The sequence below is a fragment of the Podarcis muralis genome, chromosome 3, assembly GCF_964188315.1.
Source record: "Podarcis muralis chromosome 3, rPodMur119.hap1.1, whole genome shotgun sequence".
Taxonomy (NCBI): Eukaryota; Metazoa; Chordata; class Lepidosauria; order Squamata; family Lacertidae; genus Podarcis; species Podarcis muralis.
The window spans coordinates 48,693,748-48,837,926 of record NC_135657.1 but is presented as its reverse complement, the minus strand read 5'-3'; the positions used below and the strand labels follow the sequence as shown (position 1 = coordinate 48,837,926).

Sequence of the window (144,179 nt, the reverse complement as noted above, 5' to 3'; positions counted from 1 at the left end):
TGTGTCTTAGGCTGTGTATATACTATGCCTTTAAAGACCATTTCAAGCACATTCTTTCCCTCAAATAATTCTGGATACTGTAGTTTGTTGCTGAGAATTGTAGGTCTGAAGGGCAAACTATAGTGTCCAGAATTATTTGAGGGAAAGAATGTGTTTTGAATGAACTCCAAAGGTATAGTGTATACATAGCCTTACAAATATAACCCTCTTTGCTTCCATTTGGGGGGGCCTAATACTGAAAAGGACCATTCAAATATCACAAATGGTTTTCAGCAACAAACTTTTTTAAACTTGCCAGATTTTCTGCAGAAAAGGTAAAGGTAAAGGGACCCCTGAGCATTGGGTCCAGTCGCAGACAACTCTGGGGTTGTGGTGCTCATCTCGCTTTACTGGCCGTACAGTACCTGGCGTACAGCTTCCGGGTCATGTGGCCAGCATGACTAAGCCACTTCTGGTGAACCAGAGCAGCGCACGGAAACGCCGCTTACCTTCCCGCCGGAGCAGTACCTATTTATCTACTTGCACTTTGATGTGCTTTCGAACTGCTAGGTTGGCAGGAGCTGGGACCAAGCAACAGGAGTTCACCCCATCACAGGGCTTTGAATCACCAACCTTCTGATTGGCAAGCCCTAGGCTCTGTGGTTTAGACCACAGCACCACCAGTGTCCCTGCAGAAAAGGTAGATTTTGATTAAATAGGGGCGGTTGAATATAGGCTGGCATTCTGATGGGAATGGCATTCTGGTGATGCTACAGGAACAAGCAGCACTGATCCCACAACAAATACATATCTGGAAGCTCCTGGAGTATCAAACTGCCATATTCCCCTACTAAGCAACTCTGGAATTTGTAGTTTTGCGAAGGCATTAGGAATGACTAAGGATATTCCTAACAATAATTCTCAACGCCTTCACTACACTAACTTTCCCAGCATTCTTTGTGGGGGGACGTCATGGCAAACTGTTTTGAAAATTAGCTTAAAAGTGGTTTATATTTGATGTTACCAAACTGGATACAGAGTTAATGGGATTCATTATATGCACATGTCTTCAATAGCCAAGGAAATTCCTCCTAGGCTTCACACAGTATGAGACTTAGTGATGGTTCCCTTGCAAATGTGGTGCCTTTCCATTTCCCTCTCTTTGCATTTAATATAATACATGGGTGTTAGAAATGAGTGAAAAGCCCTATTATGTCCTGATTTGTATATTCCCAATCTCTTTGGGAGGGTAACCAATAAATGAAATATTTACTTAGCCGAACAGTCTGAAGTTGGGAATAATTATGAACATAGCTGTCAACCTTTCCCTTTTCTTGCAATGAATTCTATTCTGAATAAGGGAATTTCCCTTAAAAAAGGGAAAACATTGACAGCTATGATTATGAATAATATGAAGGTTATTTCAAAACATCAAGCATACTATCTCTTCATGTTTTCAGAGAAGACAATGTTACTGTTCACCACCACTGAGAGACAGGCAAAAAGTGCACATACATTGCTTTTATTAATTTATTAATTAACAACTTTCCCAAAGGCTTTGTGCAAAAGTTGGCCTCAGTAGAATTAATCTGAGACTTGAAGAGCACATACCTGTAGGAACTGAAAGAGGAAGTTGAAAATTATGTCACTCTTCCAACTTCCTCCTTCAGCTCTATGTCTTTTTTTTTAAAGGTAGCCACCCTCAAATCTTCATAACCAAGGGGGCAGTGAAGGGGGGGGCTCAGTCACTTTGTAGGCACCAAGGGAAGACCAAGGCTGCCACATCGTCAACCCCAGAGTGCTTTGGTTGGGGAGGGAAAATTCATATACAAGAAACATTGGGTTTTAAAAGTCACTACAAAGCCAAAAATAAGGATTGGGCCATAGTAGAAAACCAAAGATCCCGCTATTAAAACAAGAAGAATTTATTGCCTTCTGTATAAATACTGGAAGAATTGTTGCATCAGAGGAAGACAAATACAAATAAGAAACGTTTATAGAAGCGTAAAATATTATGATAAAAGATGAATCAAAATCTAATTACATAGTAACAGGTCTTTTTTTCAGCTGGAACTCACTGGATCTCAGTTCCTGCACCTCTCAGGTGAGTGCCATTGCCATTATAAGAGAACAAGGGAGGTGTTCATGTGAAGTTCTGACATCTCTTTTTCTAGAAAAATAGTAATGAATAATAGTAAAGCACTAGGGACATCACTAACAGTTAACGCTATCCTAAAATATGTTGTCTATGATTCCGGACCCTCCAAGTGTCCCTGTTTCCCAGGGACAGTTCCAGATTTACAGAAGCCATCTCAGTTTCTGATTTGATCCTGGAATGTCCCGCTCTTCCTTAGAAAGTCCTTATTTTCAGCAGAGAAATGTTGGTTGAGTATGGAGTTATGCGACCCCTGAGCCAAGGAGAAAAGTAACTACATAGCCTTTAGGAGGCATCTGAAGGCAGTCCTGTATAGGGATGCGTTTTTAAGTTGAGGTGGACCCTGGACTTCTGCAAAGTCCTGCCCTGAGCGAACCAATACCCAGTAGGTCTTTTAATAGGTAAAGGTAAAGGTACCCCTGCCCATACGGGCCAGTCTTGACAGACTCTAGGGTTGTGTGCCCATCTCACTTAAGAGGCCGGGGGCCAGCGCTGTCCGGAGACACTTCCGGGTCACGTAGCCAGCATGACGAAGCTGCTCTGGCGAGCCAGAGCCAGCGCAGCACACGGAAACGCCGTTTACCTTCCTGCCAGTAAGCGGTTCCTATTTATCTACTTGCACCCGGGGGTGCTTTCGAACTGCTAGGTTGGCAGGCGCTGGGACCGAGCAACAGGAGCGCACCCCGCCGCGGGGATTCGAACCGCTGACCTTTAGATTGGCAAGCCCTAGGCGCTGAGGCTTTTACCCACAGCGCTACCCGCGTCCCTAGATCTTTTAATAACATGGCATTAAATGATGTCATGGAGATCAAAGTGCCTCCCATGAGTGAGGGAACGTAAGAAGAGCCTGTTGGATCAGTCTGGTGGCCCATCTTGTCTCACATCCTGTTCTCACCATGGCCAACCAGATGCCTGTGGGAAGCCCAAAATGGTAGTGGAGTCCCCCCACCCCTCCCGCTCGCCTTGTTGAAGAAATAGGTTTCCAACTACAGGGAAGTCAGTGCTGGAGCCCCAGCCAGTTTAACAACAATCCTTGTCATAGCTGGAATGTCAGGGAGTTTGGTGGTTTATATCCATTTGGAATATAACACCCTTGTTTATGCCAGGATGAAAGAAAACGATTGAAATGTCCTCTCGCTGAACATCTCGCAAACTGTGGTTTTATGATGGGCCACATAAATCACAGAATAAAATGTTTTTGTTTCCTTTAGCATACTCTGTGAACATTTATTCATTTTAGGAGTCTCGGTAAACTGCTCCATACCTGACGCTAACATGTGTTTTCAGCGCCTCATTTGTGGCCAGATTTTGAGTCCCAAACATTAAGAAAAATGTTCACCAACAATATAAGGAGCATAGCCACAAATTGCAGTTGAAAAGCAGCAGCCTTTTAGATCATGAGGAGAAATGGAGCTTTATGTTTGGGGAACCGACATGGCATTTGGCTAGATCTGCCCTTTATCATCACAGTGTAATATAGTGGCTGAGGAGGAGTGTTGATGATATGGAGTACAGTAGTACAGGGCTGGACTAGGACCTGGGTGGCTAGATTTCAAATTTCTGCTCAGCCATGAAGCTTGCTGGCTGACCTTGGGCCAGCCACAATCTCTCAGCCTACCTCACAAGGTTCTTGTGAGGATAAAATTTGGGGGAAGATAACTATGCATGCCACCTGGAGCTCCACGAAAGAAAGGTGGAATATAAATGTGATAAGGAGAAACCCCTGGCTGAAATCCGAGAGAGCTGTTGCCACTCAGTGTAAGCAGTATTGTGTTCTTAAACTTTCTGAGTGCAAGGACTAAAGTACTCAAAAGGAGATACCCTAGCAAACTCCTGAATCTGTATGCTATGCTCGGCCCAGCATTACCTCAGCCTTGAACATGCAGACCCTCCAAGTGTCCCTATTTTCCAAGGACAGTCCTGGATTTACAGAAGCCATCTTGATTTCTGATTTGATCCTGAAATGTCCCATCTTTCCTTAGGACATCACATCCCTATTTTCATCAGAGAAATGTTGGAAGGTATGTAATTATGTGACCCCCGAGCCAAGGAGATAAGTAAATTACAACCTTTAGAAGACATATGAAGGCAGCCCTGTATAGGGGTTTTTTAATGTTTATTTTTTATTATGTTTCTATATATGTTAGAAGCCACCCAGAATGGCTGGGGCAACCCAGTCAGATGGGCAGGGTATAAATAAAATTATCATCATCATCATCATGGAATAGGACGTCCGTATTTTCATCAGAGAAATGTCAGAGGGTATGCAACATGCTGCCAGCTATGTTGCCTAATGAGGTGATTCTGGTATGCCAGCATGGGGACTGCTTTCTGTTAATGAGAAAGATCAAGAAAAAATATGCCCCAAACAACCTCTGACAGAAAGGAATGGGTGTGTTTTTTCCCTGCCAAAGACCCCACCTCCCTTACACTGTTATTACTGGACACCAGCTAGTGGGTCTGGTTGTCAATTGGTGGGATGCAGGCCCCAAAATACAGTTCCAAAGCATCGTTTTTGTACTGCATTATTATCTATCTTATTAAAGAATGATAGCTAACTTGAAGCTGTCATTCAACGGGGGGGGGGGGGGGAGGCGTCGAAGCCCTCCTCCCCTCCCCCTCCTGCCAAGCATCTGATTTCATTGCAGATTGTTAGTGGGAGAAAAGATAAACATGTTCTCCTCCAGTTATGACATACAGCTGGGTCTTGGCTTGGAATTCAGCAGTTGGAAGCCTGTACTCATTCAATGTTTCTGGAGCATGACTGTTTTAGCCAGTGTAGATGGTTACAGAAACAAAACAAAATGGAAGTGGGGGTGCTAAAGGTAACAAAGGGAATGAAAATAATTCAGTTAGCCGCCTTACAAGTTTAAAAAGAAGAGTAAGCATTAAGAAGTCATGTATGATGTCTGTCAATTATAAACTATGTGAGCTGCTGAGTGTGTAAAGCATTACTGATGCTTGTAAATATACTTCTATTTAACATTTTCTTTTTAGAATAATTTACCTTCCTTAAGCCTTCTCTCAAGATTTAATAATTTACAAAAAAAATTTAAAGAAGTAATTAAGCACCATCTTAAAAGACATATTCCTTTCCCTCCTCATAAACCTAAGAGGAACTTCTAAGATGGTGCTTGCTACAACATACACACAGAGGATTACGGGAAGCTGTTTTATACCAAGGGCTCAATCACACTTCTGTTTGTCTGGCCGCTTTCCCCTGGGGAAACCCACTGTTTAGCGCTGAATCAGAACAAACATCAGTCAGGTTTTCTGTGGATCAATGTTTGTTCTGATTCAGTGGTAAACAGCGGGTTTTCCTGGGCAAATGCAAAACCTCTCAGACAAGCGGAAGTGTGGACAGGCCCTAAGTCAGACCATTAGTCTATCTAGTTCAGAACTGAACAAAACTGAAAGACTGGCAGGTTTTCAGAAAGGGGTCTTTCCCAGCCCCACATGGAGAGTTAAACTGGAACCTTCTACATGCAAAGGATGTGTGTGGTACCACTGATCTACACATACACACACACACAGAGAGAGAGAGAGAGAGAGAGAGAGAGATGTTGTGAATATCACCAGTTTGACCACCTTTAAAATACAATTTGATAAATTCATGGAGGAGAAGGCTGTCAATGGCTACTTGTCATGATGGCTATGTATTACCTCCATCTGAATACCAGTAGATGGAGCTCATGTGTGAGGGACTGCTGTTTTGCTCATGCCCTGTAGGATCCAGTTGGCCATTGCAGGAGGGAAATGTTGAACTAGGCAGGTCTCTGGTCTGATCCTATATGTCTTACGTTCTTATACATACAGAGACACCTAAAAGTGAAGGAGGTATGCTTTTCAGTTCAGAATAATTATTTTACTCACGCAGAAATTACATTTATTATTTAATTAATCAACTAGAGTTTCTTTAATCAAGGGTTAGTCCAACAAGCTTCGCGAGACAAAGTGTTCTCCTTCTCTGCTATCCTTAGGAAATCAAGAAGATTAAGAATTAAACCAATGAAGCCAAACAGCAATTTATAGGCTTCTACATGGCTCACTAAATCTCTGTAGTATTTTTCCATAGAGGCTTTATGGAGAACAAATCTCCAGCAACTAGCCTCAGATGTTTATGCTACGAGGAGAAACCAAATGTTGGCACCTTTCTCCATCCACCTAGTGTCACCTTATTGTTGTTATCAAGAGAAGTCTTACTTGAGGCCTTGGAGCCAAGAGAATTTGGAAAGCGCTCTCTGCCTTTCCTTCCAATGGGATCCAGATAGACGTGGAAGAGCTCCTCAACACCCTGGGATCTTGGAAATGAGGCCCCTCTTGTTCTGAATTAATGCCTGGAAAATCTTTCCCCCTTTGCTTCTTCTTCTTTTTTTAAAGAGAGATTTGCTGGAATTCATTGCATCTTCATTGCTGAGAAGGCTAGGACATTCCCCTTGACAGTTTTAAAAATGTTCATAACCTGGAAAGTATTTTGCTGGCTTGGATGATGCTTTCCTAGACTGTGCAAAAGATGCTGCTCTTCTTTGTGATCGACCTGCAGCCTAGTTCTAAAAATATTTTGCTATTATAGTGCCATTTTGCTATTATAGTGCCATTCTATACAAGTGCTATTATAGTGCCGTTTAGTTTTAACACTTTTTCATGTGGACCCCCATTTGTCCAGGCTCTCAGGTGGTGAAACAGGATGAGCTGCCCCTAATCCATAATCTTATTTACTCAGAAGTAAGTCCAGTGGGACTTACTCTTAAAGTACATGTGCTTAGAAATGCAGCCATTGCTTAGTAATGCCAGGTGGTTTCTTTCACCTATTATCTACCCTAATACTGAATATGAAGCGAGAATAAGGAAGATAAGAAGTAACAAATCATATTACTTGAATGTGCCATAAGCAAGAGGGATGGGAAGAGTGTAGACACAGAAATACATGACCCTGCCTTAAACTGAATTAGACCATTGAGCCATCTTGCTCCATATCGTCCACACTGATTGGCAATGGATCTCCAGAGTTGCAGAACAGAGACATTCCCAGGTCGATCTGGGAATGTTTGGGATTGAACCTGCGGCCTTCACAGTCAAAGCACATGCTCTACCACCTAGCTACAACCAAACTAGATGATTGGATTTTATTTTTAAAAACGGGGCAAAAATGAAGATATTCTATGTGGCAGGGTATGTGAATGACAGAGGTTAGCTATGTTGCTTTATGTGTACTTAGCAAATTATTTTGCTTGCAGAGATTGCATAGGTTCACCTTATTGTAATCTGAGGGTGGTTCATTATCTCCCTTCATAATCTGAATGTTTTAGCATGCTAGGGCAGAGATGTGAATATGTCTCTCTTAGATTTAATCAGATTGTTCTTCTCATAATATATACATTTGACAGCTGACAATTTGATGTTGTCCTTGGTCCCAAGTAATTAACTGTTGATCGGTACAGTGGTACCTCAGGTTAAGTACTTAATTCGTTCCGGAGGTCTGTTCTTAACCTGAAACTGTTCTTAACCTGAAGCACCACTTTAGCTAATGGGGCCTCCTGCTGCTGCCGTGCCACCGGAGCACAATTTCTGTTCTCATCCTGAAGCAAAGTGCTTAACCTGAAGCACTATTTCTGGGTTAGCGGACTCTGTAACCTGAAGCGTATGTAACCTGAAGCGTATGTAACCCGAGGTACCACTGTACTAGTTTTGAATCAAATGGACTAATATAGAAAAAACAAATTGGCATCTCATCCTTGGAGCCAAGCATTTCCGCCCAAAAGACACTCATTCCTCTTTGTTGATTTATTGTGCTGCACTGTGTTCCATATGCTACATGCCGTCACATGATATCTAATCAGCAGCAGCCGCCGCCTGGGAATGACACATTGATAGAGAACTTTTGAAAAAGGTCATTCAGTTCCAACTATGTCTGACATTTGCAAAAATCTTGAATCCTAATTTGATTACTCAGACCTTTGTACTCAATGAAAGAAAGAAAGAAAGAAAGAAAGAAAGAAAGAAAGAAAGAAAGAAAGAAAGAATCGTGTGAAAATACTAGGAAATATATTTCTGGAGCTGTTTGAAAACATCCAGCCACGTACAGAAATATCTTTGGGGAAGATCACTTCAATGTGTGATTCATGGGCAACACGTACATAGAATAAGCAAGTGGGGATACAGCTTTTTGGCAAAAGGGTAAAGAGAGATAGGACTCTGTGAGTAAAGTGCTCCATGCCTAAACATCAATAGGTATGTAATACCCAATCGAAGCATAATTCAGACGCTGAGAGACAAAGCCATGCCCTGTTGGGATCCAAGGTGTCAGGAATGAGCCAGCTCCAAGTGAAGGTTTGCAGTCAATGGCAGAAAGCAGCCAGGAACAGAGAGGCTTTGAAGTTAGCCAGACAAAGGAGAGCCAGCAGCTGCAGACTGACCTTGATGGACCGGCTGATAAGACAGTAGCTGAGAGCAGGCTGGAACACAGCCAAAGCTCTCAGGGAGCTCAAACAGGAACGACTGGACACAGATAGTCTCTTGGTAAAGAAAGAGGCTGGAGATGATCCAATGAGTCCTCAGAGTTGACGAATGGGTGAGCTGTTGGACAGGAAGCAAAACAAGAGACGTGAGGTGTGAAAGTTCAATATCTTCTGTAGACACCGGAAGCAGTCTTCAGAAGGGCCATCTTGAGTAATGATGCTGGAGGCTTTGTTAGAGCCGTCCGGAGTTATCTGTTTGTTTTTGGAATAAGTCCTCCTTATTAATTGACGGAAGTCCAGCCGTCATTAAATGGTGAGGCATAGCATAGAAAAACACACAAAGAGCCAGCTATATTTTCAGGAAGGTAAGAGCAGCTCCTCCGTCCGCTCTCCCCTGATTTTATTATCCTTTGTTCTCCTCTCTCGCATGGCCGTTTGCCAAGGTCTCGCGTTACCTCATCCGGTCATGGCTTTTTCCCACCCATCGCCATATAAGGTAATTACTGCCCAGAGGGGGAGTATAACTCCATATAAGGCTATACACTTAATACACTGCAAGGCACGGACATGCAGGTCACTGAGGTCAGCGAGGCACCAGGTGGCGCTACAAGCCTTTGCCATGACTTCATGGCTCCCACAATTAATTATCCACGCTTACTGTGTTACCCAGCTGGGAACCTGGACTCTTGACACAAGACTATGGCTATGGGAGAAGCAAGACCTTTTGGGGGTGTTAGTGCTGTGAGCCCCTCCATCATAGGCTTGGGTTGTATATACAGTATGTATAAATCAACCATATTTCCTAAAGACACCACAGTTTCTGCTGTCCCTCATTCCAAGGAAACCAAATCCTAGACAAGCGTCAGGATCCCCTGGAATCTCACACTGCTCAGAGACTGGGGTGACGTGCAACAATATACTTACAGATAACTCATTATCTGAGTGCCAGTCCTTATGTAGCCAAGACAGCATTGTTACACCCACACCAATTTCCAAGTGGTGAGAGATTTCAGGGGTACCAGCACACAACTCAGTTTAGGTTTCCATGGAACGAAGTTCATGGAAGACACTAGTGTCTTTGTGGTACTTGGTTTTATTTACTGGATTTATATACTGCCTTTTTGCCTACACACCCATGGAAATGTACTGTTTTAAAACAAATGCGTTATATAAAATGTAGAGTGACAGAGTTCTCTAAGGCCAAATGGGAGCCGATGGTAAATATGCTCCCTGGCCTGGACTTCTTGGCTTCTTTATCTCCTCAGGACACACAGTGAAGCTACAGGAGCAGCTGCCCCAAAGTCTCTCCATTTCTGCAGTTTAGAAAGTGATGGGAAATTGTACTGAAAAGTGTGAGGTGGCTGAATAATGGGGAAACAAATATATAACCCACAAACAAATCAGAACGAATGCAAAATAAAAAAACCGAACATAGTCTGCATAAAATATGTGCAAGCAATCAGGATAAATGCTGTATAAAAATGTCATCTGTAGCAGAGTTTACATATTACCCCAATAAAAAAAAATACAAACTGCTGAAAAGATTGCTATTCTGGCCATTCTGTTGGCCATGCCATGCAAGTTAAAAACATACAAATACAGATGTAAGGCTATGTAGAGAAATAGCTACTTCTCTCTTGTTTTCCTGGGAGATTATATTAAACAGAGTTTAATTCAGTTAGAATTTACTGTTTTCCTGGGAGATTATATTAAAAAGAGTTTAATTCAGTTAGACTGAACTTCTATGGTTCAGGCAACGTCACACAAAGCTGCAGATGCCATCCATAGCCCAGAAAATCAGCATGCGGCTTAAATCATGATAGCAGAACAATAAAAAATATGTTTCCTTTAAGGCAAACATGGATGCGCCACCAAGCAGCAATGTGTCAAGAAAGAAGATTTCAGTGAAAGGCAATGCAGAATGAAAAGGGGAATTCCAGAGTTACGTAAGGCAGGGTTTTATGTGTGCATGATTGAGAAACCCACTAAGTGCTCCCAACTGTATGCTGCTATCAGAATCACTAACTGAATCAAGGATGGGGAGGGATATGATCAGATGGAAGCTTGTGTCGAATCAATGACATGACCGGGAACCACTTTCCAAGTAACCAACGAAACTAAAACAAACTTATATTTTATCTGTATATTATACATAAGGGAGAGACAGATTCCTCAGTGTAATGTTCTCCTGCCACAATCTATAACAAATGAAACTATGCACAGCAAGGGAAAGCATTCTTTTTTTAAAAAAAAAGAGAGAGCAATCGCTAAGATTTGCTCCAATTTTCCAGTTGGGTCATACTTAACAGATGGAGAAGATGCAGGGCTGAATTATGCAGGCATACCCATCACCTGATTATTCTCCATCTGAAGATATCTATTGGAAAGTTTTGTGCCTACAGAGAGTAGAGCAAGGGAGACTACATGAAAAACACAGGATTTGAATAGTGCCATTTCACAGAGGCAAGACATGCTGCCCTGACAAGGATTTTGTTTCTGACAACCCAGCTGCTTTCATACATGCTTGGCTCCGAGCCACATTTAGAACATTTTAGTCTAGCAAAACAGTAAATGAGGGGGAACGTGATAGAAGGCACAAGAAGATAATAGCTTGTCTCCCAAGGAGCTGTTCTACTCAGACCAGTTGTTCTTTCGGATCCAGAGGCAATTAGCATGCTTTGGGGTGAGGTTTACAGGTTTTATTTGCTAAACGAGTAGTATTTAAACATTCACATATATAGTCAGTAAGGCGCACTACTTAATATTCAAGCACTAACATAGCATAAACCTTCCCAGACCACTTCATTCATTCAGAGATTACACCGCAAATGATCGCTACTGGGGTTGGGGCCTCTCTAACTCTCTCCAACTCAAATCTGGGACCTCCATCCATGTTGGGATCTCTGTCTGCCTATAACAGCGCACCAGGCTCTCATATTTATACTTTGGCGCCTGGGAACATGGCAGACAGCCATGTACCAATGGTCAAAGGGTTGGCAAGCTGCCTTCCTCACTATCAGTACTAGCCACTGTCATTCCCGTGGCTTTGAAGCTGCTGATCCACGAGTTCACCATCTAGCTTGGCAATCAGTCAGGACTGATATTGCTCACATACAATGCAAGTCTTATCTTTGACATGTCAGCTCACACAGTCCATTATAAGACATAATAAATACTGTACTGTAATCATTTAATACAATAAAGCATGGCCCTCCAGCTGTTTTGGGACTGCAATTCCCATCATCCCTGACCACTGGTCCTGTTAGCTAGGGATGATGGGAGTTGTAGTCTCAAAACAGCTGGAAGGTCAAGTTTGGCCATCACTGCCTTAAAGGATGCAGCCTAAAAGGTATAATGTAAGCAGATTCAAGTCCCTACACAGGCCCCAAATAAGGCATCAAGGAGATCATTATTGGATGTTACCTATCTCGTGATCACAATACACTTCTGCATTTTTCCAGCAGATGAACCCTCTGCTCTCATGTTGCACTGAAAATAAAGAAGTAAAATTAAATTGATATGACAGGGAGCCGAAGCCAATGCAATGAGAAATGAAGGGGAGAAACATGGCCTTATTGTTTTTTATTTGATTAATGGGCAAAGAAGAGGAGATGCGCTATGGACACTAGCAGTTCAAAGGGCTGTAGTACTTACCTGACCTCTGCAAGTTACTGGGATGGAGACAGGGAGGGGCATTCCCTTCTTCCTCTCAGTAAGCTGTAGTGATGCTGGCGATGGGAGGTTAGGCACGTGCCCCTGCACTGCCATGTTTGGATGCAGATATTATAAACCAAAAGACGCCAGCGGTTTTAGAAGTAAAGGAAGACTAGAAAAAGAACAGTACAATAAGCAAGTGTAGAGCAATATTTTTGAGAGAAAGAAAGAATGTATTTTCAAAGAAGAACTTGCTAACAATCAGATTTTGAAAAGAAATGAGTTCATGAGAAGGAAGGGTTGATCGTCTGAGGGCTGGAACATTATGCAGAATGCAGAGGGGAGCAAACCTTCTGGTGGAGGTTAAAGTAGTCATTATGATTTATTCCCCTGTGGAAACCAGACTAAATTCAGAAAGCAAGCTACAAATATTTCAGATAAATAAATGTAATCCAATAATGAAAACCTCTGCTAAGCACACAATTATAGCGTAAGGTTAAGAATGTAAAACGCACACACCCAAAACGGGACAATTGCTGTCCTTGGTGCCAAGCAGTTAGCAGAGGAGGCTCCAACGTGCTGCCTTTCAGAGTGAGGTATGACAAATGTGTGGTGGTAAAAGGTCAGAATCATGAGCACTGGTCCCAGTCCTGACATCCATGTGTACCTCCAGGTTCCTGAACAGACTTTCTAGTGCACAAGCTGTACCCTGCAAAACAAAACAAAAAACCCACAAGGTACAGATGGGTCTCAAGGAGCAACCAAATGGATGAATCACCCATGAAACTACCATTAAAGCAAAGGCTGCAGCGAGGAACCTCATTTGTTTCAGCTTAGTCTACTTATAAGGCCTAAGGAGTTCCTCTTCTCTCTCTTCTTAATACTGTAAAGATTCCAACAGACAAAAGCTGTTGATGTCAAAAAGCTGCTCACCTTCAGGGAGGGGTGTGAACAAATCACAGTTAACTCTTAAAGCAGAACTGGGGGACAGGGTTGAGGGTCTCTCCAGATGTTGCTCCTCCGCCCCTCCCTTAGCTATTATGGGTGGGCCTGATGGGAGTCAGAGTCCCACAACATCTGGAGGGCCACCAGTTCCTCATCTCGGTCTTAATGTGCCTCTTGCTGCAGATGCAGTTGTGGAGACATTGCCAGAGGGACATGAGGAGGGACTCATGACTAGCTGATGCATTTGGGGGGGGGGGGATAAAGCAGGATGTGCAGGAAGGCAAACCAGATGCTTGAGGAAAGTTTCCTGCATGTTATGAGATGTAGGATATTCACCCCTCATTCCTGAGATGTGTGTTTACAGTTTCATTTTGATGAATAAAGTGGGTGTTGTTTGCATATGGTACATTTCTGAATTTATATTTTCAATTTCCATTCCAGGGTGAGTGTGGCTAACAAGCACTTCCATCTACGTGAAAGTCACTATTGTGCTTAATATAATTTTAAAATGGGTGGGAATCATTTCTTTGCATGTTTTATGGCCAAGAAGTTTTGTTGAGCCCAGCTCTTTAAAAACCCATCTGTCTAAATAAGGGTTCCTATGAGAGGTGCTTGTCAGCAAATGGTTTTCTTATGGTGAATACGTTGCCTTTTTCATGAGCGCATCCTTGACAAATTCACTTTCAGATTCCTGTTTATATTGGCGGAAGTATTAACTCTGCTTCCTAGATTTACAGCAAGTATTTCTCACATAAATGTTACAGCAATCTTAATAATACTTAGCTGTTTCAAAGCAGTTTAGGGTAAAACCCTATGTTCACTTACCTTGGAGTAAGACCCATTTCTAAGTGAAGTACATAAAAATTACAGAAAGCATACACTGGATAAGATCAATTTAAATTGATCATAAAAAAAGAAAACTTCCTTAAAATGCCTGCTGGGTTAGAAAGGGCTGGTGCTGTGCACAGAGGTCCAATCTAATCTTATTTGGAGGAATTCCACAGAATCAGGCCCACAATGCTGAATTCACAGACTATTTCAGACACCATTCCTCTCCTGCCTCTCCCAGATCCACAAAGAGGAGAACATTTCACTTTATCAGGCCACAATTAGTATAGGAGCTCAGCAATGAGTCAAAGCAATGAATCGTCAACATCAACATCGTTAAACTGGTCACTGCGCCAGAAGCGGTTTAGTCATGCTGGCCACGTGACCTGGAAAGCTGTCTGTGGACAAACACCGGCTCTCTCAGCCTAAAGGGAAATGAGCGCTGCACCCCATAGTTGCCTATGACTGGACTCAACTGTCCAGGAGTCATTTACCTTCATTGTCTTCCAAAGCAACAACTCTATTCCCAACTTAAGAATGGAAAGTGAAATGCCGGTGGACAACAAAAGAGGTTTAAAGATGCTCTCAAGGCAAATCTTTAAAAATGCAGTAGAAGCACGGATAATTGGGAAATACTGGCCTGCGAGCATTCAAGTTGGAGAATTGTCTCTACCAAAGGCATCATGGACTTTGAAGTACAAACTCAAGATGAGAGGGAGAAACAAGCTAAGAGGAAGATACATTTGCAAATTCTGAGCATCAAGCCAAGTGAGGATTACCAGGTAAGATCCTCCCTCTATTGTGTGGGCAGGTAATCCCTCCCCCTACCTGGTCTGGTTTCCCTGGCAACGCTTCCCCCAGGTGGGATTGGACAACTCACTGAGGTAGGCGGTGACCTCCAGGTATCCCACCTGAGGGAAGGCAAAGCCTATGCTGATGGGGCCACTCTAGATCCAGGGCTGCACGCGTCCACGCAAAGGGCGCCCCCCGTTTTAAGCGGGGAGCGGTCATTGCAAATTCTGAGCATCAAGTCCCACCTGCAAACCTATGTCCCCACTGTGAAAGGACATGTGGATCCAGAATTGGCCTCCACAGTCACTTATGGACACACCATTAAGACCATATTCATGGAAGAATCTTACTTGGCTATGAGTGATTGCCAAAGAGAGAAGAAGAGGAGCTCAGCACTCCCTCTCACGATAGATTTTATTAAATCTCTTCAGTTTGATTTTCTTCAGTTGCCCATGCAAGAAACATAACATGGAAGAGTGGAGTGGAAGGAAACAAATGACAAATTGGATCCATTTCACAGTGTGGCCAAGGATATGCTACTTTTATGTCTGATTGCTCTAATGACTAATACATTTGGCTTTGTGTCCCAGAAGCAAAAGGAAAAAAGAAGAAAAGTTTGACTCCAAAGCAAAACATTGATAATCAAACCCATCTTAATTCTCTTTTTCTGGGATTCCAGGCTATTGTTTTCAGCCACCCACGAAGCTGTGTCCACTGGAAAAACTGCTCTGGTTCCTTCATTAAGGCATGAAAGAATTATGGGGTGCTGTTATGCTTTGATAAACCTCCAGTTTATGGTGGACGCACCTTTACTTAATTACTTCTGCATATTTTGTTTATTTATCAAGGAAAGAAAACACCAAGCCTAGTAAAGATGAATTAATATGATCACAAGTTTATTTTTAGTTCCATAAAATCTTTAACGCCAGGTACATCTGGGATTATTTGTAGCTTCTGGGCTGTTTCTGTCTGTTCATGGAACTGCCTCCAGGGCTGTCCTTTGGCTTGCTTTCTACTTCGTTTGTTTTCCAATAGCTGGAGGGAGCCAGTAATGAACCTGGGAAACACAGCAAAGGCTCCGTTTCACTGCTTTTTCAATTCCAGAGATAAAGCTGAGCCGAAAATGAAAAGGCAAGTCTTAATTTTGCAGCTATGTTTGCCACCACAACAATGGAAGTCAAATACAGAAGCAGTATTACATGCCCCCTCCACTTTCTCGATAAGTGCTACGGGTTTTGCAGCACAATATTAACTACATCTCCTCAGAAGTAAATCCTACTGAATTCAATGGGGTTTACTCCCAGGTAAATGGGATTAGGATTGCAACCTTAGTCTGTTTTTGGATGATAGAGCCAACCCATCACATTGCAGCTTCTTTTTGGTTCTCTCTCTGCCCCCCTCCCATTGTTCTCAGCCTCTTCCTGGCTGGTAGGTGTGCTGTAGCACACAATACCGCTCAACCATTGTCATAGCTTTTTTTAGTACAAAGATTACTTGATCACCAAGTACCAAACATGGTCCTTGACAACTGTTGCACCATTCTTCATTTACTGAACAGTAACTAGACATTATGAAGAAATTTGCCACCCTGGGCTCCTTTGGAAGGTAGGGTGGGGTGTAAAATTAATAAATAATAGCATTTGAGTCCCTCCCCCTTTTTTGTTCTCATAAAAGGAATGGGAAGGATTGAGGCCAAATGGGCCTTGGGAACAATGCATTACTTCTTCCATACTAGGAAAAAAACTGGAAAGTATTTTTTAAAATAGTTTTTATTGAAAGATTTTCATGGGTAACAAAGGTACGTATGATGCATCTGTTTTCTGTTCATGAGTCCTATCTACAGGTCGGTTACATTTGGTCTGTGACGTTACCATCTAAGGCATTGTAAGGTTGGGGTGAGGACAGAAAAGATTTGACACAGTGCATCTCCCAGCTCCATTTCCATCCTGCAAATGCTTGTATACATTCAGTAAAATGAGATGGATGAAAATCTATATATATGCTACTCCTATGGCAGAAACATCACCTTGCCAACAAAGGTCCGTATAGTTAAAGCCATGGTTTTCCCAGTAGTGATGTATGGAAGTGAGAGCTGGACCATAAAGAAGGCTGATCGCCGAAGAATTAATGCTTTTGAATTATGGTGCTGGAGGAGACTCTTGAGAGTCCCATGGACTGCAAGAAGATCAAATGCATCCATTCTTAAGGAAATCAGCCCTGAGTGCTCACTGGAAGGACAGATTGTGAAGCTGAGGCTCCAATACTTTGGCCACCTCATGAGAAGACTCCCTGGAAAAGACCCTGATGTTGGGAAAGATGGAGGGCACAAGGAGAAGAGGACGACAGAGGACAAGATGGTTGGACAGTGTTCTTGAAGCTACAAACATGAGTCTGACCAAACTGTGGGAGGCAGTGGAAGACAGGAGTGCCTGGCGTGCTCTGGTCCATGGGGTCACGAAGAGTCGGACACGACTAAACGATTAAACAACAACAACATGGCAGAGAAGCCTCATTTGCTGCAGCGTTGTCCCATGCCACTCCACTAACCAATGGCAACTGGACCACACATATGAGGCAACCAATCAAATGGGTCTCTTTTACATGGCTGCCACCCACTTGGCCTGCAGGGTCCCACTCACTTGGTTGCAAAGTTAACACATCAGTGTGGGCCAATGCCACTGACAAGCAGTCTCCATTGTGGTGATGTTTTAAGATGCTCCAGCACCACTGAAGCGAGTAAGTGGGGACTTGAGTGTGTGACAATGGGTTTCAGTGCAGTGCCTGACTTTCTGGGAATTGTGTCTGATGTATTTATTAATCACACTCCCTTTAAAGTTTGAGTGCCAGTCCACTTGCCTTTCCTGTAATTTATTGCCTTTTAAATATTGTCCAGGTTGAAGCTAGGTGGGTGTAATGCATGGCAGTGGCCTGTGTGTAAATGTCCAAAAATGTATAGAGCTTGCAGGTTTTCATCTGGTTTATTCCCTTTTGGTTTCTTCTCATTACACAGATTTTTCACTCCACATAGCTGCCTCCACCCAAAATACATGTTCTCATGACACATCATTGGAATGCATATAATCTTCTGTCCTGTTCCTAATTACAGTGCTCAGAGCTCTGCAAAGGGCTGGAGACAGTCAATAATTTTTAAGAGAGTGGAAGGTGGTTAGAGGAGATTTTCTTCCCAAGTTGCACAGAAATGATTGGGAAATAATTCTGTTTGCTACAAAAGAAACGAGCGGCAAGTTTATCATGAATCAGGCCTGTTCAGCTGGTCATGAGGGCATTCTTAAGGGGTGGCCAAAGGAGCCCCAAACATTTTTGATACACACACACAGAGAGAGAGAGGAGAGAGAGAGAGAGAGAGAGAGAGAGAGAGAGAGAGAGAGGTACCTCAGGTTACATATGCTTCAGGTTACATACGCTTCAGGTTACAGAGTCCGCTAACCCAGAAATAGTGCTTCAGGTTAAGAACTTTGCTTCAGGGTGAGAACAGAAATTGGGCTCCGGCAGTGCGGCAGCAGCAGGAGGCCCCATTAGCTAAAGTGGTGTTCAGGTTAAGAACAGTTTCAGGTTAAGTACAGACCTCCGAAACGAATTAAGTACTTAACCTGAGGTACCACTGTAAATATATTTGCTTGCAGGGTGAATGGGCATGCTGCAAAGTGCAATTCTAGCCACCTACCATCTGAATTTGCCCAGAGGTGCTCCATAAATGTATCTAAAGCTGGCTCAAGGACCTGTTCCTAATGTATTTAGCAACACCCCTACTGGTCACCCAAGTCAATGTCATTCTGTTACAAGAGCTCTCCTGTTTTTCTTCCTGCTTTTCTTCTTCATGCAAGGCTATGTTCACATTCCCTTTTACTGTGCACTCACTGCATTTCCAGTGCTGGGTTTTTCCATCCCTGTTCGTACAATGTTATTCCAAATGCATATGTATTCTGTACTTTGTTGTAAAATGCTACTCCATTCTTCCTCCAACCAGGTTCACACCTGTTGGAGTCCCTTTAGGCAGGTCCTAATTGGTTTCTAGTCAAGATGTGAATACCTTTGCTAAAGGTTAAAAATATCCAGTGCTGGATTACCCTTAAGGCAGACCAAACACATGCTTAGGACACCAGCAAATCAGCTGACAGAAGAACTCACCAGTGGGTAGAAAATCCACCATAAAGAGCTTAATGCACATTTATTGCATCCTAGAGATGCTTCTCATTGTACGCTTGCAAAACATTGTGTCTGGTAAAGTTGGCTTCCTTCTGTCTTCTAGTTCCTCTTTCCAAGGATTCCTTTTTTATCTTTGAAAAGGAACAATGTGTTTAGTGTTAATTCTCCAACCTGCATTTCACCCCACTGGTGTCAAGGATGCTTTGCTAGGATGTATTTTTCTCCCTTGTATCTCTTTATAAGAGCCACCTCTATCTCCTTTGAGGAGCTGAAAATGGTCCAAGGCATTTTGCAACCCAAGGGAAAGGACAAGCTGGTGCCTTCACCATTCTAAATGCAGAAGCTGATTGCACCAGCAGCTGGTCCTTGGTCCTTATTTCAATACAGCGGTACCTCGGGTTACAAACACTTCAGGTTACAGACTGAACTAACCCAGAAATAGTACCTCGGATTAAGAACTTTGCTTCAGGATGAGAACAGAAATCACCTGGTGGCAGCGGGAGGCCCCATTAGCTAAAGTGGTACCTCAGGTTAAGAACAGTTTCAGGTTAAGAAAGGACCTCCAGTACAAATTAAGTTCTTAACCCGAGGTACCACTGTACTGGTAATAGGATAGTATCTAAAAGCAGAAATCTAGCTAGGCAGGCAGAGGAAACAGCATGTGGCCCACAAAGTTCTATACCCTCATAGAAGAAAGGTCCCTTCATCTGCTGTGTATGAGGCAGTTGTCTCACTCTACCAAATGGTAGGGCCCAGCCTGCTTGAAAGCAGGTCTCAAGACCACCACCATTTCAAGAGTGGCACTTTTTTTTCTTCTATAAAGGGGCCAGTTAACATGAACTATGAAATACTGTGAGAATTCAACCTACCACTTACTGTACTTCATCTGTCACGAGGTGAAACTATTCCATGGATAGGCCTTTTTCTGGGCCCTGAAGCATCCAGGGCTGACTTGGCTCTAGCATCACACTTGACCTCACACAAACTTTAAAGATCAACTCAGCAACTGGAACTGTGGGGACTCTGTGGTCTTCCCAGCTAGCTGTAAAATTGTTTTTGTTTTGTTTCCCGCTATACATTTATGAGATCAGGCTACCAGTGTTCGCTTGCCTTGTAAAAGGCTGACTGGCAAAGAAAAAGAATTAACCAGAACTGGAATTCAAGCAATGTTCAGAACATGGAGGTTCTGTGCCATTTCAAAATTGAAACAAGGCTAATTCTCCCACACTTCTCCACTATTTTTATTAAGTGTCTTAGAAACAACTTGAAACAATTTATCCTTCATTAGTAGAAGCACACAGGAATTAAGCATTCCTTTCTTTAAAAGGCTACAGTCTTTTCTTTGCTAATTTAATTGTTCTGAGAATCATTGTGCAAGAATAACTCGCCTGGTAATTAATTTGGTTTATCTTTGAAAATAATTGGGGGAAATTCAGGTCTTTCGGAGTTTTCTCTCAGACATCTTGGAGAAACCAAGTCACAGCAAATTACCTCCACCTTCTCTGCCAGCCCCAGCCTGCTATCTTACCAGGCAAGCTTTCTCATGCAAGGGGTAGGACTGGCAGAGGGGAGGGCTGCCTAGCGACAGATACGCCATTTAGGTTTCACTTTTGAGGCTAGGATGTATGCTCAAGAGCATCTTTTTCCTCTTGGGATGCAATGGGTCTTTCACTGTGCAGCAGCAGTGAAAAAAGTGAATCCCATGCTAGGAATAATCAGGAAAGGAATTGAAAAGAAAACTGCCAGTATCATAATATTATTATACAAATCTATGGTGTGGTTACATTTGGAATACTGTGCAGAGTTCTGGTTGCTTCACATCAAAAATAATACTGTTGACTCACAACTCATATGCATGTATCTTGTGCAAATACAGCTTTTAAGTGCTTAACCAATCTTTTATTTTAAGGGGGGTGGGAGAAGAGGGAAGTCAGAGGGGGTGGGAGAGCAGGGAAACACCCCCCCCCCTTTGCAAAGTTAAGTTTGCTTGGAAATAGAGTGGATAATTTATAGGAGGGCTGGATTACCCCTGTATTAATACAAGTCTGGGTTACACTTGTATTGGGGGTACATTTTCTGAAGTGAAGAAGTTTGATTTCTGAGCTATTCCAATTCAGTCTGAGTATTTGCCTTTATAGAATTCTATGTGGGAACAAAACCAGAATGAGTTAGCTCTGCCTGTCATTGGCTTAGGCTCTGCCAGTCATTTGTTCTGGCTCCGCCTACACTTGGTATCCTTGCTTTCCATGCTAATGGTCCCAATGAGCAGCAACTTCCACTGAATGATGAGAAAAATGCCAATCCATAGGTGAAAAGCTACTATTGTCCTTAAGCAACTTTCAACATGATGTATTTTATTTTATTTTTAAAAAGAACTTTGCATTGCTTTTTATCCTTAGACCTGGACCTCTACTACTTATTTGATGTCTGACTTGGGCAGGCTCTCTTTGAAAGAGACAGGTCTGCCACTGTCACATATATCTTGGCCATAATTTGAAATGATGATTTTCAATCAGGATCAGGCCTTAGCAAAGGAAAATTCCAGTGGTGGAAGTCAAATGTTTGAACAGTGCAGCTAGAGCCATACCACCAGTGGCCCTGAATAAGTATAGGAAAGGAAGGAGACATGAAACAAATTATTAGTGCAACATGCAAATCATCTCAAGCTTTCCTCGGAAAACATTTCATTACAGAACCACAGTGACAACTGCAAAGCTACCATATTTAAGAAACAAGCCTTCCCAGGAGCCAGAAAAATAAGTTGCTGTCAGTTAATTGCCAGTTATTCAATAAATTGTTGATTCATGATGGCTGAGTACTTTCCCTTGAGTTTTATTTGTCCTTATTATCAAATAGATACACAAGGTTAGGCAATGCACAATATCTGTGGGAAAGGCAATTGTGCATCATCCAGTATTTCTAGTAGTGTCCAGTATGGTGGAGGAGCAGAGCTGCCGTTGGTAGGAGTGCTGGAATGGGTTGTCTCCTTGCTGATGCTCTGCCTCATCTCAGTCCCATCCAGGCAAGTATAGCAACACTGGTGTCAGAAGTGCAGCTCGGCAGCTCTGCCCACCACACTGGATACTACTGAATATTTCACAGGCACTTGCTTCTAACACCGTTATATTCAAAGGAAGAAACAGGGTTTAAGCTGCACTCAGGATGGGTGAACCTATCAATTATTTTTTCTTCAGCTTTCACTTTTCCAATCTTAAATCCAGTTTACCAAATTTCTGCATCAGTTTGTGATTTTTTTGTATTAAAATGTCATCACAAAAAATTGTCAGCATTTTAGAGCATATGGCTCCTAATATATAATTTTATTAGACAAAATAATCTAATATACACATTTTACAAGCGATTGCCCCTAATGTATTTTGTATGTTGCTTTCATTTATATATTTGTTTCTGTACATGCTATCCCTAATATGCACTTTTTTCTACATTTTCTTTTTGCTGGAGGAGTGCGTCATAAAATTTGAAGAAATGAGTTCTGAAGGATAGTTGTGCCTTGATTTGTGTTTCAATTTGGAAAGTGTAAATTGGCTGAACCAAATTTCTTCCCCATTGGTAATCTCCCTCCCCTCCCTCACCAGTATCAACCATTGCTGAAAACTCCACTCCATCTACCTTTTGCTTTATTAATTTACTTTGAAACAGCATGACCTGAACTGTTCTAAAACCATGTAGTTTGTGCTTTTGGTTGTGGTTATAATGAAAAAAGGGATGCGGGTGGCGCTGTGGGTAAAACCTCAGCGCCTAGGGCTTGCCGATCGAAAGGTCGGCGGTTCGAACCCCCGTGGCGGGGTGAGCTCCCGTCTTTCGGTCCCAGCTCCTGCCCACCTAGCAGTTCGAAAGCACCCCTAAGTGCAAGTAGATAAATAGGTACCGCTTTATAGCGGGAAGGTAAATGGTGTTTCCGTGTGCTGCGCTGGTGCTGGCTCGCCAGAGCAGCTTCGTCATGCTGGCCACGTGACCCGGAAGTGTCTCCGGACAGTCTGGCCCTCGGCCTCTTAAGTGAGATGGGCGCACAACCCTAGAGTCGGACACAACTGGCCCGTACGGGCAGAGGTACCTTTACCTTTATAATGAAAAAAGTTAAATGTGTACTTAAAGTAAATTTCAATTTTCTGTGTTCTAGGGCATGCCAATGTTCAGCATTGGGAAACAGAAAGTCATTCATCTTCAACAATACTAACAGGAAAAGCTCCCTTTCTTTTTCCAGGACCTGATCTGTATAGATACAGCAGAAAATGGCTGGATGGTTGCTTGATTTTACTTGAGCTTAGCAGCATTTCCACACACTCTCAAAAAAGGAAAGCCACCAGTGGAGCAGGATTGTCTCTTTGCTTCCCCCATTTTAGCCAGAAACTGGGTATGGGAATTCCTTGCCATTTCCTGAAGCTAGGGAACACCTCCCCGCTTTAGACAATGCACCAATCTCTCTCCCATCTTACAGGGACCAGAGCAGCTATATTGCATGAAAAAGATTCACTGATGAATTTCAAGGTGGCATTAAAAGTAACTACAGCTGGTTCACTGTCAGCAGCAATCACATACAGTGGTACCTCGGGTTACATACGCTTCAGGTTACATACGCTTCAGGTTACAGACTCCGCTAACCCAGAAATAGTGCTTCAGGTTAAGAACTTTGCTTCAGGATGAGAACAGAAATCAGGCTTAGGCGGCGCAGCAGCAGCGGGAGACCCCATTAGCTAAAGTGGTGCTTCAGGTTAAGAACAGTTTCAGGTTAAGAACAGACCTCCGGAACGAATTGAGTACTTAACCCAAGGTACCACTGTATAGTGTAGTGGCACACAAACTAAATTCTCCTTCTTATTATATTTTATATGTTCATACATTTATATCCCAACATTCCTATTAATTATCCAAGAAAGCATTAAAAACGTAAATCAATAAGTCATCAAGTCATAAAACATTTCTTTATAAAAACAACCACCATACAGCAAAAAAGGAAAACAATCAATGGGTATAAAACTCAACTAAAGAAAAGGCAGCCAGGAAATTTATTATTTGGCATCTGGTGGAAAGTAGCATAGGCACAACACCTCTTTCCACAATTACAGTGCCACAACCAAAAAAGGTCCTGTCTTTGGTCACCACCTGCCTAAATCTCTGGTGGCAGGGGCATGTGGAGCAGGGTCTCTCATGAAGAGCACCAAAATGAGTGGGTTCACATTTTTATTTGTATCCCACACTGAAATCTTCAGGGTGGTCTGCAATTAAATATCAGAAAATTTAACAATTGAAAAGGAACAAAATCAACAGCAACAGATGAATTATGGGTAGACCAAAACCTGTCAACAACCCTCCCTATAAGAGATGATAATTTTTTTTCAGACACCCTGGCTCTACTCATAGATATTGTGAATCTGTAGAAAATGTGGAGAGAAGACTCTCTGGGATGAGTCAATGGTTCATGCAATCAAAATGGGTTGGCTCCAAGGTTTGGTTTCTCCAGAACAGCACAGGAAGTAGCAGTTGGCAGAGGAAAAAAGAAATTAGCAAAAATCACCTCTCCTATCCTTTCCACTGACAGAAGCATCCTGAGTGGAACTCTTCTCAGAGGATACTGTCATCTGCGAAAACAAACTCTAGATCCAACCTGTGTATTAAACCAGTGTAGTCTATATCCACAATTGCTATTCCACTTTAAAGGGGAAAGGGCCACAATAGTGCATTTGGTTGAATGTCAATTCACACCAGATTGCCCTTATGTGATCAGCAAGCATAAGAAAGGTTTATATTGTCCACAGAGGAAGTTCCAAAGCCAAAAATTCACCTTTAAGCGAACTAAAACTTCCCTTCTCAGCAGAATTCAAAGACATGTGGGCATTTTTAATATAACACTGAATAAGCCTAGTATAGCAGACCAATAATATGACTGGAAACTGCTCTTTCAACAAAGATAGGCTTATGAAATGCCACAAATTATCTGAAGCACAGAACCAGATGTTTGACTTTGATCGGTGTACATAAAGGATCAGAATCATTAGATTGTGTGATTCAGAATGAGTCACTATTACACAGCTCCTCAGAGCTTCAGCTACTTGTTTTACATTATCAGTAATATGCTTTTATAACTCTCTTGAGAAAAACCAGCTCTGTCTACCCTGTATCTGCATTGCTCTGCTGAGCTACTATAGACTATTGATTTGTCTCAAAACAGTGAAGCCTGCCACCTGACAAGTGTTCCCAGCTGTAAGAGCAACAGCTGACGGATACCAATCCTAGAGTGAACATCCAATGATAAGAGCTTCATTACAAATCATTCTGACAGTTTCCTGGGTGTAAAAAATGTAGCAACCAAATGTTCCTTTGGTTATTATGCAATGGTTCAAACACTGGCATGCAATAACTGTCTTGTTATTTTGTCAGAATGTGTTTATCTGCCCCATAGTCGCTGATATCAATAGAAACTTTAGGAACCAAGTTTAATACCCTTGCTTTCCAGAACAATCAGCATGATTTATGTGACGCGGCAGCTAAAAAAGCCAATGCAATTCTGGGCTGCATCAATAGGAGTATAGCATCTAGATCAAGGGAAGTAATAGTGCCACTGTATTCTGCTCTGGTCAGACCTCACCTGGAGTACTGTGTCCAGTTCTGGGCACCACAGTTCAAGAAGGACACTGACAAACTGGAACGTGTCCAGAGGAGGGCAACCAAAATGGTCAAAGGTCTGGAAACGATGCCTTATGAGGAACGGCTAAGGGAGCTGGGCATGTTTAGCCTGGAGAAGAGGAGGTTAAGGGGTGATATGATAGCCATGTTCAAATATATAAAAGGATGTCACATAGAGGAGGGAGAAAGGTTGTTTTCTGCTGCTCCAGAGAAGCGGACACGGAGCAATGGATCCAAACTACAAGAAAGAAGATTCCACCTAAACATTAGGAAGAACTTCCTGACAGTAAGAGCTGTTCGACAGTGGAATTTGCTGCCAAGGAGTGTGGTGGAGTCTCCTTCTTTGGAGGTCTTTAAGCAGAGGCTTGACAGCCATATGTCAGGAGTGCTCTGATGGTGTTTCCTGCTTGGCAGGGGGTTGGACTCGATGGCCCTTGTGGTCTCTTCCAACTATATGATTCTATGATTCTATGATTAGTACTGCCAAAATGCCAGCTACCCAGAGCGGCTGGGGCAACCCAGTCAGATGGGCGGGGTATAATCATGTCATCTAGTTACCCCACTGTTGTCACTGGGATCTTCAGTTTTGCTACACATTTGAGCTCTTGAACCTTCCCCAAACTAGCTGCACGACTTTCAGCATTTAACCACTATTTTCATTTTCTGACAATGAAGAATTCTTCTGAAGAATTTGTGCACACACCTACCCATTTGCCCCACAACTAAAAGACAAATAATATAGAATAATATAGAATTAAGCATAATTTTAAAATGGTTTGCACCAATGGAATTATAACATCTAGATAAAAATCAATCCTGTCGGATTACATATACCCATAGTAAACTGCTCTGGGTAAGTGGGGCCAGAAGTGGGGTCAAAGTAATTTGAAAGAATGCAGAAACCATGGATTCAATTCTAGCAAAAAGAAACACTTTTCAAAGTTACGTTTATTTCAGTGGGATAGTTAAGCACATTCCTAGTATTGTCCCAGTGAAATAAAGATGGATTGAACAAGATGACTTTTGGATGGGTTGGACTTCTTACTGGTATTGACTTTATTATTAGAATTGGGTTTTCTTTTGGGAAATAGTTCTAAGAATGACATTTATTTCATTGGATCTGCTCTGAGTATGACTTAGTCAGACCCAACTCAGTGTGCACAGCTTTTTAAAGATTATCCTCAAAATGCTCTTCAAAATTAGATTAAAGAATTCATGTAAAAGTTGAATATACCACAGTGACATATTTAGCAACCTGTTGCGAAATAGTGCAAACCACATTTTCCGTACTGGTTCTTGAGGAGCCAGAAATCCAGTGTGATTTGTCTTCCAGAGTCTTTATACATGACAAGGAGAAAAGGACCGCATAACATTTAGTCTTGAAAGATGTTTGGTATCATATCCACTGGTGTCTGAACTACAGTAAACCTTTGCTTGTATGTCTCAGTAATGCTCAGAACCTCATATTTCCCCTCACGTTGAACAGGCAAGGACACAAATGACTAGAATATCACTTTATTATTGGGCATAAGGGTTTAGCCAAGAATGGTACAAAGGTTTATTTCTTAAATGTCTGGTTGTGGAGATAACTATTGAAATCCCAACAAACTACAACAAAAAGTGTATATATGCTGCTAGACACCAGCTTTCTTAAATCTTACTTGATATTTCCAGACAAATTGCACTAGGATGGCTAGAGCTATGAATAATGGGAAACAACCCAACATAATATTATACATCTACCTATTCTGTAGCACTTCCAAAGTTGCAGTCCAAGGTAACCTGAATGTGATAATGCTCTGCAAGGAGAGTGGCAGAAAGGACTCGCTACCCTTATACAAAATGTTTTTCCAGCAGAGTAGACCTTGGAGCAAATCCCAGGGCAGACATAATCTGGAAGCCTATATTTAAAACAGAAAAGTGCTGTAACTTGCCCAGTAACCAAATATCTCCTTTCTGTCGGGGAGCCTTATTCTTAAAGTAGCAGAGCCAAGGAAGTCATGGCTGACAATCCGGTAGGAACAATTGCAGTTTGCCATCCAGGGTGGCTGTGGTGAGCTGTAATTCAAAACAGAAAACACATGATTGGCATAGAATGCTTTGTGTTGAATAATGGTTGACCAAAGGCCTAGCTACCTTATTAAATCTCATTATAAAAATTTAAAAGGCGTCTGGAATTTACTTTTCATGTATTATGTCCATGTTTGCTTGGGAAGTCTACTTTTATTTAGAATTCATTTTAGTTGGTTCCTGTGGTGTAAATGCCAATTATTACTACCAAGATAAAGAACTGTGATGAATTAGAAATCCAGTGCTGCCCTTCTGCTTGCAGAACAGCTTTTGATCCAACAGAGTGAACACTACTATAAGAGAACAGGAGGTTATTTTCTCCTATTTCTGCTTCCCCTGCAGCCCTCCACTCCATCTCCCCATGGTATTTAGGTGGTTTCTGACATATAAATAAACCAAATGTTATGCTATATGTGGAGATTGGTTGGGGGTTGTTGATGTTGCTGCTGTTTGCCATATAAGTACTTATAAGCTGAGAACCTTCAAAATGGAAATAACAGAAAATCAATGTTAAAAGCCTGAAGAATTTTTTTATTGCTAGCAATTATAAAAGAATAAGAAAAACAGTACAATGAAGCAAATTCCAAATATGTCTTTGGAACAATTAATTGGCTTGCACTTGCATGGATCATGAAAGTCACTAAAAAGCCAATTCTAATTCTTTGGTATTTTTCACTCCATACACTGGCAGCTGTTATACAAAGGGTTGAGAAAATGAGTCTGAGTACATTTTGAATTAATTCACATTTCAGTTCAAATATTCTGGTAAAAAAAAAGGAAGGAAAAGGATAACACTTACTTCTACATGTCTGTGACTGTTTTCTAGAATTAACGGCGGTAGCAACATCAAGTGGGGGAAAATTAAGTATTTTTCATTGTCCCATGAGGCTAATGAAAAGCAGAACACAAGGAGCAATGGGAGTATTGACCCCATGGGGTGATGGGTAAATAAAGAGTTGTGATGCAATCTGCTTGTGCTGATGTAGCCCTCCCCGCCCCCAACACACCTGCAGGTGATTTTAAGCAGCCACGCTTGGACAAGCCCCAGGGTTATCTGGGATTCCACATGGCACTGTATTACGCAATATTTGTAAAGGCTAATGGTGTTGAGCAGAGCAGTTGTGCAAGCTCCTAGCCCGGAAATGCAACTTATTCTGTCTCATTGTTGAACATAAGCCTGGCCAGAAGTTGGAATCCTGTGCTAGTGGCATCCTGTTCTTTTTCAAATCAGCACAGGCTCGGGAGCTGCTGAAGCTGCTCCAACCATCACATCAGTTGTTGCACAGATGTTGAGTTCTCAGTTGTTTCTGATTTTATCTGTTGACAGTCAATGGGTGCGTATTTTGCAATGAGTTTTTCTTATTAACGCTTTTCATCAAACAATAAAATAGCTGCAGCAAAAAGTCACCGGGTGCATATTAATGGCATGGGGCTTGGGGACCACAACTGAAAACGCCTGCTTCTATTGCAGCATCTGAGACCCGACAAAGAAAGCATGAGTCCGATTTGCGGCTGTTAGACAGTGGTGAACCTTTTACAAAGTCTCATGGTCTGAACTATGCATCTTAAATTACAGAATGTGCAGTATCACTTTTAATACTTTCATTTTAAACTCCATCTTTGCACAGGGCACATAATGACAAAGTTTTGAAATTTACTTCAGGAAAAGTACATTGTTTCTCATATTTCGGGGGGGGGGTTGTTTTTAAAAAAACAAAACTTATGAAGGCTTGTATCTCACCCATCACTTATAGTAATGGCCATTATAGCTTCATGATATTCATTATGGTATAGTGCCCTCTGCTGAAAATCCAAACGTAAAGGAAATGCATACAAACACAGTTGCAAAAAGGGAGTGGCAGAGTGGTGCATAAAGGTTTTTATTTAACTCACTTTCCTGTATCTCTCCTTTCTACCCTACAACTATTGAAGAATACTATTGTTTTGTTCAGCTACTCTCTGCCCAAACAAGTAGCCTGAGAATGGACTTTTAATATATATCTGTATTATTGCTTCTTGCATCACAATGTTCACCCCTGCTAGTGTTGATAACACTACAATGGTACCTTGGGTTAAGTACTTAATTCATTCCAGAGGTCCGTTCTTAACCTGAAACTGTTCTTAACCTGAAGCACCACTTTAGCTAATGGGGCCTCCCGCTGCTGCTGCGCCGCCGGAGCACGATTTCTGTTCTCATCCTGAAGCAAAGTTCTTAACCCGAGGTACTATTTCTGGGTTAGCAGAGTCTGTAACCTGAAGCATATGTAATCTGAAGCGTATGTAACCCGAGGTACCACTGTATTTCCAACTCACCAATCCAGAAAGCCTCATGCTAGCTTCCTGTCAACTTTGAGTTACCGCATTTTACTACTGCTGTTTACATCACATGAAGCAGCAGCACACTGCAGAATTGCTGTTTGGGTGGAAGTGACTTCCTCCTGCAGAACCACTTAGGCCCTTCTCTACCTTCCTCCCCTGCTCCATCTTAAGATGTTACAGTGGATCTGTGGGAAGGAAGGTTACGCTCAACTTTCTATCCACTAAATGGGAATATTAACAATGCTCTTATTTGTTTTGGAGCAGGGATGCTTCATTTCAATGTGCACCTGCACTGATCCAGATGTAAACAATATGTTATCTGCATTCCTTGAAGGGATGAGGGCTGAACAGCTTGCCCTACTGGAGATGGCAGAGGAAAGAGGGAACAAGGCATAAATAAGCAGATGGAGCAAGATGGTTCCTGGTAAGTGGGCTGATTGCAGCCTAAGCCATTTCCTATCACAATATTGTTCTCATCGCCATAACCAATCGCCATCTCCCAGCTAGCATAAATTAGGCTCCAGAGGACATTGTGGTTAATGCAGTCATCATAATTTGCTTGCTATGGTATCTTCTGTTACGATCAGTAAGCTTCTTGTGTGGTATATGCATTCATATAAGTGTAGCCTAACAGACATCTTGAGGTATGTAAATTACTTCAGGTATTTTGCCCACTCTAATTTTTTCCCACCACAGAAATTTGCCTTCCTCTGTACTACGCAATAATTGTGATTCTCCCGTTCTGACTTGTGGTGCAAAGAGTTTAAAAATATGTAATGGAAACAATGAAAATGTATAATGGTTTGCCACTCCCATTTGTAATAGCCATTTGTGAGTCTATAACATGTATTCAGAATTCACATGGCTGAAAGAGTATGGACTCAAATTAAGGTGTGTGTTTTTTTTAAAAAAGATGAGCTTAAAAGAACTCTAATATGTCTTCTCCTCTTTTGGTAAGAGAGCACTGTTTTCTCACGCTGTTAATATGACATCATTCTCAACCTGATATTATCTCCCAAGTAATGGGAAAAACTGGGGGGAAATATTTCTAAGAAGGGGAGGCTACAGAGATGATATATAATTTCAAACTTTCACAAATACTGTCCCTTGATAGCCTTTGCCTGGATACCAGATGAAACCTAGATAAATGCTGAACTCCGTGAGATCCAACTTTTGTGTCATTCTAAAATTGTTATGACTTAATTGCTTAAACAGTAAGGACTTTTGTGATTATATGTAATTCCAGAAGTATGGCTATATTACTTAGGGCTACTACACAAATCACATTTTGAGTCAGTTTTCATTTAGAAAGAATGTGGCAAATCAGGATCAGACCTTAGCAAAACTTTGAGACAGTTCCATCAGACAGAGGTATTCTTGCTGAATAGAAACATTTTTATGATCAGACATCAGACTACTTCTCTGGACACTTTTTGCAAATCCTAGTGATACTTAGCGGTTGCCTTTTAGCGGCATCTATTAAAGCTGAAACTTTCTTCAATGTATGATGACAGACATTTGGATTTTGAAACTGCCACTTGGTGAAAATATAGATTGAAAAGTGCATATTGAGATAGAGTAAGATTGGTACAGCAAACCACAATAATCTGCACTAATGTGAAGAAAATAAGTTTCTATGCTTTTGCTCAAGACTTACATAAGCTCGAGAAAATGCTGTCATTCTAGGAAAGCATAATTCTGCTGAAAAGCAGGGTGAAATGGTGGTTAGACCAAAATACCGGGCCTCTTGCTCCTGAAGCTTGATCTGACCTGGATTTTCAAATGAACTTGCTAATTTATGCCCTTATCTGCATATCTGTAAAATGGGAATAGAATCTTGAAAGGATTAGGCACCAAATGGATGTACTCTATGTGTGCACACTGTTGGAAATAAATGTGCTACACCAGCATAAAGACTGAAATTATTTACTTCTCAAAAAAGCCAGCTCAACTATTTTTGTTACGATAATATCAAAGAAAAATATTAAAGATGGCATTTCCATCTAAGAATGAGTGATAGCTATTGTTAGTATATGGTCAACTATATTTCTTTCAGCATGAAAAATACAGCAAATATTGTAATTTGAGTAAAACGCAAATATATTTTGAGTGATTACTCATTTCAAAGTAAGAATTATTAATCAACTAAAATCCTTTGAGCCATTTGACAACAAGCTAAGATTCACATATGACTAAAATCTTACAGAGCACTTGACAGCTTGAGGATGGACAATGTTAGAACAGCACCCCTAAATTGTCAAGCAAAATGTGCTCCTGTAAAACCACTAAGAATGACTTCATATATTAGCCAAGGAAGACACAGAGCCTGTTATAAGCAGCACTAGCATTTTTGCTGCCTTACAAAAATAAATGAACACTGTCAATGAAAGCAGTGTCATCTCTAGCAGTCAAGCAACAAAAATGGAATTTTGCTATGCTTCCAAAGTAATCAAAATGATTCAGTCCCATGTTAAGCAAACAACTAAAAAAAATGCATAATCTCCTTAATATAGCTTGCTGTATGCTTTCAGACTTTAAGGTCTCAAATAACTTATACCCAACAGCAGATGGGGACAAATATATATGGTTTAAATGGCTAAACTTTGTCACTTATATAAAAATAGGTGGGTATCCTAAATACATAGTTGTTTAACAGGCATTCAAGGAGCCATAGGATACAGTGGATCTTCCCCTCTGTCCATAGAGGGGGAGGTCCACTACTGGAGGCCTCCGTGTTGTGCCCACAGAAACCTCTACAGCCATCCCTCTTCTAATGTCAGGTGTATAGCGGAGGGAAAAGAGGCATGCCAGGGGATTGAGGGAGGCCTTAGATCTGCAAGATCCAAAGCCCCCTTGTGCCATTGGCACACCCGCAAAACAGCAAAAATCTATGTACCAGTCATGGATATGGAGTAGTGAATTTCCCTCTCATATGACCCAATGGCAGGAAAATTTGAAAATCAAAAGAGAGATTACTGTAAATATCCAGCAGGTAAGATCTGCCCCCACCCATGATTTTGCTTTGGCCCATGTAAGCCTGGCAGAGTTTGGATATGGTGATTCCTCTGCCTTGGACTCTCCTCTTCCCTTACAGTAGGGTTGATCTATCCAGAAATTTGCCTTCCCATAAAAATATTTGTGTGGTAATTACCTAGTATGGTAAAGTAAGGTAAAGGACTCCTAGATGGTTAAGCCCAGTCAAATTTGACTATGGGGTGTGGCGCTCCTCTTTGCTTTCAGGCCAAGGGAGCCGGTGTTTGTCCACAGACAGCTTTCTGGGTCATGTGGCTAGCAGGACTAAACTGCTTCTGGCTCAATGGGACAACCTGACGGAAGCCAGAGCACAAGGAAACACCATTCACCTTTCTGTCTCAGTGGTAACTATTTCTCTACTCGCGTTGGTATGCTTTTAGTGCTGAAGTGTGAAGGCAATGAAAATTCAAGGAAAGTGTTTTTGCCATAAAGTCCCCTGAAAACAACCGAACTAGTGGAGGTGGATAGAGAAGCATGTTAGTAACTGCTTTTCCCAGCCCAAACCAACCTAGATGGCTTTAAAAGAGGGTTAGAGAAATTCATGGAGGAGGAGAGGGCTATAGATGGCTACTAGCCAGGAGGGCTGTTTTCCCCTGTCAGAGACAGGAGGCAGGCTCTGAATGCCAGCTGCTAGGAATCACAGATCAGGAGAATGCTGTTGTACCCAAGCAGATTAATCTGGACAAAATGAGAAGCTGATGGTAGGTGGTACAATTTCTCTAGAGCATGGTGGTTCCACTCTTCTGGATGGAGTCACTAAGTTGTCTTAAAATAATGTATTTTTGTTTCACTGGATTTGCTACACTCACCTGGGGTTCTTACTGGAAAAAAATGGCTTAGAGATTAAGTGAATGAACAAATAACTATGCTACATATGTTTCTGCAGTTTGTATTTCTAATGTGTGAGTTCACATCGATGTTACTGCTGCTGGACATATATTCTTAGATGTTTCTGTCTGCCTCATTGTGCCCACATCATAAAAAAATCATGTTATTACTGAGCCATCCACCTTCCTTAAAGGAAAATATTTTGCAAATCATGGCAGAGTCAGCAGCCAAACTATCATCATATACAGCCCACAAAAATATTGAATTTATGAGGAAAGGGTACTGTTCCAGGAAGAAAAAACAAACTATGTTTAGCAGCGCTGAGCTATGATTATTCCAAACTGCCTTTTGTATAATAGATGCCTTGGAACTGTATATACGACTCTTAGCATCTATCAACTGCAGTTGTGTGAAAAAGTCTCAATTAGTACAGCTTGAGGTTGTGAAGAAGACTTAAAACATTTCAGCCAACCAATGAAATCCTGGCTCCTTCTCTTTCCTAAGTGACAAGCTTGCTGGGAGACACAGAATGAACCTATTAGAACAGTCAGCATCTCTGTGTGTGGCCCCAGTTCTGTTAATGAGGAGACCATTTGCTGTAGGGTTTCAGGATTAATTTGGCTACTGAAACTCCCTTGGTCCTACTAATGAACAATCTTAGCCAACAAGTAATTTGGAGAAAGTGTCATAACATAACAGTTTTGCAACCTCAAGAAGCTTATCTTTTAGGAAACTACACAGCTGATACCTAGATATACAGTAGTACCTCGGGTTAAGAACTTAATTTGTTCTGGAGGTCTGTTCTTAACCTGAAACTGTTCTTAACCTGAAGCACCACTTTAGCTAATGGGGCCTCCTGCTGCTGCCGCACCGCCGCCACACGATTTCTGTTCTTATCCTGAAGCAAAGTTCTTAACCCGAGGTACTATTTCTGGGTTAGCGGAGTCTGTAACCTGAAGCGTATGTGTCAGAGCTGCCCTAGGTCCCAGCTCACAAAGGACCAACGCCAGTTCGTTGTTATATAAAACAGTCTTTATTGAAGCTCAGTTCCGCTTTCACAGCCGCGGCGCGCAGCTCTACATCTCAAACTCTAGACCGCCGAAACTCCGTCTGAATCTCCTCCCCCCAGACACCAGTTTAAGACTCTAGCCTTGCTCCACCTCTTCCTTTGCTCTCTTCTCCTCTGGGCCCGCCTGTCCGCTGGGGTCTCGCCTCTCCTAGACTCTTCTGACGCTGAGTCTCCTGAGTCCTCCCCCTCCCTCCGGCGGGCTTTAGGACCTGGTTCCCAATCCAGGTTTCCTGCTGTGCCGCGCGCCTGTACATTCGAACTTGGCGCGCGCGCCCAGCCGGCCACCTTCCTCCTGACCGTTACACTGCTCCTGTCACTGCTTCCCCCTTCGGGGAGGCTGGCTGCACCTGACTCTCCCTCCGTTCCCTCACTCTGTGATGGAGGCGTGACCACCCTTGACTCATCCTCTCTCCCTGCTGGAGGGGAAGCTGGCCCTGATACGTGTGACTCTTCCCCCTCACTACGCTCTGGTGGAGGAGCTGGTCCTGCTCTCCCGCTGCTGCTTTGGGAGTCCCCGCTGGCCCCTTGCTTCTGGTGTGTCCCCCCTGGGACCCCCCTTGCCCTGGCCATCGGCACCCCCCTCTGGGAATCTTCTGATTCGCTGGAGAGACTCATGGAATCTCTCGGGCCACTTTCATACTCCCCTACGCTGCCCTCAGATTCTTCCCCTTCGCTCTCCATTTCCTCTCTCCCCTGTGCCTCTGCTCCTGAGCCCCTGACAGTATGTAACCTGAAGTGTATGTAACCCGAGGTACCACTGTAGGTGCAAAGGGCACTCTTGGCTGTGACTGTCAAGGACTGGTATCCAAAACCCAGGATCCAGATATTCAGGGTCTGTCACCTGCAAGGGACACTGCCACCACTCTTTCTGCCCAACCATCTTGGGTTAGGAGACTCCCAGACCTTTACTGGACACCCTCTGATTCTAAAGGAGCAGGATAGAGAAAACACAGCCCTCTGCTCCCTGAGCATCCAAGTCACCAAATTACTCAACAGCAAGTGACTAATACTGGATTTAGTATCAAGGTTTCAGTCAGACATTAATTTTAAATGAGGTGGACTTATTAGAAAAGAAGGCAGCATAAAATGAAACCCAAATACCCAACAGAAGTACAGCTAGAATGTCTGATTAACTAAGTAGCTGGGAATTATAAACTGGAACAGGGCTTTCCAAACTTGGATCTCCAGCCGTTTTTGGACAGCAATTCCCATCATCCCTGACCACTGGTTCTGCTAGCTAGGGTTGATGGGGGTTGTAGTCCAAAAACAGCGTAAGACCCAAGTTTGGGAAACCCTGAACTAGACTAAAAGAAGAAAGCTAACATTCTAATTCTAGACATATGATATTTGTATAAGTCTACCAATTATAATCCATTGCACTTTAATTACAAAAGGATGCATGCTAAACAAGCCTACTGAAGTTTATGTAAGTCCTGGTAAGTCAATGAGGAAAAGCCAAGCATGTCTGCCAGACCAGCAGTTTTATTCACTGAAGAGAGTATCATATTCTGCAGTATAAACAAAAAGTTTTGATGTTGAGTCATTATTCACAAACGTTAGGCCAAATATTCATATATAAAACGAGCCTAGATCTAAGAGTTTCTGAGAGTCCACAATAGGAAAAAAACCAAGAAAGGCTGTAATCCTATATACACTTACTCAGAAGTATGTCCCATTTAACACAGTAGGGTTTACTTCTAAGTAGAAGTAATTGCATACAATTGTGCTGCAAATTGCCTGAATTGCTGCTGTACACTGGCATGAGTGAATAACCCGTTAGCAACACAATGTGACCAACATAATCATTCATTGACAGATAAATACAAATAAAATGACTCCAAGGCAAGAATCTGTGCATAGACATAACTAGACATTCATAAATTGCAAGTCAGCACCAGGTCTTTGTAGGAAGTTGTAATATCTACTTGAATTCATACTTGCCTGTGGCAACACCAAAATGATTTGTTTTCTTTTCAACACAACATTTATCATTTTCCCTTCAACTTCCTTGTCTCAAATGCAACAATAACAAAGTTGCCAACTGAAGCCAGTACTTAAGCGACTGTTTCTGATTCTGTGCTTTCTTTCAGGATATTCACATTTCCCATTGGGGCATAATCTACTGCAGGCATAGGCAAACTTGGCCCTCCAGATGTTTTGGAACTGTAACTCCTACCATCCCTAGCTAACAGGACCAGTGGTCAGGGATGATGGGAGTTGTAGTCCCAAAACATCTGGAGGGCCGAGTTTGCCTAGGCCTGATCTACTGTGTTTTGATAAAGGCATACTCTAAATCACTCCATGTTGACAACATATTCTGCTGATTGTGTGTCTTTCATTGGATTTACATTTCAAACATCTCACTGAGGTCTTTTTATATTCCTCTGTTTTCCTCAATGAGGAGCAAACATGCTTGAAGTTTTTCCAAGTTTAAGGGGGAGAATCAAATCTGCCTCTCCTCTCCCGGTATACAGGTCTCTGCCTCTCTTCTCAAAACTCTGTCCCATACAATTCTTTCCATCATGTGGTCCTCTGCCATGGTAAGATTTACTTAAGTTCCAGGATTTGTAAATGATGAAGTCACTGTGGAATACCTGTTCTTAAAGTGGGCAGTAGCACCATCAGTCCATAGGATAATGGGTCCAATTTCAATGCCATGTTTTGCATTGAAATCTGGAAGAATTTCAATGAAAGAGAAATGCTCAGTTGCATCAAAGACAACATACACCTGCACTTCTTCGCCAGTGACTTGCCTATAATAAATCACAGCAGTGTAAATTATTACAGAAGTTCCTTGTTCTGTATTCCAATGAGTCTGCATTGCTTCATTCTGATACTCTATGTAATAATTCTCTGCAAAGTCAGTTTGCAGAATCAGTTCACTTTGCCACAAATTTTTTCTTTTGGCTCTGAAGCTCTTTAGCTTGTCTACATATATTGTATGCATGCTTCAATATTTTTCTCGTTTGACTAAACAGCATTTGTTCTATTTCACTCCAGGTAACAGACTGCAGCTCCAGTTTATCTTCATTCCACTGATTTACCAGAATCTTCTATTCAATATTGCATAGTTTATTCAAGTTGCAACTTTGGAATCTCTGCATCCTACAGTCTGTTGAGTTTTCATCACACACAATCAATTCAATCGGTTCTTTAATTTTCTTTGTTCTGTCTTCGGATTTGCATGCTGCCAAAAGAATACTTAAGTTCTCACAATAAACACAGTAGAAAACTTGATGATCCTTACTAGAGATTAACTCAACCGCCTCTGGATGTAGTTCACAAACTTTTGAAATCCCAAAGGGGTTTTGGGATGCTCATTACTATATATGTCATGTTCTTCTTTCAACCTGTATACTGGGAGTTGTTTATGTACTTTCTCCTTTACCCCTTTTTCTGTTTTTCATAGTTTTGGTTTCTTTCTTTTTCCTGACAGCTGGCAAGATACATTATCCCTTCTACAGAAACACTGTACAGTGTCAGTAGTTTCCACAGCCCCCAGCTTTCTGCTAGGAGCTCCAATTTCACTCTTCTTTTCAGAAGCATTTTCTCTTCTAATTAGTTCTCTTACTACAAGTTGTTTTTTGTGGCCTGGGGGGATGAGCTAAACACGTTTTATGACTTTACAAAAGGTTTGGTGTGAACCAAATGACACTTCACTAAGGTTTGTTTGTTTGTAAAAAAAAATAAGTTGCACATTTTGGTGCTATGTTTTTCAAAAGAACTGTTACATGTAAAAAAAAATCTTAGCCAACATCTCAACAATTTTTTTTAATGATAACAAATCTGAAAAAGAAAAAGTTAAAACGTTCAGATTTTTTTTCCCGTTTGTTGAAGGGGCAGGGAGCATGTGTTTTTTGTGACCTACGTAACACGCTGAACCAAAGTAGGTTTTGTTGTCCTAAGCATGTCGGATTTTGTTCCTAACATTAAAAAAACAAAATCTCTATGTGCCAAAGGAAAAAGCAAAACTATCAACTCAATAAAAGATCATTAATCTATTGTCTATTTTCTTGAAGAGGTCTTAAACTAAACACGGTGGGGGGGGGGGGACCTAAATAAATTTTGAAACACCTTGTATGTCTGGTGTTTCTGGTTATTTTATTCACATGTAAAATGCCATTTTGAACAACGGTTGCCGTATCATGAAATTCTGGGGAATTATATATGAATATGAAAAATGAGTCTGTAGGTTGCCATTTTCATGGAATTATGCAGCATTGAAAATGATCCCAACAGAAAATGAAGGTTTTCAGCACAGAATGTCATATCAAAGCCAGCAACTTGTCTTATATGTCCAGGACTTGAGGATCACTCAAATGCTAGATAAACCTCAATTCTGCAAGTTTATGCTTTTCTTTCTCTTTCTCCTTTTCTCTTTCTTTCTTTTGTTTGAAGGGAAGGTGGAAGGAATGACACGCAAGGCTATATCTACAACACTTTTTGAGGATTGGCCCAAGATTGGTTGCAATTTTTAAAGGCTTTTTTCACACTACATCTCTACTTCAAGTATCATAACAGTGTTCACTGTGCCACACTGTAGCACAATGAACATTCACAATAATAAATTCAGTATGTTGTCTCAAACAAAAAATGCAAAATTGCAAAGAAGTTGGGGGGTTTTTGTACAGGCAGGAACAGGTACAAAATATACTGATTTGCAAAAGGAAAATATAACTGTCATATACTTCCCACAAGTATATTCCTGGGTCAATAGCCACTAAGATAGGTGACATCTAAAATTACTTCAGAATTTCAAACTCAGCCCACTTCCAAATACTATCTAATCAAGGCCAGTGGTATTATAATGAACAAACACTTTCTTCAGGATCCTTCTGGTGGGTCCTTGGTTCCCCAGGGAGTCAGAAGTTACAGCTTTCATTCAAATTCTCCTCCAGATCTTCTTTAACATGGGTTTTTGGTGCCCAGGCTGTACTTCCCCTGCTCAGCAGGTCACCTGCTGCTTCTGACTTCTGACACTGATCTCTCCCTTCCTTTCCTTCCTTTGTAGCACTTTAAGCCCCTCAGCTCTCAACAAAGCTCTCTCTCCATCCCCTGTAGTGGTCTCAGCTGCTCTGCTCCCCCACAACTGATGGCCATTTCTTATACTGCCACAGTGCACATGGGAGTGCGTTCCCTGAGCTGCTACCACTCCAGTGCTCTACATCTGGCCCAGCCATGTTTACATCTGATCAGGCTGGAAGCGCAACACAGTGCAGCCCAGAGACTGCCACCAACACGCCACCACTCACATTCTTTAAACATGAAGCTAAGTTTATTTTACTGAATTTAATATCATAATGAATAGTAGAAAATGATTTAAACGAGTACGGATAGCTGGTGAGTCATTTGAAACACAGGCTTGAAAACTGCAGTTCTCACCATACCTACTTTCATATTTCAGCCACACCGACTTTGACCGCCAGCCACAGTGAGGGAACAGGAAGTAACTAATGAACTGCTTTAAAAGAAAGTGACCGGGAAGGAGATACTAATAAAAAGAATAATAGTCCTAAAATCTGGGCAAGTGCTGTGCCAGTCCCTACCGGGAGGTGTGATGCTGAAATTGCATTTTAAGACATAAAAGTAGCCTGGCAAAAAGCCTGGACAGTAATCTCACAATGGAGTTTTTTCATAAAGACATGCAATCTAAAAACTCAATTCAAATTAATACTACAGTTCTATACATGTCTACTCAGAAGCCCAATGAGCTTAATAAGACTTATTCCCAAATAAGTGTGCATAGAGTTACAGCCTCAGACTTTCATCCATTAGATCAGCAGGTCTGAAACTTTCCTATTTCCACTAACCTTTTCCTGATCCAGATGGCCATGTAATCTTTATATCTATCTTCCAGACAGCTGGCTAGCTTTTTTATACAGATTTTTCTATAAAATTTGATTCAGCTCTTCAGTGAAGGAATATTCCATTGACTACCTGTCATTTTGTATGAGTACCAAAAGGTGAGAGCATAATCTTGCAAGGATGGCTGGGAAAATGCTTAGCAGAAATGTTTATGACTATAAGAACACATGTTTTTATTGAGCATTTTATGATCTGTTGACATTGTTTTCAAAACGATTTTTGGTGCCTGGAATAGTACCAAATATTCTAACAAATTCATCATAGTTTCAATTAAGTTTCTTTTATTTTTATATAACCACAAAAATGTATTTATTCAAAAGATTTTGTAACAGTGTTTACAAACAGGGTCAAGCTATTCATTTTAAAGAAAATGAGTAGGGGGGTAGAATTAGGCTTACATATTTATTTATTTATTTCTTCTTCTTAAATGAAAGATAAGAGTCCAGGTACCCTGCTGGTGTTGCAAATGCCACCCCCTCAAATTTACCGCCCTGGGCAATTGTCCCATTTGCCCTCCCATAAATACATCTCTGGTGGTGCACAAAACTTAAATCTGCATTTGCTTATGAAGCTTACTTCATAGTTTTAGAAATCTCACTACCTAATCTACTTCACAGTGTTATGTGACAGAAAAAATGTTGTTTTCCCTTTGGAGGTATACAAATAACATTTTTAGACATGGAACTAGGACAGCTGATATGATGTAACATAACCAAAAGCTTCTATCCCTTTAAGAATCACCAAGAAGGGCAAAATTCAGCAGGTGTCATTATTTTGTTCCCTGAAACACTTTAACATAAGGTTCTTTCAAAGAATTTCTGCCATCTTTCAAACTCCTGGCAGAATCTTTGCATATATTGAAATACCTCATTTGAGGTCCCCATAAGGAAATTTTAGGGTACAACTAGATGGGATATGGCAGATCAGTGATCCATATCACTCCTGGGTCTGCTAATTTAATTGGGGGAAGTAGCACCAGAGGTGGGGTGTGTTTAGTCTTTTCCTCCTGTGCTATTTCCTATTTCCTAATCTAAACCACACACACAACTAGCTACCTGCTACTAGCTTTGTGGGGCTAAAAGAACAGATACATCAACCATGGGAATACTCAGAGATGCAAGATGAAGAAATGCAACCTAAGAAGGTTGTAATGAATTTCTGCTGAAAGAATGTATTTATTAATTGTGGCTTAAAGAGACATTCTATTTGCATGAGCTGATCTTGGATACAGGGAACATGATGTACCCTAAATTTATCTCAAAATGTTTATGAATATGTAGAATTTTGTCCATTGTCACCAGTTTGGTCATAGTTGGTTTCAAAAGACTTCAATTTAAAATCTGTAAATCTGTACGCCTTTCTGGGAATAAATTTGATTGCACAAAGAGGAACATATTTCCCAATACACATACACAGGATTACACTGTGCTTCCCCCTCTTATTTGCTATTATGTTATAACTGGCATATAAAGTTAGAACATCTGGCAGAAAAGAAAACACAACATTTCAAAACCGTTAAGAGCTGGTTCTCTCCAATAAAAGTATAATCTAGCTTGAGAGAAAAACAGCCAACACAATTGTTTTTGGAAAGATGCAGCAGGGTTTGGCATCGATGCTTTTATGTTGAACGGTTTCATTTTTATAAGATTTGCAAGGAAAACTGCTTCCTGATGTTTATTTTCAAGGTAGGATATTGCATGCAAAAATTATATGTGTGCTGCCTCACAAGCTGCACATAAATAATATAGTCTAGAGATGAGAATTTGTTTCAAGACCCCTCTATTTTCCTATATACTACATTTTAACTTTGCCCAGTTGTTAGATCTTCAATTAAGTTTACATTATATGACGTCTAGAGATGCTAGTAAAGTTCTCCCAAGCCAAGCTCAGGTATGAACTTTGGGATTCACAGAGCCTGCGTCAAACAAGAAGTAATTTGTGACTGCGTCACAAAGCCTGCGTCAAACAAGAAGTAATTATTATTATTTTTGAAACCCTTGAATTCTTCCCCAGCTCAGATGAAATTCCAAGCTGGAGATTCATGTCTAGTTCTCCCCGCATCATCCTTCACCAGCAACAAAAGCCTTCCTTGTTAGCCCTTCAAACATCTGCCCTACTTCTCTTTGCTTCCTGTCAAGTGGTGATTGTGGGAGGGTAGATAATGGGGGTTTCCCCCTTCCCTCTCTGTTTGTGATGCTCTGGGTAGCTCTTTGCCACAGAACAAATACCAAGGGAACATGGGAGCAGTAGTTCTCCTGAGAGCTACAGCAAGTTGCAGGAGATCTCAAGATAACTATATCTCCCATAATACCCAAGGCTTTGTGCCATAGTGCACTACCACCTAGTGCAGGGGTCTGCAACCTTTAAGACAAAAAGAGCCACTTGGACCCGTTTCCGAAGAAAAAAAACTGGGAGCCACAAAACCATTGCGACATTTAAAACAAATATAACACTGCATATATTGTTTCTTACCTTAATGTCCAATCTGACAGCGGGCAGGAAGGTGACGTCGGGACGGTGCGTGACTAACGCACGCACAGCCCCCATGCGACGTCACAGCCAGTACAGCGCCCGCCACAGTGGGGAGTGTCGGGGCACACAATGCGCCTCCTCCCCTCGCTAGTATCCGCCCCGGAGCCGCGGCAAAGGTGTAAAAGAGCCACATGCGGCTCCGGAGCCACGGGTTGCAGACCCCTGACCTAGTGGAACCCGGTAACAGAAGTAGAAGAGAGAAAGGAGAAAAAAGAAATCTTCCTTCTCTCATTTCTCCCATGTACTGACACAGGGAAATAAAGAGAAGTGAAGAAGAGGATTGGGATTGGGGGCAAAAAGGGTTTTCAGTAATAACAAGAGCTGTTAGGGACATTTTTCTGAAACCTCAGATTGGCTTGGACAAATTATTAGCGCCCATCCAATTTCCCCTTACAAGAGGTACATCTTTCTGAGGATCATACAGTGTGTCATAAAAATATTTTTAAAGTAGGAAAAATAGCAGTGAAAAAGAATAAAGCAGAAGTTAATTATCTGCAATCTCCTTCATTTGAAAAATACAGACAGTAATTGACTTTGGAGAACGTTCACAAATTGTTTGCTAATAAAAGTGAAAAGGAACAAACTCAATGTTCTAAATCGCAGTGTTACGTGACTTAGTACTGCAGAAACTAATAAATCCACCATGTACAAAGATTTACTCAGTACAAATATGGTTGAAAGACTCCAAATGGCACACACTGTTGATGTCATATTGCCCTTGGTTTTGTCGCAGCTTAAATAAGTCTCATCCAGAAAGGTTGCAATCACAATGACAAAGGGAAAGATTTTGTGGTGACACAAATGATGCCATTATTAGTAAGCAGTTATTTCTGAAAGAAGTAAGTAGTAATTTCTGAAAGAAGCAGTATTCAATTTTTACATCATCTAGTCTTCTGATCGTATTTCCTTTAATAAATAAGATGATTTAAATTATTCCATGCTGTCTAGTCAAAATAGAAATGTTTATTACACTTTAGTTATTGCTTCTGATGTCTTAGCATGCTTAAAGCCTCTGAGACAAAATGTCAAGCATATACAACCAAGATAACAATATTAAAGATAACAAAAATCATTCCCCAAAGCGTTCTTATTTGAGAGTCCTGGTAAAATCATTCCACCTGATTAAAAGCTAGATCAGTTAGTTACACAGCTAAACACCCCATTCTCCCTTCCTCTCACCCCCCCCCCCATGTCTTTTCTTATATGACAAGCTTGGGAAGAAACATTTCAACACTGTGTGCAGTTTTTTAAACACTGAAATCTCCAAACTGGCCTGAATTGCTTCAGATGTCCCTGATTCTATTTGTGGCAATTCAGAGGGCTCCTGCTTCAGGTCATGCAGCTCCTAAATACTGTCTTATCAATCCAATTCAGCTCAAGATTCGGAATTTGTCTAAATGCAATGCACACCCCTAATTTATCTTTTTAAAAATGGGTGAATCTGTATGTCCCAAAAAGTGTCTTGGCTACTTCTCTTATATTAAGAGGACATTTCAATTAATGCTGTTTTCACCCCTGTCCTTCCCTCTGTTTTCTGTTATAAACAGCAATGCTTCCTTTTACTTCCGTCTCTCTACTTCCCACGTGCAAAACGGTACTCCATTTCTACTTGATAAATTCTACTTCTTGGAAACCATTATATCATAAAGGTGACTTAGAGATTCCATATCTCCAGTCTACCCAATTTAGGTCAGCTGTGAAGAGACCACATGTAAATCTCTGTCTTTAAGAGCTTTCTGACTCACAAGTAATGCATTATTGCAATCACAATACAACTTTGAGAATTAGGATGCTTGTCTTTTAATAAAGAATCTTGCAATCTTTCACATGACGGAAAGCACACAGCAAGCCACAGAGGAATAACCTAATTTAATGCCAAGTCAAAGCCAAAATTTGGTGAATGATGAAAAGAAAAAGGATTTTCCCCTATCACTACAAAACATAGCTTACTTGTGGAAAATTACATGCTACTGATGATTAAGTGAACAGGTGGCAATGAACCAGAGAAGAACAATGTTTTCATGTCTTTCTTCTAAACTTGAGTTCTCCAGATGTTGTCACCAGGGAAAACAAGCTTTTCCTGGTAGCCAGTAAAAATTCAGTAACTCGTATTTTTAGACCCATCCAATACTACTTATATCCAATTATAAATAAATTCTGGTGATTTCAGCCCTGAAAATTCTGCTGTCTAGGAAGCTTGTATTGGATGTAAATTTCCCTATTGGCCAGTGGGTAGGTACTTCCACAGCAAAATTCAATATAAAACTTCCTCTGTCTGTAACTGAAGTACAACTGTAACTGAAAGGGGGATTTCCAAAGTTACACTAGCTAAAATGACCCACTTAAATGACAGCAAGATTCAAATATCCTTTCCCTAATGACAAATATTATTACATTTATTCATTTATTTACCAGTTAATTCTAAAATAGGCTTCTAAGCAGTTTACAAGCTTAAAAAAATCACCCAAGTTTATATAATATAAAGATTCTTAATAAATTAATTTTATTAATTATAATAAACAATGAAAGAGTCCCTTTAAAACATTCATATTACAATGCCTACTTGGTAATCAGTCAGAATATATTCAATTAAAGTACAGTCATACCTTGGATCCTGAACGCCCTGAAACTCGGACATTTTGGCTCCCGAACGCTGCTAACCCGGAAGTGATTGTTCCGGTTTGTGAACATTCTTTTGGAACCCAAACCTCCGATGGGGTTCTGTGGCTTCTGATTGGCTGCAGCCAATCAGAAGCCACGATTTGGTTTTCAAACGTTTTGAAAGTCGAACGGACTTCCAGAACAGATTCTGTTTGACTTCCAAGGTACAACTAAAACTTTATCTGAAATACCGTCACATTTCTTACAAATAATCAGTTATATTAAATTGTGAAATGACTGTATTTTCAGAAATGCTATAAGTCACCAGAAGTGGCATGCTGGGTGGAATGGAGCTGGTATGTTAGCTTCCTGGCAAGTAGTCACTGTTGCTTATTGGGAGGAATAGGGACAAGGTGGTGCAAAGCATTCAAAATAAACCCGATTAAATATATAAATAATGTAATTAGCTGCACCATGAAAATGACATAACTTAGCCTCTTAAAACCTGACAAAAGGTGTGGTCTTTACCTGACAGCTAAATGAATATATAATTGGAGAAAGATGCACTTCAGTGGGAAAGCCATTCCACAAACATTAATAAATAAGGCAAATATAATTGACCCTTAATGATATTAATAACAGAAAATATGACGGCATAGGGAAAAGCAGTGGGGGGAAATCAGTATCTGATTAATACTGAAAGCAATTAGAAATTAAAATTCATAAATGAGAAACAAAGAAAAATACCTGAGGAGATGAAGGGTTAAAAGCCACATTGATGACAGATTCTGTGTGTCCAGTCAACTTATGGGAATAAGTGCTTGAATGCATCTCATATATATATGCCTGAAAGAAATAACACACAATTAAAGCTGTCAGAAGCACCTAATGTAATTTGCATTTTGAAAAAACACCAACAAGCAGGGTTCAGTAGTGTAAAAATAAATAAATCATTATATAAATTTCAATCACTGAATCAAATTTAAGTTTGGTCAGAAAGAAAAGTATTTACAGACTCTTTTTCATCACACTTTAAGTTACAATATATTTATAATATATAAATATAACTGTAATGTTAGTAATATCTCAAGTATCTCAAAAAATATTAAACTGCTTTTCCACCTTTTTTCTTTTTCTTTTTACAATGACATGATTTTCACCGAGATAACCTGAGCACTATTAGTAGCCTCTCATGGATAAGAAGCACAACTAGTTAACAAGGAGTCGTACCTTCAGTGTAGGTGTTATGGATTCAGTGGTCTGTGTTTGCCTGAGCTTGAGTCTGGACTAAGGATTCTGAGCCCTTGTGTTCTGATTCGATACATGATATCCAATCACAGAACATTTCAGGATTTGGGCTACTGCCATTGGCCCTTAAACTCTGAGTTATGATTTGCAGCTTGGGAATTTAGACAGCCAATCACGTTGAGAGTAGGAGTGGCCCAGGCCTTCAAAGCATATAAGCAGTTGCTTTGCCCTTGTTGTTCAGTTCTGTTACTTCAATAAAGGTTCTTGCTGTTATCACTGTGTCTCGCTTCATGGGAACCCACATACACTTCAGTAGGTAACACACAGGAGGATCCAGTCCTTCAGGGAATTATATAGGTAAAAACTATCATATTGAATTCCATCTACAGGTAAACTGATGATCAGTGCAGTTGCATAGTCTCTCTGATATATCCATACTATAAAGGTGGACTTTCAAATGATGCTTTGGGCAGCTCAGTGTAAAACGCATTACACATGTAATTTCTTGAGGCTAGAAATACGGTGCTAGTTTCTTTTCAGAAAGAACAAGTTACAGGCTTCACACACTACTGCCACACACACAGTGTTAGAGGAAGACATTCATCAAGTATTTTTATACTCTATCTTTTTATCTATCCAAATGCAAAAAACAGCTTATCATCAACTTGTGTCACTGCTGAGAAGTGCAAAGCCTTTTCAAAGGCCTTGTGAGACCCAGTGCATTGAAGAAAATTCCACCTACGTGGGATTGTTTGGGCCATACACAACAGATAACCACTAGTAAGATCATGAGGCTCTCCTTCCTCCTGGTTTCCACTCAGTAGTAGCAGTCATTTACTGCTTTCTGCCCCCACCTCTTGATTGGTTTTATTAGATTTCAATTGCATCCATACTACTTTAAGTTAGGTTTAGGTTTATGAAATTTATGTATCACTTCCTGCTAAAAAAAGACCACTCAAAGTGATTTACAACCAATGATAAAATCACATGTTGTTCTACAATCATTACTAACCAGTAAGAAATTCTGAAATGCTAAATTTTCTGGAAAAATACTAAATGAATAGCAGTTACTCTGAAAATCCATCAGGTATGTGATTTAGTGGTAGAAGTTACACATTTCCTTAAAACGTCAAGTTATAAAGAGAGGAAAAGAGCCATGAAGGAAATGGACAAATAGTGAAAATTCACATGTGCATATAAATCTGGTTTACTAAAGCCAAAGTAAATTCACTTTTTCATATTTAACCCTATTCCTAATAATAAAAATGACTGATTCAGAAACTAGTGATATTTCCTTTTCATCTTTGCCCCAGTTCAGCTAGAAGTAAAAATAGTTTACTTCTACTATTCACATCCATATGGCCTTCCTGAGTATGTAACCTCACACCTACTTCTGTTTCCTTTTATTGGAAATGTACAGATTGTTCTCAGCACATTTTCAAAATCAATTAGGTTCAAAGGAGAATTTGCTGGTGTTGTTATATTAGGGCTACAAAAAAGAAGCACCAAGATACAAATTCTTTCTAGATATATATATTTTAAGTAGATAATGAAACATACAATCTCTGTGAGCTGAGCAGGGACACTATAATACCACATATGTTGAAGATGTGCCCAGTTACTATCCATTTTCTAGTTTAATTTTCTATAACATTGTAACAAGAGGCTGAAGATGGGGTAAACACACAGAATGACACTGTGTATCGCTGAATACAGGCTTGCAGCTCCTTTTTGCATGTGCAGTCAGAAACCTTAGAGCAGTGATAGCCAAACTCGGCCTTCCAGCTGTTTGGGACTACAACTCCCATCATCCCGAGCTAACAGAACCAGTGGTCAGGGATGATGGGAATTGTAGTCCCAAAACAGCTGGAGGGCCAAGTTTGGCCATCACTGCCTTAGAGGATGATTGATGGGCATTTTAACTATGAATTTTTGAAAAACATACACACAGTCAGGAAATGTTACTGAAGCACTGCTTCAATGTTATTGAAGCACTTTCTTAAATGTTTCACTTGTGCAATACAAAAACATGTCACTTTAGAAGAAACTAAATGGCAACTTCAACCCAGTCAGCTGATTCTCAGACAACAAACATGGAATTTTGTTTAATAATTCTATTGGCCTACCAACAGAATGCAGCACCCCAATGCTTACATCATGGTTAAGGGATCAGAAGCAGGTTATGGAATCACATGCCACCTATCTCCATGAAATCAATTCTCATCCCTGGCCTTAACAATGGTTAAGGATTATGCCATCTCTAATCCTAACTGCATTACAGTGGCAGTTCTTCAAACAGTGGTTCCTGCCAAACTAATGTAAATCATGTGTATATGTGTGATTTCAGTTGGAAAACAGAAGGTTGTCAAAGCAGCAGGGGAAACAGGCTGCATTTCTGACTTCAGCCGGTGTAGCTGGAGTAGGGCAAGACTGCACAACAGAGTCTGTTGCAGACTCAGGTCCAAAACATGATAGAACCAAGCAGTATAAAGCAGAGGTCAAGCACAAGATGTAGAGGGTGGCAGCTAGAAGACAGTCAGAAGATTCCAGAAGCAAGAGCTGAAGGAATGTTACATAAGCAACACCAGATGCACATACTTGAGTCTGTTCTAAAAGCCCTTTCTACTGAGGAATGCCATTACTCTCAAGAAATCCTTTTCTCAAGAGTCAAGCGGTAGACACTAGACTCTCAGGTTTGCACTCTGCTGACCAACAGCTGCCTGGGCTTGGACCTCCTAGCACCATTTCTATTGAGGATCGGAAGGGGGTGACTCAACCTTCCCTTGACTTGACTGGGGACTCATCTGTCAGGGGTTGGTCAAGAACCTACCCCGAAGGTCCTTCCAGGACATCTCCTAGAAGCCAACCTGGGGGGGGGGGAGTCATTCCCAAAGGCTTGCTCACCCAAATCTTGGGTCACTGGAAGGGCAGGGTCCTCACGGAATTCAGGGGTCACCATGACACTGCCAGAGGAAAAGCAGCAAGCAAAGAAAAAGTTCAGCACTCCTTCTTGGCCTGCCATTTTCCCATGTGAAATCACCCCTAAGTCCCCTTTTTACAGGTGTTTGGTGACAACCAGTATTTGAAGCCATAGTTATCACATACTATTCTGGCCTAAGACTCCAATGAAACAATCAAGAGACAAGACATACTTTTAGGAGTATACGTTCATATTCCAGTTTTCAGTGTTCATGATAAACATTTGCACTTCATGCCAGACATATTTATTCTTTTTGGCTTCTTCTAAGCATTACTTTTATTCTCTGTAATGTTAATAATTCTCATTCCTCTGGCCAAAAAAAATAGGATATTAACAGTCTGCGTGAGGTGAGAATAGTCTCGAGAATTTAACATCACTATGCATGTCATGGATGACCTCTCAGGTAGGACCCAGGGCAAGGTGAAGGTCATCCAGAATGCTCCTATCCATTATTTTTGTGTAAATTTTGGAATCAGACACAAGCACCCCGTCAACTTAACTCCCAGAGTATGGTCTAAAGGCACATGAGACAACAGTAAATCACTTCAGGAAGCAATTTATAAATGAAATTAATAATAATAATAATAATAATAACAACAACAACAACAACAACAACAACAACAACAACAACAACAACAACAACTACTACTACTACTACTACTACTACTACTACTACTACTACTACCATGGTGAAGTTAAATAGGTCTGAGTTTGGTCAGTGCTCAGATGGGAGACGACCTGGGAATCCTATGTATACTTTCACCTTAGAGAAAGGTGGCATATAATTAACTAAACCAACTAGCAACTGAGGTGGCAATTCTAACTACACTTATCTTGGGAGTCAGCCCCATTGAAATCAGTAGGGCTTACTTCTGTGTAGGCATGGTTAGGATTCTGCTGTAATTTTATTCTCCAACCCTCCTCCCCATGAAACACTTAGTTTCCTGAATTCTTCAAAGCTACTTTTATAATTCACAACATTCATAGAGCTAAGGCTACAACACTAGAATTAAAATACTAGCTTGGATTCAACAAACTGCAAATAGAACAGTACTTTTACACCCCTCTTCTTGGCTACAGCCCCCTGTAGCCTCCCAAAGTGAATGGGTGGTAGAGCGGTGAGGCTTCCTCAGGAATGGTTTGGAGAATGGAGAACTCTTAGTTTATCGCTCCCCAACCTGTTTTTACAAGGAGGAAACAGGAGGCAAAGCACCTGAAACTCTTGTTTACAGTAACCTGTCCCTGAATCAAGAGGGAATATGGCTTCCATTTTATTTTTAAGCAGCGCAGCAAACACATAATTCTTCCCCATCCAACACTTGTGGAAGGCATTTTATGATTAATAATCCTACTTTTATTGCTTCTTTTGGCTTCTTATTCATTACACATTTCTTTAAAAGAAGAGGTGAAGCTCTAAACTCTCTAAATGGAACTGCGTATGTCACAAAAACAATCGTTGCAAACTTAACAGGAAAGAGGAAGCTAATATAACAGATTTGTTTCTGGATTCCACTATTTAGAGTCAAGAATAATATCACTGTTGGCCAACAGAATTGATGGGGAGGTGGGAGGGAGACCCTTCTGAACAGAATCACATAATAAAATCCGTACTGGGTGAACAGGAGGCTATTCCCACTTAATCTGGGTTGGCAACCCATAATTACAAGAGGCAAAGCTCAGGATGTAAGGCATGCTCCAGCCTAAAAGAGGCAGAAGTGAATTATCAGCCATCACCACCTTGAGGAGCATCCTCAATTGCATTATTATTCCCCGAATATACTGAGGAAAACCACAGAACATTCCTCCTAATTACATAAATACTAAAATAGATATCTTGGCAATTTGGGCCTGGTTCAGTTTCCTCATAAGGGTATTCCAACCCCTTCCCATACTTCAGATCACATGTAATTACTCTTCAAGAACATGTATAGCCTAAGCCACACTATCTTATCTTTTAATGTGCTGTTTTCCATTTTATTTTTTACACTATAGTCTTGTATATATTAGGAAAAGCTTTCAAAACTTGCTTTAAACTTCCTTTCCCATTCCCTGCACGGAAAGCTGAAATGGCAGCCTATGTTTTCACAATATTCAAATTTCAATTTCCCTTAGTCCTGGTCTTCATCTTTTTACCTACTCCCCAGACTCACACCTGGATTTACCAGACATAGGTGTAGTTTCATATAAACAGATGCATCCTCACCATGAAATAATAAAATAGCATAGCTAACTTGTGAAATATGCAACAAGTTCCAAAATCCAAATAAACACACAGATGTGATGGAATTCTTGAATTTAGTTCAGGTAAAAAAAAAAGAATCAATTAAAAGGCCAACAATTCCAAATTCCTGTAAGTTCAAAAAGCTATAAGAGGTCACAAAACTTTCTGTATTTACAGTAGCATATATACACTAGAAATAAACTACTAATACATACACATTTATCTTCAGATCCACAGGCAATGAATTGTCCACAAGGAGAAACAGCGATTCCACAAGGGTGACAGCGGCTGCTATGACCTTTGTAATGACGTTCACACCTTCAGAAAGGGTTTAATTCAATAAATAAAGCACTACTTCTTTCAAAAGAATAAACAAATTGCTTCTATGTTTAATCATGCATTAGAAGAAGGTTCACAACCTCTGAATATTTCATTCAACAGTCCATGGGTTAGTGGAAATTAGTATTTTCACACTGAAGGCCCACAGAATTTATAGAATTATAATTCAGGGTCTAAAGTCTCTACAAGCCCTCTAAGCATACAGTGGATATTAAGCCCACTAAGTCAATGACCGCTGGGGATATAACCCACCAACTAACACAATCTCATTATGACATCATATCAAATCAACTAATGCCACTGAAAGAGACAGTGTGGAAACAGAAATAAGGGAGGAGAAAACAAAAAACAGGAGTGGAAAGAAAGACTCTTGTACAAAAGACCTGACAACATTAATAACACATCATACAGCAAGGCCATTAGCTACAATACAGTTAAACTGCTTACCCAGATTTTACTTTTAACTGTTTTACCATTCAACTGCTTTACTTAAATTAATGTTTGAAAAGGAGGCAGCAGATAAGTGACCTGTGAAAAACTTTCCAATTTTTCATGAATTGTAGTTAGACCAGTTGATTGCAAAAACATAAGGATGTAACAGAGTCCAACCCCCAAAGTATCTCATTTTATTACTTTTTGACATTTGGTAGGGGTAATAAACCTTTATATTTTGGCACGTTCTTACAAACTCTCTAAAAAAAGATAAGATTAAATTATAAAACAATAACCAAAAAATCAACTGATATTAAGCTGGCCGCCACATTCTTCCAAAGCAGTTTTTCAAACACACTTCACTTCTACATCCTCTACAATTCAATAATTAACACCGTTTTCCCCATATATGTTTTTTCTGTTCTTCTGCTCTAATCTGCATATGAAATGCTTTTCAAGTCAGATAAGATGAAAAAGGTTTTTAAGATTAAAAGGGTTTGTTTCATTACTTAATTCCAAAGTTCTGTTGCTTTAGAATAGGATTCACCACCACATGCGCTCTTAAATATATATAGATTTTAAAAGGTGACTTAAACCATCTCCCTGGTTAAGTGCACCTGTATTAAAAATGTTCCTGCATTTGGGCAGAGCAATCCTAATCTACCAAGATTTAAGTTATTTATATATCGCCCACTGCATAAACCACAGGGCTATTTGCAACAGGAAAACTGATATTCTAAAATGTTGAAGAAATGTAACATATACACACCAACACACCAAATTAAGCTGCATCTTAACTGCTCCCGGCTGGGGAAGGAACTGGGGGGGGGGGAGGAGTGTAAATCTGCATTTTCTGCCCTTCCACTGACTCTCATGGCTTAAATGTTAGTTATACTTGCATTTTTGATGGTGTACACCAAACTCTGTGGTTGGGACCAATGAATGGAGTTAGGATACAGTGTAACTCTCCCTGGCTGTGACACTCTCATTTCCCACTCGTAACAAGCACCGTGTTTGCCATTTATACTGGCATAACTTTTGCCTTCTTACCTTGCGGCAAGAAGGTTTCCTCTCAGCCAGTGTAAGTAGATATACCAGGGTAAGCCACTTACACCAGCTGAAGGTCAATTCAACCAGGCGTGGGGGGTAGCAGGATATGCCACAACCTAATCTCTCCCAGATGGTGAGGAGCCAGTAGGATGCAGTTTAAATTTACAAAGAACATACACTAGCACATCTGCATTCTGGCATAATTGACTGGTTGGGATTGCTCTGCCCAGTAGCCTTCCTCAGTCTGGACTCCTCTAGATGTTTGGGACTCCATTAGCTCCAACCAGCATGGTCAATGGTCAGGACAGATGGAAACTGTAGTCCCAAACATCTGGAAGGCTTCAGGTTGGAAAAGGATGGTTTAGAATAAAAATAGAATCTGATTCTATATATTACAGAGTCTATTGGTGCTTTGGACTGTAACTGTTATTCTATACAAAACGTAAATTTGCAGAATCATCAGTACATATCTAGGCATATGCATACACATAAATGTTAAAAAGAATTCACATAAACATGATAGAAAAAGAGACATATAAATTGAACATGAGGAGAAAAAAATGGGCTTCGCTGTTCACAAAAACAGAGATTATCCTAGATTCATAGTGCCTAGTGACAATCCAACCACTTTTGTCACAGTTAGCATTCACGCACAGGCTCAGACAAATAAACTGTTGTTACCTCAGTGTTCTCAAATCCCAGAGCTTGATACCATCACCAATGGCTGTTGTTAAGAAAAGATTGTACGCTTCATATTGCTGACTGCTAAAAGCTGATCCCTGCAAAACATTAGTTTAAAATTGCTGAATCCTACGCAAGAGATAACATCCATTAAGGAAATCACACTAAAAATTGTATAGGCATCTTAGCAAAGGCTGAACAATTTCACTTGTTTGCAACAGCTTTCAATTACTGCAGCAACAGCTTCTGAGAAGGCTAGTTGCTTGAATCACCAAATTAGAGGTATTATGTCACAAGCAAAATAAACAAATTCATTCACATTAACAGGAGCTAAAACACAGACAATGCTGAAGTAAAGTGTAGGTAGGAAAATCATTAGGAAGAAACGAAGAGGTTATTCCCAGTATACCAAATGTGGAAAGTATTGGCAATGAAATTGAGATGTGTTCCAATAGTTGGCATTGACAAAGGGATATTTTCCTTCCTGGTAAAGGTCATATAAATATTAGAAGAAATAAGATCCGGTATTACCAATGTTGTGTTTTCTTACAAAGAAGTAACTGTGAGCCCTTGCCATTAATAGTTTATAGCCATTTCATACAAATATTCTCTGAATTCCTATTGATCTCATTTACAGTGCAATTCTATTTGTGTTCACTCAGAATTAAGTCTCATTGTGTACAATGAGGTTAAGTCCTAGTCATCACTTAAACATTAAAGTATCAGAATTCCAGTGGCTCCTCCAGATGAAGTTCTGCTGTGGGATTGTTGTGAAAGAAAATGGTCCACAAATTCTCCCTCCCCGATACCAGAAAAACAAAGATGTTCCTTAAGTGAACTTGGCCAGTTATTTATTTTTAAAAAATGTATATTGCTCCTCACAAAAAACAAAGCAGCTTAGAACAACAAAACATAAAACCATATAATAACAACCATATAAAAAAGTTAAAGCTCACGACATCAGTAACTGTCATGGAAAGAGGTATTCTTAATTGCCTGCATAGCTCCAGATTTCAAAGAATCATAGAACTGTAGAGTTTGAAGGAACTCCAAGGGTCATCTAATGCAAAGCAGGGATCACAACTAAAACACAGATTTGCAAGGCTACGCCTCTCCATGAACCTTTTCTGTGTCAAAAACAATCATGAAAAGCAACCTCCAAGATTCTCTTCATAAAACAGAGATGGGAATATGTGTTTCAGATCCCTGTAGTGAAAGAAGCTGTCCTCATTCACCAGGCATTGTTGCTCTGTTAACCATCTGAAAGGTATATTCAGCACAATGGCAGCTGCATCTTCAACTGCTTTGGATTCAATGTTATTTCGAAGTAATTGTAAGGCTCTTTACTGGAAGATGTTTGGTTTCAGCAGCAGACAAAGTTATCTCTGCATAAATAATATCCTGCACTTTCATCATACATCAGTGGAAGGATAGATAAGATAGCATATCTTGCTCTGTACATAATTATTCCAAGATGGAAAACTGGTGTCTCAATTCTTCGGCATACATTAGATCATGGGTTGTCAGCCTGGTCCCTACCGCCCACTAGTGGGCATTTAAGGATGCTAGGTGGGCAGTAGGGGGTTCTACGGCACAAGCTGAATCCTCCTTCCATCAAGCACTGGTGGGTGGTAAGGAAATTTTACCATCAAGAAAGATGCATTAGTGGGCGGTAGGTATAAAAAGGTTGACTAAATAAATAAATAAATAAATTTTATTTATATCCCGCCCTCCCCAGCCGAAGCCAGGCTCAGGGCGGCTAACAACAATAAAACAAAATGCACTACCTGTGCATTAGATATTATCTGACACTCAAAGCTACTGCTGAATCCATATTCCAGCCATATGCATTTTAGTTAGTTTACTTAGCGTGAAAGTCACATCTAGAACAATAAAAGCTCTTTGTTATTTTTCTGCAGAAGATTCCATGCTTAACACGGATAAGAGTCAAATGCATGTCCCTAACATAGTTAAAGGCATGTCTCTAACATAGTTACAATTGATGCAGCTTAGTCCTTAGTTTTAACATGAGAACTAAAACTATACTACCATTTCTCGCTAAAGGTATATGCACATTTTTAGAATGAGGTTACAAATCAAATATGCATCAACAAGCACAACTTCAGACAGAGAACCTCAAATAGTTTGTGGCAATTGCTAATATTTAGTTACATTTTTTTACTTATTTATTTAGAGCATTTTTATCCTGTTGTTCAGCCAAAAAGGCTCTTAGAGTGGCTTACATAACTATTAAAAACAAGGCACTTCCCACTCTCATATTTCCAATCTAGAAGACACAATGCAAAAGAGAGAAGGGGACGAGTAGGGAAGAGGAAAAAAGTAGACTTAGGTACCAATTCTTAATGTTATAGTTTCTATAATGAGCAACTGGGAAGTTAACAGTTCAGGTAGCCTGATGGAATGGTTGCTACTAAATGACAGTTAAGGTAGACTCAAAGGCAGCTGGTCTCAGCACAGACAGGAGGAGGGGTGTCCTTCCCTTCTCTCTGTCTGCTGTAGCATGATGAAATGACTACCTCTAAGTGATTGGTAAGGAAGAGCCAGCAATTATATTTATGATAGTTACTTTAATTTAAGAGACAGTGTGATTCCTTGGCTAATGTTGGGCTTTGAACTGGGAAACCTAGATTTATATTCCTGTTCAGCCTCAGAGACACTGAATAGTATTGTGCAAGCTGTTAGCTGTGAGCCATACATACATAAGCAGCATTGGAGGATTATAGAATCATAGAATTGCAGAGTTGGAAGGGACACCCTACAACACAGGAATCTCAGCTAAAGCATCCATAACCGATGGCCATCCAAGTTCTGCTTTAAAACCTCCAAGAAAGGAGAGTCCACAACCAGAGCAAGAGAAAACAAGCTTGCTCCATCTAACATGTGACAGCCCTTTAGACATTCTGTCTTCTGCAGCATTAGCGACCTCTTAGTTTGGTGTCATCTGCAAAGTGGATGAGCACCCCTCAATTCTTTCCTCCAAGTTGTTGGCCCAGGACGAATCCCTGCAGCACCCCACTTGTCACTTTCTTCCAGGAGGATGAGGAACCATTAGTGAGCATTTTGGGTTTGGTCAGTCAACCAGATACAAATCCATGTAACAGTTACCTCGTCCAGCCCATATTTTACCAACCACTCCATAAGAAAATCAGGGAGGACTTTGTCAAAAGCTAAACTGAAATCAAGGTATACTACGTCCACAGCATTCCCCTGATCCACCAAGCTTGTAATTCTTTTTTTTTAAAAAAAAAGAGAGAGAGAGAATTGTCTGGTATGACTTGTTTTTGAGAAACCCATGCTGAGTCTTAGTAAGCAAAGCATCCTTTTCTAAGTTCTCACAGACCGCCTGTTTAATTATCTGTTCTAGGATATTCCTGGTATTAACATCAAGCTGACTGGTCAGTAGTTACCTGGATCTACTCCCCCCCCCCTTCTTTTTTTTTAAGATGGGGACAACATTTACTCACCTCCAGTCTGCAAGGACATCACTTGTTCTTCAATAAATCTCAAAAATGGTAGACAGACTCTCTGGGATTATACCTGCAAGCTCCTTTAGTACCCTTGGGTGTAGCTCATCAAGCCCTGGAAATTTTAATTCATTTAAAGTAGCTAGGTGTCCCCTTACCACCTATTTTCCTACCAGAGGGATACTGAAACAAAGAAATTCTGTTGGTATCAGTAGTCCAACACAGACTGAAGTATGCTTAAGCCCACCAATAACAGCAAGCTTAAAAGTGCACTTTACAACTGTGCTAGATCATGGCCTTTGTGCCCAACAACAAAACAATTATGGATTTTATACGTAATGATACCATACAGTACAAGGAAAATTGGGGCATCATGTTGCATTAAAAATGAATGATTTATTAACTACAGGCTGATTTGATATTTTACATAAAAGAGATTGTCTGACTTATACTAATATGATGTAAAAGTCAGCATCTCATCTAGCTCATCAACATGTAGTTGTTATAGGCTATGATCCAGAGAAATATCACTTTTGCTTTCGGTGGGATTTCATCTTTTTTATTCCTCTAACAGCAGCTTTCCAAAGCTTTTCCATCTGAAGGGACTTGCTGGAGTGTGGCCATGGAGTTTTACCACTAAGCATTTTACTTAAAAGTTTTAATGTATGTTACAAAACGGCAAAAGTTGATTTAGGATTGTAATCTTCAATTTTCCATAAAAACAAGCTCCAATTTCTCTCCCCATATGAATGTGTGTCCACAGCTTCAAAATGTGCTCTACTTAAATAACTTGAAGTCACTTTGCTGACAGAGGAAAAAGAAAAGCCAGAAGAAGTCAAAGCATCGATGTATTACAAATAATACTGCAGAAGTTTAGTAAAGTTAAGTGTTATACCAGACCAGGCTCTCAGAAAACCACAAAACCTATGCTAAAGTCATTCTAAGGAACTGCTTTAAAACCACAAAAGAAAAGACATTCAGAACTGAGGACGGACTGCTGTCTGTAGCTTAACCAATGAGCTTAAGCACAGCAGGAAGACAAAACTGGGCATGAGGAACAACTACAATATCGCAACGTGTCTGCAATCCCCAAACTTCTTGTATATATTGCTGAAACAACTTGGCAAATTAGAAAATGCAGTGAATTCTGCGTCATCTGCCCAAGATTGAAGTGGAGAAGCAACCCTTTGTTTAGAAAAAAATAATACCACCATTACTGTAAATTACTTCAAGTCCAAGGTTAAATCAGGGTCTATGGACATAGCAAGTCAATATAAAAAGTCAGTTTACTTTGTATAAAAAGTAATTTGGGCATAATTGTTTCTGAATAAGTGTTAATAGGGAGGTTTTCTTTTCATTTCTTTCATTAAACACTTATATCAGAATCTTGCACATGATCAGCTCATCAAGCTGCGATAGTTTTTGCAATACCATTCTATTTCCTATGAAGCTTTCCCCTACAGGGTTGTTTCTCTAGAACAACCTTCCCCAACCTAGTGCTGTCCAGGTGTTTTAAAATACAACTTACACTATCACTGGCCATGCTGTCTGGGGCTGATGGGAGTTGTAGTCCAAAACATCCCAAGCAAATATATTAGGCAGTCATGTAAGACATTAACTTTACTCTCCAGTGATTGAACACCACAACTTATGTTCTACGTATCGCAGAACCTGGCAACCATCATTAATGAGATGCCAAGAGCATTTTACACAAGATTACCAATGGCCCCATGCAAATTCTATTGCATACTGCAAACTAAACTACAAGCATAAAAGTTCAATCGATCCTATATCTAGTATTAAGTACCGTATTTTTTGCTCTATAAGACTCACTTTTTCCCTCCTAAAAAGTAAGGGGAATTGTGTGTGCGTCTTATGGAGCGAATGCAGGCTGCGCAGCGATCCCAGAAGCCAGAACAGCAAGAGGGATTCCTGCTTTCACTGCATAGTGATCCCTCTTGCTGTTCTGGCTTCTGAGATTCAGAATATTTTTTTTCTTGTTTTCCTCCTCCAAAAACTAGGTGCATCTTGTGGTCTGGTGCGTCTTATAGAGCGAAAAATACGGTAGAACTAGAAGTGCTGATTCAGAGAGTAAACAATGTCTATGGCTGTACTGGATTTATTCCATTATTTCCTAGTATTTTTTTAGCTCTTACAGTGGTACCTCAGGTTAAGTACTTAATTCGTTCTGGAGGTCCGTTCTTAACCTGAAACTGTTCTTAACCTGAAGCACCACTTTAGCTAATGGGGCCTCCTGCTGCTGCCGTGCCGCCGGAGCACGATTTCTGTTCTCATCCTGAAGCAAAGTTCTTAACCTGAAGCACTATTTCTGGGTTAGCAGAGTCTGTAACCTGAAGCGTATGTAACCTGAAGCGTATGCAACCTGAGGTACCACTGTATTATGATTAAATATCTATCCTACCCTTCCAAAGGAGCCCAGGGCAGCAAGCACAAAAGCAAAAAACAACAATTAAAATCTCCAAAAAACAATTCTAATGCAGATGCAGACTGGGAAAGATTGTAAAAAAAATAACCATAAACCATAAAGGCAGACACATAAATATCAGTACACAAGTATCAAGTTGAAGAAATGTGCATCTTCCTTTCACACTTTCCTGCAGGAAATCTGGCATAGCCACAGTGAAGTGTGAAGTGACCCTCAGGGCAACTTCAAACACTTTCCTCAATGGTATGTAATATTTGGAAACCTTGCAAAAATGAGTTCTCCCTCTCCCTTCCATGTGTCATCTTGCTGAACCAAGCTTCTATGTTCATAACCTGGAAGGGGACATATATTAACAGAACTCCAAACATTTAAAAAGCTTGCAGTTCCTTAACTGTGGAAAAACATAACCAGTGAAGCAACCAAACATGGAAAAGCTAAGGACAACCAGCTCAAATTGATGAGGACAGACGCTTCCTACTAATACCACAGGTAAACCAGGATGTGGTTCCACGATATGTCCTTGCCAAGCCAAACTTTACCCACCGTGTCAAACTGTTCTGAACCTGCGTACTCACATGCACACCACTAATGTGACAGGAGCAGGAAGCATGGGTGGCAACAGCAGCAGAAAGCTGCTGTTTGGACTTACTTTCCTCCATGTGACTGATTATGCAACTTTTTAATGGAGTTTGTTCTGTTAAAATTATCTCTGTAGCAGACATCTAAGAGAATGATCTAGTTTCATGTCATTGAAATAAAAAAATATAAAGTCTAGATTACAGAATACTTAGCTTTCAAAACTGCATTTAAAACCTTGATTTATAGATTAACAAGAAATATCGGAAACCACAAGAACTGTTTTGCACTGCTGAAACTTAGAAGGTGGAATCTATTTAGATTAAATTTGGGAACATTTCCCCCTTCTGACTACCAAGCTTTAGCCAAGAGTGAATTTTTATATTCGTTTTATAAATACAAGAAGAAAATTGGGATTAAAATGGAACTGCTGACAGACCATTTTTTATAATAGCAATGTTGTTTTAGCTCTAATGATGCCAATCCAGCATTTAAAAAATCTTTTGACTAAGATTGTGATCTAAGCTTCAAATATTTAGAAATATGCTTAACTGAAATATACTTCCAAGTAAATATAAATATCAGAGTACAAATCAATGTTTGCAAGTTACTTGTAAGAAGCATACTGAAGTAAAGCATGCCAACTGAGCATGGTGTGGTATGAGTTACATCTCAAGGGACTGAAGATGGTGGCTGAAAACCAGTGAAGCATATGTGTGCCAGATGTGTGTAAACAGCAGAACACAACAGCCCCCACGGTGGCACATCTGAAAGGGATTTCCAAAATGGTTTACCCAAACAATCCTAACTAGGGCTGTGCAGTAGTGAAGTGAAATAGAGTAGAGCAGCAGATATATCACTGTATCCCAAGCCCTGCTATCTCACACCAATGATGGTTAATGGGGGGGGGGGGCATTTGCCTCACTATGCCAACCCAAGGCTGGTGAGCTTTGGATCCAGCAGATCTAAAGCTGATGGTGCCCTGCCTGAAACACCATGTTTTGAGGCCTCTCAATTCCTACCACTGGCTTTCAGCACTTGAACTGCACTCTTAATTTTTCAGCATAGTATCCCTCAACGTGCACACGCAATCATATGAGCATCCATGAATGGGGTATCTGGACCACATTCAATAGGCACTCAAAACTATCCTTATTTAATTCTTAATGTTCTGGAACATATGTGTAAAACATGTTGCAACGTTGCTTATGCCTCTGGCTTTTGAGTGTCTGAGAGCACAACAGAACATCTGGCAAAGCAGATGCCAAATCATACAGCACAACACTGACTATGCCGCTATATGCCTGGCTACCAATATTCAAATAGAATATGCGAGTTAGCACTAGATCTCCAACTCACAAAACATTTCCCATGCTGAGTCATGATGTTGCTTTCCTTTTTCATAATTATGGTCATCACAGTAGAGAGTAATTCAGATGAACTACTGTAGCAACCATAAAGAAGGCTGATCGCCGAAGAATTGATGCTTTTGAATTATGGTGCTGGAGGAAACTCTTTGAGAGTCCCATGGACTGCAAGAAGATTAAACCTATCCATTCTGAAGGAAATCAGCCCTGAGTGCTCACTGGAATTACAGATCCTGAAGCTGAGGCTCCAATACTTTGGCCACCTCATGAGAAGAGAAGACTCCCAGAAGTTGGGAAAGATGGAGGGCACAAGGAGAAGGGGACGATAGAGGACGAGATGGTTGGACAGTGTTCTTGAGGCTACTAACGTGAGTTTGACCAAACTGCAGGAGGCAGTGGAAGACAGGAGTGCCTGGCGTGCTCTGGTCCATGGGGTCACGGAGAGTCGGACATGACTAGACAAAAACAACACTGTAGCAACAGGCTAGAGAACGGTGTGGGTTGAGAAGTAGAGCTTGATGCTTCCCTATCCAGTTTATCAGACATGTAAGATTCTAAATCTTTCCAAGAAAGGGAGTGCCATTATGAACAGGAGTCTTTTATGTTCATCGTCATTTAGAATATAAGTGTTAATTAAAATTACTAAGAGATCTTAAGCTTACCTTGTTTTGGCAAATCTGATGAACTGATCTAGAATGCACATCCGCTATCACTGCTGCACTACAACCCACATTGAGGTCAAAGACTTCTAGTGCTCGATTGCTACCAGCTGCCAGTACAATATCTGTTATCTCTGGAAGTTAAAGTTCTGTTAAGCTGTGTATATGTATGTACATCTTTCATATGCAAGCAAAATGCACACTACATTTAAATATATTAAGCAGTTTTGCCTGACTTCACTAGCCAGTGTTGTTCAACACACTGGTAGAAATAGCACCAATGACAAAGCTGCATCATCATAATGCATGTTTCCAAATTTGTACCACTAATGATTTTACAGCATGATAATAGCAGCATAGTAAAGCTAATGGTTTTGTTTTTTATGATATTAAAAGATAAAACTATAATATCATTATATTAAAGAACTGAAGTTAGCTAAGGATACAAACCTATGCATGCTTACTTGTGCATAAGTTCCACTGAACTAAATGGGACTAATTTTATTTATTTATATTTAACAAAATTGATATACCGATTGATTGTAATAAAACCTCAAAGCAGTTTACAGAAAAACATAAAACATTAAAATTTATCAATAAAAGACATAATTTTTTATTTTAAAAACATTCAAAACTAATTAAAATCAACAATAAGCTACAGACCAAAACACATGTAGCAGCTTAGTAATCGTGTTAAGAGACTAATGCCAATTGTTCCAAATGAAATGCTTCTGACTGAATGCTGAACATAGGTAATAATTGATAAGAGGATACAAGAATAGAATTCATTGACTGCTGAAAGGCTGGTAATTTCCACTGTAGATGCCATGGGGAATTTCTGTACTGATTTACAAATGCTCTTATTTCGGTATCTACAGAAATATATAAATAACATCAAATAATAAAAACAATGAAATAAACAATGAATTTTTTTAACAGGTATCTTATAATCAGTTCTTATACTTACAAACATAAAGTAAAAAATATCTGTGTAAAAATATTTTACATAATTTTTTGTTATAAAATTTAAATCTAGTGTATATCTCAAAGCACTGCATCAGTTAATTTTCTTTTGTATTCCTGTCTATTCCTATTATTGGGAAAAGGAGGAAGAAATGCATGAACTCTTGGTCCAAATGCAGCAAACTTGCATGTGTGACTATGGCATCAGAGATCAAACGCCACAGTTTTTAAGGAGGGAAGGAAGAAGTGAGTGGACAATTTAGACTGTGTTAACATGCTCTTCTAATTAAGAGATCTAACACATTCCTGATGTTTCTGTCTATAGTTGCACTGAATCTTTTCCAAACAAGCATTTTTCCAAATCTGACTCATCAAAGAACTGAGTGAAGAATTAGGTGAAATGGGAGTAATAGCACAATGGTACATAACAAGCAAAACTAGTGGGAAATCGAAATAAAGAAAGCCACAAACAAAACATCAGGACAAATTAAACTTTTTCTTTTGTATTTCTTTACTTATATCAAACTTGGCTGTCAGGATAATTTGTGGGTGTTTTAATTTTTTCCCCTCTCTCCTTCTGTGTCTGTGTGCTATTGTTTGTTTGGCATTCAGCACTGAATTAAATCCAGTAAAGGAACTAAGCACAGGCAATGAAATCAGTTGATTTGTTAAGTGAAAGAAAAAATGTGATCCTAGTATAGTTATTAATAGCATAATCCCCCCAAATAAACATCTTAGACATCTGAAATCAATGAGATTTAAACTTGTGTAACTTTGGTTGATATATGTGTGTATTAACTTGTTTGTATATTTAAAATTCCTCACATCCAACTGCTAATGGATCTACACCCTGATGAAAAGTGTTTCATTACTGTCCACTGATTAAAGAATTTTATCTGATTATGCATCTGCCTGTAAACCGTTTGGAAGAAATCAATACATTAGGAAGGAACTGTGAGATAGCTTCTTTCTTTATTTTTTACATTATAAGGTAATGTTCACTGATGAAAGGCAAGGCCATCTTTAATACCTTCTCTTTTATTCCTTATTACATTAACACAGCAACACCAAATTAGCCTCAAAAACAGACAAGGGTTCCCGGAACTCTCAACAGCAATAATTAAAATTTGCTCTCATGATTACAATTGATCAAATCATTAACTAAAGCAGGGTGGGGAACCTCAGACCCAGCACTCAAATGCAGCTCTCAAGGTCTCGTTTTCGGGCCTTTGGGAGTCTCTCCAAGCCACACCTCCTCCCAAGCCACTTCTTTCTGTAGAGCACATCTTTCACCAGCCTAGCTTCACAGCCTCAGTCAACTGCATGGCTGGAATGTGCCCTTGCTTTCCTAGATGGAAGGCACAGGGGGGTGGGGGTGAGGCTGTGTGTAGAAACTTGCCCACTGTGCAAAGGTAATGCTTATTGTTATGTACTGAAGTTCTTGTTGAGAACTTAACATATTAACAGCTTTATTCAGCGTTGGTCAGAACAAAGGAAAAACATGACTGCCTGCCTGCGTGCCTAGGCACAGAGAGAGAACGAAAGCTATATACAAAACAGAAACTTCCTGTGAACCGGAAGTACGCAGACTTTGTGACTCACAACAGCCTGCTCCCTTTTTAAGGAGGAACGGAAATATCCTAACAGTTCTCACCCTGGGCCAGCAGGGGGATACTGCAGATAGTTATGCAAATAAGGGATCGAAAGTGACGTTCAGTGATTGGATAGCTTTAGAAAGTTGTTACAGTAATGTTGTACTGGAGCTCTATATAAGCAGGCTGACTGAACCCTTCAGTTCAGTTCTGTCCTGGCCTGTGAATAAACAAGAGCTGTTTGAAGAATCGCTGTGTCGTCTGATATGTTCACCCACAACTTAACACTTATATTCATTGATGATCCACCCACTTTTGCCTCTGGCTTCACTCATTACTGGCATGTAGCCCCCAGATGGGAATGTGACCCTAAAGTTGAAAAAGGTTTCCCCATCCTAAACTATAACTTTTGTTGATCAAACTGATCAAGGCTGCAACCCTATACATCTAGAAGTATGCCCCATTGAACACAGTGGGGTTTACTTTTGAGTAAACATGCATAGGCTTGTACTACAATTTGCAGCCCTAGAAATAACATAGTATAATGCTTTAGCAAAAGATGCCAAAAAGACAGTAATGATTCCAAGGTAGTGTCGGGCAGAATTAAATCTGAGGTACAATGAGATTAACTGCAATAGAATTGAATGTGACCAGAGGCAATTTTCATGCTAACAATATTCCTATTTTTATTTTCTGATGCAAGATGTAACATTAATAGCAAAATCTGATGCATGTTTATTAAAAAGTCCCACTCTATTCCACAGCACATTCTGCAAAGTAACTATCCATAGGACTGCAGTTTTATTTTTTCCTCTTTCATTACTTTGTCTAGGTGTCTTACAGGATCTAATAAATACTTGATATTTCTAAGAATCGTAAGACTTTACCTACCGTTTCATCTCATCCTTGCTGGTATCAAGGTAGCATCTTAACATGTGAAACTCTGCTCCACAAGACAACAATATAAATGTATCTATATAATAAAACTGTGCTGATCGAATGGATTTATGAAACATTTCCTTTCCCTAAAAGTAAAATATATATAATTAACTATGTATACTATATAATTTTCAGTCAGAATAATACAGATGGTTTCTTTATGGCACACTGTCAGATTACTTCCTTTGTTAATTTTCTGACTAACAGGCGATTTCTCTAAATTACAAAACTTGATTCATCTTACACTGTTGTCCATTTCTTTATAATTACTATTAAATTAGTCAAGGCCTAAAGCCCTAAGAAAATACAATGTCACTCTGAAAATCCAGTCATTTACAAAGAATCTAGTCTGACTTCAGTCCTCTTTCCCACAATAACATTACATCACAAAAATTACAATGTCCTGAATGCCAATCCAAAGACAATCTCTCCTCAACCTCTTTGACACACACAACCAATTTCTTCTTCTTTGCATTCTCTATAGTAGAGGAGGAGAACCCTTTTTCAGCATGAGGGCTACATTCCCTTCTTGGCAACTTTTATGGAGCCACAAGCGAGCATTAGGTGGGGGTCAGAAGCAAACATGGACAAATCTTAACAAATCTAAAATTTACCTTTGTGCGTAGACTACGCACATACGCACACCTCTTTCTCCATTCCAAGCAATGCCCCATGATGGAAGTGGAGCATGTGTAACAATTTAGCAACCATTTTGAAATGCCAGAGAACTGCAAGGGGAGTGGCACTCAAGTCATAAAGTGCTCATGAATTAAAGCACACACAGTTTTATGTGCTTGACAATTTCAGTGCCATCACTATTGATAACTAGAAGTGTTAAACTATCCTAGAATTATTTTCACAATTACTAAGGTGGCAATTGGAAATACATTCCAAACAGATACAATTGGTATGATTTTGGGGTCATAGAGAACAGGCGTCATAGAGAACAGTACCCCAAATCGATCTAACTTGCACGAGATGTTTATTACCAGACATAAAGCAGGTTCTGCACTGCTGACTGACCAGATCCTTAATGTTCTGTCTTCAGAAGATGAAACAAGCCAGTTGTTGTCATGGCTCCAACCAACTGAGTTAACAGCACCATCATGCCCTAACAAAAATAAAGGAAAAATGTTTTTGGAAAACAGGTCTGTCATACATTCCTAATAAATCAGAAGACTTTTTCCCCCAGAAAGATCACTGTTCATCTAAGAGAATTCTTATATATAATAATGTATGAAGGTATGTAGAGATACAAAGAGGGGTTTAAAATAATTAAATTAAAATTTCAATCCACAAAGGAAAATAATGGATTTTCTATTAACTAATAAAATACCTATTCTTCTTCCTGCTGAGGTGGACTTAGGGAGAACTGGAATCAGTGTGGAGTTAGCCATCTCCCTTATTTGTCAAAATTCCCATCCTGGACAACTAAACTGCTTCAAAAGTGTCAGTTACAGAGATTGTTCACCAGAGCAGGAAGGGCAAAGGGATTCATTGGCCTTACCAATAAATCCCTTTTCTTTTTGTTGCAGTGTACAATTTCACCCTCCAACTTGAATTCCTAATTCTTATAGGCTTAGGTATCCTCAAGCCACATACAGGCTACATTTTTCCCTGTAAGCTAAATATTTTAGTGAGAAGAGATGACTTGCTCATTCTTCATTTTGTTAATTCTCATGTCCTGATACTGTCTTTCTTGTAGAACTTTATTTGGCCAAAACATACTTGTCCAGAGGAGAGGCCATTAGCAAATCCGAGACTGATCACAACATGCTGTTAACCAAATATTTATATAAATTTCCCATTATCTAGGGAAATCAATTTCTAGTACAGGAATGCAATCAGTAAAATATGCAATGGCATAATGCTTCTTTCTGAATCCACTAGGATGCCTGGTTTAACAGGCATGGAAACTGAAGTTAAATAGCTAGTATCTATGTATTTTTCCATTTATGCAATTGCAGTCTGAGCTGATTTATAATGAAACAAGTATTACTACACATAAACAATTTTTTTTTGTTTGCCCTTCATGAAAATTTCTCAAGGCAATTACAAATCCAAGAATTTCCCAGTATTGCCAGACATTCTTATGGAAAATGTGACACCTGAGAAACCAAGAAAATGGAATTTCCCAACCCCACTTAAAGCATCTGTACAGCCTGGGATCTGGGGAAAGAAACAAGAATAGCCTGATTCTGCCCACCTGCCCACAGCTTCTCTGACTCTATTTAAAAACAATTTATTATTATGAAAAATTCTGAGGCAGAGATATAAATACACATAGCAAAAGTATGAATTTGTGACACACTTGTTCTTGCTTTTTTCAGAAGTCTAGGTTTAGAATCAGAGAAGTCTCTGAATGTTTTACTTTATACACGTCAGTAACATGTTTAACAGAATATACAGTGCAGTTGGAATTTTACCATGATGAACAGGAATATATTCCCTAAATTTTATTTCAAGTATAAAGATTGCTTCCGACTACAGTTTGTTTTAGCCAGGCATTCTGATATAAATATACTGCAAGTTGGTAGCAGTATAAAAGTATAGTTAGCCTAAACCTGTTGTTACTACAGTGTTAAATGATGCCCTTTATTGTGCGTCACATGCAAATCAGAGTTGTAACTGAATTGCAAGTTTCATCAACACTTATGGAAGAAATAAACTTCTCTCTTTACAAAGGGAAGACTGGTATTGTAGAGCATTAATTTAGCAACTTCAGTTCAGTGTGGCCACTTTATTTTTCAATCCTATAAACTGTAAACAAATTCAAAGTGTTAAAAGAGCAGATCTAACATCCCATTGTCATAACCCAGCATATATCATTTACCTAGATGAAAACTGCTAATGTTAAAGATACTGTATAGTATTTTTAAGTACTAGACTGCCCCCTAGTGCACTGAATTTAAATTTGCAATATACATGTATGCATTTCATTTATAAATTTATACGCTGATTCTCCATTTTTGTCACAACCAATCTCCATAAGCTATGAACGACGGGTTTGAGTCTCGCTAGTGTAAAATAGGGCCAAGCTGAAATACTCCCCTTGTTTCAGTGAGTTTTCAAGGGGGGATTTTTGAGATGGGGTAAACCTACTGGAGACCTTCTTCAGGGCATTGCTAACCAACAGCCATTATCGTTCTTCCCAGGATCCCCTGGAAGTGGTGTCATTCCAAGGCATTCCAGGTTAAGGTGGGGACTCCACTGGCAGCCTTTTTTTGTGGGGGGCAGCCACAATTTCCCCATGGGATGCCTTAGACAAGGCACTGTTCCCGGGCTTTTGGAATGACAGGAGGTGGTGGCAGAGGGTATCGTAGTCGCTGGTAGGCAGGCACTGGCAGCAGCTCTGCAGCTGCCGAGACTCACAGGGAAAATTCAAAACCAGCAGGACCAGATTTTCCTAAAGGACTGGAAGAAATTTATGTTGTATCTGAAAGACAATTGTAATTACTTAACATCGCTTATAGGGTTACAAGAAGTTTTGTAAGGAGGACTTTATAAATTATTGGGAAAAGCATTAAGATTAGCTGATGCAAGATTGGATTTATAGCAATAAGCATAGTAATAAAATGCAAAATCAGAAAGAAATTTAGAAAACCATTAGAAGGGGTCTTAGGCTGTGATAGCCAAAGATTTGTTATGTTGCTTTGGAGTTGTTATGTTGGAAAATTTGTGCAAAAATAAAAAAGAGAGCAGCTCTGCTGCTACCACCAGCAAAGAAGCCCACACCTCCAAGGAAATTCTGCTCCCACAGCCCCTGTATGCTCCCTTCAAACCTTTTCAGGGATTTAATCAACCCCTGAAAACAAACAGAAGAAAATTTCACCTTCCAGTCAGGTTTAGCAATATAAGACAAAATAGGCAAATTAGTGGAAATGAAACCGAGCATACTGGGCTTCAAGGTTCTAAAATGAAAAAAGGAATCATATACATTACTGGCGCTAATAACAGGTAGCATAGTAAAAACAACATTTGCTTAAAATGCTGTATCTTGCACTAATAGGAAGTAAATAGAAGACCTAAGACTGAAAAAGGCTGGAATTAATTTACCTGAATAAACTGTTGGTGTTCCTGTAAGATTTGAATTGAATGCCAGCAAAGTTTTGTCTGCCAAGCCACAAGCCAACAACTCTCCATCCCCTGTAAGAATAAGGAGTATAGGAACTTAATCTGATAATGCTAAAGCATGAATATACCAAATCATTTTTTTAAAAAAATCTTGTAGTTACTGTATTTTTCGCCCTATAGGACGCACTTTTTCCCCTCCAAAAATGAAGGGGAAATGTGTGTGCGTCCTATGGGGCGAATGCAGGCTTTCACTGAAGCCTGGAGAGCGAGAGGGGTCGGTGCGCACCGACCCCTCTCGCTCTCCAGGCTTCAGGAGAGCCCCGTCGCCAGCCCCGCAAACTCGGGGGACAACGGGAGGCGCAGAGCGCCTTTCCCACTGTCCCCTGACTTGGTTAGAAGGCTGGCGGGGGGGAGAAGCCTGCTCCTCCCCGTCGCCAGCCCCGCAAACTCGGGGGACAGCGGGAGGCGCAGCGCGCCTTTCCCGCTGTCCCCCAATTTGGCTAGAAGGCTGGCGGAGGGCTTTCCCCTCCTCCAGCCCCGCAAGCTCCCAGAGCGATGCCAAAGCTGCACGCAGCTTCGGCATGGCTCTGGGTCCCGTTCTGGGGGCTGGGGGAGAGGGAAGCTCCGCTTTCCCCGCCCCCAGCCCCACAAGCTCCCAGAGCGATGCCAAAGCTGCATGCAGCTTCGGCATGGCTCTGGGTCCCGTTCTGGGGGCTGGGGGAGGGGGAAGCTCCGCTTTCCCCGACCCCAGCCCCACAAGCTCCCAGAGCGATGCCAAAGCTGCACGCAGCTTCGGCATCGCTCTGGGTCCTGTTCTGGGCTGGCGTCGGGGGAAGCCCGAGCTTCCCCCGCCCCAGCCCCGCGCCTGGGGGGGTTGGAATAATTTTTTCCCCTTTATTCCCCCCCCCCAAAAATCTAGGTGCGTCCTATGGGCCAGTGCGTCCTATAAGGCGAAAAATATTGTATATATACGCTGCATTTAATGAATTCCTCAGAAGTCAACGGGGTGTATTTCTGTGTAGACATGTATAGGATTGTGTAGTCAGTGCTGAAAATCAAGGCAGGCTTGCTGTCTGAATGAACCTTAATGAGCCCTATATACGTAAAAGTCATGTTTAACAGGTGAATGCTGCAGACATCTAACGTAACGCATGAACATTTTACTATACCTGAATACCGAATACAGCATATAGGAGTTGGCTTATCAGCTACAATAATCTGTCTCTCAGATTTGTTTGGAGGAATGTTGACATGTGGATAGTCTTCCTTATTTCGTCTTCAACAGTAAAAAAACAGGAGAACATGTAAAAAGATAAAAGTACAAACTGTGATGTACGCTTAAATGTATTACCATTAAATTTACAATATTTTCTCATTGACAAATGTTGGTGTAATAGAAGTTACATACTGCTAAAATAATTTTAATTTCTCTTTTATTTGGAATCCCCCCCCCCCCACTTGTGGAAATGCAGGATAATACTAGTTCTGCTTCTGTGTCTTTAATGCATTTGTTCAGACATATCAGTTTTATTGCTTACCGTTTGCAACTTCTCTTGCACTTCAGTTCCAGATTGTTTTGCTTTGCATTGGTCTTTGGAGAGAACATGGTCATTCTGCAGTGGGAAATAGTGGGCAATAGTTCATAGGGCCAAACAAGACCTGACAATAAATGTCTCTTTGTATTTAATCTATAGGTTTGTAAAAGTGCAAATACATCAGGTAGGGTACCATGTTTTCCTAGCTCACTAGAGACAAGTGAAAATAATGCAAACGTCCAGTAACTTCATTTTCTATGGATTAGGAAATGATTGTAACATTTTGGTGTTACTGTTACAACAGTGAGCTGAATCCAAAAGTTCTCTTCCTCCAGAGGAAGCTTCTTCTTTCAGAGGAAGGGAATTCTTGCATTCAAACTCATTAAATAAGCAATCAGAAATAACTGCCTCAGTATAAGAATGTCAAAATCTAAGTTACACAGACAAGCAGGCTGGCAATACACATATAGCCACTAACTCATATATAGTCATGCTTTGGTTCTAAAGGGATGCAGAAAGAGCGCAGGAATCTCAGAAGACGGGAGATTTCCAATAGCTGACAGAAAGGTTCCAGTGAACTACATATTTCCTGGCCCTACCCCATCACTAAGAAATCCAAATAAATTATGAAAAATGGTGATATTTGTAGACCAAGCTATGCATATTTTGCTAAAATTGCATAATTTTAGACTTACAATTCTAATTTATTTGTGAATGTGCCAGTTTCCCGAACAAGCATTTCTTTAAACCTTAGTTTTAATAGTGTCAAACTAATATTTTTTACTCTTTAGCCCGTTTTACGTTACATTTTCCATATGTCAAACATGCTGTGACAATCATGCAGCTTCTCTTTCTACAATAAAATTTAAAAATCAATCTTAAAACACTAAAAATAATTACATAATATGTACTCACTGTGGCGCTGATGTGTAACCTGAGGACTTAATTTTATTATGGAAGACCAGTGGCTGATCTTTTATTGGGCTTTTTATACCTGAGTTTGAAAAAACATAAATAAATAGTTATAATTACAACTATATAGGGATAATAATTAGAACTAAGAAACAATAAATAAATATGTTTAACAATCACAGTTACAAATATGGGTGCCTAGGAAGTTCAGGTTACTTTGTTTCAGCTTTTAAGATGTTGAACTTCTGCTATATAATTCTGTCTTTTAAAAGCATAATTATTTTTAAATTGAACAAACAGGATGCTCTGTGCAACAGGCCTGAGTTCCAGAGATGCAGTAATGCAAATCTACAGTCCCTGTTTGTGTAGCCTCTCTCACTGCTTCAATTGAGGGGAATGTTTCCATAAGTATTTATTTTGTCTCCAGTGCAGAGAGCATATTATTTTATTTCTTATACACCACCCTTCCTGTAATGTCCACAGTGACTAATAATAAAAATAATTCAAAAACAAAATTAAATATCATATCCTATAATGTCAGTATTACATTATACATAAGATGCCCTCCCCATGATGTTCCAGAAGCCTACAGTAACAAGTAGGTTTTAAGGTGTCAGTTGAGGAAAAATAATGTGTGGATCAGCCTGATCTCAAGATGGAGGAGGTTTCAGAGCCAGGTACCATCAATGACTAGGAAAAATCTTGCATCAAGTAGAACTCCACATGTGCATGATCTTGCATCCAGAAATTATTGCTGGATATAGTGGAATAATCTGATCTTACATCAATTTACCTGGGAGTATCTTCTACCAAAACATTTATTTATAAATTAATATTTAATCCAATTCTTCAGTCCAAAAACCTCAAACCAGCTAACAAAGTCAGCAATAAAAACAGAACAGAAAGAATAACACAGCCCCAGAAAAATAGACAGACAGACAAAAGATGACTGGTTACCACCCCAGATACCTAGTCTGATGCCAGCTGTGTTCCCAGGTGGTATTGGGTCTTAACCCATCCCTTTTGGATGCTTCTTCACCCCAAACAAAGAATAGCTATTTATAAATAAGTGCCAAACTAGTTGAAAGTTTACCAAACTTACCTTTTTTATTTACAAGTTGGCTTTTTTCTTTCTTCAGGCACAAAGGAGAGGTTGGCAGAAGAGAGCACCTAAGAAGAGACATACTTCCTTACCCAGGCTTTGGACGCGGGAGATGTGCATTTTTAGGACCCACCGTGATTTTGTAATCGTATGCTGTTTTAAATTGTTTTTAACACTGGGCTTCAATTGTTGTAACCCACACTGGGATCATAGAGTAAGGGTGGGTTAATAACAACAACAACAAATCAAACAAATCAGAAGACTCATATATATATATATATATATATATATATATATATACACACACACACACACACACCATTTATGAAAGAGCAGTACTAGTGACTGTGTCACTGCTAGAAACACTGATTTTCAAAAAAGATCAGCTCCTCTCATGAGCTTGAAGATCAATACTTGAAGCTGATGATTACAACCCATCAACCCAGAATAATATTCACTTGATAAAATCTGGGGCAGTATTCGGGTATCTCATCCTTTCCCACCATTTAAAATTAGCACAACATGGTGGTATTTCAATCAAAAAGTCACATTTTCATTATGCAGCAGGTAATGCCATGTAAAAGGAACATTAGCATCTGGAAGAGAAGCACTAATGCTACAATCCCCACATCTGAATGTACCCTATATCTAACAGTTTATCTTCTAACCTGTGACAGATGCTAGCTGTATGGTAGAGATTCAAATAAACTGGTAGAGATTCAAATAAAACCAAGTGACTTAATGATTCATTACCTGGCAACTACAGAAAGGCCTTTCTCACTTCCACTTAAATGGAGGGCACTCTGCTGGGATCTCAACAGGGCAGCAACATTAATCTCCAGTAAGGCAATTCTATTCTCAAACATTGAAGTTAGCAAACAGAACACCTGCAGAGACATGTCCATGAAGCATTTCTCCCTTCAAACCAAAATAATGCCAACATAGTAAACAGTAATCAGTGGTTTGTAACCTAATGTCTGTGGGTGGAGTTCGGCTCATCGAACAGGACTTTCCCATCTCCCCTTTCTGTGCATCCCCCTCAACACCTCTAAAATCCACTCCTTAGGGGTGGGAAACCCTTTGGGACAAGGTGGGATGTAGTGGGCAGGGCTGCAGAAGGGTGGAGAAATTGGTGAAAATCAGGAATCCTTACACAGGAGACCTTTGGATCCAAACCATTAGAATTAGTAAGACACGTGCTATTTCAGTGTCATGCATGTGTGTATGAAGCTCTGCGTTCATTTTACTTGAGACTGTTACCATAAAGCGCAGCGGGGAGGTCGACAAGGAGTATCTGCCGGTGCCTACGCTGTGGCACATTCCTCTGACCCAGGCAGAATTCCAACAGAGACTTGTCTACACCAGAGTTTGTGTTTGCAGTTGTTTGCCTTCCCATTTAATCTACATAGTCCATATGACATTACTATCCAACATCACCAGTCTTGATGCTTCCCCCCTGTAAACTGAGGTTTACCTGATATGGGGATAATCTGATGAATTGGGGGAACTGAACAACAAATTTGAGGTCACATACTATTTGTTTCGATGTTTCTGGGTGGATGGCTCAATCCCCGCTCAATCCCCTTTTTCAAGCCTATCCAAGCCTACTACTTCCTCAATTCTTTCATTTCTTTTCCATTTGTACCTCTATTTCCAGGGCACTCCTGAACGGAAGACTGTAGCCTTATACATATATTAATTTTTATCTCTCGTATTTGCACAAAACTAGAAAACTGCACAAACAAATTCACAATTGTCTGACTCTGTGCTTTTGCACATTTCTTGGTTGGGGAAGTGTTTTCTAAAAGATAAAAAATATAGATCCATGTGCAACTATATACACGCATGCCCTGTTGGTACTTTATTAGCATAATAAAATCAACAAATGAGAAGGCAGGGACAAACACAAAAGGGAATGCCTACTGGTATGAACAAGAAAGATCGAAGTTGCTCTGCATATACAAACTTGTGGTGTAGACTAATTCAAATAGGAAAAATGTGGATTGACAGCTAAATAATGCTCAAAGGCAGAGAATCCCAGATACTTTGGATAGCAAAATTGGAAAATATTTATGCCTTAGGTCTGGGAGAACTGTAGCTGATTAGCACTAACACAACAGAGCTAGTGATATAAACCAACAGCATAATTCTTTTTTTATTAGTAGTGTGCCACAAATGTGAGGTTTGCTTTCCCCCGAAATTTAAGGTTCCTCTAAATTTTCAGTTTCAAGGAAGAATAAACTGTGCTAAAACAATAAAAAAATAATATTTAAAAATAATTTCAATACTGTACTCACCTTGCCATCGATTGCCTTCCTCATTAAAGCACATGATCCAGCAAACTGAATGCTGAGGGCGCTGAAATCTTTACACACAAAAAACCCAATGTTATAAAACATTCTTTTCCTTCGCTAATATAGAAAAGTTCCACATTAAATTAAATACTGGCTACAAGGCTTTCATCATATGTATGGTAAGTTGATATAATTCCACTGATTTCATCAACCTAACGCCAATGCATAAACTTCCAGTGCAATAACAAGTCAAACCTGCTAGCAGACAAGCACACCTCTGTAATTCTAACTAGCTAGTAGAAACAGAAACAAGGCAGTCACACATGAACAATGAGCCTTGGGTTGATGTTTGCGCAACAGAACTTCTCCCTCCTTTCCTGTCCCCTGCAGCTCTCTGCCCACCAGCAAAATCTGCTCCAAAGGAGCAGACTTTGAGGAGCACACAGAGGGAGCAGAGAAAGGAGAATATCTGTTGTGCAAATGGAACTCCGCTTATGCAGTGATGGACTTTCCATATGTAAATCACACCAAGCTGTAATAATAAATTATCATACCTCTGTAATGTAAAACAGCTTCCAACTCAAAATTTGCCATGTTAATTATGAATAAACCAGTAGAGCTTCCTATCCACAAGCATGGGGCATTCACAGTAGGCAAACTAATTGAAAATAAAAAGAGAAATAGAGTATTTTTTAAAAAAAATAAATAAATCCGGCATTCTCTTCATTACAGATACAATGAGGTATTTTTAAGTTTCACAGCTTTTATGCAGATAACTCATGATGTGAGCTGGATAATAAGCACACGTGAACATGTGTTCCTCCTTTCAATTAGGAACATTTAGGATTTCAGAAAGGGTATCTCCCAATCCTATCTCAAGATATTGATGATTGAACCTAGGACCTTCTGCATGCAAAGCACATGTTCTACTACTACTAAGCTATAGCCTGCACTTTAAAGTATGCTTATATTTATGTTTAAAAAGAAAGGTGCAGTGTCAAGATGATGAAGGAGGGAGGTTATGGGGAAACAGTGGTTTTACGTGGCTCATCAGCTGCATAGATATAAATGAACACTGACATGAAGATAGAAATTTAAGGTTAGGCGTTATGATGCTTTAAGTGTGCAATTTTATTTGTAATTTGCTTATTCAAGGGTTTGACACTAGATGTTATTAAAATGGCATGCATGTCCTCCATACAATGTCTTCAGGTTATTACAGCAAGGCTGTAATACAGCATTAAAACGTCATCACCTACTATAAAGTATTACCTACACAAAATACTTTTATATGATTTTCTAATTCTTCTTCTTCTTCTCTTTTTCATGACATACAATATCAAGCAGTGAATGAAAACTTAGTGCACTTACCTGCGTTCTTCATCACCTACATTTATTGACTTGTCACAGAGTTCAATTCTGAGAACTGGAAAGGTAGTTTCAACTGTTTCTTCTTCCCTTAAATTATTTGAAGTATATGCCTTAGAAGGATTCTGAATCTCATCTAGGGAGAACAGACAATGCCTATTAAACTAGAAACAAGTTGCTTAAGACATTTAATGAAAGCTAGAAGCAATAAGCTAAGTTCATAGCTATGCACTGCTGCTATATAACTCATCTGGCAGATCTATCTAGCCTGGGAAACTTGTGCTAGCAAAACACAGCTCCAAATTAGCTTCAATAATACAATTCTCAACTAGTATAAGACAATTTCTGTGTAGTACTATCTATCACAGCACACAGCAGGAGATGGTATCATACTGTCAATTGAATGTGACTTCTTTGGAGCTGACAAAGTTCATACATATATTCACATTATAAGTAAAGGCCTCCTTCAAGATCAGTCTTTCTGAGCTCTCTATTTTGGAGGCCCTCTTGATGACATCTGGATATAAAGTTAATCCAGATTCATAAAAAGTCTGTATAAGAAAAATACATTTTTAACCATGTCATTGGCTAACTAGTAATATTTTAAAATGTTTTCCAGAAGCATCATGTTACCCAATTGTTCGGATTTCCTTATTTTGTTGTAAAACTTCTCTCTCTCTTTCTTTATATTTATATGTACCACACAGCGATACTGATGCCCGCTACTCAAGCTGAAGATCCAAAGCTGAAAGAGAGAATAAAACTATAAACTAGCTTTCTGCACTTCTCTTTTAATAAGTAAATGTTTCTGGTATTATCATCTTAATTCAGTGGTGTGGCCAAATGCCAAAACCTATAAATATAATAAAGTTCATCTCAAACATAAATTTCCATATTCTCCAACTTGTTCAGGAAATAGTATTTTGGCAACCAACTTTTTCTCAGGCAATCAAGTTGACTGTCTTTGATTTGGGCAAGATTTCTTCCTATATACCAGGCTTCCTCAACCTTGGCCCTCCAGATGTTTTTGGCCTACAACTCCCATGATCCCTAGCTAGCAGGACCAGTGGTCAGGGATGATGGGAACTGTAGTCTCAAAATATCTGGAGGGCCGATGTTGAGGAAGCCTGCTATATACATTGCGTAGACCCCATTGGAGGATTTGTAATACCTCATCACAATTTAGGATTTGCATAATGTCTGGGGAGGAGAACAGAGCGAAAGAGAAGTTAGGTTGCACAACAGCAATGGCCATGGCATAGGAGCAAAAAGGGAGGGACAAACAGCAGAAGTTTAAGTAAAGCTGGGGTGTAGAGGAAGAGAGAAAAATGACAGTTTTAAACACCAGAGGTTTGAGCAAAGCAGGGATGGAGAGACACAGAGTAAAATGGCAATTTTAAACACCAGAGGTTTGAGTAAAGCAGGGATAGAGGGGCACACAGTAAAATGGCAGCTGTAAATAACAGCAAATGTTTGAGTAAAGCAAGGATGCAGAAGTTGGAAATGGTGCTTAGTACTCAAAATGTGTGTGGGAAGGAAGAGACAGAAACTTATCATGTGGATAATATGTGTGCAAAGCAGGTTGCACAAAAGGAGGTGAGAGGAGGCATGAATATAAGGATGTAGGTGAAAACAGGGGTATAAAACATGTCAAATTACAACTTGTCTAATTCCCAGAATGCTTCTTACCTGTCCATCTGCACATCCAGTGATAATCTGTTTATTTTCTTCATCAATGAAGAGACTCAGAAGAGGAAATGCTAGAGAAAAAGAGGCAGACAAGCAGCACAATATGGGAAAGAAAAAGAAGTAAGGAACCAGTGGGCCTAAACAGAAAATCCTCACTATCAAATCAATACAACAGTAAAACACAGAAACAAAAAATAATTAATACTCAATATAATTTTGCATCCCAATATAATGATATTTTATGGATACAGGAACTCCATAGCACACATAGCTGCAACATCTGTCCCATTCATTTCTATGTAGGTACAGTAGCAGATGCAATTCAGTGTTTTCCTTTGAGATCTGCTGCCTCCACTGAAATTAACAGGATGGCACTTTGGAATGGAGAAATTCTACATATGAATGAAAATATATGTGAAGACTCTGGGTCATGGCAACTAAGTACAATTACTGCTGTCACTGGGAGTAGCATGGAGAATGGGAGTAATGATATGGAACTGAATGTATATTGCATTGTGTTGTTCTAACAATTTATTTTGTTGTTTTCATCCAAATAATAATATTGGAATGGATTAAAATGCTCATCTCTTATGTCAAGTATTATTCTATACAAAAAAGATGTTGGTTGATATTGATTCATTATTTTTAAAAGCATACCTGTTATTACTGCTGACTGATATATTAACAGTCCAGTACAATAGTCCCATACCTTTTGGGGGGGAAACATGGTAACATATAAATGTCAGTTTATATAATAATGAATGTAACCAATGTAATACTTTATAAAAGTCATTTGATTTTTCTGTTGATTCCATGGGATGGGAACAGAACCCCACAGACCAAGCAATGCAGAAAATTTAATTATGACTGAACAGTAGCATTCAGTTTTAATATCTGATCATGGAAAGCAGATTTGAAGATTATATAGTATACCCAGTCTTTATTTTCCTTCTTCTAATTAAAATATTATTTATAGTAAAACAAAGCATATTAGCACTATATGTTTTAATTCTCCTTTTGTCTTAACATCAGACTTAACATCATAGCTGCCCTGAGCCTGGTCTTGGCTGGGGAGGGCGGGGTATAAATAAAAATTTATTATTATTATAATTTATTATACTAAGCCTCATAGCCTGAGCCAAAATAAAAATATTTTTTTAAAAAAACCAAAAAGAGAATTTCCTTGCCTTAAAACTTCTGTCTTCAGAAACTGATATAAGTCTATTTTTTTCCCAAGGGCAAAACTCAGCAGCAGTCACTGGAGCCAGGTGACCCTCCAATTCAGCAAGTATAGCCTCATCCTGCAATTGATCCCAGAAGAAAAGCAGATAAAATTTCAAAATAAAATTGGTAGTGTCTGATCCCAATAAATGTGAGAAGTTCAAGTAATGTACTTGTGAAAAATCACTTGTATTTTTCATCACTTGTGAAAAATACAGCTACTTGATGGACCAGAGTACAACTTGCTTTCAAATGATTTCTACTTCTTTGATGGCACAGATAGCTATATTTCAATATCACACTGTGGTATGTTTGACAACATAGGCTCTCACCTTTGCATTTAGCATGTATATCCGATTGCCAGCACATACTGCCACTGTCTCATCATCTGGACTAAATCGCACATAAAGCACCATTCCCAAAAGTGTTCCTATAACAATGCCTTCTGGCATTACCCCTGCAATATTTGAAACATAACGCTAAATTATTATGACTATTTGACAAAACTAAAACTTCAATAGTTATGTGAAAGCTAGTTATTTTTAATAGCAAACAACATCATATATATTTTTAAGCAGGCTAATCAACATACTGATTTCTGAAGCAACATAGGTTGCAGTCCTAACCATGTCAGCTTAGAAATAAGTCCCACCTAATTCAATAGAGTTTACTTCCAGGTAAGTGGGATTAGGATTGCAAGCTATACAATTCTACTCAGAAGTAAACCCTACCTACTCTCAAGTAAATGGACAGAATTACAGCCAAAAATATACAAAAAAACCCTCTGTACCGTTGTTCTTTTTTTCCCTTCTGTAATACAGCAAAAGACAAAATTACAGAAATTAGAAGTTTAAAACTCAACAAAACCTTCCCTCAGCATCTCCTACAACCATGGAATCTTCCCTCTTGATAAACTCCATTTCACAAGCATAAATCAAGGCTGGTCAGGAGAATCCCGCCCACTGAATTTTTATCGCAAAGTGTTCACCTTGTAAAAACTTCTTCACGCATTCATCCAGATTCCACACTATTACATAGTCACGTGAAGCAGAGCAAATGAGGAGTGGGTCGTCTTTGCTCCCAAAAGCCAATGCAGTAATTGAATGGTGATGACCTAGTAAGTGTAATGGCTGACAAAAGAGTATTTGGTAACTTGAAATAGATATAAAATACGCAGCTAATCAATCAGTTTCTTCCAAAATATTCATTTTAGTTATACAAACTATTCATTTTAGTTATACAAACTATCTCTTGATCTCAGAGTGATTTATAGAATTTGAATACAAACATTTCAAACATACTATATAAAAATATAAACATACAGCTAAAATACCTCCAGTCTAATAACCAACTGACAGATCGTGAAGCTGAGGCTCCAGTACTTTGGCCACCTCATGAGAAGAGAAGACTCCCTGGAGAAGACACTGATGCTGGGAAAGATGGAGGGCACAAGGAGAAGGGGGCGACAGAGGACGAGATGGTTGGATAGTGTTTTCGAGGTTACCAGCATGAGTTTGACCAAACTGCGGGAGGTAGTGGAGGACAGAGGTGCCTGGCGTGCTCTGGTCCATGGGTTCACGAAGAGTCGGACACGACTAAACGACTAAACAACAACAACAACAACAACAATAACCAACTAGCAAATATCTGCCCATTTTTAAAGGCTTAGCTTTTTCAGGGAAAGCTACTCATTACTGAGGACCAACGTGGCTGCTAATTTTATGAGTATCAAATATGGCTATCAAATAAAGGCTGCCCTTGCTTTTTCACCCCCAGATCGTAGTGACCACCCCTTCTGGCTCATATACTATATTGTCTCCTAAGCACTGTTTCCATTCATTTTCAAAGAATTTGCACAGGAGCACTGCACAGTGGATTGCATTCTTTGAAACATTGTTGTTGTTGTTCTTGTTAATATACATCTTACATGCCAATCTTACGGATTCTTGAACATAAACTAAATCCTCAGAAAGAACTAAGTTTTCAACCTGGCGGTCAGGATCATCAGTAGTATCCAAAATACAAAGCTCATTCCCATTCAAAGGAAAAGCACAGTAATGCATGCTACAAGCAAGCTGGACATGTGATTCTGGCACTTTGGATCTAAAAACTTGTTTTTCAAGAACAATGCTGCTGCTGCATCCTTCTTCAGCAAAACAGAGGTCCACAGGGCTTTCCATTGGACAGCTGAAATAGACACCAAATTAGCATTTAATTAGAAATGTCTCATTCATTGGATAGCAGCTACATTTATAATATTTTAAAATATTTATGATGTTGAAGTAAAATATTTATGATATTTAATAGGACAACATGGCTAAATCATCACAAAATTATTGACCCCTTTATTAAAGGATAATAAATATGCAAGAGTAAGACAAGGGCAAAGCCTCACAGAATGCATAGGCATGACTTTGCAGAGAAGAATTCAGACCCATCATCTGTCATGGGGGGGGGGGGTAGGTTTGGGAGGATTTGGGTATCCTGTGCCCAGTTCTGCAAGCAGAGTTGCTCAGTCATCAGCAAGGGAGACCTAGCCGCAAGGAGTGCTCCAATGTACCCACCTATTTCAACCAAGTCTGCAAAACCCCAAAAAAGAAATGAAATTTTGCCCAATTTGATTTCAAACCATGTAGGCAAATGAAGTGTTTGTCTTCAGATTAGGGTTTGCAGGTGCTGCTGACCAGCTGATAATTTACAATGCAAATCTTTACATCAAACACTGCTGCTTACCAGTTCCAGTTAAAGTACTGCGATGTCTCAAGACAGTCAAACTTTATCCATTTCCAAGAGTGTAATGTTTAGGACTGCCACATCACCATGACTGTTTGGTTTTCTGGTTTATTTTCCTTTCTTGAAAGACCATAGTCATCCAATCATACACAACTGGATGAACATAGAATGCTGGAACTTCAGTTGTGCATTCCATTTTTGCCCATTTTTTATTTTGAAACAAAACGTGGACAAGCTGAGCTTTGTTGCCAAAGATGGGTAACTGTGAAAAGAGAACTGCTGGTGATTAAACTTCTCAAAAGCAAAGAGGATTAGACAGTTTCAAGTCCCTTGTTGGCAACAACATAGCAAAAGCTGACAACAAAGGATTTCCATCAGTGTTGCCAGACAGGCAACAATTCTCTTATATGTAAAAGAATTCAGTCTTTTTAAATTTTACCTTCAGTGCCAGTGTCCTACAAGAATTCAAGCTTGTTCAGTGCAATGCTGTACTAAATTATTTTGGCATCAGCTTTATATGGGAGGACAGAACAGTATTTGCTTCCCAGGGCGGCTGGTGAGTCTCAAGCAGACAAGTGTGTGAGCAGGGGCAGGATTTTCTCTGGAAGTGCTGGCAAGGGAGTCGCGGATCACTGTGCTGTAAGGAATTTCAGCAGCAGAAACAGAGTGCGGGAGAGGGGCTTCCTTCTCTCCTCATCTGTCTAGTTTGCAGGTGCCAATGGCTCCAACTCCCATTAGCTCCAGTCAGTGGCGTAGCGTGGGGGGTGCAGGGGGGGCCGGCCGCACCGGGCGCAACATCTGGGGTTAGGGCAAATCCACGGGTTAGGGGGCGCAAATCCACAGGTTAGGGGGCGCAAATCCACGGGTTAGGGGGCGCAAATTACTTGCCTTGCCCCGGATGCTGACAACCCACGCTACGCCGCTGGCTCCAGTCAGCATGGCCAATGGTCTGGGATGATGGGAGTTAGAGGGCACCACCACAGCTGCACTCACCCCAGGTCAGTGTTTTTCAATCAGGGTTCCACAAGTATCTCCTCACACCCAGAGGTCCTAAATAAGAAAAAGACTCTGCATTTTATAGTGGTGAAATAAATTATTACCAGTTTTCGCTTTGTTTTGTTTTTCTCCTTTATATATGGGAGCGGGAAGCAAGAGGAATTGCCGGCTGCTTCCACTGGGCAGCACTGCTGTACAGCAAGAAACTTCCGCTGAGAGAGGAAAAAGCCTGGCAGACTTGAGTTCGAATTCTCCACTCAGCCATGAAGTTCACAGGCGAGGGTGATCTTGCAGCAGTCAGTTTCTCAGCCTAACTTACCTCATGGGGTTGTTGTGGAGACACAATGGGCTGGTGGGGAGAGAACTGTACACCCCACCCAGAGCTCCTTGAAGGAAAGGTCTAAGACTAAGTGCAGGGCAGGATTTAGGTTTGATGAGGCCCTAAGTTACTGATGGTAATGGAGCCCTTTATATGTCCAGCTGTCCTTTGTCAACAACAAATTGTCAGTTTTTTGTGTTGAATATATGCTATATGGTAATTTATGGACCAAATAGGTATCTAAAGCCATTTGCACATGTTGCCATGCAACCAGTCCATGAAGAATGTAGGCACCCTATTTACAGAAATGAGCAAACCAGTGATATTTTAGGGAGCAGGCTAGCAAGCAGCGCCCATTACTTACATCATCGGAGCCTACACAACACAAAACACTGTTGCTGTATGTAGGTTTTATTTTATTTCATCATCATCATCATCAAACCTTTTATTGGCATCACATACAAACGTCGATAACATAACAGTACAGAGTTACCGCTTATTTTATTTGTTTTATATCTTCTATTTTGGAAATGTACATCCAGGGGTTTTTTTTCTTTAAATTTTTTTGGGAGCCCAAAAGAGTGAGCCCTAAGTTATAGCTTATTTAGCTTATACGTAAATCCGGCACTGTCTAAGTGTCAACAAATAATACAGAGCCGTAAAGGCTCGAGGAAATACTTGGGGATTCTGGCGTCCTTTTAAACCTGGCCGAGGAGTCCTTCACCGTGGCTCGTGGTGTGAGAACTGGGAGGGGGAAGCCCTCGGGGAAGTGGTCGCAGCGGCCCCCTTCCCTGAAGTGGAGCAGCCCATGGCCCTCTTGCTGTGGAGGAAACAGGAGCGTCGACTCCCCTGCGAGGGGTCCGAACGCAAACTGCGCTCTGAGACTCTGACACTTGGCCATTGCTGGATCCCGCCGCGAAACCGTTGGGGGCGTGGCCTCCCGCAGGAATACTTACGTCAGCCAAGGCGCCGCGAGAGGGACGTTCAGTGATTTTCTTCTCGGAGAGCAAGGGGGCGGGGCTTGCCCCTTCCTAGCCCTTGCGGACACAGGCGATTAGTGGAAAAGGGGAGACTCGCACTCGAGTCCACCTCCGCCTCACAACCAGCAGCCGGGTACAGCTTTGGTCCGCCTGTCTTCGCCGTCCGCGGCTGCCGTGGAGACACCCGCCTGCCCTCGGAAGTGAGGGGCCAGGGAGGAGGTGGTTCTAATCCTTCCCCAGCGAACGGTCGAGTGCGGGGAGCAGTCCGGTTTCCTAGGTTACAGTGACGCCTACGGAGAGGCCGCGAGGCCAATTCCAGCCGCCGCCTTCGCGTCGTCCTAGCTCTGCAGTTGTCAAATGAACGGAGATTAGTTGACCACGCGCGCGCGCCTGCCCGCCCCTTGTAGCAAGGCTCCTGCAGATTTTGCATCTCCCGCGCCGGGGTGGGACAGACATTAAGAGGCCGACTTTCGACCATGGCTGCAATCCTGTTCACATTTATTTGGAGTATGCCCAGATGAACTCAGCACTGTATCAATTTATGTACACAGTGAGAACAAATTAGAAATACCCCTCGTACTACTAAATTTCTTACCCACTCTTACGCCAAACTTTTTTAAAATTAAGGAAAGTGCGTTCATTGGTTCCACTGCAAAGGGGGGGGGGAATGTACAGTTGCAGAGTTGCAACATGGAAAACCACTGTTTTAGATCCACTGCCAGCTGCCAGGCAAGAGCTGCATCTGTGCCTACCCATTTCTTCACTCGTATCAGTTTCACTCTCCAAAGCCATCAGAGTGAACAGCTATAACTGCATGCAGAGAGGGAAGTCATACAAGCAACCAAGGGTGCAGGGAGCTGCGAGAGCAGCTATGGCTGACTTGTTTCTCACTTGAGATCAGATAAACATTTGTTCTTCAGGTTGCAACCTAGCAGTGCTAGACTAACAGGGTTGAGGGCATTATATGACTCGTTCCATTTAAAACTGTATTTCTGTGAAATTACCCCTGACCCAGAGCCACACGAGGCAACAGAAAGCTGTGCACTACATTTTAAGTGAAAGGATAAACAGTGCCAATTAATTCTTGGTGTATAGGTTTCTGTTGCCTCCTGTGGTTCTCTGTGTATAAATTGCCACAAAGAAATACAGACACTTTTATAATAATTAATTAGATTGTATTTGAGATGGCTGGAAGTGGAGTGCCCCCACTCCCAATAAGACATTTTAAATGTACTGAATGTAGCAGATCATATGTGCAACACCTGTTTATTTACATTGGATCCCATTGGTTGGCTCAGGACAACTACGTTTAGGACTACAGTATACATCCTATTGATTTCAATTAACTTGCATACTTTTAGTAACTGAGTGCAGCATTGCACTTTTAAGTCATGGAATCTAATATGAAGCAGCCCAAATGTTGTGTTTTTCATGTCTAAATTAATCTTCCAAATCTGATTACCTACAAAGACAAAGGACCAACCTTTTCTAACAGAAACCATATATGCCAAGGAAAGAATATCCCAAGTCTAATATTGTGACCATTTATACACCATGAAATTGGAACATGTGGCTTCCATCTTCCAATAATATGTACTGATTTAAAATTTATGGAAAGAGCCCATTCTAAATCAGTTCACTTCTAGCAGTGCTTACATATTTGCAATTGCATGCACTTGCCCCCACTATAAGGGGGTGGAGTTGGGCACTGCAACTGCTGACATATTTACCAAGGAATGAAAAAATGAGAACCAGATGAGGAGCACCCAAAATGGCTGGCAGGTAAAAGGTATTGCCAAGAAATGAATAAAAATCATGCATTAAAAAAAAAAAGGTATTGCCAAGAACATTCCTGCTAGTGGTAGACTACAGTAACTCCAGAGATAAATGTTTTGAAAGCAGAGCTGGACCCTGGAGCCTTTATGGGCTCTTCTGCCATCTCATGATGGCTAGGAGCTGGCCTATTAACAGTCTTTATTGCTCCCAAATACCCACTTAGCAGTCACAATCACTTAGAAGAGTTTGGATTTGATATCCCGCCTTTCACTCCCTTTAAGGAGTCTCAAAGCGGCTAACATTCTCCTTTCCCTTCCTCCCACACAACAAACACTCTGTGAGGTGAGTGGGGCTGAGAGACGTCAAAGAAGTGTGACTGGCCCAAGGTCACCCAGCAGCTGCATGTGGAGGAGCGGAGACACGAACCCGGTTCCCCAGATTACGAGACTACTGCTCTTAACCACTACACTCTCACTGGCTCTCACTTAAGTGCTTTAATACTCTTATGTAGAAAGCAGATTGCACCATACTCTCTAGCAAAAGTTATCCCTAAGCCTTGCTGGGTTTCTTGTGACTTGCAGTCATCTGCCATCAAGGGTGCTCCATAGATGGAGATGCAGTGCAAATAAAAATATACCTGACATGGGGACATACTGAATATGGGTCTCTGGGTTGTAGTTATTTTTCATATTAAGGTTTCATATTAAAGTTTTTCTGTGCAACATTGTCAGTTTGAAGTCCCACTACTGAATCATGACATCCCTTAACGTTTTTGTTACTGCTTTTGGATAACTCCCAACTTTTTTTTTTGCATTGCTGGTAAAAAGTGGGAAGACTTTTGTTTTCGTCTAAAAGCTTTTTATGCCCTTGGACCTGACGTGATGTATTTCGCTGGTCGTTTTTATCCTGGCCCAGGCCTGCTATTAGTTCTTGCTTTCTTTGCAACAGCAATGCGATTTCTCCGTTTGAGAAAAAATAAAGTAGCCAGCTAATGGCAGCAGCCCGTGGTGCCAAGCACATCGCAAACAAATCACATGCACCTAAACGGGTTGCATTTGTATAAGGTATTTATTATGTAGTTTTACGTATAATTGTAGTAAACCGCTCTGGTTTTCATTGTTACTAACAGCGGCGTATAAATACTTTTGTAAATAAATAAAACACACAGCGCACGGGCTATTCTCAAGGTTTCACATATTTTTGAAAAATCCCGCACAGCTGAATCCACCCACGTCGCGTCCCTTCGGGGCCCGGTTGCCATGACGACAGCAAGAGGAAACGTCGCTCCCCTCCCCCGCCCCTCACTTGCCCCGCCCCACTTGCCAGCCTCGGCTGAACGAAAACCAGCAAGTCTAGAAACAGGCCGGGGTGTTTCCAGCCTCAAATCTCGCGGTGTTACAGCGCTGCGTGCGTCGCGCGCGCGGGCAGGCGGGCGGAGCTGTGCTCGACTTTCTGTCAGAGGCTCCGGCGGCCTCTTCGATGGTGGGCGGTGGGCGAGCGGAGTGAGCTGGGGCGCGGCGCTAGGGTGAGCGCGGGCTCGGCGGCGGGCTCGGGTGAGGAGGTCGGCGGTGGGGCGGACGCTTCAGCAGTCGGTGGGCTTCCCCTTCCTCAGCTTGGCACTTTTTGCAGCAGCGCCTGAGTGTAGGGGGCGGGGAAGCTTTTCGTTTTCTCTCCCCTCCCCCCGCCCCGCTACTTCTGGGGCAACTAAAGGCCGGGGAAGAAGGGGGGGGGCTCTTCCTCCCGACCCCCTGAGGGATATGTGAAGGAGGCAGGTTGCGAGGGAGGCGGGGGGGGGCAAAGCCTTCGCTCAAAAGTGAGCTCCACGTTCTCCCCGCCCCTTGAGATTCCCGCCCACAATGCCTTCCTTCTCTCTTTCTCTTTCGTCCCCCCCCCCCCCGCCCCACCACCCCGAATTCCTTCTCGGAATCGGAAAGCGCAGAGTTCCACAGGTGGGGTCGAAGCACCGCTGTCTCTGCTTCTCTTTCGAGACTGGGTGCAACTCTTTCCAGGGAAAGCGAGGCTGCTGGTGGGTGTCCCGGACTTCGCCCGTCTCGGGGAAGATTTATTTGCACAGGTTGTCGTGCCCAGTTGAAGGTGCCAAAACATGGGTGCGGTGGGGCAGAGTTGCGGAGCTGCCAGTGACAACCGGTGTTGCCGCTGCTTCTCTGGACAGAACAAAAAAAAAATCCTTCCAGTAGCACACTAGTGTGTATCTGAAGAAGTGTGCATGCACACGAAAGCTCATACCAAGAACTAACTTAGTTGGTCTTTAAGGTGCTACTGGAAGGATTTTATTTTATTTTATTTTATTTTTTTTTTTTGTTTTGACTATGGCAGACCAACACGGCTACCTATCTGTAACTTCTCTGGACAGGGTTGGGGGCGGTGACCTCGAGGGGCTCCTGTCCGGATAAGCGGCAGCAACACTGGTGTCAGAATGACAGCTCCTACCCACTGCATGTGCTGCTGTTGAAACGCCATAATTGACTTGGGGCCCCAAAGATCTGAAGGAGTGCTTGCTAGCTCCCACATCGACCTGGCCAGGTGTAGCCTCCAGGTTGTGGAATAACTTCCCCACCAAGGTGTGTCTTGTGGCATCATTATATGCTTTTGGGTTTTTGGTCAAGATGCACCTCTTTATCCAGGCTTTTTAGCCAAGTGGAGGACTTCCCACCATGTTGCTGTCCTGTGCTGCTGTTTTGTTAACTGTGTTATTGGTTAGTTTTGTGGATTTATTGTATGACTTGGGGCATTTTCATAAACTGCTTGGCTGGGATCTCATGATGAAAGGCAATTTTGCCTCTTATTGAAGCTGTTGTATATTTGTCGTATTCTGGCCTGTGCCCTTATTTCCCAATTTTTGTGCTTCTCATAACATTGGCATGTATTTTTGCTATTCAGAATTTAATGGGTTTTAGCCTTTATGTAGGACTAGCCTATGACACCAATGCAAAACCTGATCAATATCTTGTGCAGTATTCTCTGCACTCATGGTAGCTTCAGAGTTAATGCAGAGGCTGCAAAATGGGGCTATGGGGCAGCGGGGGGGGGGGGGGGGGGGAGAGACTGAGCCAGCCTAGAATCCAATGAATTCTGAACCACACCCACTGCCATTACTACAGTATCAGACCTCCTTGCTATGTGTACTTCTGGCTGGTATAGCAGTGTTTTTCCTACCACCACCTCTCCATGAGTGGCAGGGCTTTGGATGAGGTGTTGATTGCACTGTGCTGGCTGGCTACAGTTAAGATTGCTCACTGTGTTGTATTTAGTATATTTGCATTATGTGTGGCTTGGCTCTTTGTGCCATTTGGATTACCTTGTTAACTTTACCGACTGTCCTGCATTGGTGTACCTGTGCAAACTGTTATGTGAGAGTAGTAGTGATTGCTAAGAGAGCACAAATTATTACAGCTACTTAAAAGACAGTATGTTGACTGTCTACAAATATTCATAGCTACTCTTGGAGAAATGGAATCTTATTATTTGACAGTAAAATTTCAAGTGACAGAACAAGATTTTTCTATATCCAACACAGGTGTTATGGCAGTCTACTGCAAGAGGGTCCTAGTAATACTGCTTGCTTTTCAAGGACTTCTAATAGCGACTGCTTATAATGAGAATGAAGACATACCTGAAGAATGGATTCTTCTTCATGTGGTTCAAGGTCAGATTGGTGCTGGAAACTACAGCTACTTAAGGTTAAATCACGAAGGGAAGATAGTGCTTCAGATGCAGAGTTTAAAAGGGGATGCAGACTTGTACGTATCTGATGTGACCCTTCACCCCAGTTTTGATGATTATGAATTGCAGTCAGTAACTTGCGGTCAAGATGTCGTTTATGTGCCAGCGCACTTCCGCCGTCCAGTGGGAATAGGGATTTATGGCCATCCCTCTCATCTGGAAAGTGAATTTGAAATGAAAGTGTACTATGATCAAACAGTTGTGGAATCTCCATTTGGTGGTGGCTCCTACAATCCAGAAGATACAGATTTGAACCAGAAGCAGTTTCATGCAAGAGAAGATGAGTCTCAGGATGAAGAATCAGTCTTCTGGACTATACTAATTGGAATATTAAAATTAATACTTGAAATTCTGTTTTAGATTCAGAGCTAGACAACAGGTTTCACATGTGAACAATATAGACAATTGAATGGATGCTATTATGTGAGCATTAGTACTAACAGATACTTTCTTTGCCAGGGAGGGGGAAATAAAGCCATAACAATTTTTGTATTGTAAACTTTTCCCACAGGTACACTGCAACAGGCACAGTATTTGTATAAGTTTTCTCTTAACTGATCAGGGTCAAATATGAATTTTACAGTTCACTGTGACTTTGAATAAAACTGATTTTCTATACAAAGATTTTAAGAATAGTAAAAAGACTAATTTCCATACAGTATTTCAGCACATTTCAATTATAAATACTTTAACCTCTTCTGTATGAATACACTAGGAGCAAATACCATTTTTAAATGCTAGCAGCTTTTGGAACATGAAAGCCATTTAACTAAGGCTGCTTTCATACGATATAACATCCTAAAAAAGAAAATATGAATTATCCTCCTTTTCTTGTGGTTTGAAGGGAGAAGCATTGATTTAAGAGACATAATTTGGCATGACCAATATAAGGTCTACATGATTTCTTGCTGTAAACCTAAATTCATTATATCATATGAGATTTGTACCACTTGATGGGTTTTTTTTTCTTGTCAGGCATTAGTACTCTGCTTAAAGGCAACTCCCATCAGAAAACAGTAATTGCCAACTAGTGATTCAGTCCTTTTCTTTGAGCTTGACAGAGAACACAAGTGATTGCTATGCAATAAATAAAGTCTGTTGTGCAATGACTGCTATGCAGCAGCACTGTATCCATGAAACAATTGATAGATTTACAGAATTTCAACTGGGCACTTTCCCTTTGCATGGGATTTTCAAGCAAAGCTACTGGAATAGAATGTATCCTTCCCTGTCCTCCTAAAATTAAAAACTTTATTTGGTGAAAAACATTTTGAGTGGTATTTTTCCTTATACAGAGTGGTAGGTAAATAGCACCAAGCTTAGCACTTGTTTTTGTGCAGTTATATATAAAGAGTGTAAATATTGATTTTAGCCTTCTTTGCTGTTCTTCCCTCTTCTTCCTCTGCCTCTGGGTATTGGAGGTTGTCTTTCGCAACAGTCACAAATCCAGCGACCTACAAAATTAGAGTTGTCAGTTAACAGTAGAGCAAACATTTGCTACTATAAAATCGTCACTCACTTCAAGTGCTTTTGGGGAGCAGAGTACGGAAGGACACAAATGTTAATAAGATTGCAATCATATGCCCACTTTCTTGGGACTGTGTCCCAATGAATGATGTGGGACTTGCTTTCAAGCAAACTTGCTTTTAATTTGGCTGTTATTTTTCAATTTCATGCAACTTAAATTTCAGGGACCTTGAAGATTTTTTCCTCCTTCCCCACAGGCAGGTAAACAGATGCAATGGTGGGAAGAAACTGTGCTTGCTTCTCAATTCTTTATATAATATGCTGAAAGCTATTCAAGGTTGGATATACCGGTGACACTCAAGTCATGGAAATTGTTCAAGAAGTATGTGCTGAGCATCTTCAGTTTGTTTACTTAAATGTCAGTGCATCACTTAATATTCATGCACCAGCACTGAGAATGATTCCCTCTGAGATTGAAACAGCACACTATTGTTCATTTCCTTAAGTAAGCTTGAAAGTAGGGACAGCAGTACCCTACTTAATTATTTTCCCTAGGTAAATTTAGGTAGGTACTCATTCAATGTGCTATAGGAAAAGAGCAAAATGGTGAATGAGGCACAGTGGGATTGGGTTAGCTTTAATGTCCTTTGTCCAATGAAGAAAACAGTTTGTAAAGTATAATTACATGCCTGAATGGGTATAACATCTGCTGTTTGATAAAGAACCACCTACATTTTTCGCTAGCTTCAAAAACCTGTTTGATTTACGATGTGTTTCTGAAAAGCTTTCAGTGGCTTACAACACTGACCATTTCTACTTGATTAAAGTCACATAAACTTAAACTACACACTGGGTGTGGGATTGGAGGAGAGGGGAAGAGAAGGTGTCAGTTCAATGAAACAACTGCACTGCCAAACCCATTGAAAATAATTTTCATCAGATGTCAGCTTCTCTCTAGTTAAGTTTCTGACATCCGACTTCCCATCTCCAATCTTTTTACTTCTTTAAATGTTTATTATCATACTGTTAAATCCTGAATTGCAAACACTTTTTATGAACAAGAATTGAGAGAGTAAATGAAGCGTGTAAGAAATAGCTGCCTCCAAGATTTCATTAAATAGATACAAGTGACATACAAAATGTTGAGATCTGAGCTTTCTGAAAAGAGTAAGCAAGATTGTGCTTCATTAATCTTGGATCTTGGTTCAATCTCTGAACAAGAGTAACTTATATAATTACCTGTTGGAATAGCACCAAGCCCCACACAAAACGTATGATAGCCACGGTCACACACATCACAGAACATCATTTCTTCCTCATGGTGAGGTTGCCCACATATAATGCATGTTTTACACTCCATACATTGCCACGGGTAGGTCTTAATTATTGCAACAAGCTCTGCAGACATATCCAGACAGGATGGGTGGCCTAGATCAAAACCAGTATCGTTACTAGAATGGTCAAATGAAGCATCTTTAATGAGAATAATTAAAATGGTTTATTTCAGTTCATTTCAGCATGTCAGATATGCTAAATTAACTTTTTAAAAAAATGCAAAAGCATTAGTTTGATTCTGCATTGCAGGTTGTTCTTTAAAATGGGTCATCACTTTAAATATTTAGAGATTTATTCAAAGCAGATTCTGTTACTTACCACTGTTATCACACTGGGAGCAGTGTATAAGTGCTTCAGCCTTCCCTTTCTTGTTGGATTCCTTACCCTTCAGACAAATTCCACATATAGCATTTGGAATGGCCTTTGGCTGGAAGGGTAGAAGAGGGCTATAAATTCATTCCAGAAGAATTGAGAACAGGTTTTTGTTTTGTTTTTAAAAAAATGTACTTATTTTAACCTTTATAAATTAATGAACCTTGTGAGTGGTGTGGATCAAAGGGAATGATTAAAAATTGGCAAGCATTGATTATACTGGATACAGAAATGAACAAACTATTCAAAACATGTACATGTATAGTTTACAAAATGTATCCCAGCCAAAGAAAGCGTATGTAATTAAAACTTTCATTTAAAAATGTCAGTCAAATGATCAAATTACACAATGAATATGAATTTTACAAAGAAAAATGTTGATAATTTCTAATAATATTATGGTTTGTCTATAGCCTGCACATGATGCATGAAAATCAGTAACGTGGGAACGTCTCTTGAAATGCAATTCATATTATTTGAACTATAAATATAAAATATATATGCTAAATCATATATGATGCTTTTTGCCTTCTGCAAAGAGATTAGGCAAAACATTCTGAACTGAATTAATTAGCAGTTCATAGTGTTGTGTGTTGCCTTAATGCTAAAGTCTTGCAAAGAGCCACTGGCAACAATGTTATTAAGACCAGTGAGATGATTCACTATACTATACTGTACAGTATAGAATAATTCATAGTAGTATAAAGGTGCTGTCTTAACATCAACGCAAACAAATGACCCAGCCAGCCTAGTATTTTCGCTCCTGAAAGGCAGATCTTGAATCTAGAGATTTGAACTTCAGCAAAGCCATAGGCAGAAATGTTTCCCAGCACAGCTGAGTCTTGCTGATTGAAGCCTGCTAGGTTATCTCGTGTTTATCAGTTGAAGCCAATGCCGAAATGAAGCAAGCTGCAATTGGACACTTAGCTGTGGGCATGTGAAACAAAATCTGACCCCGTCGCTAGCAAATATAAGATCAGAAATAGAGAGCAGGTTTTAAATATATAGCCAACTTAGTCCCACAGACTGCAGCCAGTTTGGTTCGTCCCAACAACTGTCTGCACTTTCAATGTGCAAAACTCTGTCCCGTTATTCTTTGTCGTTATGTGACAAAGAGATGGAACTCTAGCTCGTACCACCCTTGAACAGGGTAGATACCAATTCTATCCCTTATGCAATTGAGTTTCCATACGGTATTAATTGTTGTCTACATACAAGGGAAGCTTCTGCTGGCATTAAGAGATACTGTATGTATCTGTACCTGAAACACCTTGTCATGTTACACTAGCAGAATGGGTACCTCCAGGTGTGAACTTGCTTATTTGATATAACTAGAAGTTTTTGCTTTGAAGAAGAACCATATTTGCTTAGCAAAACAAGCAACAAAAGATCTGAACATATCCCCAGCTTTGAAAGAGTGAGAAGTGTGAGCAGGTAGAACTTTGCAAAGCCAATAAGGAAAGGAGGAGGAGCTTTAAACAAATTAATGTGGAATGGTCTCTCATGCTAGTTTTCTAAACGTTCAGACAATGAAATGTTAACAGCTACCCTTGCTAAATACACATCCCTGTCAGTAATGTTTTGGTTCTGCTGAGAGAAGCAGCATAGATCTGAGATGTTCTGATTGCTGTTAAGTAATGAAAAATACTGGTTTATAAAAAATTTGCTTATCAAATGCAGAAAAATACAGTGGTACCTCAGGTTATATACGCTTCAGGTTATAGACGCTTCAGGTTACAGACTCCGCTAACCCAGAAATAGTACCTCGGGTTAAGAACTTTGCTTCACGATGAGAACAGAAATCGTGCTCCGGCGGTGCAGCAGCAGCGGGAAGCCCCATTAGCTAAAGTGGTGCTTCAGGTTAAGAACAGTTTCAGGTTAAGAACAGACCTCCGGAACGAATTAAGTATTTAACCCAAGGTACCACTGTAGGTTCTTTAGAACTTTCTGTATAAGCAAAATAAAAGTGAAAAATCAAACCTTAACACCGATTTTTTTAAATTTTAACCCAGTATTTCCTAATAATTTCTAATCTGCAGAGAATAATACTAATCCGCAGAGAATACTAATAAGCCTTAGTCTGATTTCCTAGAATATTTGAATATCTAAATTAAACTAGGGCTTCAGAGCACTTTAACTTGTCTGGCCTCCAGAGGTTTGTTTAAATACCCACAAGGCATTTATAAACAGCTTGTTTTCCAAAAGATGACAGAAGCATTCATGAATAATTTTTTGCTTATTTATTTTTTAAAAAAGCATAGTCCACCTGTTTTATACATAAATATAATTGAATGAGAAAAGGAGACTAACATTCACAAATGTCTCTACAAAATAATAAATACCACGAAGGAGAAAACATACATATAAAAATTTTCTATTACCTATTCTACTCCTACTTTTATACCTTTTTATACCCTGCGCCTACCAACAAAATATTAAACCTCATTCCTGCAGTGATCTCCCTCTTGTATTGCTACATTCTATGAGTAATGTTTGTGTTTTAAGTTATATCAATATAAAACAAAACAGCAAGTGCACTTCTCTAATTCTCTTTACCATATGTATATTCTACTGATGTGGTACACAGTAGCAACCTCTCTTTCAGTCACCCAAAGCAAAACAACCTTTGAGTCACTAGATCTGTGCTGTGGTATGTGCAGTTAATACTATGATACTTAAATGCGAAAACACTGGTGAAGGTGCAGTTATTAATAACGTTTCCCCCTAGTCCTAGTTCCACAAAACTAGGAGTGAAATAGTCACAGCGTACTAGTTAAAGACCCTCCAAAGACATTGGAGTGTTCCCCTTTCAAAATGAAATAGAAAGGAAAGCCTGTTCACATTTCAAAGCAATTTTAAGTGAAAACAGAAAAATAAAAATGGCTCTGTGGGAACACTGGAAAACACTGCTTGACATATTGTTCTCCTAATCATATTCAACTCGACAAAAGAGGTGGGGGGGGGGGAGAGTTCCTGGCTTGCTGCTCCCAAAATTGGTTTTATGACAAAGGCTGCAATCCAGACACAAGCTGATTAAATCCCATTGAAAACACTGGCCTGGTTCATATGTAGCATCCCTGGTCCAGGGTTTAATCCAACTAAATCTTACTCAGAGTAGACTCATTGAAATTAATGAACATGACAAGATTAGGTCCATTAATTTCAAAAGGTTGCTCTGAGTAAAACTTAGTTGACTATCACCCCTTGGGATTATATCTGACCTAGTCATACTAGGAATGGATCCACAGAAATAAATTAAGTGCATTTATTTCTAGGCTTTGCAGATTCCATGACGATTTCCTGGTGGGTTAAACTACAGTTTCCAGTTTTAGCAGATGACGGATGGGGAAGATGAAGAGCTCAAATTCTTCGCTTGCTCCCACTCCAAAACCATGGTTTCTTGGACCAGAAATGTTACACCTGAACAAGACCAATGGAATTTCAGCAGCTAAACTGTAGCTAAATCAAAAATAGTTTACAAGCACACATTTCCGAAAATTACTTAGCCAGAAAATAAGTTCTTCCTGTTTTCGTAGCAACGGAATGTAAATTGAAAAATTCTGGGATGGGGGAAAGGGCAAGTCAGTCTCTTGCTACATGCTCAACTTAACATATGTGCAAATCTCCCTTATTCTGAGAAAAGAATACTGAATGTGCAATTATAACAGCCAGTCCTTCATCTATTGCAGTAAAAATTAATGGCTATATAGGAATGGTATATCATGAGGAGGAAAAAACGTTTCAATAGTTTAAAAACAGTAAAAGTTAAACAGAAGTTAAAAGGAGAAAAACTCTTAACATTTGCTTCCTGTGGCATAACAACAGTATGCCTGGATATTGTAAATCTTCTTAAGCTTGAATTTTAGTTTTAGAGTGAATATTGTAATTTAAAGACTGGTAAAGGATGATAAATGGATAGTGCATGTTGCATAATAAAATCATTATATATTCCTGGGACATTAGCTGAAGTCCCATTTTCAGCACATAATGTATAAAAGAAATACCTGTTATAGATAATTATCTATCTATCTGTCATGTTTTAATCAGCTCCATAAAATCTATCATGTGTTTAAAATCATCCTGGCCTTACATTCGGGGAAGTGTAAGTTATAGTGAGAATAGCCATAAATTGTGGGGGAGGGTGGGTGGGTTGTTGGCATCATTGTGTTTTCAAAGTAGTTTCTGCTGTCTTCTTGGGGCCCAATGCACCAGGAAAGACTCCAACAGCAGTACCATTGAAATGAATGGCAGCAGCAAGAGCACAATAAGCATTCACAACAGGAGATCTTGCATAGAGCTTTCCTGTGATTCATCTAGACTTACTAGAATATGCTTTTAACCAGTGACCAGCAATCACCGGAATCCATTTTTGAATCCAAGTACTGAAAAAAGATAGTTGTATCTTTAGCAGTCACAAGCCTCGCCAATCACTTCTTTATGCTATCCCTTCACAATGAAAGACTAGCCAAACATTTGCTGAATCTTATGGACTTTGTTCACATAATACTTTAAGTTCAAAAATGCTACTAAGCCTTTCAAGCTTCATCTTTGGATTTCATAAAATTACATTACTGGCATGAGTTTAAGTCTACAATAAAGTAAACATTTTGCAATGCAAATATGTAAAAATAGACATGTTCTGCAAAAGTTTAAATCTCTTATTTGCATCATGTAAAATTATTCCTGAAATGAGATATAGATGACATATAACATTCTGTAATATAGTCTAAAAGTATGCATTTATCCTGTTGAAACAATATTCCTGCAAGTTTTTTCCAACAGAAGCTGCGTAATGCAAACTGGAAAGTGAATTGTTTGATTTGGGGGGGGGGGATAAGCAATTAAAATAAATGATGCAGTTTGGTAACAGTTTGCAGAACTTTAAAATTAGGTTACTTGTGCTACACAACTTCTTAGGCTAGACATTGTTTAACAATCATGCTGGCAACTCAGAATTACCATCCTTAACTTTCTTCCTGTACCCTTTCCAATCCACATGCCTTATCTTCCAACTATAGTATAAAGCAAATATCCCCTTGGTTTCAATGGAAACCAAATAGCTTGCTTCTTATTTTCCTTAACACTAAACATGAATTTCCACTGAAATATGAAAAATACTTTTAATCCTAAACTGAAATCCATCCGTTGATAATTACAAAACTGGATGTAATCATCACTGTTCAGACATGACAAGTTTAAGATAAGGTTCTGAGATTCTGGACCTGTTCAGATACTACCGCTTCCCCACTCACCTCTCTGTGCAATGATATCACAGGCAATCTCAGGATCACATACTTTCTCTCTACTACTACCCCCCCCCCCGCCCCATAATTGAACACACAATGTGACCGCAGCAGGAGATCCCATTTTTTAGTCCACAATCTCCCCTACCCTATGATACGGAACCATTTTCTAAATTACAGAGTTGGCTATCTATATACTGGCAAGGTTAGGGAGATGCTCACATTCAAATGTGGAGACCTTCAAGTTTAGTCATTATTCACACAATTAGAAGAAGGGGCCTGGAGGAAGCATGTGAGTCCCAAGAGCAGCTCCTGACCCTCACTGCCCATAGAGGTAAGGGTGAAAACGTATTGTCTAAATGGTTTCTTACAAGATTAGCTGGATATTTCCCCTGCAAACAACAGTGCAGATCTGCTCAAATCAAATCTAGGTTCCCAGCATCCTACATTCTAGGGAAATGTTAAGATTACTATTACCAAATCACTTTCTAAGCAGTTAAAATGCTTTTGACCTGTAAAGAGTTAAGAAAATATATGTGCAAAGTTTTTGCAACATTTTTACAGTCCAGTCCACACATGAGCAAGGTATTTTAATTCAATCCCAACGGGATATTTGATATGTAACCATCTACCTTATAATGACAATAAAAGAACAGAACACCCCCCACCCTGCAAAACGAGAGGGGAAACTTCCTTTATAATGGGGTTTCATGCTGCAGTTGCTTAGGAACCAATTTAAGTATAGAAAATAGAAGCCACTCCACAGCCAGGGTAACAAACAGTAAGGCCCCAAGTAAAATAAAGCAACAGGAAGTAAAGAAGCAAACAGGAATGCATAACAGGAGAGCAGCTAGCCAAGTATAGTAAGCAGAAGTTCCATATTTTTGAAAAAACAAAGTTAAATGTTTCAGGGAGAGAGGCTGGTCAGTAAAGAAGCTGAGTCAGGGGCTTTTTTCTTCTACCTTGTACCCAGGAACTGACTTGGATACAGATCGTTTGGAACCCTCTTTTCTTGGTGTAGAGTTTTTCTCTCTTGTTTTTTGTCTTCCCTGAATAGGTTCCTCCTGGTTTTCAGGGGGGCATTCACCTTCAGACACATTGCCAGATGAGTTGTCCTATAACAAAAGCACCATCATTTTGTTGGTTTGCTTGGAGTGGACAAAGGAAAAAAATGATCTCTTTCTAAACTTCAAACTTTGCTTTCTTTACTCTGAAGCATAGGGCACTTATTCACCATAGAGGTACCCAATGAAATAACTAATAGCCTGGCCCTTCAATCCAGTGCTCTGCTGATAGAGTGCTAGGGATCACATTTAACAAGTCTTAAGAATGGCACAAGGTTAATTGATTGGACCTCAATCAAAAACAACAATAGGTATATAGACAAGAATACAATTCAAAAATATCTCTAGTGCTTTATTCTTACAAAACACTTGGATAATAATAGGGTATTTATCCTCTGTATTTTCGAAGTTTCTGTTAATTTATCTAGCTATATATGAAAGCATACATACATAGGCAAACACTACTTTAGCTCACCGAATTGCCTTTGATTTTCCTCTTTTCATCACCACGCTCTTCTGCATCATCAGAATCCCCATCACTATCCAGTGCAGGCAGCTCTGGATCTAAGGGAGGCTCATAAAGAGCTGTATTGAGCGGCAAATATCGAAGCTCATCTGGAGAGTATCTGAAGTGAAAAAGTAATTATTTTCAGTACCATCTTTTGATACACTATGTATACACGGTATGGCAATAAGGGATAATACAAACAGCTTGGACTTCAAACACTACTTTTCAGTGATTCAACTATGATGAATAAATTTGTATCTGAAAGGTAACAATAAAACAATTGTATATACAGTTTGATTTCATGCATATGCAAAATCGCCACATAGTCAAAAGCTGCTGGCTGGAAGTGGGGGAGCCCACACATGCAGGACCTCCCTGTGTCTCCACTGCCAGAGGAAGAAACAGCGAGGAACCAGTGAAGGCATATGGGGGAAGAAGAAATCTGGCTCCCTTGGAGGAAAGATAAGCAGGGAAGCGGTAGAGGCAGAAAAAGGAAGAAGAAACCTGGTTTCCTCCGCTGCAGAAGGGAGAGGAAAGGTAGACAGGGCAAGAGGCAGGCAGAAGCTGCAGCTTCATCTCAGATCCACTCCAGCATTTTTATTCTGCCTACATCTCTCTCTGTCCACCTCTGCTCCATTCCACAACCAAGGGAGCCAGGGTTTCTTCTTCCTCCATCTGCTTCCCTTTTCATCTTTCAGGTGTCTTCTGCCTCTGTCAGCCTCTCTTATCTCTTCTACCTAAGTCTCTCCCCGTCCTCCACTGCAACCATCCCCAGGATGGCCACTGCGTGTATAACAGAATTCACGCAAGTAAAATGTGTGAAAGCACTGTATATAAAGGGATATGTTCTGTAGATCCTACGTACTGTACACCATTGCCATGCAATTTGGAGTGACACAGGAATGTTTTCTCATTTGTTAAAATCCTGATCCTCTGAATCCAATCTAAAGTACATGCTGAACAAGGCAATTCTTATATTTAGTTATTCTATATTTATATAGAGAGGTAACTAAGCCAGGTTTGCCAAGCTTGCCCTTTAAAAGTATGTCATTCCCTTATATATATTTGGGGGTTTTTATTTCTACAAGCTACATTTTCCTAAAGCAATAAATAATTAGTGCTTGTTTGCTAAGCCTAAAAGCAGGGACTGTTTCATTACTGATATTTGCAAGCTGCTCTGACAGCCTTTCCTCCCCACTGGCTGAACAGCACGGTAAAATGCTTTCAGATTCATCAGAACAAATGTATTTCATTATTTTTACAATTACCTTTTATAGTACTCCTGAAACTGGCCTGGTATGAGAGACACTGGATAAGGACTAACCTTTGTCCTTTCTGTAGGTAAAATTTTATATTTTCCTTGAGGCACCTGGATAACCTGGATTGTTAACAGAAAAAATAAGGAGCTCATTTCCTACATTTAACGAAGTGGCTTGCTTTTCCAAATGATCATTTAGCTAGATTCATTGGAACTATGAAATTTCTGTTGCCAACTCGCCCTCATGCATAATGCATCGTATAACCTGAGATTCAATTCCAATAGATTGGATAAAATTACCAGATCTTCCATACTCCAAGGAGTGGATCACATCCCAAGGAGTGGATCACGCAGCTACTGATTAAAAATTCTGTACAGACGGTGAGGCATTAGTATTGCGTGCACCCCCAGGTACATGTTAAATAATGTGACCTAGGCTGCATGTATCTACATATATTTATGTGTTTTCTGGATCACAATGGTATGGCATATGCATATTGTGTGGGAATATCTGTAGTGTGATCCTCCATTCCACATCCCAAAATTTTGCCTTGTAATTGCATCAATCAGCCTAAGAGGGGATTAGGGCAAGCAGATCCATACTCCTAATCGCTTTACACTGTGGCTGAGGGGCAGGGAGAGGGGAAAGAACATGGTCCAAGTTCCCCACTCTGTGTACAGAATTAAGGTTCAAGAAACACACCTGAAGTGGCAGTTTTCCTATGTGCTCCCATAAAATAAAATAAAATTCCTTATCTTTTCCATCAGAACAGAATACAAAATAAAACATAAAGAATGAATATTGCTAAAATGCATTCGTGATCTGAAACGCTGATTATTCCATTTTCATATTTCTTTTTATAAACAAAAAGGGAGCAATTGTACTGGAAGTGAAGCAATATAGGGATGACAAAACCTTGTGCATCTCAAAGTATCAAGAGTAAAAGAGGGTGCGCTCACAGTGATTTCAGTCTGGAGGAATTCAAAACCCAATCAAAATAATGTTTCACTGTTGTAAATCAGTGGTGACTACTGGGCTACTCCAGAGGGCAGTGGCAAGATCTGAGAAAGTCAGTTCCCTGCTCAACCAAGAAAAAACTGGATAAATAACTTCCAACTGTATTCTCTCTCCCAAGAAATATCTACTGAGGTTGAAAAAAAATGCTATATTTTCCAACACCTTCCCCCCCCCACCCCCAAATCTGGCATCTTTACTATAGGTAACAAGAAGCTACCTATAGTCATTTGAGCAAAAAAGTTAAGACATCCTACATGTGTCTGTAAATCAAAATAGGCCCTTCTTTCTTCCATTCGTTCCCGGTTTAAGTTGCTGTTGAACTCGGCGGCTTTCTTGGCAGCTTTCTTAATGTATTCTGGAACTTTACTTGCTTCAACTTTCTGTGTGTTCTGCTGTTGCATTTGCTGAAACAGGTTTTTTTTCTATTAGTTCACAAGCTGCAGAAGCTATCTATCCCAAAAGACATTTAATACGTTCCAAGATTGTATACATCTTTACAAATAAATCTGGAAACAGAACTTACAGAATACTCTTTATAGTGATCGGTTATTCGTTGGCGTTCTTTTTCTTGAAGTATGACAGAGTACTCAGCATGTTTCGCCGGGTATTCTTTAATCATCAGATCAATTACTTCATCACTGCGTAAGGCTGTGAGACCTAGGTTACATCAAAAAGTCACTTGTGCAATTTCATTACAAAATAAGAGACAAAATTAAGGGCTTTGGGGGTTTTAGTTCTTTTTAAAGATTTGTAGCCATCCTAACTTAGAGCATCAGTGCAGTGCAAAGCGTGTGTGACAACTGCACAATGATTCACCCCCAAAGAACTTCAGAATCAAGTTGTGACATCTCCTGCTCCAACTGCTGTACTGTTTTATTGTCTATTTTAATTATGGATTTTTACATTTTATATTAGCGTAACTGATTTTTATATTTTGTAAACTGCTTTGAAGCCTATAGTGGTCTCAAGCAGTTACATAAATTAATAAATAATAATAATATAATCATAAGGCTTAGCTAAACATATTACATATTTTCACAGTTTATTCCCAATCCACTTTAAGGAGCAATGAAGTAAAGATCTTTTGAATAACAGTTTCCACATCTTCGCAAGTTTATTGTTAAAAAGGTAAAAACTGAATAATCTCTCCTACATTTTACTCTCTTGGAAATGTTTACATACTTCATTTTTTTTAAAGGAAAAAATGCCCTTTTTGTCCTTACCTAAGGTACACTGTGTTTCTGTAATGACATTTAACTCTCTGAGGTAGAGTTTCTCTTTGTGAGATAGATCTCGTCTTTCTAAATCTCCAGGAAAAGGGAGGGAAAGTAGTAAAAAAGAAAGTGTAAAGGATTTTTGCAACCTCTCCAAAAGTACAAAATAAATATAGCTGTGTTACAGTTAAATTTCACTCAAGTACTTGTAATAGAAAGTTACTGCTTCTGTCACAGGAAACAATAATAAGATAACCCATGCAGGGAATATTATGCTTTTTGCCTTTACCAAACCTGAGAAGCATGTTGGGCCAGGGGGAGGGAAGTCACTACTGCTTTCCCTAGCCCACCTTTTCACCAAGTCAAGAACAGGGGCAAGTCTACTTATACACCAAAAAATGAGAATGTGCTGTAAAAAGCCCCCTGCTCAAATTAAAGGTAGTTACAGGCATTCAAACAAGTTGCAACGGAAGAGATCTGAGTGACTTGCCCATTCATCTGTTGTGCTTTTTCTGCAAAGTATGAAGCATAGACTCATACATCATCTATGCAGCAGAACGTACAAGTTCCAAGAATACGTGGTGCTCCCACATCTGATCATAAAGTAGATGTGCGATTCCACAATTGCACAGGAAGTACAATAACTTTTGCTTCCTTTGTTGCTGCTTATCCTTCATGCTCACAGTCATGTTGAGAGGAATGTCCTCATTGTTCCCTTATTGACACAGAGGGAACCTGAGGTTGAATGACAGTAACTGGCTCAAGACTACCAGCAACAATCTGTGGAAACCAAACAACTGAAATGTTCATTACTGTGAAGAACAAATAAAATATTATCTCTATTCTTTTTTATTAAAGGGTTTAAAAAATGAACAGAATTGCTTAAAAGCCTCATCTTTTCAAAGTATCCCGTCAGGCACTCAAGACAGCAGACAAACATCACAAAAATAACATTTTAAAATGTAAAAACTGTTTTCATAGATATCAATGAAAAAAGAGACAAAAACCAAATGTGCCATTCTCGTATAATACATTGCCAAAGGAAGCTGAGGAATTCTGTAGTCAAGAGCAAAACAATAGGAGCCTCAATAGTTCTAGATGAAAACACATTCATACATCCTCATGGATACACATTTGATTTGTAACACTTCACATAAGGATTTCTAACATTAATACCTGGATATTTTCGCTTAAAGGAGGTCACGCCCAAGTATTCACTGACTTGCTCTTGAAGCATATAGTATTCTCCAGTTTCATCAGGTGGCCATTTGTACTCTATCAGGTTTTCAGCTGGAAAGTAGCTAAAGCTAAACACATAAAGATCAAGCTTGAAACAACCAGTGTTTGATTAATTAATTAATTCTTAAATTTGTAATAATTTAATTATACGTCCACCTGTAGATCTCAGAGCAGTTCACAACATAAAACTACAAGATAAAAATGAAATACATAATAAAAACAAGAACAGAAAAAACAAGCAAACCAATAACCCTCCAATCCACAGTCTATCATTTTATCCCACATGCCATTTCACTTGCTCCATAGAAGAATTGTTTGTTTGTTTGTTTGTTTAAATTGTTAACCACCTGGACACGCTTCAGGTGGAATTTTTATTTTTAGAATATAAATTTTAAAAACTGCCCTTTATTTCATGGACTGTGTTCCAACTGTTAGATGTTAAAATGCCCCGTTTGCAGGTTAGGAATGGTGTCCTATAATATGCTGCTTCTTTTTATAAAAAAATAAAACCCCAAATTTTGACTTTCTAGGTAGAGTGAGGCAACTAAATAATAAGAGGCACAGTTCCGGTGTACCTTTTTGAGAAAGAAAAGTACTTACAATCTATTTTCAAATTCCTATAGTGACCATCTCTGACTGCATGAGCACAAAATTTCAAAGCTCTAGTTCATGGGGAGTTACCCTAACAAGCTTGAGGGTAAGCAAGTGAGGGTCAGACATATATTTCCTCTCTCTATTTAAACGATCTGGAACATATTGGGAAAGGTTTCATACCATATGCATCTAGAGAAGAAAAAAACGGAATGCATGATAATACCTAAGGTCCTGACTTGAAGTTTCACAACTTCGGGAGCTGTCCCCTGAGCCCATGCGTCGTCTTTTTGATGGTTGACTGCCATCGTTTGAATTCTCTTCTGTATCATCCTACATAAAGAGCAAAGCGACAAATGTTGAAAAGCAGAGCTCCCAGGACTTACAGCACATACACATCAGAGACCTAGAATATAATTATTCTGGATTTTAAGACCCTAAATCAAGATTGAGGAACGACCTGCCCATGGCATACATCCCCATCCAGTCTGCATCCTCTCCTCAGCCTCAACCCCTCCTCCCTGGCCCACAATCAGTGGGTGTCTCTTGATGCTTCCCCTCCCTTTTTCTGACAGAAATGTTCAGGAAGCAAGCTCAGCTGAGAACTGCCACTTCATGGCCCTGAGCAATTTGAAGCAGCAGCTCCTGAAGCTGGGGTGGTGGAGAGAGGCAGGGTGGCCCTACCCACCACCAGAAAGTGGTTTCCAGCAGATTACCACCACCACCCCACCCTTGAAACGAAGCCCTTGGCAAAAAGAGAAAAAAGTTTCCTGGCTTCTGCTTTAAATAGTTTAGGATCTGACTATTTGTTTTATTTATTTACTGCATTTATAAAGCCATAACAGACGCTCTCTAGCTAGCTCACAAAGACGAAACCAAAGATTAAAGTACAGTACAAAACTATTAAGAGTAATAAATTAAACAACTGAAACACAATTTTAAAAGTTCGGAATTCAGTTTTGAAATGCTCTCCAACTCCAACAATTTATATGTTATTTGTATTACAATTTGTATTCTATGGAATTACAATCACTGCAAGAAACAGAAAAATCATTATGTGGTCTGCCAAGCCCACCAGAAATTTTCAAGTTGTCTGTAGGGAAATAAGTTTGGAAACCAATGTTCAAGAATCTGTGATAATATAACAAGGTATGCTGGGGTAAGAGGGACTTCTTGGATTAAATGCATTTTATAGGATCAGACTACAGCATATATCACTGAGAGTGTGAGATATAATTATTTGCATAAGCTGAAAATATGCTGAAAGTATCATGCTGCTCCCAAAGGGAATGCTATATGATGTTTCAGTAAGACTAAAATCCTAAATATACAAGCTGGAAAAGAATCCCATCAGTGGGACTTACTTCCAGTAAACAGGCTTGCATAGATAACCATATGGGAAAGACAGTAACAAGAGAATCTACTATGTATATGAAAGGGAATTACCAACACTAGAGAAACCAAGAAACAAAACTCAGGATAGGGCTATGATGAACAGGCAGTTTGGGTTCTTAAAAGGGGGAGGAGGGGTTACCACCAGAAGCAAATTTATCTGCCACCCCATGGTGTCCCCCAAAGACCCTTTACTTTCTCTGTGAACACGGCCATTCACTCCTGTAGTGAATGGCATTTGCGATACTGTTGCAGTGAAGGCAAAACCTATTTTGACACTGCCGCAGGGGAATCCTAACAGGAATCCCACAAAAGGGTCCTATGGTGGAGGGAGCGCTCTATGCCACTGCCGTAGATCCTTTGCAATATATGTCCAGTTTTTCACACACACACTTCTTCCATGGGAACATCTTGCGAGCGAAATGTAAATGTCGCGGAGGGGTTGTAATGTGGCGAGACCAAGGGTGGGCAGGGAACTTGTGGCCCTCCAGGTGTTGTTGGCACTCCGGCTTCCATTAGCCCCAGCCAGCTTGGCCAATGGTCAGGAATGATGGGAGCCCAACGCCATTCGGAGGATCGCAGGTTCCCCATCCCTAGTGATGTAGTCATACGCGCAGCATCAACTCTTAGTCCCAGCAGCAGTACAGCCTATAGGCTCACGATGAGGATGATGAAGGAACCTCGCCAGAAACCGAGCAGCTTCAGATCCAATGGGATCCTGGATACAAGAACCACTGGATTCCCCTCCGCGGGGGCGAAATAAACACAAAGCGAAGGAGACAGCGAAGCAGCAACTTCAAGGAAAGCGCTCCCGCCCATCAGCCTTGGAGGGGGAGGCTGGGGGCGCGGAGGCTTTTGGGAGACTCGTCTCCAAGGCAACGGAAGGGGCGGAGGCTCCTTTCGTTTCCTCAGGGATGAGCCCGCGGGCGGGGAGGCGGCCGAGGCAACAGGGCCGCTCGGTCGGTCCCTGCCGAGAGCCCTTCACAACCTGCCGTTTCTCGCCGGAGGTCGCCCGTTATTTATTTGTTTATTCTCCCGCCCCGGCAGGCCGAGTCGCCTGAGAGAGGACGGCCGCCTCCTGCTGCTGCTGCCCCGCTCACCTTGAGAGACTGGGCTCCAGGCGTGGCCGGGTCGCTGTCACACACCCGCGGGGACAGGACGGCCGCCATCACCAACACCGCCGCCGCCGGCGGCCACGGACGGACTGGCGCGGCTAGAGAGGCTCTTTGTCCCCGCCCCCCTCCGGTTTTTTTTCCTGGAGTCCTGCCGCGCCGAAGGACAGCGCCACCTACCCGCCTGGAGGTGGTAGCGCAGCCGCCGTCGTGACATCAGCCCCCGTTCTCTTGGCTCTTGGGGGCGGAGCCTGTGAAGCAGATGCGCTCCCTTCGTGGCCTCTGCCGTTGGTTATTGGACCAGGGTCCAATCTTAGAATCACAGAATTGTAGAGTTGGACGGGACCCAGTCCAACCCCATAGTTAGGATCTTCCTCGTCCCAATGTTTGCATTGATTTTTATTTCATTGCTTCATTAGCACTTACAACCCTTTTCTCCAAACTGTTGTTGATGTTGTTAGTTTGGATCCAGAAATACATGTGTACATGCCTGGCTTGCTATGGCCCAATTCTGGCGTGGGAGTTCCCTCCTTCCCTTTCTCGCACCTCCCACCCAGCCATGACCCCCACCTTCTGGAAGGGGCCCCCAACTTTTGGGGGAGCTTTTTCTGGAGGACTGGCCAGGGGAGAGAAGGCGGTGCACGGAATTCTATTTCGACAGCCCCTCATTTCTCAGGAACCTATTTATTTTATGTTGTTATATTGGACAGGTGGCAAAAATTGGCCCTTATATCCCAGCTCAGTGACAGAGATTTGCAGGAGGTATGCTGTTTATTGTCACGAGAGTGGATGAAACGCTCATGGTATCGACACGAAATCAAGCATTTAGTGTGGCCGGTCGTACAACATGGAATGCCCTCCCCATGGAAAAATCTTATGTTCATATTTCTAGAGACTATTTCTAGGGTTGCCAGGTATTTTGATGTGGTTAGACAGGTCCTTGTGATTTTATATTTGCTGTATATAAGTTAGATGTATATAAACATTTGTATAAATATATTTTTAAAATGACATTCCTATGCATAACTCTGACATACTTCCATGTTACTTTGTTGCAGCAAAAGCAACAAAAAGTATTGTGGCACCTTAAAAAACTATGAAATGTTTTCTAGCATAAGCCTAGAAAGCAATATTAGTTACTGGTAAATATGTGACTGATTTGGCACCAGTTCAGACTCCTTGTCTACTATAGTGGTTTGCACCGTACGGGTGCATGGGATAGTTACAGCCATTTCTCTCGGCGAGGTACACAATAAAGCAAATGAAGAACATAAATAGGTTTTTTTGTAATCGAAAAATGTATACAAACCATGCAAAAGAGTCAGCATAAAAAGTGCACAACTAGAATCAAGTTTTGTAACTGTTTTCTGAAAGGGCTCGGCAAGCAGCAAAAAATTCTGTTGTGAGTTTGGGGTCTGCATTATGCTTGAGTTCCTTCTAATTCTTGGGGTCCCAGATCCAGCAAGGGGTAAAATCTTATGGAGGATTCCATGGTTGAACTAGGCAGGAAGTTCGTGAGAGAATGGCCATAGTTGCCACTTACAGACCACCATTAGTATAACAAAAGAAGTGATTGTGCCCTCTGAGCAAATGGGGGGGGGGATTTCCCCCTCCTTACTTGGCTTGTACTTAGGCTTAAAGGTAAAGGTAAAGGTACCCCTGCCCATACGGGCCAGTCGTGTCCGACTCTGGGGTTGCGCGCCCATCTCGCTTAAGAGGCCGGGGGCCAGCGCTGTCCAGAGACACTTCCGGGTCACGTGGCCAGCGTGACATCGCTGCTCTGGCGAGCCAGCGCAGCACACGGAACGCCGTTTACCTTCCCGCCAGTAAGCGGTCCCTATTTATCTACTTGCACCCGGGAGTGCTTTCGAACTGCTAGGTTGGCAGGCGCTGGGACTGAACAACGGGAGCGCACCCCGCCACGGGTATTCGAACCGCCGACCTTTTAATCGGCAAGCCCTAGGCGCTGAGGCTTTTACCCACAGCTCCACCCGTGATCCCAGTACTTAGGCTTAGAAGGACAGTAACCAGGGCAGTTGTTTGTGAGCTGAGAGCTAGGAGCAGGCAGAAGATAGAGAGACACAGCCATGCTTGATTTCTGCTGGAAGCCAAGGCTGTGACTGGGAGAAGCAAGACTTTTTGGGGTGTGAATGCTGTGAGCCCCTCCATCTTAGGCTTTATGTGTAAATAAACTATATATCATAAAGACACCACAGTGAACGCTGTCTCTCATGCCAAGGAAACCAAACCCCGGGTAAGCCCCTGGAACCTCTGGAATCTTGTACCACTCAAGAGATTGGGGTGACATGCAACAATACTATTAGTATCCAGGTTGTTGTAACACCCTCCTGTAAATTAAAGTCACTCAAACAGCATGTCTGGGGGGGGGGTAACCAATATGACATTTATTTGAGCAAAATATAGCATATGATTGTATAGAGCCACAGGAGTGTTCTCTTATTACAATGGTTGTTTGCGATAGGTCACTCATAATAGCAAGCAATGATCAGAGCTATTAGAACAAAATCCTCAGTTTCATGTTGAGCTTGAACCCAGGTGTCCCTTGCAACATCCCAGACCCATCTGCTGGCAATCTAGAGTGGGGAAAAGAGAAAATAATTGACCAATTACCTCAACAAGAAATTTGAAAACAAATACCTTTCTTGTAGCAGGAGATCTTGCACAAAGGATCAACTCCTTTGCGGACATTTTTTTTTAAACAAAATTATCTGTGAATTACAAGCACCGCCATTTCAGAAGGGATCTTGAATAATTTCACCTGCAGATGGGCGTTAATTTGCATTTCCAAAATCAAGCTAAAGTAGTTTTAATAGCCCAAACTATCTTAAATTCTGATCACAGACTCATGGAATTATTTTGCAGCATGCAGTCAAAATACCGGTACATGAATCTCTTGGCTTCCATATACAATCATTTGCTGTAATGGGCCTTACATTAACTGGAAGAACTGATCCAATGTGCATCTCTGGCTCATAGCTTCTGCTTTAACAAATTAGCTAAAGGAAAGGGCACATATCACAGTTACTTTAGGGTAATTTAGAAAAACGCAGGGGAAAGACACCTTGATAGTAGTTTATGGAAAGAGTAACAGTACAGAGAGTGGATGTGGGTCACAGCCACACCATGCATTTAGATCACATCGCTTCCCCCAAAGAATTCTGGGAACTGTGGTTTATCTCTGCAGGAAACCATGTGTATGGTATAGATATGACTACGGAGATGTTTTCCCCCTGCAATGTGGAAGTATTTTTTCCATATAGCATGTAATGAATGGAACTTATTTCTAAAATCGCTACAAGATGTCGGGATGGCTTAAAAATATATACAATACAAATTCCTGGGGGCTACTAATGAGCAAGCAGCAGAGACTGGCCACCATCCGAATGCAAACTCCCAGGTACATCTAGCTAGCTCCTATTGGAAACGAAATGCTGGACTAGATGGGCTTTACTAATCAAGTAAAGTAACAATATTTCTATATAACTAGAGCATATCAACAGGTGATCTGTTTTAAATGTTTTAGGTGGTTTTTGGTGTGTGTATGTGATGTAAACCACTTTGATTCTTTTGGTGAAATGGTGGCAATTTTATAAAAAAACACTTATTTTATGTTTATTGTTTATTTCTTTACAAACCACACATTCATATAGAATATTACAAGGTGGTATGCAAACCAAAAACCACAGTAAAGGTAAAGGTAAAGGTACCCCTGCCCGTACGGGCCAGTCTTGACAGACTCTAGGGTTGTGCGCCCATCTCACTCAAGAGGCCGGGGGCCAGCGCTGTCCGGAGACACTTCCGGGTCACGTGGCCAGCGTGACATCGCTGCTCTGGCGAGCCAGAGCCGCACACATAAACGCCGTTTACCTTCCCGCTAGTAAGCGGTCCCTATTTATCTACTTGCACCCGAGGGTGCTTTCGAACTGCTAGGTTGGCAGGCGCTGGGACCGAACAACGGGAGCGCACCCTGCCACGGGGATTCGAACCGCCGACCTTTCGATCGGCAAGCCCTAGGCGCTGAGGCTTTTACCCACAGCGCCACCCGCGTCCCCACAGTAAAAACCACAGTATTTCAATATAAATGCCAAGCACATCAGTAAGAGCTGGTTGGCAATGAGCCTTGGGTTTGAAAGGCCTGTCTGAATTATACAATTTTTAGAAGACATCTACAAACAAGCAAAAATGACTCCTGCTGAACCTCTATTGGCAAGAGCCCCACACGGCAGAGCCTGCTGCACTAAAGGCTCAGCACCTGGTAAAAGCCATCGGGGGGGGGCATTGGGGGGGGGGGAACCACCAAAGGTGCCCCATCAGAAGACCTGTGCAATTAAGTGGGGAGCATAAGGAGACAGGTGGTCCTGATGAGCTCTCGTCTGAGATGCACTATTTGACACAGCTACAGTGCAGAGGAATGAAGGATTTCTTAAGCAGTTAGGTTTTGGGAGGGGGTTGTAACAAGTGTATTTCTTTACTCACATTTAATGACTGACCAGTCTTTTCCACAAGAAATACTTGGACCACATACTTGTAACGATCATAGTTCAAATCCTTGACAGCTGCTAATAAATCTTCTGTGAGGCTTATACATATCATGGAGCCATTCTGACCAGCATATTTAAAATCTTGAAGTTTGCTCTATTGAGAATTAAACACAGAGTTGCCGGTATTCATATAAAAAACATCTCTGTTGAAATTTTACACTCACTTTAACAAATATATATAACGATAGTTCTCCTGCTAATGAATTTTACAATTTCTTTTTTGTAATATTCATAAGTGAACACTCACACCCTAAATTTTGTACATTTTTGCAAACACAGTGTTCAAATATTTTGTTTAGCTCAGTCAGTGAAACTACCTTAAGCAAAGTGTTCTTCCTAGAAGGTGTACTTCAGATTTTTATGCACAAAGACTTTTATTTTAAATGGAAAAGTCCACTACCACCTCCTGCACCCTTTCAGGTATTAAGATCAGCAGAGGGAACTCTCTTGGTAGTTCCACAGCCCTCAGAAGTTCTGGTGGTGGTGGCGCAGAAGAGGGCATTTTGTAACCTGCCCTCGTTTTCAAATTCATGTAAATATCCTCTTTGAGTACAAAGGTTGTACATAAACCAAGACCATTTGAATTGTTCCTTAAAATAAAAATGCATCACATTAACATATAATAAAAAAACTGAGACCGATACCTTTACTATAGTAAACAATAGTCTATTATAAATCAGTTTGCATGGTCAAATAAATTTTGAGGCATTGAGCAACTGCTAGTAGTGAGTTTGTATAAAGTTTAGAAGCAGAACTAGTGCGCCATAACAAATCTTAACACTACCTTTAAGATCTCTTCAGCTTTCTTCCTTATTACATGAGCCTCACATTTTCTATAGGGTTCCATTCTGTATGTGTTCGCATATTTTGGTCTTGCAAAACTAGCCTTGAACGCCAAGAGCTCATTTCTTGTTATATCTGTAATAGACTCATCATCTGGGTCAAAACCTGGAATCTCATGGCTCGAAGCTCTGTGTCTCCCAATCTGTGAAGGCTGGAATGCCCCCATAATTCATTTAGGAATCAGTTATCACACTTTTAGGCTTCAAAATAATAATAATAAAGTTATAAGCACTATCAAAAAATAAGGCAAGGTAACAAAATTGTCCATTTGGCATTCACTGTCAACTCTTAACTTCTTAGCGAAAGTTTATCTTCATATTTATCCAGTTTCCAACACTGAAATCAATGGGGAGCTTTGTTTGTAGCAGGCAGAGGTAGACTCAGGCTGCATACACACCCAGACCCTCCAAGTGTCCCTAATTTTCCAAGGACAGTCGTGTATTTACAGAAGCCATTTCAGTTTCTGATTTGATCCCGGAATGACCCGCTTTTCCTTGTTGTTGTTTAGTCATGTCTGACTCTTCAAGACCCCATGGACCAGAGCGCGCCAGGCACTCCTGTCTTCCACTGCCTCCCGCAGTTTGGTCAAACCCATCAGAGAAATGTTGGAGGCTATGGAGTTATCCAACCCCCGAGCCATCTAAAGGCAGCCCTGTATAGGGAAGCTGCAGAACGTTGCATGGAAGACAGAACCTGTGGCGTCTCAATACTGCTAGCTAGCATCTCACTGACTCCACAATAAACACGTGTTAGCGTGTGCGTCGATCAGGACTCAAATCACCACTTAGCCATGAAGCTCACTGGGTGATCTCCGGGCTTAGAGGAGAACTATGTACGAAAAGTGAGATCAATCGATCAATCAATGCAATCAATAAATATCGCAGGAGGGAAAGTGCAGGGAAAGCTCATTGTGCGGAGCAGGGGAGGACGTTCTGCCCGGGAAGGCTCAACCAATCAAGGCGCATGCGCACTTTGGACAGCCGCGCTCCCCGCCGCTTACCCGACTCAGTTCACTGTGCTTCCTCGACGCCCCCGAGTGGTGAGAAGGGGTACTACTCAGCCTTTTCTTGTGTTTGTCCATGGCTTTGTCCGTATTCGCTCAGGCAAAACGGGGCGGGGCGGAGGGTAGCAGCCGCTCACAAGCTTTCCGACCAAACCGCCTGATAGGACGAGCGTTGCTCGAAGGGTTTCCCTTTCCTCGGTGACGTCACCAACCGCGACAAAAGCGACCCGGAGCTAAGAGAAGCTGAAAGGAATGGAGGTAAGTGTGTAGAGCTAGAAAGTGAAGAGTCGTACCCTCCGTCCGGGAAGAGAGCACAAGGGTGAGAGGGCGGATATTTAACTCGCGTTCCCCTTGCTGCAACCTGTAGCGCTCCACCTGAGGGGCGAGGGCGTATATGGCTGCCTCTGCCTGCAGAGTTGCTTTCTTCTGACAGGTGTGGAGATAGTAGCATAGTGGTTGTTCACACATACACCAAGCACAGACTCCTGCAAAGTTGGGGTCATAATACTGGACTGCACTGCAGGGCTGATGTAATCAGGGTTACAAATGTGGCTCACCGCATTTTCCAGGGCTGGACTTTTAATCCATGCTCATGTTACGCAAAATGCGTCTGCATCTTGTGCTTCATTATAAAAAGCTACTTTCTGGTGTGTTGTTTCTCCAGCCAGTTTCACACTGACTGACTGCAGTTCTTAAGCTGTTCCTAATCCAGTCTCTAGTCAAGTTGTGAACAATTGCATAGGGTAAAGAGATTTCGGCTCCATCAACACCCGCTGCTGCGTACACAGTCAGAAATGAATTGGAACAGCCGGTGGGAAGGGCTGTCAAACAAACCAGGGAGAATGACAACTCCACTGTGCTCTAAGGTGGTCATATGAATACACAGTTGGTACAGTGTATGGGACGTGGGTGGCACTGTGGGTTAAACCACAGAGCCTAGGACTTGCCGATCAGAAGGTCGGTGGTTTGAATCCCCGCGATGGGGTGAGCTCCCGTTGCTCGGTCCCTGCTCCTGCCAACCTAGCAGTTCGAAAGCACATCAAAGTGCAAGTAGATAAATAGGCGGGAAGGTAAATGGCGTTTCCGTGCACTGCTCTGGTTCGCCAGAAGCGGCTTCGTCATGCTGGCCACATGACCCAGAAGCTGTACGCCGGCTCCCTCGGCCAATAAAGCGAGATGAGCGTCACAACCTCAGAGTCGGTCATGACTGGACCTAATGGTCAGGGGTCCCTTTACCTTTACCTTTACAGTCAAACCTTGGTTGTCAAACGTAATCCATTCCGGAAGCCCATTCGGCTTCTGAAATGTTCGACAACCGAGGCGCGGTTTCCAATAGGCTGCAGGAGCTTCCTGCACTCATGCGGAAGCTGTGTTGGATGTTTGGCTTCCAAAAAAATATTTGAAAACTGGAACACTTCCGGGTTTTCGGCGTTTGGGAGCCAAAACGTTCCAAAACAGAGGCGTTCAGGAGCCGAGGTTTTACAGTACATAAATGTGGTATAAAGTAGGATAGCCAACCTTTGGCCCGTCATATATTCCTGGACTACAACTCTCATCATCTTTGACTACTTGCTATGCTGGCTGCGGCTGATGGGAGTTGGGATCCCACAACTTCAGGAGGACCGCAGATTAGCCACCCCTGAAGGCCACAATTTTGGCCATATGCCACGTTTTAAAAACATATATTTACAATACTTATGTTATACGGTGTGTTGTAGCTGTGCCTGTTGTGGGTCTATTTAAGAGAGTATTACAGTAGTTGTGTTGTTTTATACTATTTTCATTATTTTTCACTTCTCATTTCAGATGCTACTAGTTGATACAGCCTCCACTTGCCTTTCCCCTGCAGTGCACTATATGGTTTGTGAAGCTGGATTTGAGATAAAAGCAAACCTTTCTATTAGTTGCATTGTGTCTGACAAAGGTGAGATACACTGGAGAACAATCACAGAACACATACAGTATGGAGCACCAGGTATGTGTTAAAATGGTGTGTGGATTAGTTAGCTAAGGTTGCAATTCCTAAGTACAGTTTTGTGGTGTGGGCCCCATTAGACACAGTGAGACTTACTTTTGAATTAAATACATGCAGAGGATTGCACTGCAGGTCCTAGAGCTTGTCTACATGTTTTCAGGCAATCGTTTTGGGCTAATTTAATGGAATTAAGGGTTAATATAACCATAGCAAACAAATATGTCCGACTTTTACACAGATCCTGCTTTAGAAAGATAATAATAATAATACCTTTATTGCCAATGTTCAACCTGTGTACAATGAAATTAACCAAGCTCCCCCCCAAAAAACACTCTGTGTGCTTGTCGCACAGCACACCAACCCCAAAAGTCAGTTGCACTATATTATTTTCCGTTCAGCAGCCTAATAGCCCACAGATAGAAACTGTTTTTTAGCCTATTGGTACGACTGATTATACTTCTATATCTCCTGCCCGAGGGTAGAAGATTAAAGAGGTGCTGGCCAGGGTGTGAATCGTCCCTGATAATTTTTCTCGCTCTCCTAAGGCAATGATCCCTTGCGATGTCATCTAGCGGGCTCAGGGGCCTTCCTAACCACCTGAGTTATATTGTTTTTCCAAGTGAGGTCTTCACGAAGGTAAACTCCCAGGAATTTAAAGGAAGAGACTAATTATTCAGGGGAAAACTTTTCTTTTAGATGTTTATACTTCATAAGAACATGAGTTTATTGATGCTCTCCTTGACTAGGCACAGCTTTTTTGTTTTTCAGATCAAACTGTGGATTATGTAAAAAGTGTGAGATCTTTAGGACCTTTGTGTGAATCTCTTCACTTACATCTACAATCCCTTACCAGGGAGCAATTTGAAGACCAGTTTGTGATCTGGTTCCAGTGGACAAACTGCTCAGAGGTATGACATTAGAGTCCAGAGAGCTAGATAGAGACCCTTACCTCTGTCTTTCTGTCCCTCTTGTGTGTATGTTCATGGACCGGCACAGCTGCCTGCATTTTTGGACTCTCTTTTGTGGTGTTGCTGTAGTACAGGCTTCCTCAACCTTCGCCCTCTAGATGTTTTTTGGCCTACAACTCCCATGATCCCTAGCTAGCAGGACCAGTGGTCAGGGATGATGGGAATTGTAGTCTCAAAACATCTGGAGGGCCAAGGTTGAGGAAGCCTCCTGTAGTGGAACTTAGTAGCTCTCCACATGAGATTTACAGATAATTTATTTAATTTAGATCCTGCCCTCCTTCTCAAAGGGCAGTAAATAACATCTTAAAAACATCCCAGTATAGATGCAGACTGGGAAAGATCTTGACTCAAAAGGTCCTTAAAGGAGGAAGGCCTTCAGTAGGTGCCCAAAACTCAACTGTGTTGGTGCCTGTTTAATTTTCAAGGCGTGGGAACTCCAAAGGGTAGATTAAACTAGGACACAAATAATTTATTCTTTATAGAGTGGGAAGACACTTTCCTTTTGTAATACTTGAAATGGTAATAAAGAAATGCTTGTGAATTTTTGTTCTTAACCTAAACTGCATTTGTAAGTTTATATAGCTGTTCTGTTCTCTCACTTTAAACGTGTTGTGCCATATGACTACCCTTGGTTTTCCTTTCTCCCAAACGGCAGGTATTTCTTGAAACGTTTGACGCTATAAAGAGTCCACATGCTACAGCCATTCCACTGAGCTTAATGAAGCTTACGGCATGTTTGGAACGAGCCTTGGGTGATGTAAGTGCTAAAATCTTTGGCTCTGCCAAGCTTTAGGTTAATGAGGTCTTTTTGCACTCAAAGAAACAGTGTCTCCCTTCTTTTTCTGATAATTTTAAGGTTGCAGGTTGAAAATAAGTTCCAGCTGGTTTCCATATTTAAGTGTTGTAAGATGCTTGCTTACAGATGTTTACTGTGACCTTGTTCACATGTCACTAAACCATAGTTGAACTAAACTGGTTCAAATGTGAACATGTAACCTGCTGGTACACACTGCTGAAATCGCAAGTGCTTTGCTCCTTCCTTGCACCTGCTGTTCTGCTGGCAGCTTAGTAATGTTTGGCTTAGCTTTACACCTTAACCGGCGCTCATGCTTTGTTTCTGCCCAGACAAACCATGAGCGATAAGCCAAGAACAAACCTAGCAGCACAGTAAGAAGCTGTGGTTTTGTGCACATTCACATTTGAAACCATAGTTTAGTGTAACTGTGGCTTAAAGGGACATGCAAAGCAGACCTGTAGAAGTGTCTGTAGAAAGAACCAAGGATGTCACTTGTTGCCTATGTGAGCAGGGGACCCTACCATCTTGAATGAGCAGCCATGTGTCTGCCAGTGGTACATGCCAATTGCACTGTGTCTTCCAGGAGCAGGAGCTAGTGGGGCCTGGGACATTGGCTGTCATGATGAGGAGGAGCAACGTGAACCTAAGGGGTGGAGGGAAGATGCTGGGCCAGCCGCTTTCCCCCATTACCTCCCTTGGTACTCTGAATAATAGGCTAGGATTGCTGCATCGGAAGAAAGGGGATGTGGTGGTGCAGAGGGAGGAGATGTCTAGCCTCTCATTTCCCTTCCTCCCCACATCCTTTGCTTGCCCATGTGCAGAGCCTCCATGAATGGTTCCGGAAAGGGCAGTCAAAATGATCAAGGGGGTGGAGCAACTCCCCTATGAGGAAAGGTTTCAGCTTTGGGGACTTACAGCATTAGAACTTGTAGACATCCAATGTTGGGATATTCAGAACAGGCAAAAGATAACACATCTTCACACAATAGTCCAGTAGTACCTTAGAAACCAACTAAGTTAGATCTGGGTATAAGCTTTCATGTGCATGCACACTTCTTCAGATACCATGCATGCACACGAAAGCTTATACCCAGAACTAACTTAGTTGGTCTCTAAGATGCTACTGGGCTATTTTTTAATTTTTTATTTCGACTGCGTCAGACCAACACAGCTTCCTATCTGAATCCACATCTTCACACAGTGCATGGTTGGTCATTTTGAGAACAGGATGCTGGACTATTCTGATTATTAAAAAGTAACTCACTTAAAGGAGCCTTTCTCATAAGTTTTAAGAGATTAAAATCATCTTGCTTTTCTTTCTATGTTCCTGGGCTGATAGCTGTTTGATACTTCCTTTTTTTGTTCAGAAACATTCCTAAGTTTCGGTTCAGTCCTTTTTCTCCATAGTGCCCTCTAAGTAAAAGTTACTATTGCTAATTTTATGTCATACTCTCAGATTGATCGGATGTTTTTATTTTGTGCCGTATTGTTAAACTCATTCACTGGTAGTCAAGGTCTGGGCATGTGTGTGAAAGAGTGTTCAGAAAAGATAGACTCTTGGTTGCTTATGGAAAATCCCTGCATACTTCATCAAGAATTTTGTTTTGATTGACTGTCAGCAAGACATGGAAAACTAAAACCTGGGATCCCTGGTTTGTAGATTTTGTTTTTAATGATTCTACTGGGTAACTACGTAGCACGTCTGTGGAAAATCCTCAGCCAAGTACTGTTTAATGGACCTTGTCTTCATGTATGATGATGTATTATTGCTCCTTACCCAGTCCTGCTCCACACTACTTGTGGACTGGGCAAAGCCACTGAGCATCAGAATTGCATTTTTACTAATGAATAAGTTCCACCAGTTTCGGTGGGACTAGTAAATCTGTTTAGGATTGCATTACATGTCCCCTCCCCGCTTTTCCATTACTTGTCTCTTTGTCAAGAACATCAGTTGTACGTTCTTAATCCATTGATGTTCAGTAATCTTGGACTGGTGCTAGAGATGCTTGGGTACGATTCACATCTTCTTTCCTGACAGATAAAATCAAGGTTTACATAGGTTCCCTTTGTTCTTTCTCTGACCAAGTCAGGCCCTTGGTCCATCTAGTTCAGTATTGTCTGTGTTGACTGGCGATGGCTCTCCAGGATTTTAGACTGGGGATATTCTCAGCCCTGCCTTGAGATGCCAGGGACTGATTGTTTTCCAGAGTTGCCTTAACTTGAGATTATTATTTTAAACGAAAAAGAGAGAAATGTTTTGCACAATGCTTTAAACAAGTAAATTGTTTTTGCATGTTTTGAGAAGGCAAAATGTGTTTTCTTGTTTTGATTTCCAGGTGTTCTTATTAATTGGCAAAGACTGTCCTTTTCTCCTACGAGACTTGCTTGTGTCTCAGGAACTTGCCACAGTCTTTGGGCAATCAGTGGTGAGTGTCTTGCATGTGGTGTTTATTTTTATTCACAAGCTTTTAATTTTTGTCCATTTTGAGTTTTAAGACTCTCAGTGCCCTTGTTGCTTAAATTACTATGGAATGCAGAGAGCTCCCGACCTTTTGACTGGTATTGTTTCTAGGAGCCTGTGAAACTCTTCTTTTCTACTACTTTGTGCCCAGTGAAGAGGTTTTAGAGGGCAGGAGCTGTGGGTGTGCTGAAACCAAACATCAGCACCTGACATTTGCTAGGGCCTGCCAGAGCTGACGCCTTGCCATTTCCCCCACCCATTGGCCTCCACTTCAACAGTGGAGTGGCCCAACTGCAATGAGTTGCAAGCCCAGCTTGTCACAGCACCACTGAGCAAGTAGCAATGGTTGCGCAGTGCTGGCAATGCTATGATGGGCCAGAATCCGGCTCATTACAGCCCGAATTCCTTAGGTGAGAGGGAGACTGGTGGTTGCCCCATGCCTTTGTGCTCAGGTGGGAACAAATGCAAGTTGGAGGCTGCAGTAGTGCCACCACTTGGAGGCCAAAGTGACAGCATCTATTTGTCTCATTCAGCTCTATGGGGGCGGCATGCACACCAGCAATAGCCTGTCCAAGGTCCTTAAAAATCTGGAGCTGTTTGTATGTCCGGAGCAGCCCCTCTCCTCCAATCCATGACACTCATGTTATGTCAAAGTTTGAATCCGTTTCCTATATTTTGTTAAAATTAGATGGATGTTCTCAGAGTGTTCGTTGGATCTCCGGATGGTCTCAATCTTCGTAATATTCTGTGGCATGGATTTGCATCACCCCAGGAAATTCCTGTGAAGTAAGGCTGCAAGTTATTTATTTGTGGGTGGGATTTTTTGTGGGGTGAGTTGTCTCTTTCTTACTGGTCATAGCAGGAACACACTTGCACCGCTGGAAGAATGCTGGATGAGTCCGCTGTCCAGCAGAGGATTAGTCTGCTCCTACCCCACTGAAGATACAAAGCACCTGAACTGAGAGCAGGATTGCAGCCTTGCTGTTTAAGTTTCCCAAACACTATTGCTTGGGAGATGTTTTAACAGTGTGTTTCTAGATCAGCCTTCGCCCACCTGTGTGCTGGCTGGGGCTAAGGGAAGTTGTAGTCCAACAACTTCTGGAGGGGCACCAGGTTGGCAAAGCCTGTTCTGGAGGTTTCTAATTTTATTGTATATCCTAATTTGCCTAGATATTCCTCTATGCTGCTTTGTTTAACGGCAGGATTGGGACAACTGCTAAAGACTTACCTCCAGCAAACTCAGTCTACTTTAGTTCATCGACCTTACGTATCTTTCAGCAACTTGAAAGAGCTGCATGTTTTTCCAGGTGAGCATGTTTGTTGCAGCTCACCATTTGTAAAGGTTTACTCGGATGTATTATGCTTCTTGAACATTTTCTGTTTCTCATAAGAATTTTGCCCAGATCCAGAGACTTCAGTCTTTGTGGAAAACCAGGTTTATGGGTGCAAGTTGTGTACTGGGTGTTAAGAAATCTGTTGTAAGGAAAATGCCAGTGTGTGCCCAACACAGTCCTGTCCAGATTTAAGAAAACCTCAGACATTTAAAAACCATGCTGTTCTAGCATGCGTTTTTAAGATCTAGTGACCATTTAAGCTTGGGAACCATCCAAGCCCACAGATGAATCTGTCTATTTCTGTTCCTCTCAATTTTTCATTATTCCATTCTTAAGTTCAGTTCTCCATTTCTGTTTCAGTTTACAAAGATTAAAAATAAATAAATCAGCAGCATTTCAGTGCACTTTCCTCCTAGTATATACATTTGTATAGGCAGACTCCATTAATAGGCTTTTTTGTAGATTATTTTCACTAATATATATGCATCATTAATGCAGCGGTAAGGCGCCACTTCTCATTTCTTTGCTATGGGCCTCACTGAGCAGCAATATTAGAGCTCATCATTTAACATTGAAAGATTTCTACATAGTTAACTGAAGAGCTGTTAGGCTACAGATCTTCCTCTGGTGGTTGGAGTCTAGGAAGAAATGGTTTGTCTCCGTTTCTTCTTTTTTCAGTCTTAAATTCACTTCAGCAAATTTCCTCTTCATCCAAGGTCAAATTTAACACGTCTTGTTACTCCCATCCAAGGTGACAAAGTTTTATACCCCAAGTTCTTTTCTGTTGCTTGTAGATCTTAATCATGAATTGTTGTCCTTGGCTGATGAATTAGTAGTCAAATCAAATATTGTATTAAGAACCATGTTGCCTTTTTGGATTACTGCACTATCGTCATTTAGACAACGCAGGTAAGAAGTGTAGCATTTTTTTCCTAGTCTTCTTTTTTGAAATATATATAAAACCAGTTAAAGCATAGATTTATTCAGGGCTTTTTTCGGGGGGGGGGGCACGCAGGGGCATGCATACCCCTAAACATTTTGTGAATCTGAGGGGCAGTATTTCAATATGAGTAGGAAAATGAGAGTACCCCTAAATATTTATTATTATTTTTTTAGAAAAAAAGCCCTGGATTTATTTATATTAGGATCCTGGGCATCATCTGTTCAATTTGCAGGCTTCGTTTGCCTGTTTGTCATCGGTTGCCACATTCAAGTAGCCCAAGCAATCAAATGTGATATATAAGAGCTATGACTGCCTTACTATAGGAACATAGGAAACTGCCTACTACTGGTTCGGAGCATTGGGTCATCTAACTCTCAAATGTCTACACTGCCCTGAAGCAGCTCTCAAGTGTTTCCGATGGAGAGCCCTTCTCAGCACTACCTAGAGATGTCGGAGGACAGTCTCGAACCTCCTACCTGCGAAGCAAATGCTATAGCACTGATCTTCAGTGCTGTCATGAAAGCAGCTCTTGCTTTCCACAAAAAGGTCACACAGGGTTCTGCACCATCAAGGTCTCATTTGAAATACCTTGATGTAAAAATGCTCCCTTGATATTTAAGTCCAGAGTGCCCGTGGACAGAGCGCAGAGTCAAAGAGTTTCCCCATTTCCTCAAGCAGCCGCTTGGATGCCCCAGGCTCAGAGCTGGATTTAGGTTTGATGAGGCCCTAAGTTACTGGCAGTAATGGGGCCCTTTTTATGTCCAGCTGTCCTTTGTCAACAACAAATTGTCACTGTTTTTTGTGTTGAATGTATGCTATATGGTAATTTATGGACCTAATAGGTATCTAAAGCCATTTGCACATGTTGCAATGCAACCAGCTCATGCAGAATGTAGGCACCCTATATATAGAAATGAGCAAACCAGTGATATTTTAGGGAGCAGGCTAGCAGGCGCGGCTCATTACTTACATCATAGGTGCCTACACAACACATAATACTTTTGCTGTATGTAGTTTTTATTTTATTTGTTTTTTATCTTATATTTTGGAAATGTACATCTGGTGGTTTTTTCCTTTAATTTTTTTTGGGGGGGCCCAAGAGAGTGGGGCCCTAAGTTATAGCTTGTTCAGCTTATACATAAATCCGGCACTGCCCAGGCTTCTAGGCTTCTCTGAAACCAAAGGCTATAGCAGGGGATCCCAGTCTTTGGGAGCTGATGAACACATTTGGAATTTTGTCAAGAGGAAGTTCTCAAGGGTGGTCTCACTAAACGTTTGCTATGGGAAAATGTGCCCCCCAAAGACTGGGAACCCCTCATAAAATAGCTGCAGAAATGAGTAAACACTGCTGTTCATTCACTCACTCCCCATCCCTGTGATTGCATACTGCTTCTGCTCCTTGTGCCTTTATTTCAAATATCTGAGACAACAATATCCAGCCTGAATGAGGCTCGTTAGGTTCATATGTTTCAGTTTTTCATGAAAGAAGAGAAATGTGTAGTGGAAATCAATCTCGCTGTAATATTTCTTTCAGGTATGCAGACTGTGTTATACTGTTACTACCTCAGCTGGAGAGTGGACTTAGGTTGCTTTTCACAAAGGTTAATAAATGTCCTAGCAGACTAATGACGGCTGAGGTAATTTTTTCTTTTTCAGATTTTAAAATTTACAAACAATTGTCACACAACCAAAACAAAAAGAGAATTCCATAAATTCCCAAGGACTTCCCTCTTCACCTTTGTGGGTCCTTATGTTAACTTTTTTCTTCCTGCATCTTCTCTATTAATTCAATTCTATTAAATCTCCATTAAAACCATAGTCCAACGTTAAACTACAAGTGTCATTCCAGTCCTACTAATAATTTTAATTGTTTACAATGACGGCTGAGGTAATTTCCCCCCCCTTGTTGGTCACTTCTAAAAAAATACCCCTAGTCACATTTACCTAGAATCTGTTATTAACTGGTACTACATAATGGTCCAGTTTGAATGTACAGTTCTCAGCTTGATAAACCATAGTTTGGCAGCCAAGAATGAATGATGAGATCACACCCCCTGCCTATTCCCTTCCTCAGTGCACGGATTCTGGTTAGTTTGAACCACAGTTTCCCCTTAATAGAGGGTAAAAATTAGCTGAGCGCTGGGATAGTGAGCAATTTTATTTTGATTTGTTCATTATTTAGAGTCTTGTGGAAATTGTCTTGGAGAGGAATTGGGGTCTCCCAGCAACTCTCATCACCCTTAACAAACTACAGCTCCCAGAATTCTTTGGGCAAAGCTACAACTGTTTAAAGTGGTATCATAGCACTTTAAATTATTGTGTGAATGTAGCCAGAGTATGACTTAATTTTAATCAACCTGTATTTTCCCTCCAGAAATTAAACAGTAGTGACATTTTTATATCTCTTTTCTAGTCATCTTCTCTTTATACCACTTTCGATGAGGTAAGTTGACCATGTGGTTCATTGGAGTACGTGGCATGTTACTAGGGATGCGGGTGGCACTGTGGTCTAAACCACTGAGCCTCTTGGGCTTGCCAATCAGAAGGTTGGTGGTTCGAATCCCTGCAATGGGGTGAGCTCCTGTTGCTCTGTCCCAGCTCCTGCCAACCTAGCAGTTCAAAAGCATGCCAGTACAAGTAGATAGATAGGTACTGCTGTGGCAGGAAGGTAAACAGCGTTTCCGTGTGCTCTGACACTTGTCATGGTCTTCTGTGTGCCAGAAGCGGTTTAGTCCTGCTGGCCACATGACCCAGAAAGCTGTCTGGACAAACGCTGGCTCCCTCGGCCTGAAAGCAAGATGAGGGCCGCAACCCCATAGTCACGTTTGACTGAACTTAACTGTCCAGGGGTCCTTTACCTTTTACCTTTCGACATGATACTATAGTTGGTTGGTTGAAGTAGTAAGGGTTTTTTTAGAAAATGACGTTCTAATTATAAAAAAAGATTATTTTTTTAAATGCAGGATGCCTTATAAATATGTCTTAATTATAAAGCTTTATATTAATAAAATAGTCTGGCAGTCTTCAGTGCTTTGGGTTATTTGACATTTGTATCTATTTTTTATATCTAGATGCTAGCAAAACAGTTGCATAATGAAGAAGCCAATCAGCTTCCTTTAGTTCTTGGTGAATCAGCAATGGTAAGATGATGGATTTTGGCTTATTGAATTTAAAATGAAAAGCCCACAGCCTTCTAGGCCTCATTTATTGGGTAATAAGTGCCAGTAGAGCTTACTTCTGAGTTGACATTGCATAGGACTGCACTTGTGGGTATTTTGTAATACAGTGGTACCTCGGGTTACATACACTTCAGGTTACATATGCTTCAGGTTACAGACTCCACTAACCCAGAAATAGTGCTTCAGGTTAAGAACTTTGGTTCAGGATAAGAACAGGAATCGTGCTCTGGCAGCACAGCAGCAGCAGGAGGCCCCATTAGCTAAAGTGGTGCTTCAGATAAAGAACAGTTTCAGGTTAAGAACAGAACTCCAGAACGAATTAAGTACTTAACCTGAGGTACCACTGTAAGGCAACTCACTCTTCCAATATGGCTGGGCTATCTTGGGTGAGCACAATGTTAATTTTTATAACATTAATTCATTATTATGTTAAGTCATGCAGCGCTAAGGTATAAATAACTCTTTAAATACTGTAGGACTCAAGTACTTAAACTTACATTCTCTATGAAGCAAGCAGTTCAGTGCTGAATATTTGCAGCATGGATAGAATTAAAAGATCATTAGAATGCTTTAGTATGGAAAAAAAGTTAAATGGTGATAATGAAGTCAGCAATAAAGACAGGGTTGTCACCTTTGCTGGTTTTGAAACTATTCAACAGGGATTTTGTATGTTACATCCTAATAGTGAAAGGGATTAATGTTGTATAAGAGACTATTCTCCATTTGGAGATCTGCAAACTAGTTGGCATGCGCCTGTTAGAAGTGTCCCTGGCAGCTCTAAGCAATTGAACAATGAGAAATAATGAGTTCTCAAAATGCTCATTTTTGAGCTGATTTTCATAATCATCTGTATCAGAAACTTAACTTCCAGTAGGATTTTGCTCTCGTAGAAGGGAAGCAAACAAATGTTTGCTCTGGCTTTATTTCCACCCTCTCTGGATTGGATCTGGAAACGCTTTTCTACATATCAAAGGCACCTTGCCTGCATAGAAGGGCTTTTTCTTTTCATTTTACATGTTACACTACTTGTCTTGTTTTTTGTAGGAATTTCTTTGGGATTTCTTGAACCACCAAGAAGGCCCACGTGTTAGAGATCATCTGAGCCATGGAGAGAGCAGCTTGAATGTGTTCCCGAGAGAAATAGCCAATTCGATTCTTGCGTTTTCCATTACCCTCCTGTGCAGATTTTCCAAAAGTGACATAGCTGCAGTCAAGGTAGGGGCCCATTTTGGTGCAGCAAGACCTATTTATGTGAAACCGATGCTTCCTTATACCCCAAATCTGGAAAGATCTGGATTTGAAGACTATCTTATGACTTACAGGCATTTCTTTTTATGGGCAGAGTGAGCAGGATTCAAAGTGTCATGCACTGTTCCATTTTTTACAATTAGTCTGCCACATTCCCTAAAAAGTTACTTCAGAAGGTCTGGAGACCCTCCTGAGTAGAATCTGATTTTGTATGAGGAGCTACTTCCAGAGGAGAAACTCGGCAATCCCTCTGAGTCCCTATACCAGGCTTCCTCAAACTCGGCCCTCCAGATGTTTTGAGACTACAATTCCCATCATCCCTGGTCCCTCTAGCTAGGGATCATGGGAGTTGTAGGCCAAAAACATCTGGAGAGCTGAGCTTGAGGAAGCCTTCCCTAAAGAAATGCCTTGAATACATGCATGGGTCTCTTTGGATTGTGGCCAGTGATCTACGGATGTAGTATAAACCAACCTTCCCAAACCTGGTGCCATCCACATATTTTGGACTACAGCAGCTACCATTCCAGACCAGTGGCCTGATGGGAACTGTAGTCCAAAACATCTGGAGGGCAGCAAATTGAGGAAGACCATGCTGTAGATAGCTTACATTATGTAAGCTATCTTAACATTGGAAAGATAGGAGCCATCCCTGTTCTGCCATGTTAATATTTCTGTCGAATGGTTTTTATTTCTTTGATTCCTTAGCTGTATTCATGCAGGGTTTTTCAGTTTGCTCTTCACCCATTCATTCTGGCTTATATTACTAGATCTGTAAATACTGAAACAGATCTACGATCAAAATGGGCCTGGGATATGGGATCTTTAACCCTTTTCACTCATGCTGCCCCCCCCCCCCAGCTATTAGCCCTTCCGCAGCAATAACAAAAGATGATTTAGATTGGGAGAAATGGGGGGGAAGGGTTAACTATTCCCAAGAGCCTTAGTCTGACCAAAGTCTGAACCCACCCATACCTACTTGAAAAGTTATTTCAAAAGCAAACAAGGGAGATCCAGTCACAGATGCATTAGGTCCATTTTTGTTCCAAACATGGTTGGTCACAGGAAGGAGGAATCTCATGTTGCAAACCACCCATCCCCATGTGTAGGTTTCATCAGAATCCAGGGTGGTGCATAGTAGTTGATACCTTTATTTTCTTATATATATTTGTATATAAAGCATTCTAGGTTGGATCCAGACTTGCTCCCTCTGACAGGAAAGGCTCCTGCATCCATGGAGAGAACTGGGATCTAGCAAAGGCTTCTCACTGGAGGAAGAGGAGCAGTTTTCATTGATTCTTGACACCACCTTCCATGCTTTTCAGGGGTCTGCAGGGGAAAGGAGGAATCAACAAAGGTCACTTCTCACCCCTCATTTCCTCCAGCAAAAGCAGAACTCCAGTGAGCACAAGTCTGGATCCAACTTCATCCAATACCTTAACATTGTTAAGTACAGTACAGTTAGCCTCAGTGGAATTGATTGCAGTACTATCTACAGAAAATAATTCAAATATATTTACATTTTAACCATGAATTTTAATTTATTTTCAAACCAGGAACACTCATTCCTAAAACCACTTATGAGCTGTGCAGATTGCTATTGTTCCCAATTTCATCCAATAGCCCAACTTAAGAAGCAGGTATATTGCCTTTATCATCATCTTTGTCGTTCAGTAGTGAGTTTATCTCTCTTGAGCTTTTAAATAGACTGAAAAATAGCCATTGGCCACATCCACGCCATACAATTAAAGCACATTGCTTCCCCCAGTCCTGGGGACTGGAGCTCTGTGAGGGGTAAAGTACAGTTCCGGATTTTTTGGGTGGAAGATGCACTTTCAACCGTCCTGTCAAAGTAGGAGACTCAAACATGTGCATACAGAAGAGGTTTGTGTGCTAAATCACTGTTTGACAACACCAAAAGAGCCCAGTTGAAAGTTATAGACTGTCAGAGAAGTTTAATCAGGAATGGATTCATAGCACATGTGACTTCAGGTTAGGAAGGTCTGCTAAAAAGTCAATGGCAAATAAAAGCGTTGGGCTGAATCCTAAGAACCAAAGCTCTCAGAATGAGGCTTTCTGATCTCTTCATACTGTATGCCTCAATAGTACCTAAAAAGCCAGTCCTGAAGATCAGGGGACCTTTTGTGGAGATGTGGGATATGGGGGGGGGGGGGCAGGAGCAATGAAAACTGTAGCCTTTGGGCTAATAGGCCTGCAAATTTCATCTACTTCTGTCAGAAGGGAGGGGAATTGTTTATAGATCTCTTTTTCACTTTCTAGGTACTGAAGTGCATCAAAAGCATTCATTCATGGTCTGTTCTTCCTATAATGCCTGAAGAGCAAGTTCAAGAAATTGGAGGGTAATGCCTGTTTCTCCTGCTCCTTTTTGTGGTTAGAGGGGTATGTTGGGGTGTCAGATGAGAAATTTCTCAATCTACGCTTTCTTGCAAACCCTTCTTCCTATTTGCATAATTCTAGACTGCAGGGACGCGAGTGGCGCTGTGGGTAAAACCTCAGTGCCTAGGACTTGCTGATCGTATGGTCGGCAGTTTGAATCCCCGCGGCGGGGTGAGCTCCCGTCGTTCGGTCCCAGCTCCTGCCCACCTAGCAGTTCGAAAGCACCCCTAAAGTGCAAGTAGATAAATAGGTACCGCTTTATAGCGGGAAGGTAAACGGCGTTTCCGTGTGCTGTGCTGGTGCAGGCTCGCCAGAGCAGCTTCGTCACGCTGGCCACGTGACCCGGAAGTTTCTTCGGACGGCGCCGGCTCCCAGCCTCTAGAGTGAGATGAGCGCACAACCCTAGAGTCGGTCACGACTGGCCCCTACGGGCAGGGGTACCTTTACCTAGACTGCTGTACAAGAATTAAAATGTGGAGGTAACTGATGAGCAAGACATTTGGTTAGTTTGCATATATGTATGTGTTTGGGTTGTCTGTCCCATCTTATCTTGAGGGCTCATGGCAGGACACTGTGAAAGCAAGTGATTGTATCAACAGACAATGCATCCAAACATTTAGAACCTTTGGGGTTCCCAACCTGTCATGCCAAAAGAGACTCCTGTTGAGTGAGTTAAAGCAGCAAGATTGTGTTAAAAAAAAAAAAATAGGCCACCACCTCAGTCAGCATCACAGTGGATTTCATTATCTTAGAATTTGGGAGATAACAAAGGATAACACACCCAAGAATATATTGGTTGATTTGAGGTCACGCAAAAATAGAATTACTAATTATTCGATAGCTTTTTTTGTTCTAAGAAATACATATTTGAAGTGCTCTCAAATAAGATTCTGAGAGTGGTCATTAATATCTTGGTTTTCTTTTGTTTTTAAGGTCAGAAAAAGATACTGATGATGTTCCTTGTATGTTTGCGACTACCGATATTTTATCTCAACTACAACCCTACTTGTCTCACAGTATCAGACTTCTAGGTGATCCTATGGAGGAGGTTATAACTGAGAAGTAAGTTCTGTAACACTTTCACTGCTTTTTGTCAAATCTGAAAGTACACTGTAGTCCTATGACTTAACTTTTTGGTGATGCTTTTTGTCAGCTCTGGAGTTCCATTTCTATTAAATATAGGGACTGCCTCATGAGATAAGTTTGAGCCATAATGCCCATGTTCAGATGCTCTGTTCTCCAGTCCTTCAAGCACATGCTTCGTCCTTTCCTGCACATGCTTCAGATGCAGAGCTTACAAGAACTCTTCTTGGTGTGTCAGAGTTTGCCATAGCAACTGGACCAGCAAACTGGCTTTAATGATCCCTCCAAACAAAGATTGTAAACTATGGTTTGGCTACATTCATATATGACAGTAAACCACAGTTTAGCATTACAAGAATAAGCCCAGCATCCCTGAGCTTGCATGCTTCCCCTTCCTTCTCCTCCTCCACAGCATAGCCATAAGGAGGGGATTGGAAGCTCCCATGTCCCTTTAGATTAGCCACAGTTTAGCATGTCCTTCAAGCCCCAACATTCTATCTGATTATATAGATGGAATAGATCTTGCAGGTGGAATTAGCTGCCATCAATGGCAAACAGTACCCATTTATTGGCGGGACACGGGTGGCGCTGTGGGTTAAAGCCTCAGCGCCTAGGACTTGCCGATCGAAAGGTCGGTGGTTCGAATCCCCGGGGCGGGGTGCGCTCCCGTTGCTCGATCCCAGCGCCTGCCAACCTAGCAGTTCGACAGCACCCCCGGGTGCAAGTAGATAAATAGGGACCGCTTACTAGCGGGAAGGTAAACGGCGTTCCGTGTGCTGCGCTGGCTCGCCAGATGCAGCTTGTCACGCTAGCCACGTGACCCGGAAGTGTCTGCGGACAGCGCTGGCCCCCGGCCTCTTGAGTGAGATGGGCGCACAACCCTAGAGTCTGTCAAGACTGGCCCGTATGGGCAAGGGTACCTTTACCTTTACCCATTTATTATAAAAGAGGCAAATGTGATTATTTATTCAAATTTCTTTAATTTGGAAGAAACAATCGGTTTGCCTCTTTTTATAGCCCATGGATGTAGTTTGCACTAGAATTAGCTTGCATTTATGGCAATCAGGCTGAACATTAGTTCTGTGTTACGGCAGCTAAAAGAGCACTGAAGAAATGATATATTTTGTGATTTAGGTTATTGGCTGATCTCTGCAGCTAGCATGTTCATGTCCTCTTCTGCCCACGATCTGTCCTGGAGATTGTCGTGGTGCTTCGTCAGATAAGCAACCAGTGCCACCAAGTGTCATGTCAAGTCATTTCCACTTGTGAAACAAGGTACAAGCAGTGGGCAAACAAATCGCTGAGATCACGCCAGAGGCACAACTATCTGCGCATGAGAAGGAGGTGTTTTTTTTCTTTACTTTTGAAGGAATGGAAGTGAACATGTAATTGAAAATGTTTTCAAAATAAACAATTTGTTAAACAGATCTCAAGTATTACGAGAGAGCGAGAAATAGACAGAATGAGTGCGCATAATATTCTGGATCTGTATTCATATACACATGTGCATATATATGTATATCACAAAGACTACATCTAGACTTGCTTAATCCCAATGAAAATGAAAGTGGGACTTGAGTCATGACTATCCTGCCCCATTGATTTTGATGCAACTGATGTAGTCTAGATTCTTACACAATATATATAACACAGAGATAAGCTAATAAATGAAGCTTGTGTTCTGCAAGTATTGCTCTGTGTTTCTGACTGATGCTGAAAGTATCTCCAGGGCAGATAGGCAGGCACAAATGTTCAGGATAAGGGGGCAAGCTTAGTGAAAGTAGCTAAAGGGATACAAGGAGGCAGAGATCTGAGGGCAGAGAAAGAGAGATTGTCAGTTAGCAAACAGCAGAAAATCTCTCCTGGCTGAGTGTCTTGATCCAGGTGTTGCAGACTAACATAACCTTCACTTAATCCATTTAACCTATTTGACATTAACATCCTTCCAGCACCACATAAAAAGTATAATTTATATGCTTGTCACTGCTTTTATGGTTTTTATTGCATTTTTTACTTTATGCTCTTAAAATTTGTACACTGCTTGGAGACTCCTCATGGGGTAATGAATTAAAAACAGCAAGAAGAACAGCATAGCAATATGTTTTCTCGTTGGCTTGATTGTTCCTAAAGCTTTTGTTTTCAAATATTTTTCCTTCTTCTAGTATTAAATTTCTATCTCCAGTCTTGCAACTAATTTTAATCTTGATTACGCTGGAACTAATCCATGTCCATACTGCTGGTGAACAGAACACTCCTGGATATCAACATTACCTAAAGTGAGTACATTCTAGCTTTAGTCAAGTAATACACAAAGCTCCTTTCAACCACTGATTATTATCTGACTGTTTCCACCTAGTGATTTGCAATCCTTGACATTCCTTAATCAGCTGCAATATGAAGAATGAGCTGGCAGCACTCTTCACTACACCTCTCAGCATTCTGGTGCAGGAAGAAGGTGGTACCACCAGTATCTCAGTACTACACTTCATAGTTGTTGTTTGGGTTTCCAAAAGGACCTGGAATAAAGATGTTGCTTTAAATGCGTGACTGCATTTAACATGACTGGGTGTTTCCTCCCCGCCTTTACAAATTGCAGCCACTGGAAGGGGGCAGTGTGGTCCAGAAATGTCTTTCTGCAACTGCAAAGCGATGCAGTGATGGCTTTTCCAGGGAAAGCATCTGTTTGACAATATATTTTAATGTCTGATGGTTTTTGAAAAAGGCTTTCCTTTTTGGTGTCACAATTGTATTTCCTCTTCCACACAGGTTTCTAAAGGTGATCTTGAAGTACACTGAGAATCTGGTGACTTACACAAGCCCGGAGAAAAATAAATGGGAAGAAGCGACAGAGCTTACGCAGAACGCTTTGCTAAAGATCAGAACTTTCTTAGGGAAGCAGCAGTTGCTTGTGCAGTTGGCTAATTCCTAATGAATGTATGCCTCATTAGACCTTTACAGCTTTAAGTTTAATGGACATGTCTGACCAGTTTCTACACCTGTCCCGAGTTCACATTGCCCAAAGTTAACAATCAGCAACAGTCTGCAGGAGGTGTCTTTTTCCCATTAGGATGAATAATCACATTTTGTGGACCTGTTAACTGAGCCAGAACTGGGAATCAGCCTGACTTCTACTTTTTCACAAGGTACTGTTCATTTGCTCTGCAATGTATTTTATAATAACTTGAATGTATTCTGCCAACTCAGAGGAGTGTAAAACACATTTTTAAAATTCTCTTAATAAACTCGCTTGATTTTGTTTTTATCTTGCCTTTGGAGTGGGTGAGTTGAGAGAAACGAAGTACCATCAGAAGGCAAACATGACATATGCTGTCCCTCTTTGCTTTCCCACTCTTTGATTAGTATATAAAAAATGATTTTGTATTTTTAAAATTCAATATTAGTTTAATTCCTGTTGACCAAAGGAAAGGTTCACTCTTCTACAGCATCTGTTGACAGCTAGCCTTGTAAATCCTGCTTTGTCATATATCCTGCCTATTAAGGTACAGCTGCAATTAACAGGAATAAGCACAAGGTGGCAATGTTGCATAAGTTAAATAACGTCACAGTTTTTCACCTTTGCATCTGTTCCTGCCCAAATGGTGACAAATTCTTCTTCACATTCTATAGACCTTCCTCACAGGGATGTTTCCCAACCCTCTGCAAATTTAAAATGAAATACCACTATGTTCAATTTCTTTTGTTTTCTTGTGCTGGAAGAAATCAAGTCACGTTTCTCTCTCAAACATTTTTTACTTTCCCCTGCCAGAAATTTATGTTCTACAATATTCTCTCAACTTAAACTACCTTACAAGGTCGTTTGGTGAATAAAATGGGGAGGGGGTGAAGAACTATGTTCACCACCGTGGGCAATTTAGAGGAAAGCTGAAATAGAAATAAATAAAATGTGTCAACCTGACTTAGATGATTTGCTAATATTCACTTAATCGAGATGATCTCATTTTCTAACAAAGTGCTAATCAAGCATTTCTCAGACTTTATGAAGCAGTTTTTCTCCCCCCCCCCTCTTAAAATACTAGATTCCCCCATGCCTATTCCCAAATATACAGACCTAACTGGGGGTGCTTCCAGATGGTAGCTGTGTTTTGGTGGAATTCAGTCAAATTCAGGTTGCGCAATTACAGTAGTCTGGGAGGCCTTGTGCAACGAATTTACTTTCACCCAAAGACCAGACCTTTTTCCGTTAAGGAAAGTGACATGGAGGGGAAGTGTGGGATAATGCTTCGTCACATCATATAACCTCCCAGCAAACAAACCCAGGTAGCTCCTGTCCCCCCCATGGTCAAACTCATATGGTTAGTATTCAACTACAGTGGTGCCTCGCAAGACGAAAAGAATCCGTTCCTCGATTCTCTTCGTCTAGCGGTTTTTTCGTCTTGCAAAGCAACCCCATTGGCGGCTAAGCGGATTAGCGCTATTAGCGATTTAGCGCTATTAGCGGCTTAGCGGGCTTAGCGGCTAAGCTGTTAAAAGCCTATTAACGGCTTAGCGGCTTTGAAAAAGGGGGGGAAAGTGGGGGGGAAATGGCGAGACTCGCAAGACATTTTCATCTTACGAAGCAAGCCCATAGGGAACTTCGTCTTGTGAAGTGCCTCCACGACGGAAAACCCTTTCGTCTTGCGGGTTTTTCGTCTTGCGAGGCATTCGTCTTGCGGGGCACCACTGTATGTTTTGCTCAGCACAGACCTATTGAACTTAATTGACCTAACTTAGTTGTGTCCACTAATTTCAGTGGGTTTCCTCTGAGTAAAACTCAGTTGAATATCAGCCTATGAAAATACACAGCCATGTTGTTCTTCCACCTGGCTCCAACACAAACCTTCTCTCCTGCTTCATCTCTGTGGCAAGTATTACATGCCTCCTTTCAGCAATCCCACCAGGGTATTTTGCAACCCCACCCTTTTGTTTTTTTAAGGCTCTTGAAGCCTTCACAGGTATAAAAAAATAATTCTGAATCTTCTTCCTCAGCTGATGTCCTGTGTTCTCTAGGGGTTTGTCCTCCCCTTTCAGGTGGAAAAGCAACATGCTAGTGCCCAAGGTAATAAGCAAATAAACTCACTGTTTTGATATTGGTTGCTCTCCTTCATTCAGGAACCATTTTCCTGAGGAAAAGTGTGGTGGTAAATTACAAATGTGAAGGTGACGGAAGCCCACACACGAGCCCTTTTTGCCAAAGCTGTGCTAAGAATTCAAAACATTTTTCAACCACTCAGGTGTTTAAGGGCAAAACCCTCCTGGAAAAATGTGGTGTGCAAGGGAGAAACGTGTCTGAAATATTCACGGTGTTGCCACTTGACAGTATGAAGTGGCCAAGTGTTTTCTCTTCTCATTGCTTGTTTTTGAAAAAGCACTGCAATACTCACATAGGTCCAAGGCTCCCTCCACAGGAAAAGCAAATTTAGGGCAGCACGACTGGTTCTGATGCACCAGAGTGCTGAGCCTAGGGCAGGGGTCAGCAGACTTGTTCAGCAGGGGGCCGGTCTACTGTCCCTCAAACATTGGGGGGGGGCGGACTATATATATATTTTTTTGGGGGGTGAACAAATTCCTATGCCCCACAAATAACCCAGAGATGCATTTTAAATAAAAGGGCACATTCTACTCATGTAAAAACTGTAAAAACATGCTGACTCCTGGACCGTCCGTGGGCCGGATTTATTTATTTATTTATTTCCCACCCATCTGGCTGGGCTTCCCCAGCCACTCTGGGTCGCTTCCAACAAAGCATTAAAATACAATAGTGCATCAAACATTAAAAGCTTCCCTAAACAGGGCTGCCTTCAGATGTCTTCTCAAAGTCTGGTGATAGTTGTTCTCTTTGACATCTGGTGGGAGGGCGTTCTACAGGGCGGGTGCCACTACTGAGAAGGCCCTCTGCCTGGTTCCCTGTAACTTGGCTTCTTGCAGTGAGGGAACTGCCAGAAGGCCCTCGGTGCTGGACCTTAGTGTCCAAGCAGAACGATGGGGGTAGAGACGTTCCTTCAGATATACTGGACCGAGGCCGTTTAGGACTTTAAAGGTCAGCACCAACACTTGGAATTGTGCCCGGAAACGTACTGGGAGCCAACGTAGGTCCTTCAATTTAGAAGGCGATTGGGCGGGATCTGGCCCCCAGGCCTTAGTTTGCCTACCCATGGCCTAGGGAGTCCTGAAGGGCGTTGCTGCTATGACATAGTGAACTGAGGAGAACAGAAAGTAACAGGTGGAAGAGTGCCAGACTTAGAAAGCAGAATCTGCCCCAGTCCATAGCTTCCCACCAGCCGCACTTCCAGGTGAGACACAGTAACATAAGCAGCAAAGCTTCTCAAAAATTCTAGCGAAGTCTCTCTTTTTCGCTTCCCATTCCATTCCCAAACCCCAAACACAACAGATAAAGCAGCAAAAAATTGGTCCCTATTTTTGCAAGTGGATACTATTTTTAGGAAACACTCTGGCTGTATATTCAGTGCAGTTAGTCCAAAGGAAATCCCTGGTTTTGTGCTGGCTGTTCATCAGCACAGAATTGTGTTATTTAATATTTAAGCACGGCTGGATCCTAAGAGCAAGCTAATGTGGTGGTTGCACAGTGATGTGTCTAGCTTCAAGCAGCAGTATTTGTTGTTTTGTTTTTGTTTTTAGCAGCAGTATTTGTGATGGACTGCCCTGGCTCGCATCACCCATGGTTTGCAGAAAGCATGCCTATTTCTCCCTCTTGTCCTAGCAGAATAAGGTCATTGCCCTCCCACCCTTGAGCTTGGGTGGCAGATCTGCTCAATCTGCTGTACAGAAGATCAGATGAAACCAAAAGCAATAACAGATTGATAGACCAATTCACGGCGGCGATGAACTATTTTACTGCACTTGAATCTTATGTTTGAAAACTATTAAAAAGTAAAATGAAATGAAGACTAAGCAGGCTGTGAGAATGAATGAAAGTCATGCAGGGATAGCGTGGGACTCGGAGCCGCTCAGAGACGTGAGCCAAAAAAACAAACAACCCCAATGAAAGCTTTTTGAACAGTTTACACCATTAATTTTTAGGCTTCAGTTTTGCTTTATCCATGCTTCTGTCTTCCCACCACCAGGCAGAGGGCCTTCTCAGTAGTGGCGCCTGCCCTGTGGAACGCCCTCCCAGCAGATGTCAAGGCAATAAACAACTATTTTAATTTTAAAAGACAACTGAAGGCGGCCCTGTTTAGGGAGGTTTTTAATGTCTAATGCTGTATTGTTTTTAATATTCCGTTGGGAGCTGCTCAGAGTGGCTGGGGCAACCCAGCCAGATGGGCGGGGTATAAATAATAAATTATTATATTATTATTATTATTACCATCACCTGGAACAACACTTTGCTTTCGGCCAGTCATGGTGTGGGGTGTATTAAAAGATGCCACCCTCATGTTTTAAATGAAAATATGTTCTTCAGAGGGTGGCAAGCAAATGAGGGGGGACAATAAACGTCCTTGGGATTGTCAGCCTCTGCCTCCATGTTGGGTGTATTATGTATGTTATTGTGATGTGGCAAATGGGTGAACCAACATTCAGACTCAACCATTTATTTATCTTAAATATATATATATGAATCTGATGATAAACATCTCTGGGGAGCCAGCTGAGGGACAATTACAGAAGTGATAGCCATTAAATTGATGGCATGTCTCTGGCCTCTTGAGTTGTATGTTGTAAAAAAAATACAGATGGGGTATATTTCATGGGATGAATAATGGCTTGTGTGGGGGGAATAAGTAAAATGATTACAATGTGCAGATGTGGCTCAGCCCCTGCCTTGTCTCCCTAGATTTAGGACTGAGTAAGGTGCTTGTGTAGTCCTCTTCCCATCGGAGGCTGATTTGAATTCAGACTAATCACTGGCCCCTTGATCAGGAAAACCCTAGCTAAGAGGATGGAGAATTGAAACTCTGAACTTTGCTATTTTATAAGATTTTTAAAAAAACAAAGCCTGGACCGTTAGACCTTCATTTCTAAGCTTCTCTTCTCTAAAGGGAAAGAGATCAATCCATCCAGTCACCTATTTATTCATGTACCACCTTTCCAGGAGAAAATTGCACATCAGATGCGTTACAGCAAATGGAACAGCACCCATAGTCAAACTGCAATACAGAACAAATGCAACATTGCCATTTTAATACGCTCAAGGCGGCTGTTAGAACAGCAAAAGAAAAAAAAGTGGGGGGAGAGGAAAGGCTGTAGATATTGTTGGAATTTTTACTCTCTAATGACACTCTTTGGCTTTTATTGTGCACTTTATTGTTTTATTGATTGCAAGCTGCCTCAGGCAAATGGGAGGAGGTAGGTTATAACTGTAAAAAGAAAATAAAACCATTGATAAAAATGTATCCATCTCTGAAATAACTTCCTGAGCTAGGCCTCCGGCGAAACCATCAGTCATTGTGCTAATACTAGAAGGCAGACTGACATTTTTTCTGGGGCAATATTTTCCATGTGGTGGACTGAGGCCTATTCACACGTGAGGGAATGACTGTAACTCCGTAGGGTACCTGAGGTTCCCAGTTCAATCCCCAGCATCCCCATGTAGGGCTGTGAAAGGATTTCACCTAAAATCCTGGACAGCTGCTGCCAGGTAACCTTTTTCCACCTAAGGGCCAGGTTCCCAGCTAGGCAGCCTTATGGGGACCACATGCCAGTGGACAGAGAAATATATGTGAATTTTTGCATTCATATAGCAGGATACTATCTAAATGCACACACACCCCTCTCTATCAATCATGCAGACAAGACAGAGGCATCATCAGAGTTCAGTATATCATTAAATAAATTAGAATGTATATTCAATTAAAAAAAACCCTCACAGAGGAATATGGCCATACGAACCCAACCTCACTGAGATCTTCACTCCTTCAAATCCCCTCTTGGCTATTCCATTTCACTTCCTGCTTTCTCGTCCCATGAAAATATAGCAAACAGAGCTAGCCTAACCATGTCTACTCAGTTGTAAGTCCTATTGAGTTCAATGGGGCCTACTCCTAGGAAGATGTGGTTAGGACTGAAAACCAGCCCAGTGGTTCCCAAAGTCCTGCCCACCCTATAACTTCAAAATTACACTTAACAATTTTTCTGCCTGTTTATCAGGCTAGATGCTGAAGTGTTTTTCAAAATAGCAAAACTTTTTACCACGGACCAACTGAGTGAAACTGATGGACCACACTTTAGGAACCCCCAAGGCTAACCTATAAACAAACAATGAACCATGTTTACTTCTTCCTTACCCCATCTTAAACTTAAATAGAGAGATTCCTCTTCCTCCTCACCACCACTAAGTGTGTGCCCTGCCCTGTGCTGACATGATGCCGTGTGTGTGCGCACGCTCCACAGAACGTTCAAACAAGAAACCACAATGCATCCTGTAATGGCATGATTACAGTTTTACAAAGGAGAGCAGGTGTGCCCCGCTCAAAAGATAACCTATTCCCCCATCTGCCGATAAGACAAATGATCCAAATCTTGCAATTTAGTTAATGTTTCTCTTTTTGGCTTGCTGTGTACACAAAGCCTGCTGGATAAACTGCCTAAGACGGTGCGCCACTATGTGTACAGTACCATAACTCGCAGCATTATCATCTGTTCACCTGCTGCCCCTTCTTAACATCCTTTTAATCATTGCAGAGAATTTATCTGCACATTAGTGCTCTACCTTCTTCTTATTAAAAAGTCGTTTTCTAAGCAAGGACAAATCATTTAATAACACAACTAGGTGGGGTTTGCATCTGATCTGAGTTATTTTTCCATGGGTCTACTTTACAAATCATGCTTACGTTTAGACAAAGGTATTGCTTTGACTTGGTGAAGAAAGTTAATCCCATTTTTCTCACACACAAAAGCACACTTGAAAAAGCATCTTGGCCTTGTATGGGCTGATTTATTGATTACCTTTCCCACTATAGTCAGGGGACTTCTGGATGCTTTTGAAGGAGTCAAGGAACAGCTGGTCCTTTATCTCCTGACAAGACTGAGATTTATATACCAGCATTTAATGCAGGAAGATATTTCACCTAATGTTATTAACCAGCATTAGAAAGAGGACTTTACTTCCCATTTTGACCATGATATTATTCTCCTTATTGCTTTAAACCACTTGAGAATTGCCCTGCTGGAGTTGAACAAAGCCCAACCTGATCCAGAGTCTTGCTTCCTAGGTAAAGGTAAAGGGACCCCTGACCATTAGGTCCAGTCGCGGACGACTCTTGGGTTGCGGCGCTCATCTCACTTTACTGGCCGAGGGAGCCAGCGTACAGCTTCCAGGTCATGTGGCCAGCATGACTAAGCCGCTTCTGGCGAACCAGAGCAGCGCACGGAAACGCTGTTTACCTTCCTGCCGGAGCGGTACCTATTTATCTACTTGCACTTTGACGTGCTTACAAACTGCTAGGTTGGCAGGAGCAGGGACTGAGCAACAGAAGCTCAGCCCGTCACGAGGATTCGAACCGCCAACCTTCTGATTGGCAAGTCCTAGGCTCTGTGGTTTAAACCACAGCGCCACCCGTGTCCCTTGCTTCCTACAGCGGGCTAATAGATGCCCGTGAGAAGCCCGCGAGCAAGGCATGACCACAATAACACTCTATCACTGTGGATCTCCAGGAACTAGTACAGCCAGAGTGGCTGGTACACACTGACAGCTTTACCCTCCATGAACTTGTCTAACCTACTTTCCAAGCCTTCCAAAGCTGAGTACACACCTCATTTACTCTACATCCAGTGTTAGCCACAATCAACATCTATCCTGTGTGAAATACTGCATTTCCCTCAAAAAAAAAAAAAAAAAAAAAAAAGGTTCAGTGGAATTGAGAAAAAGAACGGCCTACCTGTGTTTTACAGCTGGTAACGTATTCACAATCCAAGTTGGTGACCATCCTCACACATTGTGGCAGTGAATGCCATAGTTCTGTATGAATGAATTATTTTTGCCTGTCCTGGCTTCCCCCACCCACATTCAGCTTCTTTGGATTGCCACACTTCAGTTTTAGAAAGATAGGATAACTTCTTTTTATTGGATAGAGAAGTGTCAGCAGTGGTGTGCAGTGAAATTTTTCATAGGGGGACAGTTAGGGCCAGAGGCGCCAGCTTGCGAGGCGGGTAGGGTGGGGTGATGTCATGCATGTGACATTGTGACGTCCTGATGTCACACACATGGATATCGTGCCTCCCTAAGCTGGTCAAAAGCTTCCCAAGCTTTGCAAAGGAGGTACCAGGACTCTGACAGGATTCTAGAGCCCTCCTGCCTCCTGCCTCCTTCCAAAAGCCAGATGGGCTTTGTGAAGATGACAGGATGGATCTTGGACCCATCAGAGCCTCACACCTCTCTTCCTAAGCTGGGCAGAAGCTTCGCTGGCGCCCCATATGTAGAATGCTCTCCTCAGGGAGGCTCGCCTGGCACCTTCATATCTTTAGGTGCCAGGCCAAAGCATTCCTCTTCTCCCTGGCCTTTGGCTAAATAAACAATCGATGGCCTTGGGGGTTATTGTTATGTTTACTATGTTTTGTGTTTTTATATTGTAAACTGCCCTGTGATCCTCGGATAAAGGGTGGTATGGAAATTTAATAAATAATAATAATTAATGTATTAACTATGCTAATGCTTTAATGCAATGACATCAAGAGAAAGGGTTTGTGTGTTCTTGAAAATGCTGAAAACTGGCAGATCAGGCCAGCTTTTCTCCTTCTAAAATAATAAATGCATCAAGCATGTGAGTAGCATTTGTAATGTGCGTCCTCCGAGGGGATTTCTCTCTTAAGTATACTATAAATGGAAGCTTGTTATGAACGTAAATATTAATTATACATTGAGAACCAGGAACTGTTTTTACTAGGAGCTTGTTAGCTTGTTAATTATCATAATTATCATACAAGAGAAAGGGGAAGAAAGCAAAAGCAAGAGACTGTGAT

General features: G+C 41.0%; 5 protein-coding genes and 1 long non-coding RNA gene across 17 annotated transcripts; 2 read left to right on the top strand and 4 right to left on the bottom strand.

Annotated features, from left to right (window-relative positions):
* Positions 1–27,122: 27,122 nt before the first annotated feature.
* Positions 27,123–86,196, bottom strand: WDR27 (WD repeat domain 27). Of its 4 annotated transcripts, none has more exons than XM_077925808.1 (25): positions 86,118–86,196; positions 83,102–83,300; positions 82,102–82,243; positions 81,446–81,570; positions 81,080–81,193; positions 80,550–80,601; positions 79,893–79,963; positions 78,837–78,948; positions 78,207–78,339; positions 77,390–77,493; positions 76,839–76,906; positions 75,295–75,428; positions 74,542–74,609; positions 73,443–73,521; positions 72,531–72,605; positions 72,162–72,268; positions 70,975–71,064; positions 67,908–68,029; positions 66,871–67,004; positions 64,199–64,296; positions 63,428–63,549; positions 54,892–54,989; positions 52,605–52,707; positions 46,688–46,786; positions 27,123–27,681 (listed from the first exon to the last, which is right to left on the bottom strand). In XM_077925808.1, exons 2-25 carry the CDS (start codon positions 83,291–83,293, stop codon positions 27,622–27,624), a joined length of 2,502 nt encoding a protein of 833 aa, XP_077781934.1. In that variant the 5' UTR covers positions 83,294–83,300; positions 86,118–86,196; the 3' UTR covers positions 27,123–27,621. The 4 variants fall into 4 exon arrangements, with proteins under 4 accessions (XP_077781934.1, XP_077781933.1, XP_077781935.1 ...); XM_077925807.1 differs by lacking the exon at positions 86,118–86,196 and adding an exon at positions 83,847–84,102; XM_077925809.1 differs by lacking the exons at positions 27,123–27,681; positions 46,688–46,786; positions 86,118–86,196 and adding exons at positions 47,046–47,527; positions 83,847–84,102.
* Positions 41,069–46,681, bottom strand: LOC144327248 (uncharacterized). Its single transcript, XR_013392198.1, has 2 exons — positions 43,507–46,681; positions 41,069–43,148 (listed from the first exon to the last, which is right to left on the bottom strand). It is a non-coding gene; the product is annotated as an uncharacterized LOC144327248 (long non-coding RNA).
* Positions 86,197–89,317: 3,121 nt separating the features above from the next.
* On the top strand, positions 89,318–92,929 carry C3H6orf120 (chromosome 3 C6orf120 homolog). 6 transcript variants are annotated; one of them, XM_028723947.2, is made up of 2 exons: positions 89,318–89,442; positions 91,456–92,929. In XM_028723947.2, the coding sequence occupies exon 2, from the start codon at positions 91,461–91,463 to the stop codon at positions 92,019–92,021; it is 561 nt and encodes a 186-aa protein (XP_028579780.1). In that variant the 5' UTR covers positions 89,318–89,442; positions 91,456–91,460; the 3' UTR covers positions 92,022–92,929. The 6 variants fall into 6 exon arrangements, with proteins under 6 accessions (XP_028579780.1, XP_028579784.1, XP_028579783.1 ...); XM_028723951.2 differs by having other exon boundaries at positions 89,374–89,470; XM_028723950.2 differs by lacking the exon at positions 89,318–89,442 and adding an exon at positions 89,487–89,509.
* PHF10 (PHD finger protein 10) lies at positions 92,899–109,617 on the bottom strand. Of its 4 annotated transcripts, none has more exons than XM_028723943.2 (12): positions 109,463–109,617; positions 107,197–107,303; positions 106,317–106,447; positions 105,150–105,233; positions 104,450–104,583; positions 104,181–104,330; positions 102,919–103,028; positions 101,618–101,768; positions 101,041–101,193; positions 94,782–94,890; positions 94,368–94,556; positions 92,899–93,115 (listed from the first exon to the last, which is right to left on the bottom strand). In XM_028723943.2, exons 1-12 carry the CDS (start codon positions 109,529–109,531, stop codon positions 93,030–93,032), a joined length of 1,473 nt encoding a protein of 490 aa, XP_028579776.1. In that variant the 5' UTR covers positions 109,532–109,617; the 3' UTR covers positions 92,899–93,029. The 4 variants fall into 4 exon arrangements, with proteins under 4 accessions (XP_028579776.1, XP_028579777.1, XP_077781931.1 ...); XM_028723944.2 differs by having other exon boundaries at positions 105,150–105,227; XM_077925805.1 differs by lacking the exon at positions 109,463–109,617 and adding an exon at positions 106,536–106,567 and having other exon boundaries at positions 107,197–107,281.
* A 2,236-nt stretch (positions 109,618–111,853) lies between these two features.
* Positions 111,854–116,016, bottom strand: DYNLT2 (dynein light chain Tctex-type 2). The gene is made up of 4 exons (XM_028723962.2): positions 115,880–116,016; positions 114,821–115,030; positions 113,972–114,130; positions 111,854–112,068 (listed from the first exon to the last, which is right to left on the bottom strand). The coding sequence occupies exons 1-4, from the start codon at positions 115,958–115,960 to the stop codon at positions 111,958–111,960; spliced, it is 561 nt and encodes a 186-aa protein (XP_028579795.2). The 5' UTR covers positions 115,961–116,016; the 3' UTR covers positions 111,854–111,957.
* ERMARD (ER membrane associated RNA degradation) lies at positions 116,012–135,525 on the top strand. The gene is given in 18 exon segments (XM_028723954.2): positions 116,012–116,140; positions 117,689–117,857; positions 118,626–118,765; positions 119,481–119,582; positions 121,958–122,047; positions 122,771–122,868; positions 123,253–123,389; positions 124,211–124,325; positions 125,894–125,996; positions 126,773–126,802; positions 127,431–127,499; positions 128,583–128,753; positions 130,340–130,423; positions 131,064–131,143; positions 132,114–132,242; positions 133,398–133,607; positions 134,426–134,539; positions 135,030–135,525. Coding segments are annotated over 18 exon segments (2,010 nt in total). The 5' UTR covers positions 116,012–116,134; the 3' UTR covers positions 135,193–135,525.
* Positions 135,526–144,179: the final 8,654 nt, after the last annotated feature.

Excerpts from the sequence above, each read along its gene's own strand:
- DYNLT2 (XM_028723962.2), bottom strand. The coding sequence starts at position 115,960 with ATGGACAAACACAAGAAAAGGCTGAGTAGTACCCCTTCTCACCACTCG. Across the intron at positions 115,031-115,879 it reads AGCACAGTGAACTGAGTCGG|CCTTCACAGATTGGGAGACA; the intron begins GTAAGCGGCGGG and ends GGGGCATTCCAG. Across the intron at positions 112,069-113,971 it reads AGACTGGTCAGTCATTAAAT|ATTGCCAGCAGATGGGTCTG; the intron begins GTGAGTAAAGAA and ends TCCCCACTCTAG.
- WDR27 (XM_077925808.1), bottom strand. The coding sequence starts at position 83,293 with ATGGAAAGCCCTGTGGACCTCTGTTTTGCTGAAGAAGGATGCAGCAGC. Across the intron at positions 81,571-82,101 it reads CGTGAAGAAGTTTTTACAAG|GGGTAATGCCAGAAGGCATT; the intron begins GTGAACACTTTG and ends CAAATATTGCAG. Across the intron at positions 81,194-81,445 it reads TATACATGCTAAATGCAAAG|GATGAGGCTATACTTGCTGA; the intron begins GTGAGAGCCTAT and ends GATCAATTGCAG.
- PHF10 (XM_028723943.2), bottom strand. The coding sequence starts at position 109,531 with ATGGCGGCCGTCCTGTCCCCGCGGGTGTGTGACAGCGACCCGGCCACG. Across the intron at positions 107,304-109,462 it reads CTGGAGCCCAGTCTCTCAAG|GATGATACAGAAGAGAATTC; the intron begins GTGAGCGGGGCA and ends CTCTTTATGTAG. Across the intron at positions 101,194-101,617 it reads GGAAAATCAAAGGCAATTCG|GACAACTCATCTGGCAATGT; the intron begins GTGAGCTAAAGT and ends CTTTTGTTATAG.
- C3H6orf120 (XM_028723947.2), top strand. The coding sequence starts at position 91,461 with ATGGCAGTCTACTGCAAGAGGGTCCTAGTAATACTGCTTGCTTTTCAA.